This window comes from Fundulus heteroclitus, chromosome 10 (genome assembly GCF_011125445.2).
Source record: "Fundulus heteroclitus isolate FHET01 chromosome 10, MU-UCD_Fhet_4.1, whole genome shotgun sequence".
Taxonomy (NCBI): Eukaryota; Metazoa; Chordata; class Actinopteri; order Cyprinodontiformes; family Fundulidae; genus Fundulus; species Fundulus heteroclitus.
In genome coordinates, this window is record NC_046370.1 from 27,282,011 (window position 1) to 27,423,186 (window position 141,176).

Sequence of the window (141,176 nt, forward strand, 5' to 3'; positions counted from 1 at the left end):
TCTGTTACCTTCAATGAAGCCAAACCTTTTGCTGTTTCTTTTTCAGGATTAAGCACTCTACGCTGCTGAGACTCCAACTCCTGGCCCGATCAGACTTCAGGCTAAGCGACGTGATGAGAGAGTCCCTCGAGAAGGACCCTTTAAGGCCGGTCCTGACAGAGCCCCATCTCTTAGCGCTGGACCGGAGGTTACAAAAGATCCTAAGAGTTGTTCAGCGCTGCGTCAGGAGGCTCGGCAAAGATGAGGTGGTCACTAGAGACTTTATTAAACCCACAGCGACTCCTCAGACGGCCACAGCGACGAAAAGGAGCAGGTAGCTGAGGACTAAGCTCTTTTTGTTAAACACAAGCTGCTTTGGAGACTTTCTGATGACATGCAGTCACCTTGTGCATCGAGAAGAATCAGGTTGAAGCAAAAATGACCACCATGTAAGGAGATCTTCATTGAAAACATCTTAAGAACATGTTGGAGAAAGAAGGAACCACTACAGGAAGTACAATAACTTCATACCAAAGTCTTCACTTTATTATGATTTAAATCAAGCTCTACAAAACAACAAACTAAAACCACTGTCATACAAACCATCAGAAGCTATAGAGGTACATCAGCTCCACATGTATTGGCACCTCTGGTAAAGATGAAAAAAACCCATAAAATAAATCTGTTTTTGTTCTCGCTGTAACCTAGTTAACATTGACGATCTCTACAAATCCAGAACTTAATGTGACTCCATTTAATCTTTAAGTGTAAAAAAACATCCTATGTTGACAAATTGTTGCTTTTGTATTTCTCTTCCAACCGTCCTGGGAAGTTTGTTACAATGTGTGGCATCAAATACTAGGTCATTTTTAAGAAAAAAAATGGAAAGCCTTTGTCAGAAAAATAGAATACTGACAACATGAGGCCAAATCCACACAGAAAACCAACCTTCTTCCATGACCATCTCAAAAAAACATAGGAGACAACCCAGGACTCTGGATGAACTAGAGACGCTGTAAAATAGAAGCGTGCGAAGAATCCCCGCTCTCTGTATACCTTAAACTTGTAAAATGTCACAGCTGCCCCACTGACAAAGGACGGTTGTAGAAACTTTACCTTTTTCTCTCCATATAATAAATGTGCTGAAATAATATGTTGGATTTTTCAAAAACAACAAAAACTCAGTGTGAGGTTATGCAACTGGAATAAAACGTTAATCTATTTTATGGTTTTTCACCCAACTTTGCCAGAGGTCCTAATTCTTATGGAGCATATGTGAGAGAGACAAGTCTTGCACTGGATACACTGTTTGTCAACTTTTGTATGACGTGCATGGGTACTGTGGAAACATACATTTTTAAATGCTTGAAATAAAGTTATTTTAAAATTTCATGTTTTGGAGACTCTTTCTCACCCTGAAATAACAGAAGTGCGATTAAGGGAGGGGAACTATGAGTGGGCAAAAAGGAAATTTAGCAGACATTTAATTCCCTCCACCCTGTTTTCCAGACTTGTAATCCTGTTTCATCAGCGGCTAAATGCCTTTACGACATCTAGGCAGGCTGAGACACAGAAATAACAACTAGATCTGCAGCAATTACAAGCACGCCTTTTATAGAACCAATGAAAATGGGGAAAACTAATTTTACTGGGTTTCTTGTAAACTTTCAAAGCTTTGATCCTCATTTATTTTCCTTTCTAACCCTGGAAGAGCTGCATTTCATCTCTTAATATCTGCAGCAAGGTATGGTTGAACCATGGCAAACAATGTAGAATGAAAAGCTGTAAACTCTCTTAAACACACGTTTCCTTTTTAACAATTAGTATTCTGGCCTGTCTGAAGTAAAACATTACCAATTATCACATGGAAAAAAGTACAACGGTGGCCTGTAAAAGTCAACTCAAAGCTTTGCTCATCTGGTTTAGTTCTCTTTGCTGTTTAGAAAGATGTTTACGACTTTTAACAGCTACCTCATAAATCACTGGCCTTCTCTTTTTGGGTATGTAGAATTGCTTGATGTAGAAGACATGGGTTGAACAACTGGACTCGCACTTTTCAGGAGAAACACAAGAGAAATGTCTCCCTCGACTGTTCAGATGAGGCGTAGCAACCTTTCCGACTCTGAATTGCAAGCAGAGTCTGCAGAGGTAGAGATCAGTTAGTATATCTTTTAAATATGTATTTAAAAACGGCTGTTTTTTTTTTAAAAAAAATAGAAGTCAGCGGTGAATCAATTTATAGTTGCAAATATTCATTATAATCTAATTCACATGCAAATGTTTCATGTAAAAACGTGTCTTAATAAATTACATAAAAAATGGATTTCAATAATTCAACTCAAAAAGTGAAAAGGTGTTTTTTTTAATTTGATGATCATGGTTGACAGCCAATGAAAATCCAGTTTCTCATAAAATTGCAAAATTACATAGAACCAATAAAAAATATTTATTTATTTATTTTAATGTCATGAACTACATCATCATGGGTAGGATTGCTGAGCAAACATAGCAGGTTTTTTAGCCTTCTTCCTGTTGTCAGACAGGTTCTATTTAACAATTTATTGGTTGTAGGGGTCACACAATAATCATGTCTGGGTGCGGTGAGCGAAATTAAACTCAGCTTTACAAACATGCGGTTAAGGGAGAGGGCAATAACCTCTTTCCGTAGGGCCAGGTTGGTTGATCTTTTCTGCAATAAACAAAATCCTTTGATTTTTTTTTTCTTTATTCAGTTTATCTTTGATACTGAATTTAGAGCTAAAACATTTGAGGGACTAAATAAAACAGCAGGGACATTTTTCACAGTTCTTTACATGCAGATTGTTGCAAACATTAGTGACTGTCAGGCTGCTTTGTCTCCATGCAGCTCCTGGTTTCAGAAAGCTCCACGGACTGGAGGGACCTGATAAGACGGCTGTGACAGCGACCCGTAAAATTCTGAGTGAAAAACAGCACTAGATGCCCTGTCTGACTTCTAGAAACTAGTTTGTTTAAACCAATAACACCAAAAGTCCAAGTATGAAGAATAAACTGCAAAACACGAGATCACTCCAAGTAAAAATAAATAAATAAATTAGAATAATGAGGCCAGAGACAAAGGTGAATTACTTTTTCCTTTTTTATTGCTTAAACTGCCATCTGGAACAATCTATACCAAAAGGATAAACATCTTTGCACATACAGGAGGTCAAACTAAATACAGGTTAGAATAGAAAAAGAATGGTCCTCTGATGGCCAGCAGCTCCTCGTGCTGCACACCGATCAAGCTCTCTGAAGGTCGGGCTAGCAGGAGTGACGGACGACTACTGTAAGCCCAGGTTAGGTAAGCTAAGGCAAACCGGGACGATTGCAGTGTGGCTAAAAACCTTTCCAACTAAAACCTTCGATGCAGCTATTTACATGAAAACGATGTTCTGACAAAAGGTGAGTCGCTCGACCCTGACGGAGGATAAACAGGATGTGTTATCAGTGGACACACACCCGGGAATAACCACATCCGAGGAGAACGGCCGGGGCGAACAGATGATCGGTTTAAGTCCAAAAGTTCCTGTCGCCGAGCTGAGCGCCCGGCAGTCAGTACCAAAAAGCAAACATACGTCTCAAACTGAAGCGCATACGGCTGCTCTAAATGAAGCGTAAAACAGAGAGGCGGCGGCGGATTCGGGGGGGAAGCAGGAATGAGGAGTTGGGGGTCAACCTCATCTCATTTGATAGAGATTTTACAAAAACATTGTATGCCATCTAAATAGTGGTGAAGCAGTTAAGCGAGGGGAATAACGAAACAAAATATCTGACAAAGTTCCTGCTTCTGCATCAAGCTTTTTTTTTTTTTTTCTTTTCTTTAAATACATCCTTCGGTTGAGACCGGATCACCGGATGCCTTAAAACATCATGCCAGGTAAGCGAAGAGAACAGGTCGCCAGTCGCTCTGGTGAAAAGGACCTTTTTTTTCCAAACAGGCAATAAGAAGCAATGACACTAGGTTTGAGTCGACGCCTGCTCCCTCTGCCCTTCAGCTATCGTCGCTAAATACAAGCCCGCGACTCGTCTTTCCATTTATGTTTAAAAAGTATTCCCATGACGTTTTACACGATACGAGTACATACTGTTGATGTCAGTCGACAAGAAGAATCATTTATTTATGTATTACTTTGTGGCACCAAACACCTAAAATAGAATTTATGGAAAAATAAGTGTTTACAAAAGACAGTTAAACATATTTCACTCCAAACCATAAGATTTATCATTTTTTGTCAATGATAATAATAGAACTATTTTAACTCTACTATAATAACATTTTGATTATAAACAATAGCAGAAGAGTGACCAAGTTATTTGGTATTTTCTAAAACTGAATACTGAAACTCACGTAATACTCCTTTACTTCACTTTCTATTCTTGGATTTTGTGTCTCCTTCGAGTATTAAAGGCAGTTCTCGTGTGGTTGTTCAGTCAATAAGGACGACTCTAAGGGTAGTAGCCATTTCCTGTCGGAGCTCCAGGGAACATTTCCACCGCTATGCATCTCTGCGCTGTGACAATAATCAACATTTGGCACTAGCCTGGTAGCTGCACAATAAAAACCTTTAAGTTGTACAAACTCTTCCAAACTAAGCAAAACAGACACGTCACTGTCTACATTATCCCCATCAAAAGGTAACAAAAAAAAAAAAAAACAATAAAACAAAATGGAGCCTCAGATTACAGCTGACTCCAAAAAGAAAGGTTTTAAACGCTGAAAGACAGTTGGATGCGGTCATATTTCTGCCTTGCTGCTGTGTACCTTAAACTGACATGACCTAAAGAGGGAAGAATCAGCCTTCACCTCATCTGAGAAGAAAAACAACCAAACGTTAAAAGCGCCGTGTAAGGTCTGATTGTCTCATCAGTCTGAGACCCTAAAGTCTTCCAGATCTCCTGCTTTAAATTGAAATCAAAAAAGAAAAGTGTAACCAGCAAATATATATGTATATATATATATATTTATATGTATATATATGAAAGATAAGTAACATGGTGTGTAACTGTGTCTACAAGGTAGCGTACAGCCGCTGGTACAAGCGCTGGTGAATGGCTGAAAGTCACCACAGCGTGACGCGTGGTAACAGCTAAACGATTCGTTTGAGTCAAACTAAAGAGAGAAATCAAAAGCCAAAAAAAGAAATGAGAGCAAAGTGACAACAAAAAGCAAATTGCATTTGTGGACCCTGGGTCTGAAAGAAGAGAAGGAGGTGAGGAAGTGGAGGCTTGGGCAGAGAAGAAGATCTGGAGGGACGCTCCTCCCTCAGACGGACAGCGACACGAAGCTGTTGTACTGCTGGATGTTGCGTTTGAGAATGTCCGAGCAGGGGCCCAGGACGCGCTCAAAACGGGGCCGGTCCAGCTTGACGCACTTCAGGGGGCCGCGGGCGACCACCGTGGCGGCACGGGGGCGGTTCATCAGCAGGGCGATCTCACCTGCAAGGCAAAAGGAGACAATTAGAAAAATAATATTTGTTTTATATCACTGTTTTGCCTCTCATATTATTCTATCAGTCTGAAAAAATCTGCTCCTGTTGTTCCGTCTAAGTTACATCCCCCCCCCAGACAGTGGGCGAAGGACAGCTGTACAGAGAGCAGCTGGACCCCATTCATTAAACGTGACATTCAAAACAAAGCGCCAACTGAACGCAGGGAACAGGCTAGCATTAGCCTAGCGCTCCACATTAAAACATCAGCAGCTGGAACTGCTGCTTTCTACAAACTCTTCTAGAGAGCATTAAAGAAAATAGCCTGTAGCTTCCAAAACGTCATTGTTGAACTTCCAGAAGCAAATGGCAGACAATGACAATACTAGTGTACACCATGTAGTGTACTACTCTATAGTTTATAGAAGGCATTGATTTTAATCAAGTACTAGACTAGGGCTGTATCAGCAAACATCTCAGGATTTGCTAATGGCTCTTCCTGAAAGCAGACCAGGTAATGCTTGCTCTCTCTAAAAGGGATACACTGAGGTAATGTTCCTTTGATTCTTACCAAAGTAGTCAGATGGTCCTAATCTTCCCACTTCAACAAATTCCTCGTTCTCGGAGCGACGCTGCAAAACAGCAGCTGAACCCTGGAAAGGACACACGCAGAGGTCAAACTCCAGCTTTCAGTCCTAACACACGTACCAGTAAACATCGTCATCAGGAAGCACTGAAACAGGAGCCAATAATCATTTAATGGGCTAAAATATGTGTTTAAATCATTAGTAATTTAATTAAAATCTTTGCACTGATTGCCATCTCATTAGATACTGTATTGTAAATTCTTTACAGATAAGAATTCCCAAGACTGTGAGACTGTAATTGTTAACGCTTCCTTGCAGTAATGGCATAATGCACAAACGGCTCTAAATTCAGTTTATCTACAGGTAAAAATATCTCAGCTGAAAGGGAACCGTGGTCAAAATGGACTGAATGTTCACACACCAGCAGCTGCACAGTGAAAATATGTTGGTTTTGCACACAGCTCACTGTTTGGGGAAACGTGACTTATTGTGTCACTAGATAAACGATCCAGAACGCTCAAAGCTTTGCTGCCTGATCCAGGTCACAGCTCCTGTTAATATATAAAGTCATTTTAAAAAGGTTAACTTGGTCATTATTTTTTACTCTATTTAAGTTAATAATAAAGTCTGCTCAACTGCAGAGCTGTGTAATGCAGACTGTTCCACCCACTCCACACACAGTGTGACGCTGCCTTTCATCTGATAACAGAAAACCCAAAACAGCAAATCTAAAAATGTCCTCTCAAATATTCTGTTGGACACGTCAACTTAGTGCGGGGTTACGTAGAGCGGAGCGTTGCGTGCCGTGGTGAATCGCTGTGCAGCTAATGCTAGTTTAGCATGTAGCTCCGTTCAGCATTTCATTTTTCTTGTCCGTCAGCGAGGGAAAGTTTCTCTGAACAACGCTTTTGAGTTTATCTCGTCTATGAAGAGAGTTGCATGTTTTCTTCTGGCTGTTCTCCACATGTTGGCAGACTTTAAAACATCCAGCAACAAACAGCTCATTATTAGGGTAAGGTGTGCGGACGCAGAGGGGAGATGGGAGCGTCTCTGTGCGCTGCTGTCGGAAGAAGCTCAACAGTTTGGGCTGATGTCAACGGGTCGGTTTATATGGATTATTCAAGTGTGTATTTTTTAATCATTCATTTTTATTATTGATTATATCGAGACATTGATTATTTTGATAATGCTACAGTATACCATTAGCTCTAAATCTTAATAATTGGGTTTTATTTATATAAACTGGTCCCTAAACCTGGAGGATTTTATGGCATTTTGTTTATTTTCAGTGATGCAGAGAAACATCCCTGAAACTTTGACTACTTTCTTCACTATAAAAAGAATTGTTAAAGAGGGGTTCAATGAAAAAAGCTTATTTTGTACCAGGCTAAAAACAGATTTGGCTGATTTTGGTTTGTTCAAAGTCGCAACAAAAACAAAAACCCCAAAAGGTTTGTTTAAAGTTTAACAATACAGAGAACTACAGAACAAATTAACCAGCACATCTAACCCAACAACAATGAAAACGTACAACTGTGGTGTCCTCCTGTGTAGAGAAAGAAATGTGCCTGTGTGCTGCGGTCTGAAAAGCCTACCTCTAAAATGATGAAGAACTCATCTCCAGGCTCGCCCTGCACAACGATCTTCTGTCCATCCTCAAACTGAACGGGCTCCAAGGCGTCGGCCACCGTCAAACGCTCCCATTTGTCAAGAGACTCTGAGGATTACAGGAAAGATCCGAGCTAAACTGACTGACAAGGATATTTTTAGACACTTCGTGTTATTTGGATCTTCACACGGTCAACATGACGCTCCGTTTCTATTTTTAAACAGTCGCAAGAGAAGACGCTCACCTAGAATGGACACTTTCCTGAGGAACTCCTCGTACATTTTCCTCTTTCTCAAAGTGCTTCCCTATAGAGGAAGGCATATGGGGTTAGCGCAGCTCCAAAGCAACGAACTGACAGAGCGGGGTTATCATTATTGAGCTTAGTACCATGAGTATTCTCCTGTAGCTGTCTCTGTCAATGCCCCACAGCTTCACGTTGGTCTTGGCTCTGACCGTAGCCGCTCTCGGGGTGCCGTAGATCAGGGCCAGTTCTCCGAAGCTGCCTCCCTCTCCGATGCTCGTCACCCACTCATTGTTCACGTACACCTGAACCATCGGTCGCATAAACACCCATTTATACTCTTTATTTAGGCCTTTGTGCAGCCAATAAAAGGTGCTGTTTTTTTTTAATATAATCCAAAGAGCCAAAATGTTTGTGTGACATAACAAGATCAGCACTCACATCCATCTCTCCCTGGTCGATGACGTAGAAGTTGTCCCCTTCATCACCTGAAGGAGCAAAACTAACATTTTTAGTCTCGTGGTTATTAATTGATGCTTTAAACTATTTCTCTTGTATTCGTACCTTGCTGAATAACTGTTTCCCCAGCAATGTAGGTGACTGGAAACATTGCATCAAATATGTCACTGAGAAAGAACAGATTTATGAGATGGTGAGCTGGAGGTGTATATAGAAAGCTTTAAACATTATTAAGAGAAGCTTTAATTAATAGATTAAGGCAGCTACCTCCTTTCGTTGTCATCGAGGTGCGAGAAGAGCACGTTCTTTTCAATGGCTTTAGCCAAAGCGGCCATTGTTTTGTAGTCCTTTGGAATGACCTTTAATATCAGCAAGAAAACAGATATTTGAAGCAAATCCACGGCAGCGTTGCTTGCATCGTATTCCTGATTGCTGAGGTCAGCGCGTGAATACCTTTCTGACGTATGAGGCTGCGTCCTCCTCCGTGTAAACCTCTGCGCTGAAGGCGCCTCTCCGCCGGCGACCCTTCACCACAGGGTTCATGGGTGGAGACACTTCCTCGTCACGCGAGTCTGAACGGGAGCTGCTGGCCTTCTGCTGATTCTGAATCTGCTTGGCCTCCTCCTACAGGACGAAGTGAAAGAGGAAGCTTACGGGGGTCAATAAATCTAGCGTACGCTGGCCTTGTGATGGAGCCTGATGGGGTTTAGCTAACAGAGATTGGATTTGTAGATAGTTTCAGCGTCTCTGCCTTTCGTCAGGGTTTTAGCAAACGGGGTGCCTCATGCAGGACAGAGATCAGGTCGTGGAATTATTTCATGGCTTTTAATCCATTTAGCTGAATTTAAGTCATATGACTCTAGAATAACTGCTTTTCCATGCTTTATTCAGTAGGAGCATTATCAGTAACGCCCACTGTTTTAGCGACTGGCCATAAAGTCTTCTTTGCGTCTGTGGCAACAATCAGGAAGAAACGCGGACTTGTCTTGCAGTAAGATTTTTCCCCCCAAATGTGTAACTGCAGCTTTCATCTTTTGTCTGTACCTTTTGAAGCAGATCCACACTATTTTAATACTATTTTTTTTTTTAAACTTCTTACATCTTTGTGTTTTCCCCATGACTTTATTCTTAAGCACTCAGTAATACTGAAAATATATATCTAATATCTAGTCTTCTTCAGTTAGTTACACCTCCTACAACCAAGAGATTCATTCTCATACTGGATGTCTAACTATTCTGTTATTGCAGAAATACTCAGAGAAACACTTATTTTGTGTTTGTATTTAACAACTAAGAAAAGGCACTTCTTTAGGTTAAAAGCTTCACTGTGTACAACAGGAGATCAAGTAAAAAGCAGAATTTATTTAAAAAATAAAAAAATGTCAGAGGACCCCCCAAGATTAGACAGATAAATAAAGAAAGAGGATATTTTTACCCTGAGTTTGTCGCATATCCAGAAAACGGTCTCTGGGTGTCTGCAAGTGCTATCTCAATCATAAGTTACATCATCTGGTTGGACTTGGGAGTTTATTTAGTTAATTTTGTTATTTGGTCAAAGAAAGGCAATTTAATTGTTGAGGTCAATGATCAATGTTTTTAAATTCCTCTAAAACAGTTTCTCCTTAAGTTACAGTGAACATTATGCTTCACTGTAGGCCTGGGCGATAAATCAAATTTAATTGATTAACTTAGATTTACTATTTAAGATTTAATTTTTGGAAAATCTGGATTTTATTTTGCAAATGCACTCAGTGGGGTTCCATGAAGAGAATAGCATACAATGTTTAGTAAAATATATTGTCAAAATATTGTAAAAAGGAAACTTTTTACCATAAGACGAGGCACTTTAATTTACTTACTTTTTTAAGTTAGTTTGAAGTCTGAGAACAAGTGAAGCCTGCTCTCAGCTCATTGTGTAATATCACTGCCAGCAAACATTTATTTATATTTTCATTGTTTACAATAGCAGCGTCGCCATCTTGTTTTCCAAGCATATTTCACAGCTTGTATTTAGTTGTACTATGAATTCAAGTCAACTGCCAGATGAAATGCTTGACATAAAAGCAAGTTTTTAAAATTATTTCTTTAATTTATTTTTGTGAAACGATAAGGGGAAGAAAAAAAACACTGGAAACAACTGGATTTGGAATAATAAGAGCTGAGATTATATTTTTAAACCAAAAATAAACCATTTTTGGCATAATGCCATCTTCTGCCATGTGATTTGTAGAAAAAAAAAAAAAAAAAAAAAAAAAACAGAAGAATCCTTTCTTCCATTAGAGTAAAACATATAAATCTGAAGTTGTAGAACGGCTTACCTAGAGGATCAAAATACAATAAATCATCAAACTGAACTGAATCTAGAATGAACTCCATAGGGGCGAAGAGGTTTTTACCTTTCTGGTTCTAAACAGCACTTAAAAACCGGTTTATTTCTAAAGAAAAAAAATTTCTACGTATTTGAAAGACTTGAATACGTTCAGAGAGGTGTGCGCACTAATTGATGTTTCGGCTCGCTGTTACCGGCAGTACGGCTGTGCCATTTTCACAAAAATCAAACTTGCGCTATATTCCAACCATAATTGTGATTTAACTTTGACTTTTCTCTGCATTAACCACAAGTAACAAAAATGGCCTGAAGATAAAGATATTTGTAAACAAGGACTATTTAAAACAAGAAATATAACTGTTTTTATTAATCAGAATATTATTATTCAAGAGAATAGCTTGATGATTTGGACATCAATCCTTGTTGATCATAAGGTTCAAAGTGAAACCAACAAACAATTCCATGTATTAAACAGGTACTTAATGCTATGGTGAGATTCCTGAAAGGTTCTGGTTAAAAACTATAATTATATAAACTCTAAAACAAATAATAAAATTAGATCATCTCACTGCTGCAACTCTCTTCCCTTCCATGTGGAGGCAAACTTTCTTTAAACTTATTATTACCGACACCTAAAGGACGCTTCTTATCCATTAATTGTTACATGGCCAAAAATTGCAGACCTCTCTCATTTGGAAATTGCGTCTTTTAAAAATTGTGATTATATTGCAAATTGATCAATTGTGCAGCCCTAATCGGAAGCAAACTGAAACAAAGAAACCAGTGAACAGAACAGGGAACACTGCTGTGCAGAAATATTCCCTGCTGCACCACAACAATGACTGCCATGTAAATGACTTCACATCACTGATCTGACTCCTAGCTGCTTTGCTTGCAATGTTAGAAAGTTTTACTCTAATGGATCTTTCTGAGATATATCTGCGTAAAAAAAAAAAAAAAAAAAAAACACAACAAAGAAGTAGATACCAAAACCTTAATAACAGTGTTGTAGAAATGTGAAAAGACAGTGAACGTGTTTAATTGACTATATGATCTGAACAGCTGTTTTCTACATATATTTAAAGAATATATGTAGAGCCTAAGTGTGAAAACCCATCTTGTTTTTTCTGGTAAGTTATGGCTGTGTAATGCTCTGCTTTTCATTATACAAGGATTTGTTTACTACCCAACGGCCAACATTGCAAACTCCATTGAACACCAACCTTTTCCAGCCTCTCAAAGTACTCCCTGAGGAAGGCCATGGGTCTGTCCGGCCTTGAGGTGCACAGCTGGACAATGCAGTCCTTCAGCAGCTGCTGGATGTTGTGTTTCTGCACGTACTGCTCACACTCCCTGAGGCTCCGCTCCTCCTCGCTGCTCGTGCTTCCAGATGCCATGGCGACAGCCGCAACCCTGCTCTATGACCCCTGACCTTAGAGCTGGAGAGGACACAAAAGAGCTTGATGTCAGATTTAAAACTGCACAATGTTAAGGGGATAACTCGGCATGGGCAAAAGCTTCTAAATAAAGTGCTCCAGGGTGCACCTCTGTGAGGCCGGGCCGTGGACCGGCAGAGCTGATGAGAATGTGAGAAAAATAGAACCAGAGTGAGAGGAAGCAGGAAGATGAGGATTTGTTTTGTTTGCCATGGAGCCTGGTCATATGATGGGATCACACTTATGTGAATGGGGAGGGGGGGGGGGACATTTTCTAACACAGATGTTTTTTCAGACTTAACCGTTTCACTTTTTTCTATCAGTCTCAACAAAACCTATCTTCATTTTTTTTTTTTTTTATTCAACCGCCTTACCCCACAAAGGGCCTAAAGTTAGGCGGTGAAATTAGTCAGCTGACAAGCCAAACCATAACAGCATTTTTACCCAGAACAGAGTTTATATAAAAAAAAAAACAGACTGACCTCAGGTGATCTGAAGGCTCTGAACTTAGCTTTGAGCTTCAGCTATGTGAGCTGGCTGCAGCAACTCTTGCCACCGATCAATGTGTGCATTTTACAGGAATAAATGGCACTGGCAGAACAATCCAATCCGTGCCTGCCAGCGGACTGTGCACACGCAGAGAGCATGAAAGGAACCAATTCTAATCTGACAAGAGAACGAGGGGAAACTACTGACCAGCTATCCAAGATGATCCTGGCACAAAACTAGTAAGAAAAAAAATCTACGTTTGCGCTGGAGACGTGGCTGGCTTGTTTTAAAGCAACCCAACGCCGAATCGGTGACCTGGTGTATCCGGTTTTGGACCCGGGGAGCCACATTTAACAGCTATTAGTAGCGAATTTACGCCTTATGTAATGCACTAATCTAAATACCCATTATGGCTGCCTGGGTCTACCACAACAAAATAAAATAAAAACCTTTGGTTCAGATGCAGAATTTCACCTGCTGTCTATCAAATAATCAACGTCATTTAAAGTGAAAGCACAGCAGATGCACAAAAACGTGGCTTATCAGAAAAGCTGGAAATGTGTTAAATGAAGGAAGGAAGTGTAGCTAACATGAGCGCTTTTAGGAATATAAACCAAAATGTTCTGTCTGTAGTGGTATCGCCGTGTAGGTCAAGAAGGCCGACGGCTGAACTTAAACTACTCACTGCAAAAAAAAATTCACTATGAGCAGGTTGAAATTTGTCCCCTAAAACGCACCCATAAAATGCAGGATATTAGGTTGGTTACAACTGGCTAACTATATCTGGTATGCGCTGTGCGTCAACGACTGGCTTGCTGGCTCTGTGCAAAGGCAAAGCTCTCCTCCAATGACGCCATCTTGAGTTCTATCATAAACAAACGGGAAACGCAGGAAACCAATTTCACCTAAACAGACAGCGGAGAAACGACACGAATACTCACAAAAACTGTAAAATCCCACCGAGCCTTTCGATAAAGACTCGGGATGTACGATATATTTCAGAGAGCACACCGTTAACAGATCTTCCAGCTCGCTTCGATTTTTTTTTCCCTGAGCCTTGGACCGCTGCCCCACCGGATATGGCTGAGAACCAATCGGCAGCCGTCACTGACGTCAATTCTCCCCGTTCTGACATGTGAGCCCGTAACCCGTAGCAACCTTAAAGGAGACGGCGCGGAAACGGTGACGTCAAGGAAACGGTTCAAATAAATGAAAAAAAAAAAAAGTTATCTGATCAAAAAATTAGATCAACAATCTAAGTGTTCTGTTACTGAAACCCGAAAAGTCTAAGATGAAAGCAATATAAGAACATTTCCTCTGTTCAGTTGATTTACAGAAATTTAAGATGGTAGATCATAAACACAGCAAAGGCCAAATGGAACAATAAAAAAGCCCTATGAGAACATTTAAAAGTGCTAAATATTCACTTCCTGAGTTACAGTTACAATCAATAGGCTGTCTAATTGGCCTATTGATTGTCAGAATAAGGGTGTTTCAAGATGCACTATAGGCCAACATCACACTGCAATGTCCACTTCAAACTAAAAAGTATGTATTACAATGAAGTAATTGTTTAAAATTACCAATAACAACTGAAAATTGTCCTTTTTCTGCCATCAAATTTTTGCAAAACATGTATTGTGCATCAGACATTTACAACATTTTACACGTATCGTATGCCAGCCGACATCGGGGGCAGTTCCCCTGGATTGGCAGACTGGGGTGGTGGTCCCCCTATTTAAAAAGGGGGACCGGAGGGTGTGTTCCAACTACAGAGGAATCACACTCTTAAGCCTCCCTGGTAAGGTCTATTCAGGGGTTCTGGAAAGGAGGGTCCGTCGGATAGTCGAATCTCGGATTCAGGAAGAGCAGTGTGGTTTTCGTCCTGGCCGTGGAACACTGGATCAGCTCTACACCCTCAGCAGGATTCTTGAGGGGGCATGGGAGTTTGCCCAACCAGTCTACATGTGCTTTGTGGATCTGGAGAAGGCATTCGACCGTGTCCCCCGGGGGATCCTGTGGGGGGTACTCCGGGAGTATGGAGTACCGGACCCTTTAATAAGGGCTGTCAGGTCTCTGTACGACCGGTGTCAGAGTCTGGTCCGCATTGCCGGCAGTAAGTCGGACTCGTTTCCGGTGAGAGTTGGACTCCGCCAAGGCTGCCCTTTGTCACCGATTCTGTTCATAACTTTTATGGACAGAATTTCTAGGCGCAGCCAAGGTGTTGAGGGGATCCGCTTTGGTGGCCTTAGGATTGCGTCTCTGCTATTCGCGGATGACGTGGTCCTATTGGCTTCATCAGGGCGTGATCTACAGCTCTCACTGGAGCGGTTCGCAGCCGAGTGCGAAGCGGCCGGGATGAAAATCAGTGCCTCCAAATCCGAGACCATGGTCTTGAACTGGAAAAGGGTAGAGTGCCTTCGCCGGGTTGGGGAGGATGTGCTGCCCCTAGTGGAGGAGTTCAAGTATCTTGGGGTCTTGTTCACGAATGAGGGGAAGATGGAGCAGGAAATCGACAGGCGGATTGGTGCGGCGTCTGCTGTGAAGCGGGCGCTGTACCGACCCGTTGTGGTGAAGAGAGAGCTGAGCCAAAAGGCGAAGCTCTCGATTTACCGGTCGATCTACGTTCCTACCCTCATCTATGGTCACGAGCTTTGGGTCGTGACCGAAAGAACGAGATCCCGGATACAAGCGGCTGAAATGAGTTTTCTCCGTAGTGTGTCTGGGCTCTCGCTTAGAGATAGGGTGAGGAGCTCAGTCATCCGGGGAGGACTCAGAGTAGAGCCGCTGCTCCTCAACGTCGAGAGGAGCCAGTTGAGGTGGCTCGGGCATCTGGTCAGGATGCCTCCTGGATGCCTCCCTGGTGAGGTGTTCCGGGCACGTCCCACCGGGAGGAGGCCCAGGGGAAGACCCAGGACACGCTGGAGGGACTATGTCTCCCGGCTGGCCTGGGAACGCCTTGGGATTCCTCCTGAGGAGCTGGCCCAAGTGGCTGGGGAGAGGGACGTCTGGGCCTCCCTACTGAAGCTGCTACCCCCGCGACCCGACCCCGGATAAGCGGAAGACAACGGACGGACGTATGCCAGCTATTTTGAATTGTGCAGACCAGTTAACTTTCCATTCAAATCGGCAATCCATTTTCAGAGGGAATTTTACATTAATTAACCCAAACTTGAACACAAAAAATGAATGACAACTTTCCATGTTGCAATTTTTTATCTAAGAGGAGTTCCAGTGTCAGCAAATTGCCTCCAGTTGGTCATCTCAATGGTCCTGAGCAGGATCGGCCATATTGCATCTACTCTGTATGTTACTGGGTGCAAAATAATTAAAACTTGATGAGAGAAGTAATACACCTTTTATTTTCTCAGCGCTGCATTTGATACAGTTGATCACAATATTTTCCTGGAAAGACTTGTAAGTGCTGTTGGGATGAAGTGAAAAATGTTAGGCTAGTTTAACAGTTTGTTCATGTCAATAATAAATTTCTCAAGGGTCACTTGTGGAGTACCACAGGGTTCAGTCCTTGGGCCAATTTTCTTTACTATATTCCTAATTATGAGAAGGCATGGAATTCATTTCCACTGTTATGCTCATCTGTCCTTAAATCCTGATGAATCCATTATTGTTATTATGTAGTACATGTCAGAGGTGGAAGAGATGTGCAGGTGCACATACTGCACACATACACACATACATGTCCACAGTGTGATGAGTGCAGAGGATGCTGAAATAAATGAGTAGGCTATTATATGTTGTGTTATGTATGGGAGGTAGGTGGATTTAGTATATAGTGCTCTCAGTTGCAATAAGGTTTCTGTTTAGAAATGTAGTCTCCACAAAAAAAGTGTGCCCTTGTTTTTGATGTTTTACTTCTATTAATTTGAACAGTGATACGATTAAATCTGCACACAGGTCATCTGCCGTGGTAAAATTTAATGTTTGCTTCCTTAAGGGGGAAAAAACAAAAAAAAACATGACCAAATATAACTTGGACCTCCTATCGGTTGTTTTTGTCTCTGAGTTTTATCCAATTAAATAGCCAACATAATTCCTCGTGTTAAGACGGAAAGGTTAGCCGACCAATCACACGTTGTATTTCTTTTCAATAGGCAGCTCCTGGTTGATGTTTAGACGTTCCACCAAATCATACGTCGGCGCAAAAAAAGGTTGGCCAATGGGAATGTGAGGAGGCGGAGTTAAACTGTCACAGCGAGCCAATCGTTATTCAGCTGAGAGTGACGCATCCTCCCATCAGCTGTTTTTGTTTTTCTTGGAGAACGCTGGAAGTTAATAACACCATAATAACAGGATCCCTCACCGGTTACGGTGATCCAGCGGATCCAGGGGGTGTTAAGGTTGAAATGTGATCTTGTTTAGATCCGGCATACCTCATCCGTCGGCCAGTGAACGCTCCCCGAGCCGCTATCTGAACCTGAACATTCCTTCCCCTGAAGAGTGTGAGCGTGGCGCTTGGAATCTGGACGCCGAGGAGGAGCAGCGGGCTCGGGCAGGGATCGGCCCGAGCCAAAGGCCTACAACCTCGGACAGCGAGAAGACGGAGGACCAGGCGGCCCGGATGGAGACCCAGGACACGTTTTCGGAGGGCCCCGGAGCGCACCGACTCTTCATCTGTGCCTCGTTCAACCAGGACACCACGTAAGCGACCTGCGGGCCGGTCCGGGCCCTGTGGGTGAACTCGAAGCTCCTTCATGCAAACACCGGGCTGTTGCATAAACCGACTTCCAGGCATATTTCCAGATCATGGTCAGATTTTTTTGTGGCATGTACCCAAACAGTGAAGCAGAAAGCAAATAACAACAAATGTGAAGGGTTTTTAATCGGAACATTGAAACTTGGAGATAAACTGGAGGTGAAGATGGCCACTGTGTTAATCTTCAGGGCCTGTTTCACATCAAAGTGGTCAGATTGTGATCTTACCCCACTGACCGCTATAACATAAATAAGTAACCAACAATACATGAATAAACTTACTCCAAGGAAAACATGCTTCGTTTTGTTTTGCTAAACGATTGTTTTGAACGGTAATAATGAATTCAGAGGCAGCCCAAGGTTGTTTGAGGCCCACAACAACTTCAGCACCACTGACTTCTGTTTGACACAGTACAACTTCTGTTTTGATCATTGTTTTGGAATCCTGCAAACAAGAACTTCCTTTATAATTTAAAGTTATATATATATATAAAACCACAATGTTAACAACCCCTGAACTTCTTTACATTTAGCCACATCGCAAACAAAAACCCACAATGTATCTAACACAAAAGCATATAATTATAGCGTGGAAGAACAAGAGTTATTGGTTTTCAACAAATACAAAGGCAGATCTGAAAGGTGTTAAGTGTATTTGTTACGTGTAGAGGAATCTTTCTCTACAGTTACAGACATGTGAGGTATGTCTGCACTAGCTTTGGACATCCTGAGTTTTAAATTTCCATATGACTTTGTAAATGAGTTAAAAGATGGGAAAGCATTTTTAATAAGTGTTTTTCCACGTTTTCCCACAGGTTCTCAATTTGATTTAGGTCTGAACTTTGACTGGACCATACTAACATATGAACATGCTTTGACGTAAAACTCCAGCAGCCTCCAGCAAACCTAAACCTACAGCTCTGGCTGTAGGTTTAGGTTTGTTCTCCTGCTGAAAGCTGTACCTCAGCAAGAGAAAAAGATCAATCTAGTGTGTATGTTTGGAACATAGTTCTCATAATGTGTATGTTTTGATCATAGTTCTCTGTCTGTGGGCACAAAAACGGGGTACCGGCTCTTCTCTGTCACAGCTGTGGACAAACTGGACTGCATCCATGAGGGAGGTAGGAAGGGGCTATTTTTCATGTTCACCTACTGTACAATAATGCAGGAAATGATCATTTGTGTACAACATGCATGTCTGTATGTATGTATATATATATATATATATATATATATATATATATATATATACATACATGTATATATATATATACATGTATATATATATATATATATATATATATATATATATATATATATATATATGTGTGTGTGTGTGTGTGTGTGTGTGTGTGTGTGTGTGTGTGATCAATCCAGTCAACTACTGTGTTATTCTGCTAATCAAAAGAATGCTGACTAAGCAGCTATTTGAGCTGATATCAGATTCGTAATAGTCATACAGCGAGCCAGATTGGCTGCAACATGACTGCTCAACAATGTGCAACAAACACAAAACAATGTTTTTTGCTGTGTTAGCATTATAAAAAAGCAACTATGATGGTGAAAATGATAATCTAATTAATACTTTTATTTATATACCATCAATTTACACTTTAAAGGACTGTGACATTTATTAATATCTGATTATGTAAAATTATTTTTAAAGCAAATCATTACAATTCATTTTAATACTAAAAAGCCAAGTTATGATACAATATAATCAAATTCAGTTGATAATTTCATGCTAATTGGCCGAAAGTTGCAGCAATAGCTCCATCCAGGACAACACCCCTTCTAGGAAAGTGACACAGCCAAACACGGAAGTACTGGGTCTTCTGTAGAGAGATAACATAAAGAAAACAATAAGTTCATGGCAGCAATTATCGCAAATAATCCTTAAATAAAGCACAAGCACAAGGAAATTGCTGACAGAAGAAAAGCAGTCAGTATGTGCTCCCACAGCAATAGCATCTAAAAGGGCGATTTAAAGCCAAGTCTTAAAAGTTGAACATCTGCTTCACAGACAAATCTGTGCAGTTAATATTCAATGTTGTTTGTTTGTTTGTCTGTTTCACTCAGTGGAGTGCCCAGATGTCTATATAGTGGAGCGACTGTTCTCCAGCAGTCTAGTCGTGGTGGTCAGTCTTTCCATGCCCCGTCGAATGAACGTCTACCACTTCAAGAAGGGTACAGAGATTTGTAACTACAGCTACTCCAACAACATCCTCTCGGTCAAGCTGAACAGACAGGTGAGAACAGGAAACTGATCTTTCCATTTCTGTCTCGCTGCGTGGTTGTGCTGATCTGTGGCTGTCACTTCATATGTGGACATCAGCGACTGGTGGTGTGCCTGGAGGAGTCGATCTACATCCACAATATCAGAGACATGAAACTACTCAAGACCCTGCTCAACACACCGGTCAACCCAACAGGTACACTCCTTCTGTTGGGAAACGGGAGCATTTTTAGCTGGAGCTTTTCAAAGCTATTAATCAAAAATATTTTATTCCAAAGAGGGACGAGTTCACAGAGGTCTGTTAGCTGAATGATGACCTAGGAAATGGAATCTTTTCAGAAGCCCCTGTTGAAAGTTCAAATTCGTTCTCTGCAAAAGCAACACATTTGATTTAGAAGAACACTGCAGAAGCCAAAACATTTGCAAATGGATTAAAGGGTCATAAAGTTTCAAACCTAACCCAGTAATGTACTATAAAGCCAAACATTAGTTATCAGCCAGCGCAAAATTATAACCTCAAAGTTTTATTTTTCTGTGCTGACCAACTGCTGTTGGATGAGTCAAGACCAAACGTGTTCTTTCAGAAGCTACATTATATAAAAAAAATTACACATAATTATGTATAATTAAGAGTTTGCAGCATTTATTTAGCTGGTAAAGTATTCATCTAAGACAGATGTTTAGTGGGTAATGTCAAATGTTGATAATTACACAGATGTGTAAAATGTCCCTTTGAGGACAAGTAACTGAAATATAAAGGTGGGAGTGCTTTTTATTATTTTTTTGTAATTGAAGATATTTATTTCTGTCTCTGTTATTTCTATTTAAAACTGAGCACACAACTTTCGCTTACAAGTTGGATTCTTCAGTTTCTTTAGTGAATTTCCTTTATATATATATATATATATATATATATATATATATATATATATATATATATATATATATATGTGAAATTCTGCGGAGTGAAATTGTTTTGTTGCATCACTGTAAGAGTATTTCTGTGTAAATCAGTGTGTAAAACGCTCTGTGTGCTACCCTGTAGGCCTGTGTGCGCTGTGTGTCAACCACGGTAACTCCTACCTTGCATACCCAGGCAGTGCCACCATTGGAGAGATCACAGTCTATGACGCCAACAACCTGGTGAGAACTGGGACTGTAAACCCCGAGTAAAAAAAATTAATGTTATTAGAAAGAATTTGATTTCCACTTTTAGAGCACCGTTACCCTGATCCAAGCCCACGACAGTCCGCTAGCGGCCCTGACGTTCAACGCCTCGGGCACAAAACTGGCCAGTGCATCCGAAAAGGTGAGGGTGTGATTTCTTTTCTGCCAACCTTTTATAGGTTTTAATAACGGTAGGTGTGAACTATTTCTTCTTTTTTTAGGGTACTGTTATCAGAGTTTTTAGTGTTCCAGAGGGTCAGAAGTTGTTTGAATTTCGGCGAGGGATGAAAAGGTCTGTGCTTACACGTGTTTTTAATCTTTCCTGTTATTGTGCCTGCAGACTGGGATAATGAGAATTGTCTTAGTAGTGAAAAACATCAACAAAATATTGTTTTTAAAAAAGGACGAGGGTATAGTACCATACCACATGCATGATGATTTTCAAACTTCCAAATTGGCAAGTATTTGATTCTTTTACTCTAACTCCATTTAGAATTTTGAGGACAGTGTTGGTTATGCATATAAACAAATAGATTTTCTACTTCTTTTCATAGCATAATTTCCTATAAAAAGAATAAGTAATTTTACACTACTTTGTCTTTTGAAAAAATTACAACTTATTTTTTTTTGTTTTTTTCAGATATGTTAGCATCAGCTCTTTGTCATTCAGTGCTGACGCTCAGTTCCTGTGTGCCTCCAGCAACACTGAGACTGTTCATATCTTTAAACTGGAACAACACAGCCCCAGGTAAACAACATTATCACAGATTATCACAGATTAGACCATGAAAGTAACACATCCAGTCAGTCCGGTGTAAGTCTCTTCTGTAAAACAGTCATATTCATTTCAATTCAATTCAATTCAATTTTATTTATATAGCGCCAAATCATGAAACATGTCATCTCGAGGCACTTTAAAATGTCAAGTTCAATCATATTATACAGATTGGGTCAGATTATACAGATTGGTTAAAAATGTCCTATATAAGGAAACCAGTTGATTGCTTCAAAGTCCCGACAAGCAGCATTCACTCCTGAAGAATCGTAGAGCCACAGGGAGAGTCATCTGCATTGTCCATGGCTTTGCTGCAATCCCTCATACTGAGCAAGCATGAAGCGACAGTGGGAAGAAAAACTCCCCATTAATGGGAAGGAAAACCTCAGGCAGAACCGGGCTCAGTATGAACGGTCATCTGCCTCGACCGACTGGGGTTACAGAAGACAGAGCAGAGACACAACAAGAGAAACAAAAAAGCACAGAAGCACACATTGATCTAGTAATCTGTTCTACATTAGATGGTAGTAGCGGGTGAGCCGTCTTCTCTGGATGATGTCACAGTTAACAGAACGCCAGACCAGGTGTTCCTACTATGAAGAAAAAGAGAGAGAGAGCTAAAAGTTAAAAGCTGAAATGATGACAGTCATTTTAATGTAATGCAATGCAAAACTAGAGAACAGTAGACTGGATAACAGTAGAACTCTATAGAGTGAGAAAATTAGACCCTGATGTCCTCCAGCAGCCTAGGCCTATCACAGCACAACTATAGAGATAGCTCAGGGTAACATGAGCCACTCTAACTATAAGCTTTGTCAAAAAGGAAAGTTTTAACATTAGTCTTAAAAATAGACAGGGTGTCTGCCTCACGGACCAAAACTGGGAGTTGGTTCCACAGGAGAGGAGCCTGATGGCTAAAGGATCTGCCTCCCATTCTACTTTTAGAGACTCTAGGAACCACCAGCAGACCTGCAGTCTGAGAGCGAAGTGCTCTGTTAGGAACATACAGGGTAATCAGAGCTCTGATATATGATGGAGCTTGATTATTAAGGGCTTTATACGTTAGAAGAAGAATTTTAAATTCTATTCTTGATTTAACAGGAAGCCAATGAAGGGAAGCTAAAATTGGAGAAATATGATCCCTCTTGTTGATTTTCATCAGAACTCTTGCTGCAGCATTTTGGATCAGCTGAAGACTTTGCACTGCATTTTGTGGACTTCCTGATAGTAAAGAATTACAATAGTCCAGCATTGAAGTAACAAATGCATGGACTAGTTTTTCAGCATCACTCCTGGACAGAATGTTTTTAATTTTGGCGATATTCCTCAGGTGAAAAAAGGAAACTCTGGAAACCTGTTTAATATGGGATTTAAATTACATGGTATGGTCAAAAATAACACCAAGATTCTTTACTTTATTGCCAGAGGCCAAGTTAATGCCATCCAGATTAAGTGATTAAGAAGTTTATGTTTTGAGGACTCTGGTCCAAAGATTACAACTTCTGTCTTGTCAGAATTTAATTGCAGGAAATTTAATGTCATCCAGCTTTTGATGTCATCTTAGATCTTATCTAGACATATAGAATTGAATATATTTTGTGCTGCAGTTCCACAGCTATTTTGTGAAATTAGAATGTGTTTTGCTCCGACACAATCACCTACTGCTGTCTTAAGTGCTTGACATCCAGGCCTTTGCTCCTTTATCTTACAGCTTCCTCATGTGAGTTATTTAGCACAGCTGAAACACAAAATGAACGGATATCTGTTCTTTTATCATCTGGATAATCAGCCCAGACAAGGCTTTTTTTAGTGTAGTGGCCTCAAGTTTTTGCATCACATTCTAACTTTCACATTCTAGAAAGTCACTGAGCAATGTGCAGTTTAGAGACAGAGGAGAGCGTTTGCGATCCAATGCAATGCAAACTTCTTCATTCTTTTAGCATGGAATATCTGCTTTATGAGATTCAGGACAAGGGTTGTACTGAATACACACCTATCAAGTCCAGCGGATGCAAGCTGTTAGTACCCCTTTTTGGATCAGGCTGCAGCTGTAATGCAGAGAAACAAATCAGAGTAGACTTTTTAAATAAAATAAATATTTCCCTTTATAGTCCCAGAGAGGGGGATTTTGTCTCTGTGTTTAACCCAACCCTTAGTAAGCAGTGGCACACAGGGAGCAATCTGTGGTCAAGTGTCTTGCTCAGGGACCCAGAGTGAAAGACTACCCTCAATAATAGTTTCTAGCTAATCTTTAACTCCGACGTCATTACGTGACAGAAACGCACATGGATGATGCGTGTCAAATCTAGGCCTACAGCCTTCCGAAAAGTAACTACAAAGTGCGAGATCGCTTTTCTTCGGACATTTTCGTTGATTTCCGTGAGGGGGCTGTGGTGATACGTCATGCCACACAAAGAATTGTGGGATACCTAAAGGCTTCTTAGCAGCGGTAAGGGATGTCGCAGGGTTCCTAGGCAAAACTAGCCGCCGTAGGGAGCACACAGGCTACTTTCCTACCTCCTTCCTTACTGACTGCACTATTGGGACAGCACTTATCATGGCGACCGCTGACGCACTTCTGCTTTGGCTGAAGAGTCCTTGCTCTATAAGGGTATTCGGATTGAGCTTCTCTTTGTCCCATATTTTGACTGCAGCCTCCATTTTCTGTATACAAACACTAGTCCACTTTCCCAGACTTATATGAGGAAGTCACATCGATGCAGAAGTCATGGACTGGTGCAGCTTTGTCTCTGACAAATTAAGTTCAGTCATTACCCCCCAGAAATTCTCCCATATTCTATAGGTGCCAATTTGGCAACCCTAGTGGTAAAGGTCCATGGGTCAGTGTCGAACCCATTTCTAGTCAGTTGAGAAGAGTTATAACAGGATAGTTTAACGCTGCAGAAATAGGGCTTTTAACGTGGCTCTGGAACTCTTTCTATGGCGGCTGTGTCTAGTTAAGAATGTGCGGGAATATATGAGTGGATAATTGGAGGTTATTAGAAACTACGATGTATAAAGGCCTGTTATTGTTTTCAGTGCAACAACAGCGTCGTGTTTTGCAGCATTAATATCTTCAACTTTCTTGAGTGTTGATGTCATTGCTGATGTAGCTGCTGATGTAGTTGCCACCTACTCACGCTGAACTGGTATTATAGCAGGTTGGACTGGCTAACTTTTTAACAATAATCATTCTTTTTTTCTTGCAGTCAAGACGAGGACTCTCCAACTTGGTCAGCATATGTGGGGAAAATGTTCACGGCAGCCAGTACCTACTTGCCCACCCATGTTTCTGACATGATGCACCAGGACCGAGCCTTCGCCACTGTACGACTCAACATGTTTGGCTTGAAGAACATCTGTGCCCTGGCCACGTAAGAAATCAGCAGGATTTTTTTTAATTCCTAAGGGAAAGGGTCGTATCTGAGTAGATTTGTTTATATCTTGTCTGTTTTTCAGGATTCAGAAGCTTCCACGTCTGCTAGTTGCATCCTCGGAGGGGTACCTCTATATCTACAATGTAGATCCGCAGGACGGAGGCGAGTGCACCCTTGTTCAAAAACACAGGTGTGTTCATGATAATAGAAATATTTGCACTATAAAAATAACATTTATTTTATAAATATGCAAATAAGCTACCTTTTACAAATATTAAATGTTGAGGGACGCTAATCTTATATCAACAGTAATCTGTAAAAAGCAGCACTTTCTTTCATTACTAGCAAAATGGCACTTATAGAAAGAGCACATGATATAAAGTGCCATATTAGTGACTTGGATAAAATGCTGATTTTCATGTGTTTGTGTTGTCCTTTCTGCTCTGCTCCTCCAGACTCTTTGAATCAAGTGAGGAGCAAGAGGAAGAGAAGGAAGAGGAGAACCAAGAGGACGGCCTCCAGCAACCAGCTGGCCAATCATACGCTGCCACTGTGGCTTTACCTTCAACACCGCCCTCCTCTACCACACTCATGGGTAACATGGGTAACATCTATTATTTGTTACACATGTCAAAGAAAGCCTGTGATATCAAAATGCCTCCTTGTACTAAATATGTGTAATTATTGTTTTACTGCTATGTTACCATTTTTACATTTTTGCTCAAGTGTGTTATGGCAGACATATAAGTTAAAAAGTCAAAATGAGTTTTGAAGTATTTATACAGATTAACCTTTTTATTTTCTGTCATCTTACAACCCCAGTGTCCAATGTATTTTATTGGGATTTCATCTGGCAGACCACATATAAACGTGTAGAAGAAAAACGATACATGGTTTTCAGTTTGTTTTTGTTTTTTTTATTAGAACAATCTAGAAAGTGTGATGTACATGTTCAAGTGTTTTTAGGTTTTGCCACAGATTCTCACCTGTAGCCTTTCAGAGTTATTCTAGCACATTAATATGCTTTGACCGCAACCATTCCATTGTAGCTCTGGTTGTCTTTTTTGGTTCTATTTTTCTGTTAGTATCTCAAGTCTTTTGTGGTCTCTAAGACATTTTCTTTATTATTGCCCCGTACCTAGCCCATTTAAACTTCCCATCAACTGTGTCTCCAAGGCCCCTCTAAAAACACAGCATGCTGCTGCAACCACTGTGTTGTATTGTGGGAGTGGTGTGTTAATTTTGATATGTAGCTCATGTAAACCAAAGTGTTAAATTTTGGTCTCGTCTGACCAGATCAGCTTCTTCCACATATTTGCTGTATGTTCCCTATGCTTTTTGGAAGACCTTCTTATTGGCGTTCTTTCAACAATGGCCTTCTTCTTGCCACTCTTCCTTAAACTCCAGATTTGGGATGTGCACAATTAATAGTTGTCTCACAGATTCTCATGTCTGAGTTGTAAATTTCTGGAGCTCCAGCAGTGTTACGATGGGCTTCTTGCATGCTTCTCTGATTAGACCTCTCCTTGCCAGGCCTTGATATTTCAATGCAGAATTGCACAGAGCTCTGTGGGACGATCACAGGTTTGGATATTGACGTATTATAGCCTTCTCCACAACTTAGTTTGTGACTTGTCTGCTGTGCCTTGGTCCTTACGATGGTGTTTGTTCTCTAATGTTTTATAACAAACCTCTAAGACTAGAAACAGAACGGCTGCTTTTGTACAGAGATTAAATTAAACAGGTTGAATCAGTTTACTGAACAGGGAGACTTGTGAAGGCAGTTGTTCCTGCGTGTTTTTCAGGGCAATCTGATTAAAACAGACAGACTACACATTCAAGACACACTTTTCAGATTTTTTAAATTAGATTTAACCATGTATCATTTTACTTTCTCTTCTGAATTATGTGATACTTTGTGTGGGTTTATCAAACAAGAATGAAGGTTATGGTTGTGATGTGACAAAATGTGAAAAAGATCAGGAAATACTTTGCAAGCCAATGATAATTTTCTAATGTAAAACAGTTCTATGCAGCCATTAGGGAAGAATTCTTTTTAATGGTAGTATATGTAAAACTATATATCAGCATGAGATAGCTACATGGGATATGTGTGAAAATAAAATGTTTGCAATGATTACATTATTATGGTCATGGATAAAATATGGATAATGGTCTTCCATTAAGAAATGGAATTACAATTGTTATAAAATTTTTCACTGTTTTTCCACCAAACTATTTTGTAACACTTTAAGAACAGAAGCATATCCCCCAAACAAAAGAGCTAAATTCAGGAGTGTTTTTCAGTGGGATAGTTGATCCTAGCTGCTATTTGTCGGCATAAGAAAACATCTCCATCTGAATCTGTTTCCCTTCTTTTCCTCCCAGGCTACTCAGAAGATGGTGGAACGCAGAGGGGGGAAGTTTTCCCTGAGCATGAATTTGCAGAGGGCCCGGTTTGTCTGGATGACGAGAACGAGTTTCCTCCATTCAGCAACCAGAGTAATTAATCATCTGTTCCCCAAGATACCCCACTTACTCCTGCACAGAAATCTGATTAACAGAACTTATTTCAAACAGAAAGGATGATCAAAACTAACACAGACGACTAGAGATGTTGGCTTCCCTGACCTTCCACCTAGCTCATCGTTTACCTTGGATACGATGTCAAAGAATATTACTTGCTGGTCGTTCCCGTGTTCTGTGTTTCTTTTATTCTGTAAGACATCTGAGAAAAGGAGAACTAGGACATCCCTCATTAGGGAAACACCTCCAGATTCTTCTTTGTTTTATCAAGAGTACCCAATATAATGCCATAGTCAATAGAATTAGATATTTGTAGTAACATGTACACAGAATGCAGACAGTGTTTCATGAAGATTTATGAACCCTTTTGATTTTTTTTCCTTATTAATTTTAATGTTTTCTACATGAATATTGCACTTTTTTCTTTACCCAAGTGTTATACTTTTAGAAAATGGTCCGATATTTCCTGTGTTTGGCTGGACACATGCTGGCAGTTTACATTTGGCAATACGTGTGACCCTTACATGCAGCCCCAACAATAAGAAAAAACGATCTTGTAACTTCTAATTTCTAAGTGCTGTATATGAGTTTAGAACAACTGAAGGCATAAAAATAAATTTTAGTATAAATTTAAATGTTCTGGGTTGTTTTCTCATAGTATTGGCCTGGATAATCAAACCCAACTGGCACCATTTACGCTCCCTCTGCAATGTTTCTTTTTCTTTTAACTTAATTCTGAAGTTTCATTTAAAACAAAAGCTCCATTGTGGCTCTTATCTGTGAACTAAACTGTTTCACAACAGTGCGCATGGTCTTGAGAAATCTGAAAAGGTAACACCATGAAAAGTGATCTTCATGTGAATATAGATCTAAAAAATACAGGCTGGTAACATGTTTGCTGTAGAGCTTCAAAAATGATATTGCCCTTAGAAATCTTCACCCTTTTCACTACTGTACCTTAAGTGGTAAGACAATTCTTGTTTTTCAAATAACGTGATGGAATCACATGAGATAGTAATTCATTTATTACCAAAAAGACCTAAATCTAGTTTCACCTTCCACTGATTTGCTAAGTCTGTACCTTTTTGTTCTCTTTGTCTCGTGTAGGACAAAAAAAGCATTATTCTATTTTTGCAAAATGGAAAGGAAACTTCCAAAAAAGTTCATGAACTTTCCGACATTACTATTGGTCCAAGAACTACTATTACCGTAGCGACCAAAAACACCCATCCAGCTACTGACTATTCCCGCTTATGCATTTGGGGTGGGGGGAGTCTCTTACTCCAGTGGTCATCGGGGTAAAAACTGTTATTCAAAATTATTTACACCCCTTGAACTTTGTCACATTTTATCACGTTACAACTTGACTTTTACTGGCTACTTCTAATACATGAGTACGCTTCGATATAAAGCTGGGTTGCCCAAGTCAGCAGGTTTCCTGTAAGAATTGGGATACATGAACTCTGACCAATGTTTCTATCCCTTCTGAGGAAAAGCATCCCCACAGCATCATGCTGTCACCACCATGTTTCACAGTGTGCATGGTATATTTAGGGTGTTGAGCTGTGTTGGTTGCCGCCACACATCACTCCTGCATGTAGGCCAATAACTTCAGCTTGACCAGAGATCTTTGTACCACGTGTTCACTGTGTGCCCTACTTGGCTTACGGTAAAGCAAATGGGACTATTTACAGCTCTAGGTGTTTGTTTCAGCTATTTGTTTTTTTATTTTCAGTTATGGGGTTTTATATATGTTTTAATATGATACTGTTGACCCTTCTTAGCTTATGTTAGCTTTTAACCTTGTTTTCAGATTTAATTTCCAGAAAAAATGCGCTATTTTCCCTTCTCCACCAATTATGTTCAAATCGCAGCAGCTCTAGTTCATTAAACTATTGGAGCTACAAGCTCCAGTAAAAGTCATTTGAGCATGTAGTGTGACAAAACGTTCAAGGGGTATGAATACTTTTGCGAGGCACTGTAAATGTGTTGTATTCCAGCAGTAGCAACGAATCAACAACTGGGCTGAACATGCAGCTTTCGTTAAAGAGTCGTTAAAGCTCATCTGAGATGAGCTTGGCTGGGTTCTTTTAAAGCCCAGAACTTTGTGAATATCTCCCCAAATGAATCACCTGAAGTCTGCCGACCAGTTTGTCCTTCCTGCTACCTGGAAGCATTTTCAAGTCGGAGACCCTTTAAATGTTTACTACATTTATTGAAGGTTATTAATGGCCATTGCCTCAAAACAGAGAAGATTGGTGCTCTATAGAAGGAAAGGATAGTGTATGATACACTATTTAAATCATTACACATGTCATACATATTAGATTACTTGCAGATGCTGCTAAGATGCTAATCATGCTGGCAACAGAAGAGACCATTGGGAGTCACAAATGTAACCTGATAATATATTTAGAGTTGTTGACTCTTAGAGGGGGTTGTTGGCACAAATGTTAGAGAGTTGGTGACGAGCTGCACGTGGTAAAGCGACAGCTCCTTGACTTTCAGTTCACGATTAAGAGCTTTTTAATAACATGAGATGTTAAGATGTACCTCATAGTTATTTTTACTTTGATGTTTAAAATATTCTTTTACCTTATTACACATCAACAGACTTACCATACCTAATGTATGTTAAGACTTTTTAATGTATGTATAATGTGTATATATTAAATTTCTATTTAGTACAAGTGTACTAGGTGACCAGGTAATAACCCGTAACTTGCCAAAAGATGGCGCTGTTGTTAAACTCTGAGCTGTTCAGTTCTGGATATTTTACCCAGCGACCCATTAAAGCTGAAAGTGACTCAACCTGTCAACGTGGCTGCTTCTGTTTATGTTGTAAATATTTGACCCCTGAACTGTACCTCATTTAGTCTAGACGACAGCAACGAATCTCTTTCTTTAAATTTGTTTTTAGGACTTATTTTTTCTGTTAATGGCATAGTGGCATTGGTGTCCTTCATTGATAGCATCGAGACAGGAGGCCTTATTCAGCAAATGTCTCAAGGCTGGGAATCAAACCCTGGCTTAAAGGGTTATTAGTCACATACTATGACTTTACAAATTTCTACCGCAGTCGCTAGGGTGGGGCGATAAATCAATTTAATCGATTAATTCGAATTTACAATTTTTTTAAGATTAACTTTTTGGAAAATCTGAATTTTATTTTGTCCATGCAAAGGAATAAAATAAACGGTAAATGGGCTGAACCTATATAGCACTTTTCCAGTCATAGTGATCACTCAAAGCGCTGTACACCAGAGTCACATTCACCCAAACGCTCTCACTAACATGCACACATTTGTACACTGATACACAGATCTTGTTTTACAAGCATGTTTCAGCTTGTATTTAGTTGCACTTTGAATTCAGGTCAACTCCCAAACATAATACTTGACATAAAAGCAAGTTTTTAAAATTATTTCTTTAATTTCTTTTTGTGAAACAAAAGGGAGAAAAAAAAATTTATTAATCGGATTTGGTATAATAAAATATGAGGTTTAATTTTTAAGCTATAACTTTCAGCCCTACCAGTAGCTAACTATGGTTGTATACAAAGGTTTTCTGATTATTATATTTTATTTCTCTGTTTTACACTTTGGTTTTGCTCAATTTGTTCGAAAACAAAGTACTTTTAACTACCATAAGAAGACCATGTGCCCAGAGGTACAGTATGAGGTAACAACAAGAAGTAATGGAGCCGAGCAAGTCAGGAACGCCCAACAGAGGTGCAAAAAGAAATTGGAAAAGTTCAAGATCAAGTGTGGAAAAGGCCAAAAAAAATGTATCAGGTTGGTCTTCAACCGCGCTAAGCTGACACTTTATGGCAGAGCATTGCAGGATGGCACCATCTTGCTTTCTAAAAGTTCATTGGTACATACTATCTGCCGGTGCTGGCAGATGGTATGTAACAATGTTTATGTCTGCTCATTGCACCCAGTGCAAAAATTATTTTCAGGCTCAAAAAGTATTAAGTCAACAATATCAGGACGAAAACTTGGTGTATATTGTTTTATTTGAAGATGAATGTATGTTTTTTGTGTGTTTTTTTCTAGTTATGGTGCGTGACTATGCCCCTTTAAAATGTACGCTGTCTCTCAACTCCAGATGCATTGTTTATTTTTCCAAATATCGATCTAAAAGACAACAGGACCAGCGACGCTGTGGATTAAAGACCAAAGCTCAGCTGCAGGGCTTTCTTGTTTGCACATCTGCTGCATCTGGACATTGAACCTTTTAATCAACACTTTCTGCACACCAACTGCTGCATACATGCAAATGAGATAGCGGTGTCCACTTTTGTTTGCCTACCTCATTTTGTTTTTAACAGGTTTTTGTGTTCTCTTCTAGCCTCAGAACACAGTGTGGCATCGGCAGACAGCCTGCCTTCGGTCACAGCATGGTGCTGCTAATTCATCTTGGCTGTAGTCTGCTGTGGACACTGATGTGTCCGTGGCAATGTCCCATAGGAGTTCCTCTCTCTTGCGGGCAACCTTTTGTGCAACCGCCCTGTAGTCAGGTGTGTCAAACTGCAGGGGTGTTTCTTCGGCCTCTTCATGCTCCAAGTCAAATATCAGAGGCGGGTCGTGGAGCTGCTCCTCTCCGGTTCCACCACTGCAAGCTTCTGCTCCACCTGTCAAAATAAAATCCTTTTAATTATAAAATCTAATTAATTATTTAATTAATTAATCAATTATATTTTATTTTAAAGCCCTTGGCTATGTACAGCACCAGTGAAAAGTTTAAATACATTGATCACCACCATGAATGTCATATTATTTTGAGCTGTCCTTTGTAGAAAAATCTTTCTGAAACAAACAACTTCATTGAGTGTCAAAAACAAAAGTTGGGTGCCCATGTTTGGAGATTATCTCTAATTCACACATGATAAAAATTCTACATAGTGGATCCAATATATGCAATACATCCCCGCAGAGGATATTTGGTCAAAAGTTCCTTAGTAAGAGGCACAGTGGCACAGCTGCTAGCACTGTTGCCTCAGCAAGAAGAACATGAACAGGCAAACTCCGTTCATGTCTTGGCGTGAAGTGTGTGTGCTTGTGTGTGTACTTGCAGCTGAGCGGCACTTTTCTTTTCTTCTAATTTGATACCAATGTAAGGAAATTGATGTAAAGTGAGTTAAACTTTTGTTCTCACTTTCTTTAGGGTTAGGGGTTAGATTTAGGACTAAGGTGTCAATTAGGTATAGATTAGGGTTATGGTGAGAAATGCACTGGTAATGGTTAGCAGTAAGTTCATGAGTTAATCGGAACAAGTGTTTAGATGGATGCTGATCGGATTATAGATCATAAACCAGCCCTCTCAGTCGGAATACAATTTCATTCAGGTGGTAATAATTTGTTGATTAAGCTTTAAGTTTTTATTTGCTGACAAAGTCTGAGTGGTACTGTAAGGGGAGAGAGGAGCAGGGTTCTAAACTAACTTTTCAAGAATCAAGACTTTATTGTTGTTATGTAACCATAATGAAATGTTGGTGAGACACTCAGAATGATAAGAGGCAGACCCAAATTAAAAACACTTACAGAAGAACAAGACATAAGCTTCCCTAAAGGACACCCTCAAAAATGTAAAATAAAATAAAAAGTATTAAATATCTAACAGCCTTTTTCGCTCTTCAAAGAAAAACTTGAAAAATTTAAGAGAATAGAAATTCTTGGAAGTAAAATATGTAGTATTTACATAAAATGGAGGTTTATTTGATTGTCAGAAGTGGCGTTTTTGCACTAGTTGCATTGTTAGGCCCAATTTTTCCCCTAGATGCATGAGTCCAAGCATTGACACCCCAGTTTTACAGCTTCACTTCTGTTGTGTTAAAGCTCTGTTCATATAGACGACATTGACTATTAAATGATTGACTAACAAGCTAGTCAACATAAATTCTTTATTTGAAGCAAAAATGATTTATTACCGAATATTATTGTAACAGAACACCAAAGTAGCAACTTGTGTTTTGTGCGCTTATAAGTTCGTTCATTCCAAATGTTAAAATTTGGAAAAAAGAAATGGAAATAAAACTTTTTTTTCCCGTCCGATTCATCGATTAATCATAAAAATAATCAACCGATTAATCGATTATTAAAATAATAGTTAGTTGCAGCCCTAGTTGGTTCGGCTGTGGGCTCGGTAGCTCTTGCTTTCGTCGCACCAGTATGCGTCGTCTTAAACATCAATACTGCAATGTGATTGTCCCGAACCGTTTTTGATTTCGCACACAAACGGTTGAAGGGGGAGCAGTACAAGATGGATTTCACGTGTGTACGAATACCAGGCTTTGCTAGAAATATAGGCATGTTTTGTTATATTTGTATATGTTATCATTTTTGTGTATCTAGGGTCTTTATCTGAAAGTAGGCTGACAGGAAATGGGACTGAGAGAGAGGAGGAAGACATGTGGCAAAGGTCCTCAGTACCAGGACTCACACCTGGTACTGAGGCCTCTGTACATGGGTCGTGTGCACTACCCCTGGGCCACCACCGCAACCCATGTTATTCTAACTCCCCATTGAGTTACACAGAGCAGAACCAGATTAATGTCACTGTGAAGACATTACCTATACACTTCACCATAGAGGCATAACAAGCTGCAATCTAAGCTTGGCTTAACCTGAATTTGAACATCACCTGTGATGTAGAAAGCTTTATGTTTTCCTGCTCGAACTGTTTGCAAGTCCCCAAACTTTCCTGCAGCACCACTGTTAGGGTGGAAGAGAAACTACAACACAAGAACACAGGACAATCCTGTTTCACAACACAATAAAATGTAGAGCTTAAAGTTGTTGAGGTAGAGTTGTTTTTACCTCATGACCAGAGTGATCACCGTGCAGGAGAACATTTGTGGCATCAGTAGCATCATAACGCCTGTCTGAGGGGGGCGCTACCCCTGCCAAGGACAGAACGGTTGGAAAGATGTCCATACCACTACATAATAAGGAAAGGTACACGAAGTTGGGGTTATAGAATCATAATTCAGTACAGTTATAACACCAATAAATGTCACTCCCTTCAACATTAGAGCCTTTTAGAAATTAGACCATCTTCATCTCTTTAACATTTTAGACTGGGGGGTGCCCAGACTAGGCATGCCTTTGTACGTTTGTACTCAAGGTGTAAAAGTAATTGTGTTTGAAATGGTTGATGTATCTTGTGAACGTGTGCTTGCCTGAGCAGGGCTGAGCTGGTGGTGTTTGCTGGGATCTTGCCTGGCCAATATACCACAGTGGGCACCCTGTGGCCTCCTTCCCAGGTGGTTTGCTTAGCTGAACCCCCACCTAGCATGCACATAGAAGATCACCTTATAAGGAGAAAAGCAAAAAAAAAAAAAAAAAAGAAACATAACAAACTCGAGCTAATTGGATACAGCTGACTGTAGAGCCTTCTAGGGCTTTTCAGCTGAACCTATTTTTTTTTTTTTACACCTTTTTTGATCTGCCATGTTCCAGTGAAAGGTCCAACACTTCCTGCAAACTGGCACTTTTGTTCCCAAGGGCCATTGTCACCTAAAGCATAAAGACACAGGACTGTATCTATTGTATGATTTTCAAATGTATCAGATGAGGACAGATATGAATCCTCCAATTGTCTTACCAGTGAACCAGATTAGAGTATTTCCTTTATCTGCTTCATCAGCAGCGACCTTTAATGCCCCCACCAGACTGTCGAGTTCTTGCAGGCTCGCAGCGTACACTCTGTCAGCTGAAGAGTTAGCCACAGAGGGTGCGAGTGGGACGTGCATGTGAGCTGATGCGACAAAAAGAAGATACGGCTGTGCTCGGGCCCTGGAACGAAACGGCAGTTATGTTTCAGAAAATGTATGCCGGGTGAAGGTGCTGGGTGAAAACATGAGGAAGATTCATGATAAAGAGACATGACCTAACAAGCTGCTAATTGACTTACTTCAAACTATGTTGCGTAACTGTCTTCAGTGTTAGCTTGTCGATGTCTCGACTTGTAACAGCAGCAATGCTTGCTTTTATTAGCTATAACTATGATATTGTTCGTGGAAAACAGAAACCCTGCTGCTCTTTATTTTTACTCATTATTATAACATAGTTTTTTCTGCCAATAATTATTCTTTTGAAGGTTAATTGGCCACTCTAAATTACCCTAAGGTCATAGTGTGTCTTAAAAGGTCAACTAGTTAAGAAACGGATCCCATCTGTGTGTAAATAACATTTTTGTATGAATTCAGCTGTTCTGTGAAGCCCTATGCTCAGGTGGGAAAATATCTCTATTAACTGTGCACTCCAAAAATGTGTCCCTTTGCAGTATCCCACAAGTCATCTAGAGGACACGGCAAACTTATAGAGATCAAATTTGGACCATTTTGACCTAAATGCAATAAATTAAATAAATAAAAACTTGGTGGTGGCAGTATCATGCTGTGGGGATATGCTTTTCTTCAACATGAACAGGGAAGCTGGTCACTGATGGGAAGATGGGTGGAACTAAACACAGGGCAATGTTGCAGGAAAAAGAATGGGGCTGGCGTCCCCCTTTCAGCAGGACATTGACCGTAGTATAAAGCCAAAACTACAATGTGATGGTCTTGGTCCAGGTAGTATGAAAGTGTTAGAATGACTCAGTCAAAGTCCAGATTTAAATCCAATTGAGAGTCTATCATGAGTCTTAAACATCGATGTTTACATATGCACTCCATCCAGTCAGACTACTATTTTCCAAAGAATAGAAACATATGGAACGAAAAAAAAATTGTTACCAAATGTGCAAAGCTGGGGATGACAGACCCCCAAATCTCGAAGCTGACACTGCAGGGACAGGTGCTTCTACAAAGTATTGACCCACAACCCTGAAACAGTTCAAGTACTTTTTGCAAGACACTGTGTATGCATCAATGATGGAAGCAAATATGGTCATAATTAGAAAGAATAAGTGTCCTGTGTGGCAGTCTTTTTTCCTTCTTGCAGCTCGGTACAGCTTTTTCCTATTTTTAAAGAAGGAAAAAGGCCTTTCCAGCCACCTCGACCTACATCACTGAATAAAAACTTAATCAGAATCCACTTTATTTTTGGCAGGTTTGAGGGTACAAACAAGGACTCCAGATTCCAACGGTCGCATTGTGTTAAGATACAGGCAGACAAGTAACAGCAAATGTTAAGTGCTAAAAAGCACAAGACCGAACACTGCAGTGCTCGCTCACTTGACCTCCTGGTATAACATGGAGGCATGTTGCCTTTTAACCAACAGCTGTAAGCAGCAGGGTTCACAGCCCTCCTCCTCCTAGACTTCAAACATGCACATATACAAGAGTGTGTTCTCTGTACTACTACTGGGCAAACATGCTCATACTAAACATCCTTTTTTCACTGGAGACAACAATGAATGTAGCTGTTTGATTATTAGATCTAAGAAAATAACAGTCAATCATTTAAAAAAGACAGTACAATGACAAATTCTGCTAGACAGGTCTCTGATTATAGTACAGTCCTGCTACTACAGGCTACTACTACTATCATAGCACCAGAAACATAAAGTTAAATTAGTTCATTAACTGGTTCGGTTTGGTTTGTAGTATGCTGATTTAAAAAAAATTAGGACAAAAACTGATAACAAACATTAGTATTCCTTGTTCAAGCACTTGATATTATCTCTCGTTTCTTTAAATACTCCCTGGCACAACTGCTAATTATCTCCATTATTTACATTGCACATAGCTGTCTAATTATACCAGCTGTCAAGTGAAAATTCTAGTTTCAAAGACTACTCTTGAAATAGAAATGAGGATGTATGTATCTCACTTTTCCATAATTTCTTAGTCCTAATATTTCACCCTAATTGCACCACTTGGACACAGTAAATGCACTGCATTCCATACGCTGCTATATCAGCAGGTGAAGTACCGGATCAGTGAGGTTTCTTCTTTCAAACACTTGATGCAAACAGGGATCAAGCTCTTTTAACAAAGTAAAATGCCAAATTCTAATTTCTTAACAAGCCATAATGAAGTCTTCATTTTTTCTTGTGATAGTCATGGACCAGTTTCAAGAATTACATTTACGGTTTCAAAACTACAAAAAAAAAGAAAGAAAAAAAAAACTGTTATACTGTTGTAACGAGTTTTAAAGAAACGGCAGAAAAAAGTGCTGGAGTTACAGAGGTTTTCCTTGATTGTTAAATACAGCACTGCCCCTCCCCAACATGTTGCTGTATGTGGCTGGTTAGCTGGCTAGTAGACCGCAAAAAATTCCATCATACCTTAAATGTTATAATAAGATGACACAGAAAAGTGCTTTAGAGACTTAAGTTTTCTCAAACTAGACAGAACATAGAGTAACAGTGTAGTGCCCCTCTCTGCCTGTTGCTGCAAAATGTGATTCAGATGACTAAAAGAAGGCTGCTTACACAGGAAAGGAGTGCCACCCATTACTCTTTTAAGTCACAGATTATCAAGGTTGGTTGGTCAAACATATTCTATTGTGTATTAATTTACTCTCCTCCTGGTCCTGCTGCTTTTCTCTCTGATTTTGACTTTTTATCTTCTATTATTAGATTTTGATTGCAAATTTTACCATACACGTGAATGACACTACCTGTAACAGATTCTTTTCATGCGTCACAGACTCTTGATTTCATTCAGCATGCATCCTGTCCCACATACACAAAAGGCCACACCTTGGGTCTTGTTTTCTGACTAATTTGTGTTATTGATGTTCAAGTCAGTGATTATTGATGCTTATTTTTAACTTTAAATGTCCTTTGGATCCATCAACCATTAAACGTAGAGTCCTAAAGCAAGATATATCTCACAATGTTGCTAAATAATTCTGTGATGTAATTTTGTTGAGGGAGACCCCTGATGCTGATGTTGCTACATGCTGTTTTCATAATCATTGTTCATACATTCTTAACTTAGTGATACCAATGAAATCTGCCCCAGTACCACTTTTTGAAAAAAGCTTTGCAGTGGATTAAATTAAATTAATCAATTTGAAAATCTAAAGAGACCATCGTAAGGTGGAACGTCTGTGTAAATCCACTAAAGTCAATGTTTACAGGCTCCGCCTCAGGGAGTTTTGTTGCTCTTTGAATTAACTTTCAAAAACTACTAGAATGGAATATTTTTCTGATCTTATTCCTTTAAGTAAATTCAATTAAATTCAATTCAAAAATACTTTATTTATCCCAGAGGAAATTCAAATACTTGAGAATAATCTTCTAACTTATTATAACTGAAACTATGACCTTGTGACACCTGTGATCCCTACAGTACCTGTGTCCTCTAAACCCGACAATAAAGATTTGTTAGTTTTCTTGTGATGGGAGTCAACGCAGAGTCAGAGGAAGCATTTGTCCATCAGTGGGTCATAACTTGGTTTCATGCTCTCTACTTTCTCAGTCACTGAATGCGCTTAATCAAGTGGCCCTACATGTCATTTCATCTTGATAAAAGGAAAATATCTGTACATGTCCAAAAGACAACCTCCTTGCAGTGTTTAAAAATTGGTTTTCCTGCTATTGGTCCTTGTAGTGTACAAACCTGCAACACTTCACTTCTAACAGGTGTGGTTATAAGTTCTTTCATACATGCTGTTGTTGAGCCACTATTTAAAAACAGGGCAATTTGGATCCTATAAAGCTCAAAAAAATCTACAGGCCTCTCTCCAAAATTAATGTTAGAAATACTTGAAAAAGTAGTGGCAGAACTGCTAATTTCAAGTTTAGTTGAACTGCTTTACTCAAGTTTTCTAGTGATATTTCTAGTGATATTTTATTGTCAGCTGGCCCTGCGGCATCCACTGTTTGGCTCTGCTATTACATCTGTCTTGATTAACAGGCTCCGAGATGTAATCAGTCTATGAAGTGTGGCTCTCAAGTGATTTAATTCCTATTGTTCTGGCAAATAAAAATCAGGGTTTTTCCAAACCAGATCATATCAGCCTTTAGAAATCTACCACATGGAGTACCACAAGGCTCAGTCTTAGGACCAATTCTCTTTCTTTTGTATAGTTTCCCCTTAGGCCGAAAAAGTGATGTTGAGCAATGATATTCAGCTCTACTGTTCTTTTCTAGGCCAAATGAATGTTTCTGGTTCCTGGTTGGCCTGTGAAAACTGCTATATATATGTGAAAGGTGCTATAGAAATAGAGTTTACTTATTTACTTCCTCTCCCTGGGCTGCCACCTTACCGTGGTGGAGGGGTTTGAGTGTCCCAATGATCCTAGGAGCTATGCTGTCAGGGGCTTTAAGCCCCTAGTAGGGTCACCCAAGGCAGACAGGTCCTAGGTGAGGGACCAGACAAAGCGCAGCCCAAAAAGCCCCTTATGATGTGTACAATTATTGGACGTCGTGTTCCCTCGCCCGGACGCGGGTCACCGGGGCCCCACTCTGGAGCCAGGCCTGGAGGTGGGGCACGTTGGCGAGCGTCTGGTGGCTGGGCTTTTGCCCATGGAGCCCGGCCGGGCTCAGCCCGAAGAGGCGACATGGGTCCGCCTTCCGATGTGCTCACGACCTGTTGGAGGGGCCAAAGGGGTCGGGTGCATTGTGCAACGGGTAGCAGTAGAGGGCGGGGACCTTGGCGTTCCGATCCTCGGCTGCAGAAGCTGGCTCTTGGGGCATGGAATGTCACCTCTCTGGTGGGGAAGGAGCCTGAGCTCGTGCGCGAGGTTGAGAGGTTCCGACTAGAGATAGTCGAACTCACCTCGACGCACCGCTCTGGCTCTGGAACCAGTCTCCTTGAGAGGGGCTGGACATTCTTCCACTCTGGAGTTGCCCCTGGTGAGAGGCGCCGAGCTGGGGTGGGCATACTTGTTGCCCCTCATCTCGGTGCCTGCACATTGGGGTTTTCCCCGGTGAACAAGAGGGTGGCCTCCCTCCGCATTCGTGTGTGTGTGTGTGTGTGGGGGGGGGGCGGGGGGGGGTTCTGACTGTTGTTTGCGCTTATGCGCCAAACAGCAGTTCAGATTACCCACCCTTTTTGGAGTCCTTGGAAGGGGTGCTGGAGAGTGCCCCTCCTGGGGACTCCCTCGTTTTGCTGGGGGACTTCAACGCTCACGTGGGCAATGACAGTGGGACCTGGAGGGGCGTGGTTGAGAGGAATGACCCACCTGATCTGAACTCCAGTGGTGTTTTGTTGTTGGACTTCTGTGCTCATCATGGATTGTCCATCACAAATACCATGTTCAAGCATAAGGGTGTCCATATGTGCTCTTGGCACCAGGACACCCTAGGTCGCAGTTCAATGATCGACTTTGTTGTCGTTTCATCTGATCTGCGGCCGCATGTCTTGGACACTCAGGTGAAGAGAGGGGCGGAGCTCTCCACCAACCACTACCTGGTGGTAAGTTAGCTCCGATGGCGGGGGAGGAAGCCGGTCCGAACGGGCAGGCCCAAACGTATTGTAAGGGTTTCCTGGGAACGTCTGGCAGAGTCCCCCACTAGACTGAGCTTTAACTCCCACCTTCGGAAGAACTTTAAACACGTCCCGAGGGAGGAGGGGGACATTGAGTCTGAATGGACCATGTTCCGCACCTCTATTGTTGAGGTGGCTCGTCGGAGCTGTGGCCGCAAGGTTGTCGGTGCATGTCGCGCCGGCAACCCTCAAACCCGCTGGTGGACACCAGCGGTGAGGGAAGCCGTCAAGCTGAAGAAGGAGTCCTACCAGGCTTTTTTGGCCTGTGGGACTCCGGAAGCAGCTGATGTGTACCGGCAGTCGAAGCGGCAGGCGGCTCGGCTGGTTGCCGAGGCAAAAATTCGGGCGTGGGAAGAGTTCGGAGAGGCCATGATGAAAGACTTCCGTACGGCTTCGAAGCGATTGTGGTCCACTATCCGGCGTCTCAGGAGGGGGAAGCAGTGCAGTACCAACACTGTTTACAGTGGGGGTGGTGTGCTGCTGACCTCGACTCGGGACGTCGTGTTTCGGTGGGCAGAATACTTCGAAGACCTCCTTAATCCCACCAATACGTCTTCCATTGCGGAAGCAGAGCCTGAGGACTCTGGGTCGGGTTCTCCCATCTCTGGTGCTGAGGTTGCCGAGGTTGTTAAAAAGCTCCTCGGTGGCAAGGCCCCAGGGGTGGATGAGATTCGCCCTGAGTACCTTAGGGCTCTGGATGCTGTGGGGCTGTGTTGGTTAACGCGGCTCTGCAGCATTGCGTGGACATCGGGGGCAGTTCCCCTGGATTGTCAGACTGGGGTGGTGGTCACCCTATTTAAAAAGGGGGACCGGAGGGTGTGTTCCAACTACAGAGGAATCACACTCTTAAGCCTCCCTGGTAAGGTCTATTCAGGGGTTCTGGAAAGGAGGGTCCGTCGGATAGTTGAATCTCGGATTCAGGAAGAGCAGTGTGGTTTTCGTCCTGGCCGTGGAACACTGGACCAGCTATATACCCTCAGCAGGATTCTGGAAGGGGCATGGGAGTTTGCCCAACCAGTTTTCATGTGCTTTGTAGATCTGGAGAAGGCATTCGACAGTGTCCCCCGAGGGATCCTGTGGGGGGTACTCCGGGAGTATGGAGTACCGGACCCTTTAATAAGGGCTGTCAGGTCTCTGTACGACCGGTGTCAGAGTCTGGCCCGCATTGCCGGCAGTAAGTCAGACTCGTTTCCAGTGAGAGTTGGACTCCGCCAAGGTTGCCCTTTGTTACCGATTCTGTTCATAACCTTTATGGACAGAATTTCTAGGCGCAGCCAAGGTGTTGAGGGGAGCCGTTTTGGTGGCCTTAGGATTGCGTCTCTGCTATTCGTGGATGACGTGGTCCTATTGGCTTCATCAGGGCGTGATCTACAGCTCTCGCTGGAGCGGTTCGCAGCCGAGTGTGAAGCAGCCAGGATGAAAATCAGTGCCTCCAAATCCGAGACCATGGTCTTGAATCGGAAAAGGGTAGAGTGCCTTCTCCGGGTTGGGGAGGATGTGCTGCCCCTAGTGGAGGAGTTCAAGTATCTTGGGGTCTTGTTCACGTATGAGGGAAAGATGGAGCGGGAGATCGACAGGCGGATTGGTGCAGCGTCTGCTGTGAAGCGGGCGCTGTACCAATCCGTTGTGGAGAAGAGAGAGCTGAGCCAAAAGGCGAAGCTCTCGATTTACCGGTTGATCCACGTTCCTACCCTCATCTATGGTCATGAGCCTTGGGTCGTGACCGAAAGAACGAGATCCCGGATACAAGCGGCTAAAATGAGTTTTCTCAATAGTGTGTCTGGACTCTCCACTAGAGATAGGGTGAGGAGCTCAGTCATCACTCAGAGGACTACACGTCGAGAGGAGCCAGTTGAGGTGGCTCGGGCATCTGGTCAGGATGCCTCCTGGACGCCTCCCTGGTGAGGTTTTCTGGGCACGTCCCACCGGGAGGAGGCCCAGGGGAAGACCCAGGACACGCTGGAGGGACTATGTCTCCTGGCTGGCCTGGGAACGCCTTGGGATTCCTCCGGAGGAGCTGGCCCAAGTGGCCGGGGAGAGGGACGTCTGGGCCTCCCTACTGAAGCTGCTACCCCCGCGACCAGACCCCGGATAAGCGGAAGAAGACGGACGGACGGACGGACTTATTTACTTACTTATTAAGTGCAGGCTTGCAACCCAAGCTAACAGCCCAACCAATTAACTCCTTAATATGAACTTTTCATGCGTGTTTCTCTCTGTAAAGAACAAAGTTGTAATGTTCTCCGCAACTAGCACTTAAACGGGTATATATAGTATATTTCTGTTGAAGTCTATGAATCCAAACTAAAATAATCTAGACATTTCCTTGATACCATAGTTATTGTTTACAATGCAATTAATTGGATCATGTTATTTGTTTTGAACTTGTAAATTCAGTGAAGCCATGTTATTTTTACTCACGGTTGTCCAACACTTTGGAATTGTATATGGTCCATGTCTTGTTTGTAGCATTTTATATTTAAACTAATTATGAATTATTTTAGATGATGTCCAGCTGTTAATTTGTTGGAACATGAAGTTGTCTTTATTTTTTTTAGATTCTGTCTAAAACGTTCCAAGACGTTTTTCAACTCTCACTTAAATCTAATTTTCAGACTGAGTTGAGGCTAAACATCTGGCCTCTGCAATGAAGCTCAAAAAACGTTGTCCTGTTGTCCTGTCATCCTGAAGTCAAATGTTCTGTAATCTGATCTCATTCAGAAACTTATCAGACAAAAGTTCTAGGTTGAACTTCCTCTACTCAAAGCATATTCTTAGCTAAACTATTCATAAAAATACTACTGGCCACAGCACATGCAGGATTTTTGAATTGAAATGAACCAAAGGTTTCTATTGAGGTCAGAGAATCTAAACAAGATCCATGCTGCTGCTCCAGATATGTGCTTAAGAGATGGAAAAAGGAATGTAACATGTTTCTGTTATCCATGTGAATGTAACAAATTTAATGAGGTTTGGGTAGGATTAAACTAGTTTAGTTTTATAAATTTCATCAGGTATACAGTTAGTACACAGTTAGTGCCAAAGTTTTAAATGATGGCTCATAATCTGATGAGTGAAATAAATATGGGGAAAATACAGCTACTTATTTACAATTTGCAAACAAACAATTATTTTATTGAAATTCTTGTCTGACAGAGATCAACAGCTTGATCTATTTTTGTATTTACTGTTCACAGCTGTGTTGTACCTTGCACTGCGTATAATCCTGAGTGCAGCGGATTTGTACTTCTCTGTTAGCGCCCAAAGGTCAAGCGGCTGCTCCACAATAGAGCCGTTTTCAACCAGAGGAAGGCCCACCTTTGAATAGCAGCCACCATGCACGCTCCTTCTCTGTCTAGAACATGACAACACAACAAAGTATGAGGGTTTGAAAATATACAGCTGTGACACAATAAGAAACTTGTTTGAAAGAAAGACGTAAACAGACTGAGAGTTTAAAGATAAAATTGTTATACAAACTTTTACAGTAGTTTCATCTTTAGCTTAGTATAGTGTAGTGGGAAGCTTAAATTATTATTACATACAACATCCAATACTTACACTACATGAAAAGGAAAGACACACTGACACAAAATGGAATAAAAGCCATGCCTGATCACTTGAGGTTCTGATGAGACACAAGGGAAACACGGGGGTAGATCGTATCCTGGTGTGTCAGTACAGCCCATGTCATTACTGTAAGGAATACCTAAGTAGTAATCGAACCCTGTACACAAAACAAAGAACATGTGGCTATCATTAAACACTTGAACCCCCATCCATGCATTTACTTTAACTGCTTAAGCCTGGTGAGACTCATGGGTTATTTCACATAGAAATCATGAGATGATTCGTAACAGAGGAAAGCCTGAAGGTCGAGTAATAGAAAACAGCCCTAGGACATGATGGAGAGTATCTTCAGGCAGGTCTCAGAACCAGGTCTGGCTTCTGCTCCAGATCCTATCAGGTTTTGTCTATCCAGACGGGAAAATATAGCTCAGGGAGTTTATTCTGGGACTGGAAGAATGCTGGATGTTCAGTTGTTTCTCCTTTGAAATTTAGGAGGTAAAATAAGTAACCATTCCAAAAATGATCTTGTTGAAATATTAAAGATTACAGTGAATAAAACAATGCCACCGTACCTTAACAAGTGGAACAAACTTGCTTGTTGACTCCATTGATCATGTGTTTCTCTATTGGTATGTAGGTCTGGGCTGGTTTTGGTGAGGTCTACATTAGACAACCATCAGAAAAAACATATTCTATTTTTTTACAACCACATCTTTAGTTTTCCAGAGGACAGATAATTGCTAAAACACCAGAATAAGAATATCATCTGGAACACACCTTAAGGATCTACTGCAGGCACTTGGAAGAAACAAGGATAAGAAGCTTGACCATTAAAACATCATAACTTTGTTACATTTTGGACAACCTAAAAGGTACAGTCTGTTTAATAAAAACACTATTAATTCAATATAATGTCCCCCAAAGACTTTAACCATTGTGTTTTTTGTTTTGAAATAAATATATTCAAGGTCAGTTTTTGTGTGTTGCTTCATGCAACATCGATCTGTGCAGGCCATGCCTGGACAGGCCAGCAGTCCAGGGGCGGACAGCTTGTCAGCTTGCCAGAACCGTGTAATAACAGTCTGTTGAAGTAAGTGTGGTTAAGTTCTGTAATGTGGCTGCAATTCTCAGTGCATCCATCCCCAGGTGCTCCAGAGAGAGCTTTCTAAAAAAAATATACTGAATGGGACAAACAAAGTTGCCAAACATAATATGGAGTCCTGTCTGTGATTATTTTGAATCAGCAATCAAAAGGTCTCTAGGAGTTATCGAATTATCTCCTTTTGAGTCAACAACTGAATATACTTAGACATTTTCATTTGCTTGTGGTTAATAACTAATGATTAAAACTCCAATTGTAATTGTAATTAAGGTTCTTAAGATTTACTGGACAAGCCTAACAACTGCTTAGATACCCCTCTTCCAGGTTAAATAAGGTTAATAACCGTTGATTAATAAGCCAGTTGTTAGTGCTAATCATTAAAGGCTGTTAATGTTGTGCAATCAAGCCATGTGGGATAAATCAGACTGAGTTGAAAGCCACATGCCTATCACAGCAGGGAGCGGAGGATCCGACTGGAGTTCGGAGAACCACAGGCTGGATCGAAGCTAAGTCTGCAGCCTATCTCCTGCGTAACCAGATGGCAGAGTAAAGAATCCGTCTAGACCGAAACCAGCCTTTTTCTCAGCTGTTGCTGGACACCTGAGTAAGCCGCAGCCTCCAGAGAACAAACACAGCCATGTCAGGAAAGGCTGCGCAGAGCTCCCCAATGCTGGAAAGGTTGTGCAGAGAGTCCATGCTACAACCCCCTCCCCAGAGCCGTGTACAGCTCACCCAGCCAGTGCCTGCCTTCCCAACAGATGGCTGTTTTCCCCTTTGGAGCTAGCTGCCTGCTCGCTGCTCAGATAACCAGCTTTATCCTGGAGTAATTCACTGCAACCGGATGCCCCGTCGCCACAACTAGAGAACAGGAGAGGTTTGGCAGAGAAATAAACAGGGAATGTTTAGAATGGTTTACTTAATGTGTTTTCACTGTGTTTTTAAAAACACCTAGAGCTAACAGGTATAAATAAATCCTGCTAGCTTCTTTGAAACTAAGCTTTGCTAATGTGGTTCGCGTGTGTTTTTACGGTTATAACAAACTTTATTTCCATAAAGGTTTTATACATTGATGGGATATTAATGCTTGTGTTTACCAGTCCACTCATTAGAACTGAATAGAACTTAAAGTATTTTTAAATCAGCACCAAATGTACGCTAGCATAGTGCTATTAACTTCGCGGATAACAGTGTTACCATCAAGTCAACGCAACCATGGTTCGTTTAACCATAATTGGTAGGGATGTTCATTTATTTCTGTTCATAAATTCTTGAACTTGAAGAAAAGTTGTCACTCCTTTATTCTAGATGTGTGCAGATTTGCTGTTAAAAGAAAACCAGTGCTCAAATCATTATGTTCGACTATTGTCCTAACATCAGCTGTTTGGGCTGATATTCATCGGAAAATACCTGACAGTTAGTTAGTTGTTAAACATTGAATAACTTCAAACAGTGTGTAAAGGCACAACAATAGTCATTGTGGCTATCCTTTGATTTTGAATGACATATTACAAATTAAAATGATCAATTCTAATTATTAATAACATTTATGATGAAACAGGTAAACTTGCACAACAGGACTATACTTTAGTGGTAATGGAAGGTAGATATTTCTGTATGACAGACATGAGATGGTCTTATACTGGAAGAAAAGAGCAAGATGACAGTGGTTAATGAAGATGATGCAAACCAACTCTGTAATATTGTGGTATTTGTTAAAATACTTGTCTGCTGATGCTCTGTGTTCTTGTGGATATACTTGTTCTGTATTACAAAAAGAAAATGTTGTTAGGCGACATTTTCTTTTACGGGAGAGGTTGTTGCACCATGGAAATATTTTAGTTAGACTATTTTCTTAAGTGATGGATAAAACACTTTTACATAACATTATTTCATCAATTTTATTGAGCGTTATTTGTTTGCCTACACAATTTAATTGATTGAAATATTCTGTATTTTTGTTCAGGCACGGAAGTATTACAAGATCAGAGTTACGCATTATGTCATCTTTAGAAAAAAAAGTGTGGTGAACTTCTGTAACGAGGCTGGAATTGCCGGTGCATCCACCACAGTGGTGGGGGGGACATTAAAGAAATAGGAGACAGAGTCTTGTCTGTTTCATAAGTGCAACATGAACAGCAATGCAATCACAAAGCCCCTCAGCTATTTGTCAAGGTACATAATAGACTTTTTCCTTGGCCTGTTAGATCTCAGTGCTGTGTTGGACCCAATATTTTCTCGGAAAGGCTTGAATATGCTGTTGGAATTAGGGGAATGGCTCTAGGCTAAACAGATTCCAGTCTGTTTAATGCCCTCTACAATATTTGTACTTCTAGTTCGCAAATTTATCAGACAGCATGAGATAAATTTAGGCTGTTATCAAGATGTTACTCAGCTATATTTATCAATAAGTCCTGATAAATCCAATCAGTTAGGCACACACACATCTTAAAGAGAAAAACCTGCATAATTTTTAATTGTCTGCTTTTAAATTCAGACACGACAAAAGTTGTTCACTTTGGACCAGAGCCTCTGCAAAAAAATAAAAATAAAAATAAGTCACGTGCTCTGGATGAAGTTGGGCTGCGGGAATAAATGAAAGAACCTTGTAAACCTGTTTAATCCCATATTAAACAGGTTTTCAGGAGTTATTTTATTCACCACCAAAACATTGCCAAAATTAGAAATATAAATAAAATAAATATTTCCCTTATAGTACCAAAGAAGGGAAATTAATCTCTGCATTTAACCCATCCCTTAGGGAGTAGTGTGCTGCCGAAAATGAGTGCTGCATGGGGACAAATCAGTGCTAAAGGGTCTTGCTCAGGGAACCAGGGTGAAAAACCCAGTATTGAACCACCAACATCTGGGGCCTCTCAACACACAAACGCCCAGCTCTCTAACCACTAGGTCACCAGTCCCATATACCGCCTGCAAATTATATTTAACAACTAGTCCATGCAACTGTTACTTCAAGCTTGGATCAATATAACTCCATAAAACCTTAAAGTCCTTTAAAAAAACTGCTTATCCAAAATGCTGCAGTAACTTCTGATGAAAATGAAAGATTATATTTTTCCGATTTTAGCTCTTTTTTTGACTCCTTGGTATATTTAAACCGAATTAAAAAATCTCCTTCTCACACATAAAGCCCTTATGATCAAACTCCATAATAAAAGTGCAATCTCCTAGGTATCCTTAGATAGAAAACCTTTTAACCATAACCGGAATAAAAACGGATAAGGATGTAACTTGAATACATTGTTTCATTACTAGGATCAAATTTGAATGCGTAAGTAACTGACTTTGAATATGCTTGTATAATTGGATTGGAATTGACTATTTCTGTATTCAATTTGGATTTTGTTTTGTTTTTGTCAGTAAAGTGCCTGGGGACGAAACTTGTTGTGAGTTGGTGTTACACAAATAAACTGAAATGAATAGAGCTCCTTGGTTAGAACCAATGCTAGTGGGGGGCGATGATCAGCTGAAGAACAAGAATCAGCAATAAATGTGCTGTCCCAAAAGACACAGCTGGAAGGTGTTTTTAGTTAGTGATCTTGTTTTGTACGATCCCTGCAGTGAAGATGTAGGACTGCAATGCTGGAGGTGCCTAGAAAGCCAGAGTCACTTGTTATGGCACTGAAATGGAAAGATACAGCATTACACAATAGGAGCAACCATATTCGCGTGACCCAGAAAGGATAAGCCGGTATGGACAGCAGACGAACAGATATACTTCGTCAGCATTAATGTCTAGGGGGTATACACTAGTCATGTTTAAATCAAATCAATTGGTTGTAAATTTTAGTAGTAGTAACTTTGTTTCACACTGGATGTTGTGGTACCGTTTGCCTGATGGCAACAGTTCAGACTGTTCATAAAGCAAGTATGAGGAGTCTTGCAGTCACTCAAAAACTTTTAATGACCCTCTGGTCATTATCCTCTGCGGGGTTGTCTTACCTGCCATAATGCCGCTGGAGTACCACACTGAGAATTAGCGCATCAGCACAATCTCAAGCGCTGCTCTGAATGCCTCGATCAAAAGTTGGCTTTTGCTAAATCATTAAACTGCCCCAGGAAGTTTCCTTTCCATTGTGCTACGTCTTAATGTAATGTCATGATTCACTGAGCAAAGAGGAAACAGGATTCATCACTAAGAAATATAATAAATTGTTTTTATGTTCAAGTTCTCATGTTTAGAAAACCAAATAATTTGCCAGAAAGAGACAGGTTTCACGTAAAATGTGTAACACTGAACCCCAGCAACCCCATAACCCTATTTTAGTAGCAAAGGTTATTTTCGTGTTGTGGCACCTACCAATTTGAGTAAATGCTAAAACACAAACACAAAGCAATTACAGTTCAAAACCCATGTTTGCCATCTTTGACTTCTAACATATGATGTTTAGCTATTCTCTGATATAGCTAACACAATGCGAGTAGTGCTGATAAGCAAGCACAGATGACCTACTTTAGGTAATAATGCTGCAAGCAGCAAAAAAAAAAAAAAAAAGACAAACCTGAGAACATGAGATGAGCTACTCACACGAAACAGTCCAGAGTGACAGATTTATGGAGGAGGATTTAAAAACCTTTAGAGATGGGCCAGGTGAACAGAGACAATACTAAGAACAGGTGATACTCCAGTTATCAATAAGGAGTAGACCAATAACTGCAGAGTTAGTCAGGCAGGGGAAAGAGTGAACACAGCATCAGCCAACAGCCTAGACTTACCTCTGTTGTTTGGACGGTAAGGTCCGTTGTGTCCAAGGTGCCATTTGCCAATAATGGCAGTGTAATAACCAGCCTGCTGCAGGAGCTGGGGCAAAGTGACTTCAGAAAGAGGCAGGCCGGCCACAGAATTCACACCAAAGTTATGAGTCACTCCATTTCTGAGGCCATAACGGCCTGTGAGGATAGCAGCCCGCGATGGAGAGCAGGTAGAGGCAGGGGAGTGGAAGTCTGTTAATCTGGAACAAGAAGGTTACTTCTAAACATGTAGTTTACACCATCTGAGATGCAGGATTTCACTTTCATTACTTTGATAACTTGTTATGCAAGTCAAAGGCTCACATCCAATATATTATTAATAACATTTTTACCTGAGCCCTTGCTGGGCCATCTGGTTAAGGTTTGGGGTATTGTTTGTCTGTTTCTCTGGTTGGTTAGCATCCAGGTCTCCCCAGCCTATATCGTCTGCCAGTACGATGATGAAGTTGGGCATCGTTTTGAACCTTTCTCCGGCTCCTCTTTGTGACGCTGTGTAGATTACCAGCCCAAACAGCAAAGTCCCAGACAGAAGCAGCTGAGATACATGCTTGGCCATCTTGAGTTGAAAACTGCGAAAGGTGACACACGTTAGATTCAGAGCTTGGCTAATACACAGTAAAATTTAGACAATACAAGGATGCTGTGGCAGTTTGCTACAAACACAGGACGTTGTCTTTATACATACTTTTCCATGCTGTGACACTAAACAGCTACATCAGTAGGTTGTAAGCGGTCCAGGCTGCGTGCTTTGCTGTTGTTGGAACTTTATTTACTATTAAGCCCAAAACTATTTATACCCCTGGCCTGGATGATTAAAATTTAATATTATTTTCATTCAACCAAAAGCTTTGTTTCTCATATGGAACCAAACACAAATCTCTGAAAAGATGTTAAGTATGAGGAGTCTTGCAGTCCTCTGTGGGGTTGTCTTTCCTTAATGATAATTTCTTATCATTTAATAAGAAATTCAATGTTTAAATGTATTTATACAATTTTCAGTGGAACAGCGATTAAACCCCTCTTAACATTGTTGAGTACCTTTTTGTATGTGTCCACTGAGTATTGAAAATGTGTCTTCTGCGATTCTCAACCAGATTGACGTCGGGACTCTGGCTGGGCTACTCTCAAAGGTTAATATTATTTCCAGTCAGAGGAAATATTTTGGCAGAAATTCAAAATTATTTTAAATCTAAATCTGTCAGGGTTTTAAATAACTTGGTGTTTAGCTGATTGACTTCCAATGTAGTGATCTGAAAACGGAGGACCCAGAAGACAGCCGAAACAATGTTAGTGGCGTTCGAACATGGATTTTTATTCACACAAGGACTCGGACGCTCAACAGAGCAGCCGTCAGTGACTGGAACCGGAACTCCTTAAAGGTGTCCTGGTCCGCACTGCCGGCGTAAAGGCTTGAAGAGGCTTTCCTAATTCGTCTTTCCAAAGGGAGTCCAGGTCAAAACCGAGGGGTCAGAGGTCTGATGAATATTCAAAGGCAATCCAAGGCGTGGTCAGGGCACTTTCCAGGTTCGTAGATCAGAGACAGGCAGTCCAATTTCCGGCAGGGGTCAGGCTGGTTCGGAGGTCCTAAGGCAAAAACAGGTCGATAAACAGGCAGGCACACAAGAATAATTGCTGGATTAGTCAAACGAAGTAGGCACGAGACAATCTGCCAATCTCCTCAAACCTGAAAGTTATATAGTGGTGGAAGCAGGTGGGTCAGATGAGTGGTAATGAGACTAGGGCGGAGCTGTGAAGTGTGTGAGATGACGACTAAGTGTCTGTGCCAAGACTATGACATCCAAGGCTGGTAGCTGGGGTTGACGAAGTCAAGCACGATCAGTAAGTGTTGCACTGCAGTGCCTTTACTAAGGTTACGTGCAGAAATCATATCTCTTAAACAATTTAATATTTTGTGAAACACAAGCAAACACCATTAGAGTGAGGACAGGCCTCAGGGGCCATGGAGAGGTCATTTATCTCCAGCCCTGCCAACTGTATTGGTTCAGTAGGGAGTGGAGTGTGAGAATGGCATGAGGGTCTCTGAAGGCTTCATTGGGGCTTATGGGAGGTCTACTCCCTTGCTGGGGTGTTGTTCATATGGGTGCTCGGGTCATGTCTCAGAGTGTTGGGCTTTGTCTACCAGATAAGCGCCTATGGCACCTATGGATGTGTCGTGGGCTACAGGGGATGAGCTGGGCTCTGGTGGTCATCCTTCCCTCTTCACCTTCCTGGGGCTAGCTTACCAGTTGAGATGGTAATGTGCCCTCTCTACCAAGGTCCTCTCAAGTTCCAGTTTCCACGGTGGGTTGGTGCCTGCCCACTGTGTTCGGGGCTCTGAGTGGATATTAGCTGTATGTGCAATAAAAAGGTGGCTCTAAAATGTCTTCGCTTAGGAGGGCTGACTACAAATGCAACACACACAACACAGATTTCTATTTGGAAACCGCATATAATTTTATTTCAGTTTCACACGTATGCACTACTTTGTGTTGGTTTGCCGTATAATATCACCATCATCTAGCTCTGTAGGCTACACAATCATGGAGAAGACTGCTATCTTGACAGTTGTCCAAAACACGACCATTGACGCCTTGCACAAGAAGACAGAAAAGCTCATTGCTAAAGAGGCAGGCTGCTCACAGAGCTCTGTGTCCAAGCACATTAATGGGGGTGAAGGGAAGGAAGAGATGTGGTAGAAGTTTAGAAGTAACAGGGAGGATTGCACCCTGGAGAGGATTGTGAAACAAAACCCATTCAGAAATGTGGGGGAGATCCACAGAGTGGACTGCAGCTGGAGTCAGAGCTTCCAGAACCACCACCCAGAATTATGCAGGACATGGTTTCAGCTGTCGCTTTGCTTGTTTCAAGCCACTCTGGAACAAGAGACGGCATCAGAAGCGTCTGGCCTGGGCTGAAGACAAAAAGGACTGGACTGCTGCTGAGGGCTCCAGAGTTATGTTCTCTGATGAAAGTTAATGTTGCATTTCTTTGGAAATCAAGGTCCCAGAGTCTGGAGGAAGAGAGGAGAGGCACAGAATCCACGTTGCTTGAGGTCCAGTGGAACGTCTCCACAGTCAGTGATGGTTTGGGCTGCCATGTTATCTGCTGCTGTTGCTCCACTGTGTTTTCTGAGGTCCAAGGTCAAAGCAGCTATCAGGAGGTTTCAGAGCCCTTCATGCTCCCTGCTGCTGACCAGCTTTATGGAGATGCAGATTTCATTTTCCAGCAGGACTTGGCACCTGCACACATGCCAGAGCTACCAGTACCTGCTTTAAGGACCATGGTGTCCCTGTTCTTAGTTGGCCAGCAAAATGTAGACCTTAACCCCACAGAAAATCTATGTGGTATTGTGAAGGCATCAGTTGTCAGTTATAATCATCAAAATTAAAATAAATAAACACTTGTAATACATCAATCTGTGTGTTTTAAATAAATATAATATACTAGTTTCACTTTTTGAATGGAATTACTGAAAAAAAAAAACTTTTTGTAATTACATGCCAGCACCTGTAACGTGTGAGAGGATCAAAGAGACATCTTGTGAGAGACATTCTCGAGAAACACCTCTTAGCTGTCTTTCTTTCCCATCATACCAGTATTTCCTGATAAACTCGATTACACAAGGACACATGTTTCCTTGCTCTAAGAGCACATTCTCAGTGCAGCCAAAAAGGACCATCACGTCTAAGACTGGAGGTAATGTCGCCATTTAAAATACCATTAAGAAAATTTCATGATTTATGGTTAGTTATTAAATATAGTGTCAGAACAAGGTGACATATTACTGTCAAAATATGTGATACATCAGGTGGCAGGTTGCATCAAAGAAAAATATTCTTTAATGCTACAACAACATACAGTACTGTGGAAAAACATTTACAAACTTGCAGATTTTTGTTATTTTTGCATTTCTGTCACAGCTAAATGTTTCAGATCATCAAACAAATTCTAATAAAATGAAAACAAAAAACTGATTAGAACAAAGTCACCAAGTTCACTTACACCGAAAAAAGTTCCAAAACCATTTCATAGTGCAGACCTCAGTTGTCTTGGTTAGGATCAGTGTTCAGTATCCAGCGATAAGAAAGAGACTTGGCAAGAAATCATCCACCGGATAGCTCAAAGGCCAAGATAACTGCTGACCACTGTCATTCGCTAAAAAACATCTTGATGATTCTTAAGATCTGTGGGAACATATTCCATGTGCGATGACCTGAAATCGGGAACTGTGTTGTTGCTTCAGGAACCATGAATCCTGCTTTCTACCAGAAACACTGTCTTTGCACAGTTTTTATAACGTTCTGTAATCAACTGCTGCTCTTCTTCTCTTTTTTTTACTTGAACATTTCACAGTTATCTGAATATGCCCTATAATCTATTAATAATTACACAGTAATTATTTTACTCTTGATAACTCTTTCTCTTGTACTGTACAGCTTAACTTTAAATTTAGCTTTTTTTTCATATTAATTAATCTCAAGTATAAAGTTTGTTGTCTTCTGTGTACTTGTTTTTCGCATTATATTTATATATTTTTTTATATTTATAAAGTTAAATTACTTTTCCACATAGGCCCCAGGCTGATTTGGATAAGTTATTTCTCCTAGTAAATTAAATAATTGGAAAACTGCATTTTCCATTACTCAGCTTGTGTTAGGATAAGTTGTTAACCTAAAACAACATGTTGTGCAAATGGTGGATATTCCAACTGTTCCAAAATGTGGAACAAACCTGGAAAAGATGTGACTTTAAAACACGTCTTTCTCTGTTTTTAAACCCAACAAGCTGTAAGGACCAGTCAGAGCAGTCCAAGGTTAAAAGGGCCTCCGTGCATCTGTGGACGGTTGCTAACAGACTTCAAAACTGGCTGCAACCAGATCTCTTCAAAGCTCCCTCCTCTCTATGAATGTGAGCCTGTAACACACACAGCACGCCTGTACTCGGGGTTCACGCGTGTCTGTGGACAGATGCAGGGTGAATGTGTGGCTCCTAAAGGGCGCAGGGCTCGCTCGCTGAGGAGGAAGAGGGTGGAAACAGGGGCAGCCGCCCCGACGCAGAAGAGACTCAGACCGGCTGGAATTAGCGACTGACAGGTCAGAAAAGAACGTTTCAAAACGAAACTTTCCACAAACTGGCATGTCGGTCACGGTGGTTTTAATTTATTGTTGCTGCATGAGCGGACGGAGAAAACGCTACCTCAGCTAAAGGAGTGTTATAAAGGCGACGCACAGATACTTACAGTAAGCGAAAAGCCAGTAAACAAGAACCACGCGACAACAAACCGCCGCTGGAACGAGGACGTTGCGTCACCCGCACGAGGACCTCAGCACCGAGCCTGAGTGTACGCCTCCTCCTCCTCCTCTTCCTCCTAGGTCCACCACACCGATGACCAAGCGTCTGGCTGAAAGCACACTGATTTTAAAGTGTGGGCGACTATAGAAAGGGTTAATAATAAGAAAAAAAAGAAAAAAAGCTAGTTTATTATTATTATTATTATTATTATTATTATTATTATTATTATTATTATTATTATTATTATTATTATTATTATTATTATTATTATTATTATTATTAAGTGAAGAAAAGCAAGTTAATACAGACTACCCGGTTGGGTCGGTGAGGGGGTGGGGGTGGTGGGTGGGGGGCTGATACAAACGTTGGAGGTTAAAACAAGGAGTAGAAGAAATGTACTGGAAAAAATAGTGTCGGAAAAAAAGTTCAAAACATCTCCAACTCCTGTATTTTTTTTTCCTTTCTTTAGACTTTTTCAGTCTATTAATATGTCTGAGTTTTATTTATTTTTTTATTTCATAAATGGTTATTGTGTTGACAGTGTATGCATGCCTCTTGAACCTCTCACGTTTTTCTTTTATTGTACGACAGACCAACACAAAGTAGAGTGGGAGGGAAATGAACCACTTACCCTTACCTAATTGTCTAATTTTATGTTTGAAAAAAAAAAAAGCTGAAAATGTGTGAATTTGTGTTTAGTTGCCCCAAATCAAACTTTGAAGAGCCACCTGTTGCTGCAATAAGGCGCTGGGTTTTTGCAGGAAGCTATGATTTGAACATAGACTTTTATTTTTTGCTTGCTCTTATCATTATTATTTTAAAATAGCTCAAGCTCCAAATGGATGGAGAGCTTTTGTGAGCAACAGTTTTCAGGTCTGGATGATCAAGATAGTTCTGGTTGTGTGTTTTGGGTTGTTGTCATGGTGGAAGGTGAAACTCCACCTATAGACTCAACTAGTTACATACAAATTGACACCACGCTTTTTCTGATTTCTTTTCCTCCAAAAAATTACAATACATTTCCTTCCACTTTACAAATATGTCCTACTTTGTGTTAATATATAAAATGAAATCCCAATAACATGCCTTTGAGTTTGTAAAGTACTATGATCAAATATGGAAAGCTTCAAAGCATATACCTTTGAGATCAGCTCGTTTGGTTTTTAATGTTAGAATTTCCAAATAAATTGATATTGATATATAAAATGCATGTTTAAGCAACTATCAAGGTCACATGTGAAACTTGTACATGTACTGGCCAGCCTGAAGATGTATTCACATGTTTGAATTTGGTTTTGCAGTGTTTGATCTTGGTCTATTACAACAGGATTTCTTCTTCAACATCCCTAACTGCATTCTGGCTCTGTCTACACACCTTCTCTGTATGTGCATGTAATAACAGCATGGAACATGTTGACTCAAATTTCATGTTTGTTTTTGTGGTTTTGTAAATAAAGTTTTGCACAGCTGCTGGATACCGAGCGAGTTCTATTAAAGCTTTCCATCAGATGTAATTCAACGTGTAAGACTGAATGTTAAATTGATGGATTTACCCCACTGCACTACATACCAGGAGTGGTTATGAAAGCTGTGTTGCGAAACTGAACAAAACCTGTGGGGTGGGGGGTTAGAACTATATTAGTTAGTCCTATTTAAGAGTAAAAGCTAAATAATACTGGAAACTACTCAAAATTTGAAATAAAGACCGTTATGTGTTAATACATGTTTGCGTTGCGATTCAGTTTTGAACTTCATAGGACGCTTATTCAAGTAAAAAAAAAGCAAAGGAAATTCATGAAGTGATCTATAAATTCATGAGAGCGTAGCAGTTTGATCTTTGTGCCAAGTTAACCGGTATAGTAATTTAAGTTATTTTTCTCTAAAGCATTAGAAATCAAAGCGTCAGTTAAAGTTATAAGTGCACCACTTTAGCCAGTAAGGCGCAATGTGCTGTTAACATCTGGATTTCACCCAGTCCCCCTCCCCTCTGTGCATTAATAATTAATTGGTCCCCAGCCATGCAAAAAGAGGCTGAACTTCAGCTACTGTTGTTTTCTCCTTTTTTTTCTTGATCTTTATCGGCTCCGCTCTGACAGTGTTTGTACATGAAACATAGGCCGTAAGGATGCGCAGCTCAAACACGGAGAGACATCCGCAGCGCTAAAACTGCACCGGTTCTGTAATAGGAGGTAGACCCTCTGGTCCAATCTAACCTGTTAGTGAAGAGAAGAGGAGGCTTTGGTCGTCCTTTGACTCTTCTTCGCAGCTGATATTCAACCACTGAGGCTGACTCCACTTGTCAGATTTTTACCCCTCTGCAGAATCCCTCCGTTTCCCATACGAGCGCCAGCTGGAAGTTGGACTCTATCCTCTCCAGGGCGCACTCAGCGCGGGTTCATCGGACCCGGCACCTGGCCGAGGTTCGACTCCACGCCGAGAACGGAGTGCGGTTAAAAGTACCGTGCGCGTTTAGGTAATTTTTCTCATTCTCTCTAATGCTGAAAGACAAAAGACAAATGTTTCATGCTGTGTTATGTATTCATTTTTTTTTTTTCGGTCAGATCAAGAATTAAGAATCTTTATTGTTGCCATGTTACCATGGTGAAATTGTTTTTGAGACAAGAGTTTAACTATGGTTTATTTAAAGAAGTAATATTTGTTTGAAAATATTTGGCTCTATAATGTGACTGTAGAGGGCGCTGTTTTCCCTTATACACCTCAACGTATTTCAACGGATTTTAATTTTTGTATTTACCATAAAACAAAAAGGCTACAGATGCACACCCATATATTAAAGAAAAAAAAACACAACTCTAATATTTTATAATCTTGGGAAGAATAAAGAACATCTCATTGTTTTATCTTGTGTGAGTCTGATAACAACTTGATTTTTGTTTTTCTCTGCTGGTTTCTGGTGAAAAAGTCCTAATGTGAAAACATGTTTACTCACTGTTGCATAGCGATTGTTGTTTGTCTGAAGCTGACCATTTTTTTTAAACCGTTCTGCTTGTTAAGATGCTAGATTCTGTAAGTAGATTATCACAGTAGTGGTACCGAAAAAGAGAATCTCATATGGTCATTGACAGTAGTGTACTACTGGCATTTATTTCTGTGCATTCTTATGGTAACATTTATGGCTCGCAGGTAATTAAAGCTCAAAATTCAGTTTCTTACAAAGTTAGAATACATCAGTATAACCAGCATATATTTGTATTAGTTTCAAATTTTGAATTAGATTTTCAAATGAAATTAAAATTTTAATTAACCCATTTTAATGAACCCATTTAATGAACTTCTATTTTGTTGAGACATACCTGTATCCACAGAGCATCTCTTGGGAAATCTCATTTTTGTAATCTTCTCAGATAGTGCCCATTTTTAGGTCTATTATGCTGAATTCAAAACACTGAATATTCTAAAACTTTCACCTGTTCCACAGAGTATGGCCCTGTGCGGAGCAAAGGTGACCTGGTTCTTGGGGCCCAAACTGTACTCGGAGGCCCCTGACGGAGGATGGGGATGGGTGATCTCTGTGGTATTTTTTGTGGTGGAGACTTTCACATATGGTGTCATCAAGACCTTTGGGATCTTCCTCCAGAGTATGAAGGACGAGTTTGGCGAGTCCAACAGTCGGGTCTCGTGGGTCATTTCCATCTGTGTGTTTATCATGGCCTTCAATGGTAGGTAGCCGGTTATTCAATCTGCTGTAGCCCTGGGAGAAAAAAAAAACAATCTCAACTTTTTTTGCAATCTAATTTAATCCCAATGAACAATGATTTGTTCTATGCAATTTGCAGGTCCTCTTTCTTCAGTGATGACTAACCGTTTTGGCTTCCAGTTTGTGGTTATGATTGGAGGATTGCTTATATCCACGGGCACCATTGCAACCAGCTTTACTAGTTCACTCAATCAGATATACATTACCTATGGATTGGTTACAGGTATTGATTCTACTTCTTTTACACATAAACAATGATATATTTCTAAGCAATAATAATTTGAGGTTGTTCTGCAGCAGTGTCTCTGAGTTAATAAAATAAAATATGTTTTAACTGTGCAGGTCTAGGCTACTGTCTGACATTCCTGCCCACTGTAACCATACTTTCCAAGTACTTCAGTCGGCGGCGCCCTCTGGTCATCGCTCTGGCTTCTACTGGGGAGTCCTTCGCAATGTTTGCCCTAGCACCAGGTAAGAAGTTCCTGTTCATGTGTTTTATACATAAATACATAGGGTGCCCTGCTAAAGTATTCATAATCTTTGAACCTTTTACACACATTATCAAGTCATTGATAAACTCTTCCTTGGATTTTGGTGAGACCTGTTCTATATAAAGAAACCCGGGAATGATTGATAATTGGTCAGAAAATGAGGCATGGTTTTTATTTTTAATAAAAAAAAAAACAGATCTCGGTTCCCCCTTTGAGGTCAATATTGTTTAGAGCTATACCCTTTGCTGCAGCAAGGTTTCGGGGATGTGTCTATACCAGCTTTGTCCATCTTGGAGTCAGCCTTTTCCCTGGCTCAATCAGATTAGATGGAGACTGCCGGATTCAGAATATCAGTTTCATTTAGGTCTTAACTTCAACTGAGCCACTTTAATACACCAATAAGCTCTGATCTAAATCATTTCCATTGTAACACTGATGTGTTCAGGATGATGTTCAGTGTTGGTTTTACACTACAAACAATATCTCGCATGTAGACCAAAAAGTTTAGTTTTGGTCTGCAAGCTGGACTTCTTTTAGTTTTCTTTCAGTGACTGCTTTCTTCTTGCCACTTTTATCTGTGAAGGAAAGATTTGTGGAGCTCCACCAGAGTAACCATTGGGCTTTTGGCTGCTTCTCTGATTAATTTTCCCCTTGCCTGAACCATCAGTTTGGCCATGAATTGGTATCTTTGTGGTTTTAATTGATAATTGAACTTTATTGATCTCACAATGGAGAAATTCACTTCTGCATCTTAACCTATCCCCTTGGGGAGCAGTGGGCTGCCACTGTGCGGCGCCTGGGGAGCAATTGAGGGTTAAGGGTCTTGCTCAGGGACCCAGAATGTTAGCTTGTGGGAGTTGAACTCAGAACCTCTGGGACCGATCTCTGTGCTCTAACCACTAGGCCACCACTCCCCACTGATTTTTGTGTGTTTGCCATATTCTTTCCATTTTCAAGTGATGGATTGGACAGTATTCCAATTAATCAGATGTTAAAGCTGAGGGTATTGTTTTATAAGCTAACCCTGCTTTAAATTTAATCTTTTCCCCAACTTTATCTCCTACCTGTCAGCTGTTTTCCTTGGTCTTTATGAGGCTTTTTGTGCAATAATGTTCTCTAGCAAACCAATAAGGCCACTTAACAGCTGCATTTCTACTGAGATTAAATTATACACCAGTAGACTTTGAACTAAGCAGGAGACATCCGGGGGCAGTTGGTTGCCCTTGATTTTATTGATAAGTATCAGAGTAAAGGAACTGAATACAAACACATCAGTTAAAAAGGTCTGAAAACCATGTGTCCTTCCACTTCATAATTATGGGCCACATTGTGTTGGTCCATCACGGAGCATTCCATTGAAATACACTGAAGTTTATGGTTTTATTGCCCCAAAACGTGGAAACACAAGTCACTATAGCAATTTTAAAATAAGCTGACCAATTGCACTCACTGTAGTTTTTTTTCTCTCTTTTAGCCTTTTCTGTTTTAAGAGACAAAATTGGCTGGCGACACACCATGGTAGTGATCGGAGCGCTGCAAAGCATCATCGTCGTCTGTGGCGCACTGCTTCGTCCAATCATTATTCAACCTGGATCAATCCAAAGCACAGAGACAGGCACGTTTTCCCCAAAAGAGCTGGAAGCACTCAAGTCACAAGAGAATGGTGGCAGTTTGGTTCTCGAGAACTTTAAGACAAAGAATAATGGGCTAAATGGCGAATCTGTGAGCACTAGCAACTCAGGCGTCCGGTCATTCAAAGACAGCAGAACAAACGAGGAGAACACTTTACTGGACAAAGACGCAAAGTTAGAGAGAGGTCCAAGCACTTTGGGAAAAATTAAAGAATCAGAAACAGAAGAACACGCAAAGGATGGTGGAAAGTCAGTGGATATCGAAGAAGGTGCAACACCAGGCAATATGAAGCTATCTGCAGCAAATTCTAAACTCCTGGACTTCTCCATCCTCAAAGAGTGCAGCTTCATCCTCTACTCTCTGTTTGGACTGTTTGCCACTCTGGGCTTCTTCGCCCCTCCGCTCTACATCATCGAGCTGAGCGTGAGCCGCGGCATGGAGCGAGAGCAAGCCACCTACATGCTGTCCATCATGGCTGTGGCTGAAATCTTGGGCCGATTCTCCATCGGGTGGGTCCTTTCCCGGGCCGTGTTCAGGAAGAGGAAGCTTCTGGTGCTCCTGGTGTGCGTGATCATGATGACTGTGGACTTGGTGGGATTTACTTTGGTAACAGAGTTTTACGGCCTGGCTGTGTGTTGTGGACTGTACGGCTTCTTCATGGGAACCCTGGCGTGCACCCACATCCCCATGCTGGCCGAAGATGAGGTGGTTGGTGTGGAAAGGATGTCTTCAGCAGCTGGTGTCTATGTTTTCATCCAGAGCTTTGCTGGACTGGGTGGACCACCACTTGGAGGTAGGAAAGATCTTTAGAGTTAAACATTTCTGGAAGAATGTTCTGATCCCCTAGTGATGCTTTGTTGTAGTGTTGGTTTTCATAAAAACGGTTTAAAGTTCTTTTCTTTCCTTGATACTTAATGCATTTCCATGCTAGGAAGACCAAGTCAATCATTTATAGAAATCTACTAATTAACCATTTATTATTAATCTCTTAAATCTGCTTTTGTGATGGCTGCCACATTTCATCTCCTATGACCATAACAATATTATAAGGAAAAAAATTACAATGCATCCGTGCATCTCTGAAGGTTTTCCTCTGTCTTCCCACAAAATCCCAAAATGCATCAGGGGTGCACAGTTGTAAACACGATAACTCATCATTAAAGAGCTTTAACATATTGTAAAATTAGGTGAATGAATCAGCTCAAATTAATGTTTATTTCTAAAGCCCTTTTAAACCAACAGAAGTTGACCAAAATGCTAAACAAGCTATTGGCTGATTGTAATAAACAAGGCAACGATGACAGTGTGCAAGATGGCAAATCGTGTGATAAGAATGTGATACAAATTTGAACCAACGTTCATGTTGGTAACAAATGACTTCTAAACATACACGAATCAATGAATAATATACAGAACAATAAAATGACATAGGTGAAATTTCAGTGGGCTGGCCTTTTAAGGAGGCACTGAAGTACCAGATCATTAAGAACTTAAAACCAAGCAACGCAATTGTAAAACAAATCCTCTCTTCCACCAGTGAAGAGTGCTTGGATGGTCAAGGCCTATGCTTTCTCGTGAAAACACACATCACTGCATTCTGAGCTAGTTGCAGACAACGTCTCAGCTTCTGATCAATACCACAATATAATGAATTACAGTAATCCAGCCATGATGATAAAGGCATGGATCCCTTTCTCCTAATGCTTGAGAGGAATAGAGCCTCTGACCTTGGCTAAGAGCCTGCGTTGGCTAAAGCTGGACTAATGACTGAGCAAGTTTAAAATCCGGCGCCACCGTAGCGCCCTAGTTTTTGTTTTTGTAAGCAACTCCATGGTGGCAATAAATATAATAAAACAGAGCTGCACCTAAGGTGGAACCTTGTGGGACACCACAAGAAGGGGAGCATCTTGCAATCTAAAAGTTGTGGGTTGATTCTACTTTCTTCATGTCACATGTTGCTGGGCCCCTGGGCAAGCACCTAATTCCAAGTTGCTACAGATGTGTGTATACGCGTGTGAATTTACACGTGTTTGTGTGCATGAAAGGTTGAATGTGGCTCTGGTGCAAAGCGCTTTGAGGGGCCAGTATGATTAGAAAAGCGCTATATAAATTCAGTCTAGTTAACAGTTAAGTAGAACTCAAACCATGAAAGAGATGTACCTACGTTTCTTGCACAGTGCTGTAAACCAGAGAGCAGGACCCTATGATCCACAGCATTAAAAATAGAGATCAGTACATGGAGGACCAGGAAAGCAGCATTACCAGGGTCAACTGTCTGCAAGAGGTCATTGGAAAACTACAGCAGTGCAATTTAAGCAGCGCGGTGTGCTCAAACCTGGACTGAAATGTCTCTTGAATATCATGAGTTGCCAGGTGGAATTGTAACTAATTCAAAACAACCTTTATTGAAATTACTAGTGCTGTTCTGCTCATACTGACCAGTCAAAGCTCTTTATACTTGAGACACTCAAGCACCATTTTACAGATCGGTTGTCAACTTGGGATTAAGTGCCTTACCCAGGGTAAAAGCAACATGTGACAGGATGAAGGTGGAATGAATCCAACAACTTTCAGATTGCGAGACAACTACTCTTCCGCAGTCATGCTGTATGAGAAGATAGGGATACTGGCTCAAACTGATCAAAGACATCAGAGTTTAGAGAAAGAGCAAGAAAGCCAGACTCAATGCTACCAGGGAGGGAGGAATTCGACTGGAGAGTAGTTGTCTCATCATGACAACAAGCATGTCGTAGATCTCGGAGCAATATTTCAGCCCCAGCCAATCTGCAGAGGACCAAATTATGTGAGGCTGTCACATCCTAGATTTATAGCTTGCTGAACTTTTTTCATGGTGCCTATCTCTGTTTGCCCACAGGTGTGCTGGTGGATTTAACTCAGAACTATGGAGCGGCGTTCTATTCCTGCGCAGTGGGCATGGGACTGGGCGCTGTGTTCCTGGGTTTGGTTAGACCTGCTAAAAAAGGATTCACCTGCAGGAGGAGAAACTTAGAACACTCTGCAGTCGAACATGAAAGGAACCCTGGCTACAAAGAAGTCAGTGGAGAGAAGCAACTGGACAAGAGAACTGAGTCTGCACAAGACAGCTCTGAGACAGACGGCAAACAAGACATCGGTCAGGGAGGAGCCACAAGAGATGTCCAGGAGGTTACAGCTCATCACTGAGCTAAAAACGCACAAGGGAAAGAACAAATCAATGAATGTAAAAGAATAAGGGGAAAAATTCTGGATGCAGTAAAGAGAAGGACCAACACTTGAATGAGGGGAGCCTCCCTAAAGTGTTAGATCAAAATATGGAGTTGTGCCTCAAGTATGATGTACCAACCAGTATTTTTTACAAGTTCCTAGGCCAAACCTGAAAATGAATGTTTTTTTAACCTATTATCTAGACAAGCTTTTTTCAACAGTGCCAGGAGATGTCACACAATGGCATGTCCTCACAATCCATGAGTTTTTGGTGTAAAGTTAGTTACTGTAGTTTCTTTTATCAATAAGAGGCCTAACGCTGAAGCAGTTTACACCACCTGTTAATCAGTATAACCACCGATGGAAACTGCAAACAAAATATGCTGCACACATTCTATTGCACTTAATTGAGAGGGGGAAAATAAAACTCAGGACAATGTAACCAAAAGTAATTGTTTTTTAATCAAACCTTTGTCAAACTGATTTAATCTGTGTCAAATGTTATTTTTTTTTTAGCTAAAATGTGTTCCACTACAATAAAGCAATGGCATCACATGAACTTTTTAATTATGTTTCAATTTTATTTTTGTGTCAGGAAGCAATGGCTCACACATTTATCACATCATTACTTGAGGAGTCTGCGTACTCATGTAAACCCTTCCATCCATGCCAAATAGCTGTTAATGTTAAACTGAGAAGCATGTGAAATGTTATTAATAGGAAATTGGTGTATCATATATGCCATTAAAAAAAACTTTCATGGAATGGAGGAAAAAATAACTGGACCAATAATGCAAATGATTACAGCAGACAAAGCACCATGCTCTGAATGAAAATGGGCTGTTCAAGTTGAGTCCATCATTCAAGCCTTTGTTATTCATCCTTAAATAGCAAGTCAAAAATGTTTGAGTGAGGAATTATTAAGCAGTTTTCTCTTAATCATTTATTTTCAGGAATATGGCTCAATTCTCCTATTTTTAATCCTTGAGGGACATTTACACACAGAATGTGATAACCTTAGTGTAGCCTTTAAATTCAATTGGTTTTGCTCAAAATGTGCATAAACCGACGCACTCTTGGCTCCATACTTTAGACCTTGTGCTGACATCTGGCATTGATTGTGAAGAATTAACAGTATTTCCTCACAACCCTGTCCTATCTGATCATCTTTTAATAACATGTGAGTTTAATCTAACTGAGTTCTCCACCCCCAAAAGAGGGTTCCATTATGGTAGATCTTTATCGGATAATGCTGTATCAAAACTTAAAGAGTCTGTCCCCTTTTTAATATCCTCAGTATTGCAGAAATGCCCTGTAGATGGCAGCAATGCTGTTTCTTCCCATTCACAAACAAATGTCTTTGTTAACGGTGTGAATTCCTCATTGCGTTCTGCATTAGACAATGTAGCTCCCTTGAAAAAGAAGGTGATTATTCAAAGGAAGCTTGCTCCCTGGTTTAATTCAGAGCTGCGTTCCTTGAAGCACAATGTTAGGAAATTGGAGAGAAAATGGCGCTCTACACACCAAGAGGAATCCTACTTAATCTGGAGGGACAGTCTATTGTTGTATAAAAAGACCCTTCGCAGAGTTAGAGCAGCATATTTGTCCTCATTAATTGAGGAGAATAAAAATAATCCTAGATTTCTCTTCAGTACAGTTGCCAAACTTACTCAGAGTCACAATTCCGTTGATCCATCCATTCCCTTAGCTCTTAGTAGTAACGATTTTATGGGATTCTTCATAAATAAAATTGATTCCATTAAAAATAAAATAATTGGTATCCTCCCAAACATGATTACCTTGTCCTCAGTAAGTGAGGCAGCGTTGGAGGAATCTTTAGAATCTGCGCAGTGTTTGAACTGTTTAGAAGCAGTAGAGCTTTCTGAGCTATCTAAAATATTAGCTTCATCTAAACCTTCTACCTGTATGTTAGACCCAATCCCAACCAAGTTGTTTAAAGAGATATTCCCTCTGATCAGTGACACTATTTTAGACATGAATATTCTATCCTTAATAAATTAATATGTACCCCAGGCTTTTAAAGTAGCTGTTATTAAACCTTTACTTAAGAAACCATCTCTTGATCAAGATGAGTTAGTAAATTACAGACCTATATCTAATCTTCTTTTCTTATCTAAAATTCTTGAGAAAGTAGTTGCTAATTAACTTTGTGAACATTTACTAAGTAATGACCTACTTGAGGAGTTTCAGTCAGGCTTCAGAGCTTATCATAGCACTGAAACGGCTCTGGTGAAGGTCATTAGTGATATTCTCATGGCCTCAGATAATGGACTTGTGTCTGTACTTGTCCTGTTAGATCTCAGTGCTGCATTTGATACAGTTGATCACAATATTCTCCTAGAAAGACTTGAGCATACTGTAGGGATTAAGGTTCTTGGGGCCCAAACTATACTCGGAGGCCCCTGACGGAGGATGGGAATGGGTGATCTCTGTGGCATTTTTTGTGGTGGAGACTTTCACATATGGTGTCATCAAGTCCTTTGGGATCTTCCTCCAGAGTATGAAGGAGAAGTTTGCCGAGTCCAACAGTCGGGTCTCGTGGGTCATTTCCATCTGTCTGTTTATCATGACCTTCAATGGTAGGTAGCCAGTTATTCAATCTGTTGCAGCCCTGCAATCTAATTTTATTCCAATGAACAATGATTTGTTCTATGCAAATTGCAGGTCCTCTTTCTTCAGTGATGACTAACCGTTTTGGCTTCCAGTTTGTGGTTATGATTGGAGGATTGCTTATATCCACGGGCACCATTGCAACCAGCTTTACTAGTTCACTCAATCAGATATACATTACCTATGGATTGGTTACAGGTATTCATTCTACTTCTTTTACACATAAACAATGATATATTTCTAAGCAACAATAATTTGAGGTTGTTCTGCAGCAGTGTCTCTGGGTTAATGAAATAAAATATGTTTTAACTGTGCAGGTCTGGGCTACCTGACGTCATTTAAATTCCATATTAAACAGGTTTCCAGAGTTTCCTTTTTTTCACCTCCAAAATATCGCCAAAATTAGAAACATTCTGTCCAGGAGTGATGCTGAAAAACTAGTCCATGCATTTGTTACTTCAAGGCTGGACTATTGTAATTCTTTACTATCAGGAAGTCCACAAAATGCAGTTCAAAGTCTTCCGCTGATCCAAAATGCTGCAGCAAGAGTTCTGATTAAAATCAGAAGGGATCATATTTCTCCAATTTTAGCTTCCCTTCATTGGCTTCCTGTTAAATCAAGAATAGAATTTAAAATTCTCCTTCTAACGTATAATGCCCTTAATAATCAAGCTCCATCATATATCAGAGCTCTGACTACCCCGTATGTTCCTAACAGAGCACTTCGCTCTCAGACTGCAGGTCTGCTGGTGGTTCCTAGAGTCTCTAAAAGTAGAATGGGAGGCAGATCCTTTAGTTATCAGGTTCCTCTCCTGTGGAACCAACTCCCAGTTTTGGTCCGTGAGGCAGACACCCTGTCTACTTTTAAGACTAATCTTAAAACTTTCCTTTTTGACAAAGCTTATAGTTAGAGTGGCTTATGTTACCCTGAGCTACCTCTATAGTTATGCTATAGGCTTAGGCTACTGGAGGACATCAGGGCCTATTTTTCTCATTCTACTAAGTTCTACTGTTCTCCAGTTTTGCATTGCTTCTCGTCTTTTCAGCTTTTAACTTTTTGTTCTCTCTTTTTTTCTTCATAGTAGGTACACCTGGTCTGGCGTTCTGTTAACTGTGACATCATCCAGAGTAGACGGATCACCCGCTACTACTATCTAATGTAGAACAGATTACTGGATCAACGTGTGCTTCTGTACTTTTTTGTTTCTCTTGTTGTGTCTCTGCTCTGTCTTCTGTAACCCCCAGTCGGTCGAGGCAGATTACCATTCACACGGAAACTGGTTCTGCTGGAGGTTTTCCTTCCCGTTAATGGGGAGTTTTTCTTTCCGCTGTCGCTCCATGCTTGCTCAGTATGAGGGATTGCTGCAAAGCCATGGACAATGTAAGACGACTCTCCCTGTGGCTCTACGCTTATCCAGGAGTGAATGGTGCTTGTCGGGACTTTGATGTAATCAACTGGGTTCCCTTATGTAGGAAATTTTTGACCAATCTGTATAATCTGACCCAATCTGTATAATATGATTGAACTTCACTTTGTAAAGTGCCTTGAGATGACATATTTCCTGAATTGGCACTATGTAAATAAAACTGAATTGAATTGAACTGAATTTATGTTTTTGTCTCTGGAGGCAGAACGTCATTAAGGTTTTTTAGGGACCAAAACTATTCTTAAGTGTAGCTTTTCTGTTGATTCCCTAGCATCCCATTTTAAGTTTTTTTTTCCCCGCTTAAAGATTTTTTTTTTTTAAATACAGTATGACCGCTTACCCCATTATCTTCTTTTTTTTAGATGTGTCCTCTGTTAGTACAACATATCAACTGATGTTCTGCCAAATGATCCACCTGCATGTTTAATGATAATTAGCGGCAACTGGTACTTTTTTAGTGTCTGAGCCAAATGAAGGACAAAATAAATAATTTCTGTAATTTTAACTTCCTACTAACGGGTTCAGGTTTTGAGTAGCAACTAGAATTGCAGCTATTTTAATGTCTTGTTACTAAAAAGTGCTATATAAATAAACTTACCTTACCTTACCTCCATTTTTGTTGTTCAGTTACAAGCTCACAACCAAAATGTGGAATTTAAATAAGGAGAAAAGACTCAGTGATTGCATGGCTCACTAATGTATTCTAGGCTTTACTTGATGCACAAGTAAAGCTTATTATTGAGAAATTGGATTGCTGGCAAAACAGAACAATAATGCTGGTCAGAATTGGAGCAGAAATTATGTCAATTTGAATGCAGCCAGAATTTGAGTTTGGGAAATAATTTTTTTGGTACAGGTGGTTTTGCAAAACTTTTGTGATTTCAAGGCAAACGGGGCTAACAACAGAGTGCTTGTAAAAGATCCATCAGGTGCAGATTTAGAACGTCTCCAAGCTAATGTTCTCAGAAAAATAATCATATTAATCTTTGCTTTATGAACCAAATCAAGACTTTGTTATTATTGCTTTCCATTTAATCTATGATTGACAGCTGAGATCATCCTTCCAAACTGGATGGCAATGATCATACTGGATGCCTTGTCCTTTTTTACCTTCATGGTTCTTTATTATATTTCACGATTTGGACATGAAAATAAAGATAACTATCGTGAGCTGTGAAACTGACCATAGTAGAAAAGGACAAAAGGTAAATATGAAGGTACAATTTCAAGAGGTTAAAGAAAAGAGTCGGCAAAACTCTTTTCATCAGTTGAATTTATATCACTTATAGTAACATTTTTCCAGTGCGTCCAAACACCTACACAGGCACGGATTCATAAAAGGCTTTAGTGGGTCTGTGTAAACGGATAGCAGTGTGATGACCGGTTTCCCACCCTGGTTTTCACAGCTGACTCTCATTGTCTTCCACCCAGCGCAGTAAAGCCCATTAAACACAAAGAAAAATGCAACTTACAGAAAGAAGCAAAATAAAATAGTGTGATGAGGAATAATTTTCTTGAAACGTGAAAATCCAGTTGTGACAAATTTCCTTGATCCATCCATACTTTTATCAATGACTAAATAAATCTTTTCTTGTATCTTGTCGGTCACTCTTGTGCAATTATTTTGTAAGTTAAAAACCTCATGATCAACAATCTTGGCAAAGATGCTTTCAGTTGTAGTTGCATGTTTTTGCGGTTCATATGAGTATCAGACATAGACTTACAGAGTAAATGGTTTTCAGTGTTGTTAATTAAACTACAATTAACAACATAACTAAAGAAAAACATAACCCAATGTAGAGCTTAACAACAGCAAAGAATATTAAAAAAGGCTTCAAAAACAGAGGAGAAAGGTTCCTGAAAGTGAGCTGGGAGCATCCGTAATCAGCAGATTAATTGTTGACAGATGAGGTTGTCAGAACTAGAAACAAAAGTGTCAATCACCAAAGGGTCGGGACAGAGAGAGGAAAAGAGCTGTAGGTATTCAGTCTGCGCAGCCCAAAAAATTCTTCTCATAAGGCACACGGCCTTGTGAGAAGAGGAAATTAACCAGTTGCTGTTTAGTTAGAATTTTACAGAAGCTAGGAAGGCTTGACAATAATGTATCTTTATCCCAAAAATGACAAGGCATAAAAAATGCAGTTTCAATTGTAAAAAGCCAATTTTGCAGTTAACCAAAAGCTGCGGAGAAGACAGCCAGCATGTGGAAGACGATACGTATCACCCTGAGCATTTCCATGGTGAAACGTGGTGGTGGCAACATCACACTGTGGCCAGGGATGCCTAAATTAAGCCACTCAGGGAGGCTGGTCAGCGGTGATGGCAAAATAAACAGGGCTAAACACAGGCCTTTGCCAATTTTAAATAAAGGTTCAAATCAAACAGGTTCAAATCTCTCAAAATAGTTTTATTTTTGATCCCTGTTTCTGACCATGGGGTTAATGGTTCAAGCCTTTTTGGATGACGAGAACAATTTAACATGCTATTTCAAATGTTTTTACATCAAGAAAGAGTCCAAACATGAACTATTCTCACTAAACAGAAACACACAGTGTTCAGTTAGGTTAAAATTCAAGCAGATGTTGAGAAAGATGTTTTCAGTATGTACCAGCTCAGCACAGTGAGGTTAAAATTCAGTCTGCAATGTGAACTCAGGCATGTCAGGGAGCAGAAAACCGACACAGTCCAGTATGGAGGTGGGTCTAGAAATTGGGCTGAAGGTATTAAAGCTACTTTGACCTGTGACATGTAAAATGCCAAGTCACATTGCACTTATCATCATTCCAGCATGAACATATCTCCTATGCAGGGAAGGCTTTATGATACAGTTGAGTGTACTGAGCAGAGTCACAGCATGATGAAGTAAAAATAACTATACTTTTAAATGTAGAAGATGATTTTTTGCCTTGTTTCTGTCAGCAATTTTTAAATCCAAGTGGAACAAGTAGTTTGTAAAGGCAATTAGACAGAGGTCCAAGGGTCTACCATCGTACTCCTTCAAATAGATGGATCCCTGCATGACAAAGGTTATGACACTGGCAATTTATTCCAAACATACGGCCACTCACATAGCTCATATATGTAACAGGATATTACATATACATATCATAGCAAATGTATAAACAGCGATGGTGAGATACAAAACAAGCTGCACTTGAAGCATTGGTACCCAAAGATGTAACGCATAAGAAACTAGGAGGGTTTTCTGAAATATCACCAAATATCATCATATGGAGGCGAAACACCTGACTCTGACACATTGGTCTTTGGCTTGTTTTTCAAAGTAGAGGTAGTTTCAAACTACGTTTCATCAGAAATGAACAGAGATTTTTTGAGTCTTCTCTATTAAAACAGGAAGGTGCCACCAAGTATGGAAGATGAAATAGCTTCTGTAACATAAATGTTACAGAAACTCACTGTTTTATCGACAAGAGGAAAACAAAGGCATGAGAAAATGCCAAACAGGTGGACAGCCACTTTTAGCTACACAAATTAGATATTTTTTTGCACTTTTGCAACAAAGGTGATGAATGCTGGAAACATGGATGAGCTCAGTGGAAGAAAAATGGCAAAGAGAGAGGACAGCAACAGCTGGAATCTTGGATTCTAGTTGGAAAGGTTGTTGGGTCTCTGCTCACCCAGACATTTCTCCTGGCCTCCTCCACCTCATTGGATTATCTACCGTTTAAATGTTCACTTTAAGACTTAAATTCAAGCTAAAGAGGCTTGAATTTGAGTGCAAAAGATCTATTGCGCTATGCATTAATGCCCGAGTTCAGTTTTCATAAGAAAAAAAAAAGTTACACAACACAATAGAGTCCAGACTCGTTCAAACAGACGGTGATTAGCACTCCAGTGTATTATATAGCTCAGTGGACACAACAGAGTCCTGCTCCATCTCTTTTAGCACCATCTAGTGGTTGAGGTGCATGAATGGCTTAAGAAAAGCTCACTCATACAGAGAAGCCTTTCCAAAGACAAAGTACCGGCAGTCCTTCATGTAGAGGTCAGCCATCGTGATTCCAACACTGCAGCAAGTATCTTTTCATTATTTGTTCCCCAAAAACCAAAACAATAACCATTTCAAAAGGAAACAAGAAACATAACTTTTCCTTATTGTTCTGTCGTGTTTGAAGGGAAAGTATCTGGAACCGGTATCACAAAATTGTGACAAAACTTTGATAAACACATAAGCCTGAGTGGCCTGTAAGAATCTGGAGGTTGTGTGAGAACTGTTCATCCTAAACGAGCTTCCTGTTTCAGACACAGTGACTGCTGGCAGCAATTTAACAGAAAGCCTATCAAAAAGGCCTGGTAGTGATCTCTGAACTGTTCGACCTACTGCTCTGTCTGGGCTCCCACATGTCTAAAGGAACCTGCAAACAAACTGGTATGGGTTACTGTTACAGTGCCCTCTAAACATATTAAAAATACAGTATAGAGCCTTATGCAGTAGTGGTGACATTATTAATAAATATTCAGTTGACAATATCAGTAGCCATAAACCCATAGTTCCTCTCTGTCAAATGACCAACTCTGTCCAAGCTAGCCACACGAGAAGTAATATTATCTTGGTCTTGGTTATCTTTTGCTGCCAAAATAGTCCTGATCCACCGAGACTCTAGTGCAGTGGTCCTCAATTCCGGTCCTCGAGGTCCGTTGTCTTGGAATCTTTAGACGCGTCCCTGGTCCAAGACAGCTGACTAAAATGGCTAAATTACCTTCTGCCTCTGCAGTCAAATTCTCCACATCACAGCTACCTGATTATTTACCTCAGGTGTGTTGAAGCAAAGACACATATAAACATTGCAGGCCATCAGACTGCAATTGAGGATCCCTGGTCTAGTGCATAATGGATTATTAATGCCAAATCTGGTTAGGGGTATATGCGAGCGTAAATTACATCAGCACAAGCGACATCCACACGAGAGCATATCACTTCTGCGCACAGAATTTCTCTGCTCGTGCAGATCTCAATTACACTTAGACAGCTTTCAGTTGTCCTGCTGGAAGATACCTCAGTTATCAGTAACAATTGTTTCTACGAAATGTTTTCTAAGATATTTGACAATGGGTGTCACCACCACATCCACATTGACCAAGGTTTCCAAAGCACCACACTGTCTTCTTCTTTGTAGGATTTTCTGGTTCCATGTGTTCCACAGGTAAGTGAAGCACATGCACCACTTCACCTTCTTCCATTGCACCATAGTCCAGTTCAAAGGATCACATGTAGGAACTTTACACCAGTCAAGTGTTGCTTTAGCAGTATGCCTTGGGTCATTGTCTTGCTTGAAGCTGCACCTCCCTCCCAGCCCCACTTCACAGGCAGACTAACACCATTTTGGTTCCAGAATACCCCTGTACTTCGCACCATCCGTCTTTCCCTTGACTCGGACCAGTTTTCCAGTCCTTGCAGCAGAAAAACATCCCCACGATGCCGCCACTGCCATGATTCACTTGCGGATGGTGTTCTTGAGATGATGGGATGTGTTGGGTTTGCACCAGACATAGAGATTTCCTTGGTTGGCCCGAATGTTCAGTTTTAGGCCCCGTCCACACAAAGAGAGGTTTGACTGTATCCGACCAACTTGGTGGGATGAGGGCTCCCGTCCAGACAAAGCGGCCCTGAAACCGAAAGCATTTGAAACCTGTTCCATAACTGCCTATTTCTTCAGTACATCAGCGGCAGCATTACCACGCCACTCGCTGGCATGGCGTAGGTATTACAATGCCTTCTCCAGCTTTGTGCACTTACATCTTTACGCTCAAACTTTTCTGTTTGGATACGTTATTCGGCTCTGTGTGGAATGTAGCATTAGTCTCATCTAACCAGAACACCTTCCTCGGTACATTTGGGGAGTCACCCAAATGTATTGAACCTCGAAATGTGCCATCTTGTTTTTAACACTCAATAATGCCTTTTTCCCCCCTAGCTACTCTTCCATAAAACCCAGCTCTATGGATTGTACGGCTTATTGTGGTCCTATGGACAGATCCTCCGGACTCTGCTGTGGAGCTCTGCAGCTCCATCGGGTAACCTTTGGTCTCTCTGATGCCTCTCTGATTAATGTCTGGCCCAGTGTGTGATTCTGGTGGTCATCCAGAAATTTAGAAATTTTTAATAACCCCACCCTGACTTGTACCTTTCAAAAATTGAGTCCCTGACTTGTTTGGAGAGCTCCTTGATCTTAATGGTGTGATGCCTCTTGCTTAGTGCTGCTGCAGCCTCTAAGGACCTATGAGGAAAGGTGTGCTTATATTAACGGATGATGTGACTCTTAGATTGCACAAAGGTAGACTTTGTGCAATCATCATTTCAGTAATCATTTCAGTAATAGTGGGATTTTTGAAGGTAACCAGTTGTAACAGAATTTAAGAGGCTTTATAGCAAAGGGGATGGCAACATGCCAATTTTAATTCTTGTATTTTTTTTATATGTTTGATCTTTTCACTTCACCAACTTTTAGCTAATTTTATGCAGATCCATTACATAAAATAAGATTTAGAGAAACATTTAAATTAACAGTTGGAATGTAACGAAGGTAAATATATAAATAAATAGGCGTGAATACTTTAGCAAGGCTCTGTCTTCAGGGAGTTCTGCCAAGAAGTGAAACTCACCCACCACCCTTTTTTTAACCCTAACATAAACTATCAAATATATAAGACCAATAAATATATTTTAATTCAGGCCATTATAAAGTAGTTTGGACCAGCGCGGAACAGTCTGCGTAGGATACGAAAGCGGAAGAGCTCAGAGCTGAAGTGTCGGCCGTCGGTGGGTCGGTGGGTTCGCTTGGCTCCGTTCTCGCCGTCATGCCGTGACTTCCTGGAGATCACGCTGCCTTAACGGGAACACGCAGCAGGCAGCAGCAGGTTCCGTCGGTTCTCCCGTCATTCAGACAGGAAGACCGGACTGACCACAGCGAGGGCTGCTGTGGGCGCTGCGCCGAACCGCTCCCTGAGGCTGGGTGTGTGTGTATGTGTGTGTGTGTGTGTGTGTGTGTGTGTGCGCGCGCCATACTGAGTTCCTGTGAGGGAAATGCTCGGAGAGCTGAGCTGCTGTGAAAGCCTCTGAGGGAGACTTCTCAACCCGGCTTGTTAGGAGGCTTTAGCAAAGCTCGTCAGGCTGCAGAAATGCTGCCTGGTAACAGGTAATGGGATGAATGCCATCACTCTGCCATCATTTAGCGCATCTTACCGAGCCGCTGCACGACTGCCTTCAATAAGCTCTTATTGCTCCAGCGTTCCGGACCTTATTACAGGCGTTGCATGTGGAACGTGTGTGTTTCTATTTTTGCTTCATCTTCCTGCCTCCCCCCCCCTCTCTGCAGTAGCGACTCCTGTCACACAGTCTCCCTTCCCCGTCTCCACACAGGAAGCGACACGGCAGCTGTGACAGCCTGGAAGACCAGCAGCTGATCCCCCAGGCCAAGAGGTCAGCAGCAGCCCCCTGTCTGCTGGTGTCAGACCTGGACTCTGAGGTCAGCGCTAACATTTCACACTCAGGCAACAGTGCCTTGCACAGGGCTTTATACTCCAGGGACACATGATTTTCCCAAATAGGTTTTATAATAATTATTCTACTGTGTTATATAAGTTGCGTAACCCTGGTCCCTGAGGACAGGAGCTGGGCTGCACAATATATCACAATTATACATTTCGTCACAGGATCGGCGTGTGCAACATCCGTATCGTTGATTATTGTATTCCAAGTGTCACAAATGCACATTTTGCACACCAATAATATCCTCCATCCATGCCTGCTGGGTGGAGGCTCACTGCAGTGGATACCCACTACCCTGATATCCTAATAGACTACAGCACCCAACATGCTGACGTTCACATGGAATACTGGAGAAACACATGAAAAAAAAATAAATAATTAGGCAAAATGTGTGTGCAACTGATCCATTTATTCCAATATTTACTCTTAATGTGACTTTCAAATGATTTTTTCATATGTGCAACACTGGTGTTCAAGGTTGTTGTCGTGCTGGAAGATAGAGCTTCATCCTAGAATGGCGTTTTTTTGCCCTTCTTACTGGTTTGTCTTCCTGCATTGCCCTGTGTTTAACGCCATCCACCCTAAACAGCTGTGTTGTCCCTGCTGAAGCAAAGCCTCCCCATGGGATGACGCTGCCACCGCCGTGTTACACAATGGAGGTGGTGTGTTCCCAGGGATGTGCGGCGTTAGATTCCCTCTGCAAACGGCATTTTGCACCTGGGTCAGAAAGTTAAATGCATGCCACACTGTCGGAAAATGTTGAAATGCAGTGCATGCTTTTGGCAGACACTATTTTGTGTTGGTAACATAAAATCCCTATAAAATACACAGAAGTTTATGGTTTAAAGACGGTGTGTGAAACGGTGTGCATGGCGCTGCAAATGCACTCCTTTCCCTGATGCTGAGTGTACACTGTTGAAAGCCTGACATTTATAGTATGTAGCACAGGTGGTTGTGCCTTTCCCAGGAAATGCACCACTCTCAGAGAAAGCTCAGCCTGTTTTATTCAAAGCCCACGCGTTTACTCCCGCATTCCTCTCTCTTCATGCATCTGCAGTCCTGCAGCAGCGACAGCAGCAATGGAATCAGCAGTCCGGAAAGGGCAGCGGAGGCCAGCACCAGGCCGAGCCCACACCACCAGAAATACTGCACAAGCCCGGAGCGCCAAGACTCTGCCAGCTCCTCGCAGCACCGTCTCCATGGCACCGGGCAAAGCGCCTCCTACGACTACATCAACAGGGTTCTGCGGGAGGCGCACTTTAGCAGCCTCCAGACGAAGGGGTGCCCAGGCTCCACGTGACCCTGACCTCTTCTGTCGTCTTTTAGTGCCGAAGCCTTTGACACGATCGCCGCATCCTGAAAGGCCTTGAGAGGGGCAGTGGCGGGGCCCGGTGTGTGTGTGTGTGTGTGTGTGTGTGTGTGTGTGTGTGTGTGTGTGTGGTTGAGGGTGACAAGCGCCTCGGCTCATCCTCACCTCCCCGTGTCATCGTTTGTTGAGACCATAAGCACATCCGCCTTTCCATGGCCTGGCCACTGTGGGCTTTTCCCTGTGCCGTGTTGACGTGTAAATGTGCGCGCGCGAGTGTGTGTGTGTGTGTGTGTGTACACACCCCTGTGCACTTTATCGAGGAGTGTCATTCTTTCTACACGCGCGTGTTGGTGCATGGACATTTTCATTGGTGCTAATGACAACAAAAGTGGGATGGTGATCCAAAGTGCTTGTGAATTTAAATAAAAAGGTATACACTTTACTCAACCGTTCCGTTGTGATTGGGGGAATGTGTTGCATGTTTCTAAAGAGGAAGCTGTGGGGATCCACTAAAAAAATTTGTGCAAGCCGGCTGGAGTAATTTAACAGCGTGGTATCAGTATTTACGCGAACATTTGAAAGCAAAAAGGGGTAACCTGATGCTCAAAGCTGTCATTTAAAAACAAATATTCATATTAAATAACAGAACATTGAATATTAGTTATAAAGTTGTTGCATGTACTTATTTTGATACAGAGACCCAGGAAAAATAGACAACATATACTTAAAGTATTTCCTTACCCCTGAATTTGTCCCTGTATTAAGGCAATAGTGTGGGTGTTTTTGCAGCCAGCTGACTGGCAGTGGACAGCAGCAGCTATTGGCTTGGGCCGGGGCATTTTTATGTCAGTTTGTGCTCCATAAAGCCAAACTACTGGAGAAGTTTTTACAAGGCATACAGCTTGATTTCATTTACATCACTTTCTCTGGTTTGTGGGTTTGAAACGGCAACGTGCTGGGTGGACCTTGATACCGGTATCTGACCCCAGCATGGTGGAAGGCTAACAGGTTCTGTCTGAGGGAGAACGATTAATCCACTTCCAACAACAAGACACTTCAGCATGTGTTTTTTCTTTAACCAAAGTTTTTCAAACACATTTAAATTGTGTTTAATTAAATCTAAACGGTAAATGGACTGAATTTATATAGCGCTTTTCCAGTCATACTGACCACTCACAGCTGTACACTAGAGCCACATGCACCCAATTGCACTCACTAGCGCGCACACATTCATACAGTATTTAAAGTACAGGTTACCTACAGAAACCCAGAATTTTGTTTTTAACATCTATGCTTGAAGACAACTTCTAAAGTCGTGGGAGAAAAATAATCTGGTCATACTTAGAAAAAGTATATTTCATAATGGTGACCTAAACGGGCCACGCTAACCCAAACCCCGCTTCAAATCTGACAGATCTATTGTAGACAGAAGGAAGGCCAAATAACTATTCAAAGCAATTAATGAAATAAAATAAAAAATCTGTGTTTATATCTTTTACATTTCATGCATCAGAGTACCTGTTAACCATATTTGTTTATGGGCTTTGACTAAAAATACTGCGTGGTTCATTTCTTGTGTTCCTTAGAAACATTTAAGTCAGCAATAAAACATTTATGAAGCAGTTCCGCTGTAACACAACAGCGCGTTTTATTGTTCAGCAGCATGGCTTGAGTTCACTGAAACGCAGCAGTAGCTTTTCAACAGAACGTTGGACTGAACTTTATGGGAGTCATGTTCTGTCACGTGACTTTTAACCAGAAAGCTGCCACAGATGCCCCATCAAAGACTTCCCCCATCACAGATTATACACGGCAAATATCAGAATTATTCTTCCTTTAGAACGCCAGTTTTAGATCAAACACTACGCAGAAAAGACATTTTCTCTATGTAAAATATAATTCACACCCACATAACAGCTTAGTAGCAAGAACTATGGAAGACACATTTCTTTTAGAAGGTTTGAGTTTAAAATAAAAAGCATGTGTAGTGCAAATCACAAACAGGGGTTTACCTCAAAAGGTTGATAACATGCAGCAGAGGTGTAGTTTGTTACTTCAAATTAAAAGAAAGAATCCTGAGACAAAGCAACCATCAGACCTGCACCAAAGCACCAAAACAGTGAGTCATTTCAAGGCAAATTGAACTGATGGTTTCCATTAGTTCAAAGCTGCTTTTAAGCAGAAAGACAAACTATTTGATTCTTTGCTTCTGTGCTCACTGCCCTTCACCGGTGTGATGCAGTTTGATGTCCTGCTTTCCAGCAGACATGTTCTAGTACTTTACGGAAATTAAACCTAAGGCATCAAAGTTTGCAGACCTGGGGGCTTCTCTGTAGTTTCCTTAACACTCAGACTCTTGGCCGAGTTTGTTGTTGAAAGCAGGTTTCAAACAGACCCCCCCCCCACACACACACACACACACACACCCAAAAAACAACAACAATCTGCCATGTACACTGATCAGGCATAACATTATGACCCCACCATGATGTTGGCAGCAGATCCATGAAACCGGGTTTGGTGCAAGAAATTTTTGGAATCTTCAAATTAAAATCAGAATTTCCATTTTTTTTAAAGAACGAAGACATAAAAGGGATCTTCTTGACATAAAATGACAGAGAACAGTTCATGCTCCAGCTAGCGGGGTAAACAGCCAGTTCAATGAGGTGTCAGTGGGTGTTGTTTGTGAGCATAAAGTTTACCAGCTGGAAAAATAAAATACTTTGTTTTGTATACTGTCAGTACAAAACATTTATGAATGCTGCTCTTTTAATGTTTTTCAACAATAACTAGCACCAGCATTGAGTTTTTTTTCCTCTTCCTATTCTCTTTGCCTGACCTAAATGAGGGAGATAACATTTGATTGAAGCAGCCGTTCCGTCTACACGATATGAAATTGATGAGAATTCAGGGCCAACAACATGTTGTGCGGTAGAAAATTGCTGAGGGACTGATAAGAGTTTAAATGGCCTCTATGCATTGCAGCTTTTTCTGCCCAGTACAACCCAGACGCTCAGCTGGATTGAGATCTAGATATTCCTCAGTCTAGATACTGTAGACTGAGGAAACCCCACAAGAACTGCGGTTTCGAAGAAGCTCTGACCCAGTAGTCGGTTTAGCTCCTTGTCGAACGCATGCAAATCCTTAAGCTTGCTCATCTTTCCTGCTTCTAACACATCACCTTTGAAGACTCAAAGTTTGCCTGCTGCCTAATCTAGCCCACCCACTAACAGATGTCATGACGAAGAGACAATCAGTGTCATGGTCATAATGTTATGCCTGACTGGAGTATAACTACAACCTGACAGATGGTTAGTTGAAAGAAAAGCCTTTCTGAAAGTATATTTATTTGACATCATCATACAACAGCTTCAGATCCTCAACATGTAAGTGGTCAGGAGTTGAGAAAGGAGAAAGCTGACACGGGTTTGCTTTCCGCTGATGTGAGCGGACTGCCACCTGACGGAGCGTCCTCTCTGCTTTCACTCCGCACCACAGAGGTCTTCTTCACACATTTAGAGTTACGCGCAGTTTCAGTCACATCTGAGCTCTCGTCCGTTTTGTCCGACTCTGTGTGCAGCGCGCCCCTTTCACACAGCGCCCCCACCTTGGTCACCAGCTCCATCCCGCTGAACAGAGACAGGCTGCTCTGATTGGCCGGCGTGCTCTGTGGTTCGGAGGAAAGACAGGAACCTCCTTCGCTGATGAGCTTTGGATCTCCAGCGGTCCTAACTGACTGGAGCTCATTTTTGCTCAAATCGTCCACCTCCTCTCCAGTCGAGCGTCTCCAGCTCTCATCCAGGCCGGAGGGGGACAAAGGGGCATTTTGCGGCTGGACGATGCCCGAGGACGACGGCTCAGGCCGACGAGGCTCAGAGTTGTGTCTGTCAGCTGAGGCCGTCGCCTGTGAACTCTCCAAGTATGCAGACGGGAGAAAGTGATTAGATGTTGCCTGATGGCTGCTGGGCGCCGCGTCCTGTCTGCCAGCGTGTAGCGGTCCACCCATCAGAGCCTCAAACTGCCGCAGGATCTGGAAAGAGGAGATAAGCAAACGACCTCATTTCGAGCAGGTCTGACCTCTCAGTCCCTCCTTACCACTTCTTCCTCTTGTACCTTGGTGGCTTTGTTCGCCAGAGGTCCTGGAGGGCCCTCGCTGAGCTGGCAAAGTCTGCGCTGAGTGGCTCTGAATGTTTGCTCCAGAGCGAGAAGGTCAGAGGTCATGAGGCAGGCAACAGCACACAGAGCCCGCTGCAGGATTAGACAACCACAGGTTTACAGCAGGAACGATTCATCGCAGCGTACAGAAGGCTTCCCGCCGGGGTGTTGGAATTACCATCTTTACAGGGTAAGACACATCTTGAAGCTTGCTGGAGAGCAGCTCCACCACAACCTCACAATTGAGGGTCGAACACCTGAGAGGTTACGCAAAACAAGAAATCTGTTTACACAGCCCAGCATGTAAAAAGGGAGTGAACAACTTAAAGGGGTAGAGAAGCACAGACTCTTTAAGGAAGTGTTGGCTCTCCTCCCTGGTCAGGAAGACCTTGGATCCTTCGGTCAGTCTGTTGATGAGAGCCATCTCCTGGCCACAGTCCCCCAGCTGCAACGCTTCGGTCCTAGCAGACGTGTGGAGAAGAAGGCTTTAACAGAATGATCTCCCAACAGTCCGCTACAATGCATACTGACATCTTAGCTTTCGGTGTGATGTAGGTGGCTCTATGTGAGCTAGAGATGCACCTATCTGATACCTGGATCAGATTTCGGCTCCCATATTGACTAATTCGTTGGATATCGGATGAATGATGCCGATCCAGCACTCCGATCCAGTCATGTTAATATTATACACAGCAATGCATTTACATGCTGGTGATAAAGTCAGTAAATTCAGCACCACAAACATAGCAAGGTATACGGTTCATTCATTCAACAGTAGTATCGGCTCTGTAGCCCGCTGATACACTCAGCCCAGTTATCGGATTTGATTGGAAAAAACTTGGATCGGTGCTCCTCTAATCTGAGCCAAGTTAGATCACAAGAGCAACGGGCGCGTTAGCCAAATATTGAGCGGCAGTATTTAGCCCCAGTTGGGCAGACCAATTTCAAAAAGAATCGCCCTGTAGTAAGGGACTTCAGCTGTTATAGTCATCTCACTACCTCACTGTTGTTCTTACCTGGTACCACTTTAATGTACAACGTCAAATCCATATGTATACAAGTCACCTTAAATGTACATAAGTCATCTTAAATCTCTGCTTTATTTCTTTTTTTTACTCTCGATCCACTGTATATATGTGGACGCACTGTATAGACCTTATGCACCTTTTCCTCCTTTTGGCACCTTCTTTTGATTATTGAGCCGATGTGACGAGTGAATTTCTCCACTGTGAGATCAATAAAGTCTATCTTATCTTATCTTGTCTTATCAAGACAGGAGGCTGAAAAGGCACGCATTACAGTCAGAAGGGTTTTACACAGAGCAGGCTCCGTCTGGAAAGACTGGATTTTACCACAGGTTTTAGGCTGGGGTTCATTTTTACATCCAATGATCTTTTCAAATGGGTAAAGATCAATAAGGGGTCTATAAAACACGACTCACGTCTTCTTCTTCTTACTATTCTGAATACTAAGCCCTATGTGCCTCCGGATGTCTACAAGCCGATCAAACATAAGCTGTGTGCAGCACACAGTGAGCTTCAGTGAGAAATGAAGCCGACAGCTGTTGGCAGACCAGCTGACAGCCCTGCCTGGGCCAGGGACCAGATCATCTTAGAAGCCCCCGACCCACGGGATTCTATAAGTAGTAGAAAATAAATTCACATTTACCATTTACAGACATGGTTGATACCGCAGTCTTATGATTGATCATTTCAAGAATTTGAAATACATGATTTCCTTTTTAAATATATTTCTAAGTCTCAACTTATTACTTTATGAAGCAACTATATTTAACAATCAAATCATCATTTTAAATTTGATCAAACATTTTAAAATCATGCATAGAAATCTTTACTACTAAAGCAGCCTTTTCTTTCCTTTTCCTTCACTTGCGCCCACCTCCAGCCCAGATCCTGTGTGCAGGAGCACGGTTGAGGAATGGGTACGATTGCCAGCGTAGAGGAAGTTACCGAGCTGTGCAGCCATTAATGTTTTCCAGCCTACAAATGTTCCCCAGCCATCCGACCTGGTCTAATTCTAACTTCTGATTGTAAAAATACAACATACCACGCTGACCGAAGCTGCTACGTCTGTTAGTGCCATTAGAGCAGAGGACAGAGATGACACGTTGCCACACACGCAAGTAATAAAGGCCCTTATGTGTGACGCTTGGTGTAAAGCAGTGGTTCCCAAATGTTTCCTGTTGCGCCCCCCTTTGAAGGAGGAAAACATTTTAGACCCCCCCATCCCGACAAAATGGGTCAATAAGGAAACTTTCATTGTTTTCTATCTTGGTGCATTAAAGCAGTCGCTCTGAAGCTTAAAATCTAACAGTTAAATACATTCTATAACAATGGTTTCTAACAACTAGACGTTTTCAACATTGCCACATTTTACTTGACTATATAATACTAACAACAGTGTAAACTGTTTTTAGCCTGACTCACCCTGCAGTCAAAACAAAAGCTGGAACTAAACACACCCCGCCCTCTCTCTGGAAAGACGGCGCGTTACTTTTAGCTAGCCATGAGGCGCGTCATCTATAAAATACACAGACCTGAAATAGACGAGCTGGAAATATTATCAAGCCAGGCCGCAGAGTGCCACACTTGGTGGCACTGCTGCCTTGCAGCAGGAAGGTTCTAGGTCCAAACCCTGATCTGCTGTCTTTCTGCATGGAGTTTGCATGTTCTCCCTGTGCATGTGTGGGTTCTCTCCGGGTACTCCGGCTTCCTCCCACAGACCAAAAACATGACTGTTAGGTTAATTGGTTACTCTAAATTGTCCCTGGGTGTGAGTGTGTGCCTGCATGTTTGTTTGCCTGTCCTGTGTCCTGTCATTTCATGCATCAGAGTGCCTGTTAGCCACTCTGATGCATGAAAGAGTGGCTAACATGCATCAGAGTGTTAGCCACTACCCTATTCAGTTGATAAGGTGGAGGAGGAGTGGCATTAACTGACTCATGAACTGAGGTTTAATTAGAGATTGGCACATTGCCTCTAGCAGACAGTGGAGGTTTAGTTTTGTGTTGAGCAAATTTACACAAAGAAAGCCCAGTATTTATGCCAGGTACCCTTCCTGATGCAACTGGGATTTGAACCAATAACCACCGTATCAAAGAGGCGGACTTTGCCACCACCAAGGGGACCGAACAGTGACTGAGTGATGGAAAAAAATGTAAGCAATGATCAAATAGAGACAAACATGAAAGTAGATTCTGACCGATCACAGAGGTCCCCGTTACTTTCTCTGCTGCCTCCTGATTGGCTCCTGGTACCAGCTGATTTGCTGCCCGCAGACGCCCTGCTGTTGGTGGCCATGTCCTGAGAAGAGTTGTGAGAGGAGCTGTTGCTGCTGTCCGTCTCTTCCCAACCACCCCCGACCTGGCCTGGGCATCGTAGGGTCGCTGTGAAGGCATATGGAGATTTCATCTTTTACATTTAGCAGCAGGGTTGCATTACCTTCTTTTCATTTAAAAAGAGCAAAACACTAGTTTACTGCCTAAACCACTGCGCTCATCTCCAGCTCTCCACTCTGACCGGGCTGTTCTAGCACATGCACAGGCATTGATCTAAATCACTGCTGTGATTTGTGTATCACACAAAAAGGCGGAAAGGTTGAAAGGGGATGGGTGTTGAATCCAATCTGAACTGAATACTCACAGAACGCACCCTAAGGTGCAGTCCTATGTATGACTCAATTTTTATCTTACAGCACAAATGTCTCACCTTTCGGTCTGCGCGTGGGCAGGTTGTAGGCGCAGGCTGGCACAGCGACCTCTATGGGTGCAGAGGGCGCCACAACAGCTCGGTAATGGTTCTCGTGCAGGCGGATGCCCTGGCTTTCAGTCGGGGGAAGGACGGCGCTGGCAACTACCTCAGCAGCCTTCTGGATTTTATCCAGCAGGGAGTCACTGCCTGCAGACGGACACGGGTCAAAGGTTAAAAGGCATCTGACGGACAGAGAACCAGAGTTAGTGCGTGCAGCGTCACTCACCTGTCGCCTGCTTCCCTGGACTGTACCCAAAGCCCTGCAGCCCCAACCTTTGGGACCCCAATGATCCCATTCCTAACACAGAAACAAACTAATGACTGAATCTGCACCATCATGACTATGCATGGCATGAAACTCTTGAAATATGTAATCATTTAAAAGTAACCCATCAGTTCAGCAAAGTGAGACGGTCTTTTCAAATAATACATACTAACCCATTGTTGCAGGGCCAATGCTGAGCGGAGTGATGCAACCTTTGGTGGAAACTGCATCCGTGAAAAGTAAGCAGGCCACTTCCTTTAAAGTTAATATATATATACACACAATAAAAAACTTGCAGTCACTGGAATGCAACCGAGTTAAAAGTCGGATTCTTCCCTGCGTCTCACCTGTGCCGCACTCCTCACTTTCTGGTATAGGGCTGTGCCGTGGATCGGATCAGGAGCGCCGCTGTAGACTTAAAAGCAAATAGCAGAACATAAGAGACAACCCGTTACCATTCAGCGACAGACCGGCGGGCCCAAAGCATGGGGTCTCACTTGAAGCCTGCTGGATGAAGGTGGAGTTCCTTCTGAGCTCCGTGAGGAAGTGCTTGGAGCCATGTCCGCACAGATGGATAAAGATCTTCAGCACCTGGCAGGGACAGAACGGAACCATGAGTAACTGGCAGGCGGAAAGGCGGCGCTGCACCGGGCCGCTCTCACCTTCAGTTTGACGTGACACGACTCCACCTGTAGCCTCTCTAGGAGATATTCCAGCAAACACTGGCCATAACCCGATGACTCGTGGCAGATTTCTAACAGTGAGGTTAAGGCATTTTGTCTCAATGAAGAACATCCTGCAAAGCACTGCAATAATCTGGAACAACAAAACACGGCTGCAACGTGCGTAGATTCTACAGCAGCGCACATCTAAACTATGAAGACATGTGTATGTACTGTGGGGTGGAAGGGGAAACAATGTATGGTTTTCAACATAAAAAAAATCTCTTAAAAGCGTGACATGCAACTTGGATTCATCTCCCTTTCCTCTGATACCTCTAAATTCATTCAAGTGGAACGATCTGCCTTCATTAGAAGTTACCTAACTGGGAAACAGAGTCCACATCTGTGTAATTTGTTCTCAATTTAAATATGCCTCTTTTTTTTGAAGCCCTCAGAGGTTTATGAAGAGGACATTATGTAGACCAATGGACTCAGCAGATGGGTCAGGTCAGGTTGTGGGGAAGTTTTAAGCAGGATTAGTTTGGTGAGCTCTGTTCAGTTAATTCATCTAAAGTGAAAAGAGCATGCCACCACTGCTAACCTGCTAAGATATGATCATAAATCAACATGAGATTACTGAAACAAAGATGATTGATAAAGATGCAGCAAAAAGATTAACGGATCAGGTGGGAGGATCTGTAAATAGCCAAATAGCATACCACTGTGGACACACTGCCTCACTGTAAAGCATGGTGGTGTCAGCATCATGCTGCGGAGATGCTATTCTTCAGCAGAGACGGAGAAACAATTTTCTCATTTTATTTAGAAAAGAAAAAAAAAAGAAGAAAGAAAATCCTGCATCAGTTTCATTTTATTATTATGTCCTACTTTACGTTGGGCTGTCTTATAAATTCCCAACAAACTCCACTGATGTTTGGGGGTGGTCACCCTGAGTGGAACCATATCGTCTGGTCAGTTGTGGGATGATCGGGAAACCAGCAGGAACGCCGCTGCTAAAACCAAGGATACTTCCAACCTCCTGGAAGAGGTAGCCAGGACAGGGGCTTTCATCATCTGCTGTGGCCTTCATCAGGGTGGGGATCTTAAATTGTTAGCATTAGATTAACATGCAGCATCCAAAACATTCCCTCACAGCAAAGAGACAACAAGGTGAGCTGATATGTTAAGGCAAACTTGTTTATTAGCTTGGAGGCTAGCAGTAACAGGCTAAGACGCTCTGTATCAACCATTAAACGAGAGACGTTAGCTTAGCTCCTCCTTGTCAAGTTGCTCTGAACTGGCGGTTGTTGTTTCGTGACCCAACAGAAGCACAATTCACTTACTTTCTGCAGAAAAGACAACCGTTCCATAAATGTTGCCATGATTTAGCAGTCCTGGCTGCGCGTCACCCATCTTCCGGCTGATCTGGGAGGGCGGGGTGAACGTTGACAGCTAGCCAATCAGGAGGCGGGAGGTGAAATACTTTACGTCCATTCGCGTTGTCATGGCTTCCAACCGTGAGGACTCCGCCAATCAGGTACAAGGAAAGGCTTCCAGCCCTCAATGATTTCTCTGTGACTGACAGCTGCATGAGCGAATCATATTTACACGTCAGCCGGACGTTTTCCTTTCTAATAACAGAGGTTGCAATATGGCGCCTTCCAGGGTTGGCATGAATGCATTATCTGCTAGATGAGACGTATTTTTGCTTTAGACGGGCTTGGGGTTTTTGTCGGCGCATTTAACAGACCAATAACAGAGCTGCTTTTTGAATGACAGTCAGCTTTTGTAGTCCATGTGAAACCCGGAGGACGAAGCATGTCGGGGTCGAACGTGTGGAGCCGCAGCCGGGAGAGGTTGCGACTTTTCCCCGAGCTTCTGGCTCAGTGCGCAGATGAGGTATGAGCTCCAACAGGAAACGGTGATCTGGCTTGTTGATAACCATTCATGAAAACCTAAACCTGACGAGGAGAGAACAGCTAAAAAAAAAAAAACAAAAAAAACAAAAAACAAAAGCAGGGTTACAATTTTTTTCAGGTATTTCGTTACAATGTTTCCTAAATATCTGTTTTTAACAGAGCCAGGGCTGCAGTGATCAATGGTTTAGATCAAAGCACATTAATGTGCTTTAATAGCTTTGGCCAGTTGTTCCCAAACTTTTCTTGGTGCCCCCCCTCCAACCAATCTTTTTGACAGTTGAACAAAGAAAAACCAACCGCAGTAAAACATATAACAATATAATAACTGCAATCTTCTTTAAATCATAAAACTACCAAGTTTTTGTTCTGTCTGGCAACGTAGCATTTAGCATTGTTGTCAATGCCAAAAAGAGCCCACCAGATTTTATTTTCACAAGTGGAGCCTTACTGCTTTCCCCATAGTGCTCTGCTTGACTTATATATGCAAGAAGCTTTATTAGAATTTTAGTCTGGGACTATTTCATGTTCAATGGACACAAAAACAGGAAGGTAGAAGGGAAAAAAAGAGAAGATGACACAAAATGCTAAAAGGGAGAGAAGAAGGAGCAAAAGGCTCGTCTCCTTGACCGCTGAGACAGACTGCAGGGAAACCAGAACCCCAGATGCCTGATGGAACCCCCAGAGCAAAGGGGCCCAAGAGGGACCAACACAGTAATAGCTGCCCCCCACATCCCAGAGAAGAGCCCCAGGAACCCCCCCCCCCCCCCAACAGCCACAGCGCCAAAGCCCCCGAGAGCTGCGGCGACGAGCCCACAGGCTCCGCCGGCAGCCAGCTATGCCAAAGCGGATCCAGTGATGGACCCAAAGACCCTCAGTGGCACTCCCACCACCCAAACGGGGTCCAGGCCCTGTGAAGCAGCCACCAGGAGTGAGCCAGCATACCCCCGAGCACCCAGCCCCAGACACCGAGGACCACCAGCGGGTCAAGGCGCTGGCCAACGTAGGGGTGCCAGATGGGGGGGATGGGCTCCCCACCTAGTGGAGACCTGAGATGTTCCAGGAGATGGGGCAGTCCAAACCCAACCTGACAAAAAGACATACAGAAAAGCAGGTACACAGTCACATTCACACGTTCCCACCCTGGTGCCCCCACATCCATACACTCTTACCCATAAAAAAAAACAACCAGCACCCCAGAGGGGTACTCAGCCCCCCGAGCCGGGAGTTGAGCTCCATCATCTGGGGGGGGGGGGGGGGGGGGGCACCATTCTAACACAATAGTCCCTAAAATCTGAGCTACCCAGTCCAGACTCTGGCCACAACCCCCCATGAGCCGCCCAGAGTTCGGGCCAACCAGACCTGTCCCCACGAACCCAGAGACGCTCCCTCCCCCACACCCAGCCCTCCATACTGAAGCCCTACTTCAATAATCTGGGAGAAAGCAGTAGTGGCCCACTCCTCAAACTCTGAAAGGTAATCGGAGAAGAGGGGTGTGAGAATAACTTCTCAAAATTGGTCATTTATCTTGACTATTTCTATCATGTCCCCCTGCAATTACACTAACCCCCCCCCCCCCCACACTTTGGAAACCACTGGCCTAGTGATAGTCCAGACTTAAATTTGATTGATAATGAGTGGAAAGACTCTTTGCTCACAGATCCTCTCAATCTAAGATAAGCTTGAATAATTTTGCAAAGAATGGACAAAAGTTTCAGTTTCTACCCCAAAGGACTTTCAGCTGCACGTGGAGTCAAACATTGCTCTACAAAGCATCGACTCTGGGAGCTGAATACAAGTGAACACCCCACTTTTTGTGTGTGTGTGTGTGGGGGGGGGGGGGGGGGTATTTGCTGCAATTAGATGAGATCAAGTATACATGTTTTAGTTTTTTTTGTCTTTGAACTGTTGAATCTGTTTTAGGCAGCTGTTTATGGGAAGTGTGTAGCGGCTACAACAGCAGGCAAACAGGAACTGAGGAAAGACCTGTGCGCTAAAGAGTTTGAAGCACTGAAGACCTGCTTCACAAACGCAGTAAGTCCTAACCCGCAAATATGCACTTGGTTTTAATGAACTTCTGTTAATTTTTCCATCATTTGTTTTCCAGGCCAGGAAGAGACCCAGGTGATTACATTATCAGAGCTGTGCTGATACTGTAATGTGAACTGTGGGAGAAAACCTGATGTCCTAATGATGCTGGAGGCGATTCTGAGCAGAGCTCCAAAGTAATGTTATGATCCTATCTGTAATAAAGACAAGAGAATAAACTATTTCATCACTTTATATTCAAAGAAACCAACAATCAGTGTTGTCAAATGTCGTTTATTGATTTTTATCAGCAAATTGGGCAGGAAAACTGCACATAGAAAAATATGCTTGTAAAAATGTCTAAGAGGTTGAAATGATATGATCCTCACAGGCGAGACCATAAAATGTAAATCTTACCACCCTCTTATTATTGTGTAGAAAAATGAATGTCCAGGGGAAAAAAAGAGAACACAGTGTGGGGAAAAAAAAAAGAAAAATCACACATTTAGTCTGTACTGCAGGCTACAGAAGAAAAGGCACCAATAAATCTGCAAGGATAAGTCTATGAATAATTAGACTGTCCAGATTTGAAAAAAGCCCACCTATAGTCCATTTTATCAGGCTACATTATATATACACGACTCAGGTGAAGGTAAACGTAGCCCCCCACCTAACTGCAGATATAAAACAGGGACTGACAACACAGACTCACTCACTCCTGATTACTGAGGGGTTTACAGCATTTACACATGAGAAACCCACAAAGTGAACAAAAAGACTAAAGCATGAACACATCGGACATTAATATAGGATATTCCTGGTCAGGAATGTCGAATATTGCATAGATATATTTGTATTTACAGTGACCTTTTCAAAATGATGTTCTCAGAGGCAAAAATAAGTTAATATTTACATACTCTAGTGAAGACTTTGGGTCAACTTTAGAATACACGGTATGTTTCTGAAGCAGGAACGGAAGGCAGTGGTGTATTAGGAGGTGCAGGTGTGGGGTCTGTGCTGTACAGCGGGTTATTTTGCTCCATCCTCCTCTGTGGCCTGTTTAATCTGCCTGGAGTGGACCACTGCCGCAGCCAGCAGCTGCTGCTCCAGGGCAGCATGCAGGTCTGAACCCCCCAACTCCAGGAGGGGCTCCAGTCCGGGGACCCCTCTGGCTCCTCTAGAGTCCTCCAAGGGCCCTGCGGCTCCTCCGGCTCCTCCGGGTCCCAGGGCCCTCTTCCTGCGCTTCAGATCCGTCTCTCCCTGCTCCCTTAGCTTCTCGGGGGAGCCCTGGAGGCGTGTCTCGGCTCTGACAGCCTCATCCCCCACGCCTTCTCTGGGGTCCGCCTCAACAGAAGCCTTTTCTTTGAGGTCTCTTCCTCCTTTTTTCAAAGCTTCACCGTCTTCTCCCCCGGCCTCCCGTGCCTTTTTCTCGGCGTTTTTGGCTTCCATGGCGCGCTGCAGCTGGGCCAGCCTCTCCCGGGTCTCCTTCGCCTCCTGCTCTTTCTTTGCCCTCTCGTTTATTTCATCGTCTACCTCCTGACGCTTCTTGCTTAGGCCTGCTCTCTCAAGCTCTTGCTCTCTGAGGAGCTTCTCTTTTCTCTCCCGCTCCAGTCGTTCCTTCTCCACTCGTGCCTGGACTTCTTTTTCTATCCTCTCCTTTTCGGCTCTCTCCTTCTCCAACTGCTGCTGGGCGGCTAGCTTCGCTTGCCTCTCCTTTTCCAGTTCTTTCGCCAGTCGCACATGTACTTCCTTCTCCATCGTCTCTCTCTGAAGTCTTTCCTTCTCCAGCTCATTTTCACTAAGCTTCTTTTGATTTACATCTCTGTCCAGCTTGTCCTTCTCCGGTGCTTCTTTTTTAGGATTCTCCATTGCTTCCTTTTCTTTATCGACGCGTTTTTCTTCATCTCTAACCTGAGAGGCCTGATCATTTTGAGACTCGCCCTTTCCTAGCCAAACTCCCCTGGCTCCCAGCTCCCTCTGCTGCTGAGACTCTCCCCCTGGTGCAACTTTACCATCTTCCTTGTAAGCCGCCACCGCAGCCCTTTTAGCAACCTCCACCTCAGCTCCTGCATCCCCAGCAGGATCAGGCTTCCGGTCCCCCCTGGCAGCCTCCTCTCCATCTCCCGCTGCCTTCAGGTCTGACGCCACGCCGGCATCTTTAGCTTTCGCCGCTCCTTCTTCCTGGGTACCTTTCTCTGCCTCAACATCTGGAGCTCCTTCACATAAAGAAATGAACATCAAATTAATGGCAGTGGTGCATCCATTATCAAGCATGTAAGGAAACAAACACTCCATCCTTTGCAGTAATGTAGTCAGAAGGAAGCTTGCACACAGATCAACAATATGTGTTGGGACTTTGAGGCTTTATTATTATTATTATTAGGCCTTTGATCTGCTGTTCGCTCTTTTACCTCCTCTTCACGGCCAAATATGATGTCAGGGTTTTCTTTGGGGGGGTGTTGTAGAAAACTGCAGCCTGAACAAGCTACGTTAATATTGACTCAATCAGCCTATGTGTAATTTGGAGGTGCATGCTCTTCTCCACAGTTGGGGGCTTTATTCAGTGGGGAGTGTGCCAAAGCACAAATATTTATTCCCTCCTTTGGAGAACATGGATCATTAGTTTGAGCTGTTGGTGAGATCCTAGAAGCTCCAACCAGGACACCGTGCACATAGCAGCTGCAGTCCTAAAAGCCTTGCAATAAATTAGGCGGCTTGGAGCGCTGCCTGCAGGTCGCTGTTCTTTTAAAACCTCTGCAAAGCAATCAACGCCTTGGATAAGTTACCACTACCGGGCTCGGCTACGCAGGACAGCATGATTTCACCGCAGCTTTTGTGATTGTGGGGAACTCTGGTGCTCCAGATGAGCCGGGGGAACGCGTCAAGAGCTCAGCTCAATGGGGAGTGTTCTGGATGTACAGAACAAAGACCATCAGGGTCCTGGTGCATTTTTTATGTAGTGATGCAGACAGAGTCTGGTGTGAAAAAGGATTCTGAAAAGTTAAGATGCAAGGACTTCATTTCAATAAACCTAAACTAGAATGAGTGAAAGATATGACGTGATCAGAGATCTATCAACAATAGTCAAGTTTCTATATTTTTCTGAGGTACTAATCTAAAGATTTTGTGGAACAATGGAAGGCTCTGTTTAATGAAGCAGATTGTTTTGTGGCGGCACTGTGGAGAGTTGTTATCCTGGGCTGCTAAGCAGTCTATCGACCCTGAGCTTGAGTAACACATTGCACATGTGGCGTGGCTACACACCGCCGGGCTGTTTCTGGTGGATTTCCTTGTGCTGCTCCTCTATGACAGCCAGTAGTTTCTCCTGCTGGTCAAGAAGTCTCTTTTGTTGCTCCTGCTGCTCCTTGATCACCTGCAGCAGCACCGCGTGGTCCAGCTGGCCCTCTGCACCGAGACAAAAACATCCGGTTTAAAGGAGGAAAGCAGCAGCAGAGAGAAGGTTCTGTGTAAGACTCAGAACAGGGAAGCTAATATGAATCTACTGAACACACATCTCTAGACCACAGCCTTAAGAATGAGAAGACGCAGACAACTGTGAGCACACACTATGTTAGAGGAGACAGGGTAGACGTGTCTTCAGGGTTTGAGATGCACCAGTCAGAAGATTCTGACTAAATCCTGATCTCCAGTTTTTGAAAAACTTTGACCTGCAGAGAAAGTTTTTTTTTTTAAACAGAATTTAATTTGTCTTTAAGATCAAAAGTATATCTATTAAATAAATAAATAAATATATCTATAAAAAAAAAAAAACAAGAGGACAAATATTTTCCTCTAGGCTTCTGGCTGTAAGTGCTCATTAAATATTTATATTCAGAGGCAACGTCACACTGTGTGTGAGAGCAAGAGCTGTAAGAAAAGGATTTACAACAGTAGAATAAAGACAAAATGATCAGCGAGTAGCATCTAGTATCAAGGATTAGTGTGGTTAGCATTAATAATAGAGCGGTTATCTGTGTATTCCATGGAAAATGTAGATCTTGACTTGAACTGTAAGACTTCAGAAAGGCCGGAAAGATTTCCTGATCCATCATGATCCGTATTGGAGGTGGAAAAACAGAGCAAATACGCCGTAACGCTCAGACTATTCAGACTGTTATCTGCTTTAAGTCCAGCTCTTTCTTGCAGCCTGCAGAGCCGCAGACATGTCTGAACATGTCCCTAAAAATGGGACTTCAGAGTTTCCTGTGACTGACCAGTCGCAGGTCAGGGTCAGTGAAGTGGAAAATTGGTTAATTCTAGTAAACAGTGGATTTGTTGGTGCATCTCTTTTCACTACTACTGCAGTATTTAGTAATACGGGCTGTGTTAAAGTAATGATTACTGATCGGCTGCTGAATGAATGTGGAAAACAGATCACATGACAGAGAATAGAAGGAATCCATACCTGCAACCAGCTTTTTTATCACTGCGATTTGAATCCGGAAGAGAGAAGGAGAAAAGGAAAGCGATTAGGAAGAGGAGAAAAAGAGGCCAAAAGGAAACAACAGCATCTCAGAGTGAACAAGCCAAATCAAACTGCTGCGTGCATGAAGGGTCAGGAAATAAAACATGATTCCCATGCGTTTACCGCCTCTAATAATTAGGAATGGATCCCAGAGATCACATCAGATGCAACAAGCAAGGAAAGAAAAGAAAAAGCAGCAGCAAAAGGTGTTCTTCAACTCCAGCAACCTCTTCAGGAATCAGGGCAGCTCTCTGAGGTAGATCTACATAAACGGTATGTGGTGGTTGCAGCCTCCTGCTGTGGGGGACGCTATAAATGAGTTGTTCACCGAGGTCCTTCAAGTGGACTCACATTAAACCCTTTTGCAAAGAATGGGAACATTTTCTAGTTTATCACATAAAATCCCAATAAAAATGTGACAAAGTTACTTAAATCTTTAACTCCTGTTATCAAAATAGTTTCAGAAACCTTCCTTGTGTTTTTAAAGGAACACCGCTGCATCATAAAAGCATACTTACTGTTGGACTGTCCTGGTGTGGTCACTCAGCCTAACCCTTGGTTGTGTGACCATAGCAACCTAGGGTTAGGCCGAGTACCCCGACCCTAAAATGTGAAAATGTTCTCCGCATCTTATGTAAACATTAGTGATTGAAGACCATTAATGAGTTAAAGTAAAGGTGCCGGCTTAACCTACCCTCCATCTTCTCGTCTGCTGTATTTTTGCTGTCTGCAGCCGCGAGGCTGTCTGCAGCTGCAGCTCCGTCTGCGGCAGCATGGCCGTCTGCGGCACCGTCTGCAGGAGGATGGTGCTTTTCTTCAGGAACTGCAGCTAGAAAGAAATGAAATGAAAGCTGAAAAACACACCGAGGACGATGCTCCATTTTTTCCCTATTAATTTAAAGCATGGCTTGAAATGTGTACCCTTTTCTGCTGCATTTGCTTGGTTGGCAGCTCCTTTATCTTGTGCTGCTGCTGCCTGATTGGCTGCCATAGCTGCATTTCCATTCAGAGCATCTTTGACAGGTTTTTCCACCTCCTTCAGAGGAGCTGAGTCCCGTTTTTCTAGCTGTCCAGCAGGCTTCTCCAGCACCTCATTGGACACAACGTGGCCTCCCACTTTTCCGTCCTTGCCCCCAGCAGCATCTGCATGTTTCTCTTCAGCGTTTTCGTCTTTCCCGTCATCTGCCTTCAGAGCGGGCCCCAACTCGTCCTTTTGTGGTTTCTCTTTGACGCCTTCTTCGGGGGGGTCAGCTTGCTTCTTTTCCTCTTCCGGTTTTACGTCGTTCTTCCTCAAGTCTACCCTCACTTCGTCTTCAGGGATGGGCGGCTCGTGACGATGGGCTTCCCCCTCTGGCGCGGCTACAGCAGAGTGAACAGACGACAGTGATTCTACACGGCTGGAGATCCGGTCTACTGGACAGTTTTCTTGGGCTTTCTTACCGGCGTCAGGGCGGTCCAGCTGCACCTCTTCCACCTCCTTCCTCTCAGCTGGTCCTTTGATCTGGGGGGGCTCAGCATCTCTCTCTCCAGGTTGCTCCACATTTCCGTCTGGAGGATCTGGCTTCTCCATTTCCACCGGTTTCTTGACCGCAGAGTCATCTGTGAAGAAATAGCAGCTTTGTCAAGGTGACTATTCCTGCAAACATCTTTCCATGAGGGCTCTTTGAAAAGCCTTGGGGAGTTTGAGTAACACCAACGTTTCACTTTCCCCTTGCGATTAAAAGTATTGTTGATTTGAATTGGTTGTGCGAGAAAAATGGAATTACACTAAAACGTTGCATACTGTGCATCACTAGCTAAACATTACGGACCAGGAGCTGCCTATGGGTGTCTCAATGAACTATAGCATCATCAAAAAGTACATTTATTTTCATTTTGATGATTGGTTCAGCTATGTAGAAAATTAGAATGTTAAATAAGACCAATTGCTGTCTTTGGTCCAGGCGTGGAATAACACAAGGAAAACACGACCCTGACTCCAGCAACAGCCCATCAAGGCTGGCTACGTTCACACTGCAGCCTGAAGTGACCCAATTCCGATTTTTTTGCCCATATGCGACCTGTATCTGATCTTTTTATGACAGTCTGAACAACACAGATCGGATTTTTTCAAATGCGACCCAGGCCACTTGGGTATGTGGTCCTGAATCCGATACGCATCTGATCTTTTCAAATGTGACCTGTGTCTGTACGGCCAGGTCGAATTTATCCGACCTGTACGTCACGATACTTGACAAACGTCACTATTCTGCGTCCCGCTATGCAGAAGCGGGAAGAAAGACGACATCCACAACGGACTACAACGAGGAGAGCAGTCAATGGGGAGAAAGCTCCGGTTAGAAAATAAATTAATGACCGCAAAATGCGCGACAGCATTATAATCCATGTTTACTTCCGCAAACACTGAGGACGCCTGCTACGTGTGACGTCATCGCGTCCTCGAGTGCGCATGCGGGACACTTAGGATGAACGCATTCAGTTCACACAGGAGATCACATACAAGTCGCATATATTTGGAAATGTGAACGACCACGCAAAAAAATCAGATTTCACAAAAAAAAAAAATCGGAATTGAGCATAAAGACCTGCAGTGTGAACGTAGCCTCTGTTGCTTGTGCACCTTGTTCTGTCGCTCTTTTTCCTTCCACTCAACTTTCCATTGATATGCTTGCACGCAGAACACCGTTTGTGACTTGTAAACTCATTGACTGCTGAACAACTGCCTAGTCAGCAGTCTTCCCCGTGCTTGTGTAAACTATAAAAATTTAGTTTTAATAATAATCGTTTTTATTATTCTTGTGTGATGTTTTAAATTTGGGGTTTTATTAGCTGTAAGCCATGAGAATCAAAAGCAACTGAAATAATCGTCCAGAACGTGTAATTAATCTATGTAATAGGTGGACTCCTCTTTCTTCATTCAAATTGCTAAGATGGATGATATTTTTGATGATATTTGGATTTACAAAGATGCACCTGTGTCAACAGTTTTCAAGCGGTTGACTTCAAAGATCCCCTAGGTGGCAGCAAATACAAAAACAAAAGAAGCGACAACAGCTGCGGAGTGCATAAAAAACGGGAAGAAGGTGAAAGATGATTTCAAATAATAGGAAGCAGGTGGATAGTTTGCTCCATGTGGGCTAATATCAGTAAGATGATAAACTGAAAAAAAACAAAGATGGCGTCTCATGTCAGTGAACAGTTTAGAGGAAATAAATGTGGAAGAGATTTTTTAATAATGAGAGACTATGAGGTGTCCCACTATTCTTACTGCAGTGTTGCCCCTGACAAAAACAACGTTCTCAGGGTCTCGTATTCATTCGCTTCATCTCCCTAGAAACCCACGCTGTCCATCTGCTTCATGCAGCCTGAGCCTGCAGACGTTTTATAGCTGCCACAGGAGGGTTGGGGGGGGTGGAGGAGGCTGAAGACGGGGTGTTTTAACGGGCTGGGGGCTGGTAGGAGAAATGAACAGAGGCAGAGGAGCTGAGAGAAATTGCTGGAGTTTGAAGGGCATCAATCCCGCTTCATCAATGTCACGCACTGAGCGCAGATATTATCAGGAGGTTATCTCCCCTCCCTGCCTGCCTGCCTGTCTGTCTACCAGTCACCCTGTCTGGCTCTTTTCTTGTCAGGGAGATTAAAAAAAAAAAAAAAATAACATCGTTCAGCTGCGACTCTGCGCTTGTGTTTTAATCTCAATGACACTTTGCCTCTGGTTCAGTTTGTCTTCACAAAGCTGGGCAATTGAAAAGCAAAACAAGAAATAAGCATCATCCTCCTGCTGCTGCTGCATTTCACGTTAAATAATGACATTCGGTAGAGCTGGCCAATCTTACACTTAGACGGCCCGGCTCCGACCCGCTGAGGCAAATGTTTCCACGGCTCATTAGTAAACCACTTTCATTTACAGTCCATCAAGTGGCTAAGTGTCTGCCAGCCATTAGAGGATGTGGTGATCTTTACCGTGCGGGTCAGGGAGGTTTGGCAGAGGCTGGATATTCTTGTTGGGTGCCGGGGGAGGAGGAGCTGGGACTTTGTAGCCGGGGCTGCTGCTCGTCACCGACAGCGTGGTGATGGTGCTGACCAGGAGGATTCCCAGTCCGACACACAGAACCAGCTACAGGGTGGGCAGAAGAGACAGAAAACAGCAAAAAGTCACAAACCTCATTTACACACATGTTGATTTGCAAACATACACACGCCTCTTTAAAAGGGTTTCACATTCTGTCACGTGATGGAGCAAAGCCAATCTGCTAAACATAAAGCCACAATAACTGAGGTTTGTGGTCGTGATGTGACAAAATATGAAACGGTTCAACAGGATAAACATGTGTTTTCTCCAAACACATCATCTATTAAGCGCAAGGGAGACTAAAACCTGAGAAATGAAGCCATTCTTCTGAATCTTTCTGTAGATGAGAGCAGGACAGATGAAGCATATGAGGCTCCCCATGGTGGCGCCCGTCAGACCCAGGATGGTTTCCACTGATGAGAGAAATATATAACGATAAGGCCGAGTTCCCAGTAGATGTAACAGGGGAGACAATTTGCAACTGTAGCTTAAATTACACAAAAATCTTCAAAATGATGTGAGCTTTCTGAGCATTAGGCTTAAAGTCAGGTAAAAATACACAAAAACAACCAAGTCAATGTTTCTATAAAAAGGAAGCCTCTGTCTATTTAAACTGAGTGAGTTTGAATCCGTGTCTACCACCTATAGGCAGTACCGACCAAGCTGCTCCTGGCAGGGAACAGCCAGCCTGGGTCCAGGTTCTGCCTGTGAGGATCACCGTGCCGGGCATCAGGCCCAGAAAGCTGTCGTTCATCCAGAGGACGGACACCATATTGTTCTGCTTAGATTTAGTGTCCATTCCCCCCGGGGTCCTCGCTTCCCTTCTCCCCAGTCTATTAGTCTGATTACATACACAAAGAAGCCCCCCCCCACCCCGTGTTTATGTCTGCCTGTGCGGTCAACCAATCAAAGTTTTAACCAACAGCAACAACATAAAAAAGATGAGTAAAGTATAAAGTAACGCTAACCTTTGCATCTCCACCCTTTTGGAGGAGTTTGTGAGAGGTAAACCAGCCTGAGGAAGCTCAGACAGAGACTGTACTGGGGTGTGTGTGTTCATGGACTCGTCTTTGTGTGATTTTATATACGTGTGTGTGTGTGTGTGTGTGTGTGTGTGTGTGTTTGTGAGAGTGAACTGAGGAGAATAACAGCCCTATCTACCCGTCAGCCCATCTAAAAGGAGATAAAAGTTGGGGCCCTGATTTAAAGACTGTGTTAGAGTGTGACAGTCACTGACTCGTAAAGTCACATTCACACACATCGTAAAGCTCCCCAGCTACCCCGCCCACATAAAGGAACACATGCACCTTAAAGACCTCCACAAAGTGGCGCACACACCTGCAATTTTATTCTCCTTCAGTCCCTGCCACACACACACACACACACACACACACACACACACACACACACACACACACACACACACACACACACACAGGACGTACCATTAGGGATGAGAATGCCTCCCAGCATGGTGCCAAAAACAATGCAGAGGGTGATAATCTTGAAGCGCAGAGGGGGCATGTAACCTCCGGCAGCAAACGTCCCATCTTTCTGCTGTTAGATGAAAGCAGAAATCAGATTTGAAGAAAGAACAAAAGCAAAAAAACAAACAAACAAAACAAAAACAAAAAAAACTACCACTGAGGGCAACTAAACTAAAATCTAAAAAAAGTAAAAAGTTGATTTTTGGGGTCTTGAGGATAAGTGAAAGAAGTCCATCATTAGCGTTCTATTAGTGATTAAGTTACACTGCCTCGCAAAAGTATTCATATTCACTTTTTTCACACTTTTTCACATTATAGCCACAAGCTGTAAAGATCAAACTCCAGTCCTCGAGGGCTGATGCCCTGCAAACTTTTAGCTGTGTCTCTGTTAAGCCTAGACAATATAGGAAAAAAACATGTCAATAAAATAGAAATCATTGATCGATATCAATAACTGTCAAAAAACTCAAAACAGACAATGCAGCCCTGGCCATTTCATGCTGTTGCTTAATGACCTATTTTTAGATACAGAACACACAAACGCAGAATTCCAACTCAGCCCTTAATTCAACCAACTTTTTACCAAAACTGCAAGTTTTAAAAAAAAGAACATATTTCTCTGAACTCTTTGAAGGAGGCGGAGCTTGGTGATAGAGCGTTCCTGGGTCTGCATTTGTGATTGGCTGGGAGGATGTAATGATTGCAATATTAACCTACATGTTAGGCTAGAATGCAAAAGGAAGGAAAAATGTTCTATAGAACTTTATCTTGACCCTTTTTTTCTGTTGCATCACACATTGATTGATATATATTATCAAATTTTTTTTATTTTTTTTTTAAACATATGCACGGATCGATGGCCCTTTTTAAATTTCGTTGTTCTTGTGACAATGACAATAAAGTTTTCATTCATTTATTCATTTTCATTCATTCAAATTATCGTCCAGCCCTAGTCTCTGCTTCAACACACCTCACAATGTATCCAAGGCTACGTTCACAATGCAGGGAAATGCGACCCATATCTGTCTTTGTCACGGCAGTGTGAACAGCCCAATTCCGATCTTTTCACACACGCAAGCCCCCCACCCCAAATAAATCTGATTTGTGCCGCTTCCATATGCGGTTCTAATTCGGATAGGAATCGGCTATTTTTCAAAGCATCTTCAGTCTAAATGGTCATATTGCATTTCATCCGTCTTCCACGTCACTCTCCTGTCTCTCACTACACATCCACACACAACAGTTAACGCTCCATAGTAGGCCATTAATAGCTGTGCTGCTTTCTTCTTACATTATTTCGTCTTGCTATGATGTGGTCTTAATAACGTCGGCCCCCATCGCTCAACAGCTTTCTAATAATAACAACAAGGAGCAATACCGGCCAGTATCCAGGTTTAAAAAAAACTTTATCGAACACTTCCAGAAACAATTACCTTCCCCATTACTTCTGTAAACAGTGCGCTGCTGTGTGTTCTGTTAGCTGCGCATACGGGTTGCTTTGCGGTCTTGAACGTCAGACAGAGGTCTGATGACGGCAGCGTTCAATAGTACCGCATTTTTCAGACGATAAGGCACACTGTGAATTAACGTGTCTATGTGTGTCTATGTCCACACATAAGCTGCACCAAATATTCTTCCCAAGTGTGTAATATCACTCCACCCCTTCACCTTCACAGCTCGCTCTCCGTCAGAGTAGTTGGACTACACTGCCCTGTTTCTAGCATTTAGACATTACAGTCAGGCAGTCTTTTAGACCTTTAGACATCAAGAAACTAAAACTTCTGAGCAAAATTGCTTGAGTTCAGTCAGATTGGATCGATAGCATCTTAACAGTAATGAAACCTACTTTTTGTACTTTGATTGGGCCATTCTAACACAGTTTCCTGGTGGGCTTACTGTTGTGCCATACTGTTTTTAGATGATGGATTTCTCAGAGCTCGGTCAGATGATCAAAGCATGGGACATTGTTTAAGAACTAACTCAGCGCCTGCCTGATCTGCCGTTTGCCCTCCAACAAACCTCTGAGACCTTCACAGACAAGCTGTATGGCTACTGAGATTAAATTACACCCAAGTGGGGTCTATTAGCTAAATAGATTAAAGCAACTGCTAGCACAATGCGTCAGAGTATAGAGGGCTGAATCAAGTTCATGTTTCCTGTTTGGATTTTGATTTTTTTTAAAAGCAGCTATTAAATGTATAAAAAGAAAGGAACCACAGGGGTGTGAATACTTCCTCAAGGCACCATAAATGATTGGCAACGAATGACGCATGCTAACAGCCTTCCGACAGTCGGGTGGATAAATTATATCTGACCCTACCTGCTGCTCAAAAAGCATGGTGTTGATGGCCTGGCGGCAGGGCAGGATCATCATGGGAAACCCCACGGCCACAGACATCATGAAGCCCACACGGATCATCTCTGTCACCAGGTTGGACGGAAAGTTCATCAGCACATTGCCAGCGATGTTCTCCGTGAAGCTGACGTAACCGAAGAAGCCCACCTGGCGAAGAGTGAAATGGAGAGCGTATTGTTGATTTGGGGGGGGGGGGGAAGCAGCACGTTTTTTTATTTATTTTAAAAAGCAAACGGTCCGATAGCAAAGCCAGAGCTAAACGGGACAGTGGCAGGTGTGGTGAAGAGTACGGGCTCTACTCACAGTGATGTAGAAGACGGTGACCACGTTGAGGGCGGAGGTGAAGATGGTGCTCATGCGTTTGACGGACGGCTCGTCCAGGCTATCGTACGTTGGCAGCACCTGCCTGTGAGGGACAAGCAGGCCAAAACAACAAGCTGGGCATGCCGCTCCACACTGCACCATGCTGGAGCTGCTGCTACATGCTGCCTGCCTGCCTGCCTGCCTGCCTGCCTGCTGCCTGCTGCCTGCGTGCGTCATCACACACCTAAATCCTCCCCTGGCAGGAGGAACCCCAGCGTCCTGTTTCTACTTAGGTCAGGGAGTGTAGACCCACAGATGTTCAGTAAATTGTCTTTGTTTATTTTCCTGCCCTGACAGCTGACAACCTGACAATCTTCACAGCCACTTATACCGGATTTAATACTGGGATCGGCCCTGTAAACTTTTTTAATGAGCAGCCATATAAGGGCCCATTAGGGCTTCTCAGTAATCAAAGGATGCATCTCTTTTCTCCTCTCCTTGTCAGAAGTGGACTCATCTGATCTTGTTCCTTTTGTTTATCCCACTAAAACGTGACTAATGCAGATACAACATAAACATGTTTGAAATTAAGCTTTCGCCAGCTGCTACGCTGAGGTGCTTGTAGTTACATGTGGTTTACCTGATTTTGCACACTTTTTTTCCTTTTCCTCTTAATGTCATGGGGGATAATAACTTTGCAGTTATGTCTAATGTTTCTACAGAACGTTTCACAAAATGTATGAAACCCAGCGAGTGCCAGCTGTAGAAAAAAAGCTGATAAAAATCTTAAACATTTAATGTGCATCTAAATGACCAAACAAGATGTTTTCCCCTTCAAAATCTCTAAAATAATGTGTTTTTTATTAGAAAGTTGTTGCATGATTTACAAGTACACATGGACAAGGAACCATATAGGGCAACTTCCCTTGCTACGATTTTAAGCTAAAAAAGATTTGTCAGAAAAGCAGGAAAGGCCCTGAAATCCTCTCCATTGAGACTATGGTATTAACATTTGTCATCCACTAAATGTCCTAAATAAGGGGGTAATAAACCATTATTTGGGAGGTGTAGCTTTTTTTTCCCTCCATCTGCTATTTTTGTAAAGCTCAGGCCCGTTAATACTGATTTTAGCCAATTCGGATTTCTTTACTGTATAAACAGCAGTAAAAACGTCTTCCTTTGTCTGCAGACGTGTCTCAACATGTCACAGTGACTAGCCTACAACTCTTGATTAAATCTCTCTGTGTTTCCTCTGACTTTACTTTTATGATTACAGTACTATTGCTCCATACTGCAATGACAATATCAGTTATGATTAACCATTTTTTCCTCATTTCTTTTCCTTCATTTCAGCGTCTTGGTCGTGCCTATGTACAGTGTGTTTGGTGATCAGGAAACTCCAACCAACAAGTGAAGCTTGAAACCATCCAATTCCTGGCACCAGCTGATTTATCAGTTCTATTTGACAGCAAATACTTAAAAAAATCTATTGGTAAGGTCACCAAAATGTTAATACTACTACATTAAATTAAAAACATGCTCTTATATAATTTCAAGGGATTTTCCCCATCAGTTTCACTACCATGTGCTTTACTGGCGGTAATTTATACCATAAATCTCTTTTTTGCTAGCTGGCACTTTTAGGGCTCCGTATCGGTGTACGGTAGCATTAGAAAATCTGACATTTCTATAAGTAGTATCTCGCACTAAAACGTTAATGTCTCAGATTGGGATTAGATTACAAGAGCCTTGACTATAGAATCGCACAAGTATGCTCTCATAGACGGATAAGTTAGATCTTAAGGGAGGCTCCCCGTGTAGATTACAGAGATCTAAAATAGCACCTCAAAGCTCATGCACCTGTGGATTACCAAGTCAAGATCTAAAGAGCAATTACAACAGGAGTGTGTCAGTTCATGCAAAATGTGAGTAAATGACAGACACAGGATTGAAGTGTGACGCAATGTGTGTGTGTGAGACAGAGTAGGTGACAGTAGTCAAGGCTGGTTGAGGTACAATCTTAAACTGACCCTCTCTCTCTCCATAATTTCCTGCTCTGTGCTATAAGAGGGGGCGGGTGTGTGGAAAGGACCATTGACACATTAACCAGTAAATTTACAGGCTTTATAAATAACAGCCAGTGCCTGACAGGTTTTAGAGCATTATAAACTTTCCTGGCAGACTCCTTTTTTTCTCTCTCTCTCCCCTCACCTTCTTTCTCCAGCACAAAAGAAGAGCCACGGAGCAGAAATAAGAGAGGGAGCGAGAAGTCATAACTTTCTCCCACTCTTGTTCTTTCTTAGCTCGTCTCACTTTCACACACTCTGATTTTTATTAGCTCGAGCCTTACCAGGATGCCATTTCTTGACACTTTTGTAATGTGCAAAGCCAATAAATCTTTCAGCCAACATTAAATAAAACAGTAAGCATCTACTGGTCACTCAACCGTCCTCACTCGAACCCTGATGTCCTCTGTGATGAAACTGAGGAGATACGCTGGAGACATTCCTCAATGTTAAAGGAATGGCATTTTTTACTGTGCAGCAGGTTATTCAACCACCTTTGCCCTGGCACAAGTGTAGCCACTTCAAAAATACTGGCTTCTAACAGTGGGAGTAATAGATGAAGAGACAAATCAAACATTTGAGAAGTACTGGACCTAAAGAGTCGACAAACACCAGCTTATTTTAGATTTTTAGAAACTTTATGGCTATCCGGACTTTTGTTTTTCGGGATTGATGTGGATGTAGCTACTGTTAGCAATAAAAGACAATAGCAATATTTTAGCTCTATCCTACGGTTGTTCCTAAAAGCCAACATACACCTGAGGTTACCAGGATAAATGATTTAAAACACATACTGTGGCATAACTCTGTACACCATTAGACTAGTACTTTATTAATGCACCTCTTGATTCAATTTTAACATTCAGCCTTCTTTGGCAGGAATCGATCAGCATGTCGACTCTTTCCTGCTAATATTTGCTCACTCTGCCTTGCAAAACTTCTGCAGGATCTATTAGATGTGAGGACATCTCTTGTCCACATCTGTTCAGCTGAACTGTAGAAGTCAGTTCCAGACTCTGGATAGGCCATTCCAGCACTTTACATGTTCTGTCTACACGTCATTGGCTTGTTGATTAGGATTTGTGTTTGGACTCACTGTAATGTAAAAAAACATAAACCCCTCCTTAACTTTAACTTTCTGGCAGACTGCTAAAGGTTTTGGATCTAAACCTTTTGGTATTTAGAGCCATTTATCATTCCCTCCACCTTGACAAAAAATCCCTGAATAGAACAGGAATAGAAACATGTTTTACTGTTGGTATGATATTATTTTAGTGATGCTCCGTATTGTTTTACACCTTTTGGAGCAGTGGCCCAGAACTTCAAGTTTGGTTCCCTGAGACCATAACTCATTAACAGACAAGGTTTCTTAAGGATTTTTGCGGACCTGGATTTTTGTTTGGAAGTAAAGGCTTCTGTCAGTGTGACCCTAATGCTTAGCCTTGACACATTGGGAATGTAGCAGGTTGTGTCCACATGAACAGGGTCCTCACCAGGATTTTTTTTCTCCAGTGTAATGGTGGACGGCTGGCGGTGCTAGTGTGTCGTTCCGCTGCTTCTCTGGATGCATTCCCCCAGCGGAGCGTTGTGTAGTGGAGCTCAAAGGGGACTGTTCGTCAAGCTAATAACAGCTAGCGTCAGCTTATGTTGTTCGCGGGGTTTATAGCTGCGTTGATGCACGTCCAACAGCTTTACTGACTTATGGCGTTACGCCCTAATTTCAGCATAACTGACAACTTTCAGCGTAACGGTCCATTACGCTGAAATGCGCTGGCGAGAACCCTGATCTATAGCACAGCTAGTCCTTGCAGTAAATTCCTGCAGCACCTTGAGCTTTGTTGTTGGGTTTGTTGCAGACTCCCCGACCAGTTTCTGCCTCCTCGTTTCATTATCTATAGAGATCTGGACAGTTCTTGTATTGTTCATGTTGTCCTGAATACTTCAGTATTAGTAATGCACCATAAGTTGATCCTATTGATTAATTAATTGCACAGCGGTATATAAATAGGGCAGTGGAGCTTTTTGTTCCGTTTTCCAGGCTGGTAGCTATGTACAATGAGATCCTGGCGATCCTTTCTAACCTCAATCAAAACTACGGCTTTAGTTAAAGAATACGAATGTTTCCCACATTTTAAGACAATGGAAAATCCAACAAAGATGGCTGAACAGGTGTGATACAAGAAGGCTCAATGTTGAAACTGAATTAGGAGATGCTTCCCCAAGGTATTTGCTTGAGGGTGTACACACTTATGCAACCAGTCTCCTCCAGACCCCCCAGAATTGGTTGGTTAATCACAGCAGCTGGCACCTAAAAGGGGTTTGTAGGATTTTAAAGAGCAAATGTATATGTATCTAAATAATGAAGGAATATGTTCACAACGTAATGCGTAATGTGTGTGCTTAGTTTAAGTGATCCGAACCATCAGAAGTGGAAATAAACATTTTATTCCTGTAACTTAGACTAGTTTATGAACATAACTGCTATACTGAATGTGGAGCTCAGGTCGGGACCGCCAACTATCCAAGTCACATTTCAACCAATCATTGGATTTGATTTTCCAACTTGGAGCTGCTGACTTCTGACATCCAAGTGCAAACTAAATCTCATTTCATTCTTTTCTAGTTCTCTTACAGTTTTCTTTACCAAGTTTTCTGCTCCGCGGACCTTTAAGATGCAACTTTTGGAAATTTAAAAAAGGTCAAAATAAATAGTTTCCTTGACTTTGGTCAAAATGTCTTGGTAGGAATGGTTTGTCCATAAACATACACACATTTTCAAAGATTTGCTATCAACTCCTAGCAGAGGGACATTTTTACTGCACACTTTCCATGTCCCTAAGAGGAGCCAAATGTTACTCATTTTACTTCCAAAAAAACAAAAAAACAAAACAAAAAGAAAACAGGGCCAGCTCCCACCACGTCATAATGGTGATGTAAAATAATGTTCTAGCTGAAAATAAACACATTTCATGGGCGTAATAAAAATCCAATGTGCTAAGAGCTGTTTAATCAGCCTGTGAATACATCAGTGTGTCTGTAGGATGGCGGCAGTCCAATGCGTTGATTAGTGGTTTGGCTGAAGCTAAGTGAGTGCTTGCCTTGCTCAGTATGACCACAGGCCAAGAAATCCCCCCTTGCCAGATATCACTTAGCACAACGAGTGCAAAACAACCCTCACACAGACACACTAGTGCACGTTTTCTTCGTGTTGACTGACATGCACATGCCCATCACACCATGTTTAGTTAGCTCTGTGTCATTACAATAATTAAAGTCTGTTTTAGGTCTCCAGGCTTATAGCCAGCCACTCCCATCGCTTTAGTTAACTTACTCAACACCCTACCACCACCCAAACATTTGCACCTTCATGATCTCACCATAGAACACCTTAAATCCTTCCCCAACACCGCATTCAAAGCTTGCACAAACTCCATCCATTAGGTCAGTTCAGGCAGCCCCCAACCCGCTCAAGCCAGTGCAAACCCAGAACAAGCAATGACGGTGGCGCACAGCACAAAGCAGGGACTGACTGAGCACACAGACGGGTGAAAGAGAAGAAATGCAGAGGCCCAGAGAAGCTCCTACTCTAGTGTGATCGCTACACTCACTGTGGGGAACGTCAGTGGAATGCAAAGACAGTATTTGATCACTGGGTTTCCATTTAACAGCAGAGAAGACATAAAATGAAGTTTTAGATTACATTTGGAGAAGGCAGACGTTACTGTAGAGCAGGCGTCGACAAGTCAACCACATGAAACTGTTTTACAACATAACCTTGCCTTAAGACTTAGCGTAAATCCTTACATCCTTAAATTTCACGAGTATACAAATAGATGTCTTAAATTACGTAAGACCATCCTTAAAGGACAAAACATGGACTAGCAAGGTTTTGAAAGGTTTCAAAACCTCTAAAACTTCTTTGGTTCTTCATTTGATGTGATATGATCTGCCCATCTAACACTGTTATTTACATGATCAACTCACAGAAAATCCAAATATCGTTTGGCCATTTTATTTCTAAGCTCTTACAGGTGCCAGGCATTTAAATCAAAAACAGCTTTCTTCTAATTTTAAAAGAACCATAATAGAATAATAGATCAACTGTTCACTATAGTCTCATGTCTTAGGAATTAAAAAATAAAGGTGTATCTTAAAAAAAAATGACATGATATTTTCATTTTGCATCGATGTAATTGAATCGTTCCAAATTTAAATCGATGTGCCGATGTGAATCAATGTATTGTTGTACCCCTAATAATAACCCAGGCCATTTTTTAAAAGAAATCTCATTAAATATAAATTATGTTTACTTTAATGTATTCTCTCAGTTTTTAGTTTCTGGCAACAGATGCCATCTTAGAAACTGGACTGTTAATTTGAAACTTTATTGTAATAACTATGGAAATTGTTCAACACAGGGAAAAGAACATTTCAATTAGTTTTTTGTTCATATTGCCCAGCTCTAATTAGCAGCAGCATCAACTATTGTTGCTTTTTGGTTTTAAACCAAAGTGATTAATGTAGATCATGTTCTACAGTTCAGGTTAATGTTTTGTAAACCAAGGTTGTTGTTTTTTTACTTAAGGGAATCAAACTATTCGAATCTTATGCCAGCCCGGGCCTATTTAAGATGTAATAGCAAATAAATTGCCAAATCTGCAAAGCTATAGCTGGACAAAACGTTTTCATTTAAACTCCACTGTTATCCTTAATGGTGGATGGCGTGAGGAGTACTTACGACTGGCAGGCGAAGGCCATCCCACAGATAGGGATACAGCGAAAAAAACCCTCCCAGCGCACCATATAGACCTGCCCTAGCCACCAGCCGCTGAGCAGCCCATGTTTGAACGAGGACAGCACCATCTGAGGGGAAGGAGGTGGGGGGGAGGAGGAGGAGCGGGGGTTACAGCCCAGACCAAATGAGCACAAATGGACGGAGGACATGAAGAGCACAAAGGAAAGTTGGATGATATCCATGTTGACAGCTCGCAGATTTTTGAGACTTAAGTGGGTGAAAGGAGTCAGAGAACATGAGAGAGAAATGAAAGGAAACCACATTCTGTATGAAAAACCCGTCTGTCTGAGCAAAACCCACAGAATCAACAGACATTCAACAGACTGACTAAAATAACAATGATAAAACCTGAAGGTGTTTGAAAGAGTTAGATCAACAATCTCACAGGTTTTCCACCAGCATGTGCTTCCTATGTCTTGCTCCTTTAAGCGGCTGAAAAACAACAAAACCCAACCCTGTATAACCCATAATCCATCACTTCCATTAGACGGCTGCTCGTTCTGGGTGTGTGTCCCTGGACGGAGGGCAGCAAACCAAACTTTTTGTTAAAGCCCTCTGCCTTATTCCTACTGCCACCAAAGACGCACACACACACACACTGAGCTCAAACAGCTCAAACCAGAAAGGATGAATGATGGGGATGAAGGAGAGGAGCGGGCAGAAGGTTCAGGTGGGATCATAAAGAAGCATTCAAGGGAGAGCAAAGCTTCCCTGCCCTTACCGTGGTGTTATTTTCTATTTATTTTTTTGCTGGGGGGGGGGGGGGGTTACTTACGGGTGACAGCAGAAGGTTGTGGCGATAATGGGCAGGCACTGAATGACGCCCCTGAAGCGCCACAGGTGAACCTGCTCCACCCAGGAGCCCGAGATTATGCCGTAGCGCAGAGACGACAACACTATCTACATCACGAGAAGCAGAGACAGCGGTGGGAGGGAGGGAGGGATGGAGGGAGGAATGGAGGGAGGGAGGTGTGTTAGGTAAAGGAGAGGAAAGGCAGGGAGGCAGGACAAGAGAGGGGGAAAAAAATGAAGGGAAAGTTATAAGATGACGGGTGAGAGAGGAGATCAATTAAGGGTAGGATGGAAAGAAGGAGGGAAGGAGATACATCTTTTAGAGGGTCAGAGGTCAGAGCCTGCTCTAAAGTCAGACTCACCACACCACTGTTCTACGTTACAGGCATGCTCCACAACTCACACAACACACAGAGAGCACGCATGGGAGTTTGAAGGCTCCAGTGAAGCTGAGCTGTACACAAACACGGTGCGTGTTCTCTTAAAGAGGAAATAAACTAATTCACACGAGGCAGAAAACTGCTGCTGGGCCTCCTTAGAGGCCTGAGCTGCAACGCTGCGTTAAGGAGACTCCGCCATCAGGGCCTGCGTACAGGAAGAGGAGGCAAACATGGCTGGCCTCCTGGAGTCAGCCTGGAGGTAGGAAACTCCTCAGGCTCTGGAGACGGAGCAGCAAACGTCATCGGTAAGATCAGCCGCCACTTTTACCTCTGGTTCTTGTTTGTCTAAAGTTACTTTATCCAGACAGTGGCTGTCTGCTTATTCTTTACACTTTGCTAACGGGCACAAATTACTTAGTATTCCCTCAAACAATTCAAATTCTGCAACATCTCTACACATCTCTCCCTAAAGGATGCAGCACACAGTGCCTTGTAAAGTTTTCATACCTCTTGTTTACATTTTGTCACTTTTCAAATGCAAACTTATTTTACTGAGATTTTTTTGGTGATGGAGAAGCACGGAGTAGCACGAAACTGTCTAGCAGAAGGTAAACGCTGTGTTGTTTTTCATTTTTAATTAGAGAAGTGTGGCATGGGTTTGCATAGAACCACTTTTTGCTCCAATTCCAGCTGCAAGTTTTTAAATTCACATCCCTACTGTGTCATTTAGGTCCTTTTCACACCTGACAGTCCGGTAGGCTCGGTTCGATTGGGGACCAAATTGCACATTTTTTAGCTGGTGCGGTTTGCTTTCACGCTGCACTTTGTCAAACGAACCAAACCTTATGACCAACATGTTCCACTCCTCGCCTGTGGTGGCGCTGCACCAAGACGCACAGCAGTAAGGTGGTTGGGTCAGCAACACAGCACAACTTCCTTTTATGCAAAAATGTTCACAAAATGAACTGGCTACAGATTTTAGCCGCATTTGAACTATTCAGCAGTGGAGGACGAGGCGGAGGACCACAGAGATTGTTATATTTAACACAAGGCGGGTAAGAAGGCTCTGTATGAGGCGGCGGCGCCCAAGCAGGGACGCATCCTGCTTCACTGATCTAATGTCACGCTTACACAGACGTCGAGAAAGGTTATTCACAATATATGGGTTACTTCATTAGTAATATTGCTTAATTACAATTTTATTTACAAGCAATGCCCTGCGCTGTAGTCCAGTTCCTGCTTCTGGAGCGCCCTCCAGTCCACTTGGCTTTCTCAGTTCAACTGAGCCGAGACCTAGGCATTAAGGCGGACCCGAGTTTGCGCCGCCACACCTCCCCAAACGAACCGGACGTCCTGAGCGAATGAACCAGGGTTCAAACAGGGCTGTTTAGTCCGCTCTAACCGATGTGTTAGACAGATTAGATGTGGGATTTAATACAAAGGGCAGCGCAGCAACTGTTTTCTGCCTGAATGATTTAGTGTGAATTTGCTCATCAGAAACAGGAGCAAGACAGTATCTTTTTGGTAAGCAAAGGCATCAGTACAACGGAGCAAATAACAATTAACACAGAATAACATTTGTCCAAAGAGAAACAGAAGCGACGACTGAAAAGCATAATGGCAAGATAGATTCATCTGTTTTGTTTACACAAATTACTGAAAAAGATCAGTCAAATACATCGCACAAACATTTAATACACAATGAACTTAAAAAAAAACATGTGTAATAATAAAACAGCTGTTAGTTCCTATCAAATTAGAAAGGGAAACAAGGAATTCTGAATGGTTTGCACTAGCAAAAATTTGCAATAAATGTTTCAAGGATGAGTTTAAAGATGCCAGGCACTGAAGCGCTACCTTCCCCCTAGCAACTGTGCAATAATAATAAATCAAAATGATATAGTGCTTTTTAAGACACGCTTAACAAAGAAAGAGAGCCCCAGACAATATAAACAAATGTCTGCAAGTTGAGAAGGGGATTATGGTTGATAGGCCAGGTAGTAGAGTTGACTTTAAGCAGGGTTTCCCCCACCGGGCTGCCATGCTTTTTTTTCTTTGGAGCTTCTTAGAGAATATAATATAATGACTTGGTTCATAAAGATTCCTATAAATCTTTGTTGATGAACCATGTGCTTACTCATTTCTATACATAGGACACAGCAGACATTTTGCTGCCGCCGTACAGGAATCAAAACCCAGAGAAGGACAAATTGGAATCAAAACCCTCCAAATATGGATGGATGGAAGGAGCTTTAAATGAAAACACATCTTTACTACTTTAATAGTTGAGTTTGCACTACAAATTAAAAATAAGGCAATGAAAGCTATTCAGTTTTTTTCATCAACTTTGAACATTATTAACTCAGTAACAGCTTCCAACCCCATGATTGTTAATATTGCGACTTGGGAAGATTTCTGAGTGGAAACAGCTTTCTTGGTGCATCTCTAATTCTAAGATCTAGATGAACGCGTTCGGACATTTGGCATCTCTGTTAATTATCCTTGACAATCAGAAAAATAACGGCAAACATCCGAGTTGTGTTTCTCAGTTCTGCTAAGAAAAAGCATCTGACCCCAATCTAAACATAAATTCTGACCTGTCTTTAAGAAGGCTTAGATAATTCATTGTTTTGCTAGTGCAAACCATAATCTTACTGAGCTTACTGATACTGCTCACGTGTACGGAACAGAGGGAGTGGCTGTGTGGTCTCGGGCTCACCGTGAACATGAACAGGGTGTAGAACATGAGCGCCATGGCTGAAAAGGACTGGATGGAGGACATCATGTTCCTCTGCAGGCTCAGTGGGAGGACGACTAACAGCGAGACGGCAATCAGCAGAAGGATCCGGAAACTGCCCGTCACCTTGGCACAGCAGAGCAACGTGGTGAGACCGGGAATTTTAAACCACTTGTTTGTTTGTGGTGTAACAGTTCATTCAGGATAGGGTAACAGCGTAAATATGAACCTTGATAACAACGTTGCTATTAATTGTGCAACTTCACAAAATAACTCTCAAACCTGTAAACCCAACAGCTGAGCAAAGAAATTGGAGCCCAAGTCAGCGATGACGACATAGAAGGCGATGCAGGTCCCAAGCATCAACCCGATCATACTGCAGAGACAAAAAGCGCTTAAATTCAGTCAAAACTTTAACGTTTACGTTACATCTAAAGCAAAGCTCTAAAACAATAAAAAAGCATTTAAAGATCTAAACCATTTAGAGACAACACATGAAGTGCAAACTTGCCTCGTCTCTACAAGCGTTTTCCCAGGTTTCCCGTAGGCATGGTAGGCTGCAGACAGAAAAGCATCAACGTGAACAACACCGAGAAACCTGGATGAGAAGAATCTAACAGCAGCTCATTTCAACATCAGCTAACATCCTTTAATGCGCATCCTGCTCAGTATGAGTGCAGGCCAAAGTATTGCTCGCTGTCTTGCTTCAGCATTGCTACCAAAACAAGGATTTCAGACTGTTTACCCACCCAGTCCAGCATAGGTCCTTCGCTTGGTGTTGCTGGCGGTGTGGACCAGGAACATGCAGGACTTGTGGGTCATCCATGAACAGAAGAACAGGAGGAGGGTACCCAGCACGATCCCACACTGAGAAAGAACAGAGGGCGAGGTTACCATTGATCACAGTGCAACACATCCACCTCCAGCATGTGACACGGGAACTCAACACAAGACGTAGAAAACCTACTTTTGGTCTTTCATAATTCTCAGAATAAAGAAGTTCCAAGGTTTAAGGAGACCGTTTACATTATTTATGGGTTTCTATAAAGTAGTTATGAGTAATCAATATCTTACCTGCCAAAATTCACTATTAGCATATTCCAAGAAAAGTGCAGTTCTGTCACGTTAAAACATTAAACCGTCCAGCACCTCATGCCAACTGTGTTCTATCAGCCTTTAAACTGCCTATAGCTGCATGGGAGTGGTGGCCTAGTGGATAGGGAGGCGGGCTGTTGCGTCTTGGAGAGGCCACTATGATCGCCGGTTCAAAAACCTGTCACCCTGCAGTCCATGACAACAACAACAGCAACAACTTCTCCATGTGCAGGAGACTGCAGAAACAAAACATGTCAACCATATCCTGACAGATGAGCACTAAACTAACTATCTGCAGTTCTGAAAACGCTAAACTCTGGTGCCTTGCAGAGGTATTCACACACCTTGAATTGTTTTACATTGCATCAGATTACAATCTCAAGCTTCAATGGCTTTTGTTGGGAATTTTACGTAAAGGACAAACCAAAGGTAGCACATAATGGTGGAAAATGATGACTGGTCCTCAACAGCTTTGGCAGATGCATTTATATTTAGTTTACTTCAATCTGAAGATGATCTGAAGGCTTTGTCTAAATCCTGCACTGAAAAATGTAAATAAAGTACTGACCAGACCGGAATATGACGTGTAACATGACAACGCCCCAAAAAGGCTTCAGATTAGATTTCAGATTATTTACTGTAACACATAATCCCTGTGACATTACAGAGCAAAGGTTGTGCTGTGGGTCGAATTCTAGAGCAGAAATTAATGAAGATAATCCCAAATATTCATTCAAAGGTGACTATTGTTAACCCAGGAAGGAACAAGACTCATGATGTAAACATGATTCATCCTACTTTTTTATCCAAGTACACGAAGCATGCTGAAAACAAGAAAGCAATGAGTCTAAAAGCAAAATAAACGTATAAAATCCTAAAAGAATCCATGTAAATAATTCCTATCCGGCTTCCTGCCTTGCTTTATCCAGCGCTCTGGTTGTATTTTCTCACAGGAGATGTCAAACGTTCTTTAAAATGTTCCAACGTTCTGAAGGAGGCTGCTGATAAACCCTGTGATATTTTACACCCTCTTAACCCTGTTCAGAACCAGCTCCCACCGGTGGGAGCAGTGATAGCTGGTGCTGGTCAAAAGACGACAAGCAGGGCACCCCCAGGACATTTTAACAGTCCATCGCTGAACCAGAACCCATGAACGAACATCCAGTCCCAGATGAGGGTGCGTTAGAACCGCTGGTTTGCCTAAAATGGATGTTTTTGAATGGTAGGAGGAAGCTGAAACCCGGTGAAAGCCTATCATGCACAGGAAGAACGAGCAGTTTCTCTTAGGATCATAACTATAGGTGGTGCTTATCATTAAAAAAAAACAAATAAAGCCAATGTATAATCACAGGATGACAGCATAAGGCATAGATTCAGAAATAAATCAATCTTGCCCAGGTGAAATCCGCCATCATCAATAACAAGCTTCAAAGATGCAGAGTATGAAATGCATTTATAAATGTATGATGTAAAGTTTGTGTTTCATAATAATGATATGATAGTTTTCCAGATTTCCTTCCCCCAACTAGATTACTTCAGTTAGTAAGGTTACACCTTATGAAACATTTATGCTAGTCACCATGAGGTTGAATACAATATGACTGGGTTATTAAAGGATGCGACAGTTAGACGGCACAAAAAGCACAAAGTTTTAACACTCTGGTCCAACTTTAGCCCGATACAAATAACGCAGTGTAACAAGCTAACGACGTCCAAAGACATACATCATCACAGGAAACCATGTCCATCCATTGTCATTACCCTGCTGGTGGAAGATTGCACCAAAAAGTGCTGTTTTAACCGGGAATGAGTAGAATTTTATTTTTAAAAGAGACCTAATCTCCTGTGGGTTGTTGTTTTTAATGCATAAATTAATCCCAAAATTAGTTCTACCTCGTGCAGATTCAGGTTTCGAGTAATAACACATATTTCGCTGACTAGAATAATGTTAACATTTTGGTTAGAACACTGACTCGAACCTGATAGAGAATCTGTGGAGGGAGGTAAAGAGTAAGGCATGGACGACTTCCAACCCCAGAGACTTGGGGTTCAACACCAAAGATAAATAGTCAGAAATACCAGTGGAAAAATAAAAAAGCAATCATAAAAAGAGTTTGATTCCTGCACATCAATAAAGAATTTCTTCAGAAATTATTGATTGACTCATTGACATGCTTTTTTTAATTAAAATGTAACTAAAATGCTCTATGTTGATGTTGAGGTAGTGAACATTTATTCTAAAGTACCCAGTGTGACATATTGGTTGCATTAGAGAGTGGTTACGAGTTTATTAACTGGCATTTATTCTAACCAGTATAAATGCAGAACATTAATCTGAGTTCAATGGTGGAACTAGTCAAGTCAAAATATAACAACCATTTTGAAGTTAAGCCTTTTTGTGATTTAGACTTACCACTTTTCACAGATTTCCCTGTAAATTGAGGGAAACAAATCACCTAATTATAAAGCTCCGCACATGGCCGATGGATCGTGCCAAATTACCTTTCATTGCCCTTTCAGCTGAAATCGATTTTAACATACAACTTTTCCAAAACACATATTTCTTTATTATCTTGTGGTAAGTGGCTCAGGGAGCAAATGTCATTTTGAATGTCCACATACATTGATCTCTTTGAGAATTGCAACTTGGAATAAACGTCATGCATTCCTCCATAACAACTTTTAAAGCTTATGAAACGTTCATTACCGTGATTCTATATACCACATAAGAAGATGACAAAAAGATCAAACACTTGATGAGCAAAGTATGAGCCAAACCAAATGTGTTTATAGTGCAGCTCAGCCCGTCTGTGCAGAATAAAGGGCCCGGCTTGGGATGAACGGGCCAGCAGCTGTGAGTTGACCCACCTGTTTGAAGCAGAAGGGCATGGTGAGCACACTGACTCCCACGATGCTGTTCACCACGTTCATGATCAGGCCCGAGTTTGACGCCGTCATCTTCCCTTGCTAGAGGTGCGGCAGCCTCCTCGTCGTATGAAGCAAATAAAGCCAAGCAGGGCAGGGACGGGACCCCGGTGAGGACTACCGGCGGTGCGGTGGGTCGGTCTAATCTCCGTTAGAAGCTGCGTGTTTACTCCGCGGATCAGTGACGTGGCGCTTCTGGGAGGAAACACATCGGACAGCTAGGTGGAACGCGCACTTCTCTTTATTTCCTGTCTAAAACACTCACCGATAAACAACGTAGAATGCGTCTGAGCAAGGTTAAACAAGTGCATATAGACAGTTTATAAAGTTTAGAGTCATTAGCCACAAAGCTAACTCTCAAAGCCGATGATAACCTCCTAGTTACCCACCTTCGTCTCCGCCCTCCCGCCCGACGTCCTGCTACGTTATCATCATGATTCCGCCACATTCATCCTTTTATTTGGTGACCACAGGCGTGTTGGTTGGAGCACCGAGAGGAAAACTTTGGTGTGTGACAGTTCAACAACAAATACAAGAGGACCGTTTCCCCCAACGCGTATCCAGGAAGTAGTGTCGAGGAGCTGAGTGGCGCATGCGCAATCCCCAACTTTCAGGACTGCTGAAATGCTCTGGCGCCCACTAGTGGTTGATACTTTAACGCCACTGGTGACACTTCCCCGCTTCCTTTTTTCTGCGTCGTTGTTTAAAATGATAAATATATTTATTAATATTAACTTTGAAGAAAGTTTCTTTCACGTCAAAAAAACAAAACAAAACATGAATTATACTTGTCAGTGGATCTGGAGACCCAACAAGGTGCATTTTTTTTTATCTATCTAGCTGAAAGTAGTTTCTTACTTTCCATTTAGTCTTTTATAATGATCTTATAATGACGATTATTTCCCACCTAATCTTCTCACACGGTTTCAGACCACTTTTTAAAAATGAATTAATTAACATACAGGTCAACGTTCATGATAGAAAAATAATAGAAACTAACCAGTATTTATGTTAGAAGCGTTTCCATCTCCCCTCAAACCTATTCCCAGAGCTAACCCAAAGATGTTTAGGCCCATCAGCAGAATTCCATTTGGACCCACCTCCAGCTAAGGCTACTAACCACCACGCATTACTGATCTCTCTTCTACATTCTTCACGCTTCGTTGTTTGTACAATCTGCACTGCTTGTTTTAATTAATTTACCATTTATGAATTTGCCTAAATTGACTACATGACAGGGTGTGTTTTTTTCACAACCACATGTGGTAATTTAAATTATATATGTGGTATGTAGCACTTTCAAAACTTGCTTTAGGCATTTTATCTGTATTTTTTTATGTCACTTTCATAATAACTCTATTCATAAACGAATCCAGTAAAAACAAAAAAACAGTTTTTTTTTGTTGTTTTTTTTACTTTTGTACAAAGTACATTAGCATCAAATTGACAGCCAGACATGCCAGTTCATCAAATCAAAAATTATTTATTTATTTCACCAGTTTCCTACTCTGGCTGTATGGAGTAAAGTAAATGCAGCACTGCCCCTCCCCTACATGTTGCTACCTGATGGTAGTCACCTTGGTGAAAGATGGCATCTCAACACCAACACAAAACAGCGATGGTGTGGGCACTAGAAAGGAGCCACCATCACTCTGATAAAAGGGATTTTGTTTTAAAACCATAGCTGGAAAGCTTCTAGCAGCCGGCTGCATGACAGCTACACAGGAAAGCCCAGCTGTACAACCGTTTCTAAATGCAACTCTACAGCAAAGACAACAGCTAAAAGGTTTAATATTCTGCACATGTTAAATAAGCATTTGAAATCCGAAACCAAATTCAGTGGGTTTTTACATTTAGCCTTGTAATATTACAATCTTCTTGTTACAGATAACATCATAACAGTGATGATCAGTGTGTTATATCATTTTAGCAGCAGTCAGAGTAACCTTCATCTGTAACATAGTAAAGATGCACGGCACCGGGTTCCAGCTTCTTAGCTTATTTCCATCTGCAGTTCTTGTGACAGGTCAGAAGGAAAAGAAAAATCGAGATAAATAAGATGTTAGTACAGAAACAATGGTTAAAAAGTGAATTTAAGATTATGTAGATAAATTACTATCCAAAATATTGTGTTTTACAAAGAACATAAACACAGTGTTAATCACAAAATACATAAACTTTCATACAGATACGTTAAGAAGAATTGATGATCACGTAATTGGTTTCTTTTGTTTGTTTCCATGAGAACGGTTGTGTAGTCTGTACTAATTAGTGAACAGGGACTCCAGTCTTTTATGGACTTGTAAGAAAAAGCAAATTGTCCAAAGGCATTTTTCCTTTTAGAGACGCTACTTTCCTGTGTGGCGGTCGATCTCGTTCCTCTGCTCTGTTCAGATGTCCCAATAACCTGAGAGGTGGAGCTGACACATCATGGAGGAGTTTAAAAATGAAACACTCATCAGCCAACGTGATCATGTTTTCAAAACTTCACATGTTTTGTTTGTCTGGGTTGTGCCTGTGCATCTGGATGAGAGACCCTCTAATTATGAATATTTTATGTAATTTATACACAGTATAAAATTTTATTTGTGCATGTCACATGCAATTACATTTGTCCTGTGACCTACTGGAGATTGTGATATGTGTTTATATTTGAATATATTTCTGGTGCAGCTAAGCACTACTGGCACATTAATGCTCTGTGCAATTCTAATATGACACAAGTCATATTGAATTTTTTTTGTCCTGCATAATAGATTGTTCTTTTGAGAACATTTTGTCAACATTGCTTTTTGTTCCCCATTCCCCCTGAGGGTCATGTGCCCGTAACAGAATTATTTTACATTGTTATATTTACTTTACAAAAGCACCAACTGACAGGCTGGAATCCTGTTTTTCCAGGGGCCTCGCATATTCCTTTCAGGAAAAGGAAACAAGCAACAAAAGACTGAAACAGAAAAGAGCAAATGCGGTCGATGACGTCGGAAAAGGGTTTTTGATTTTTTTTTTAAATTTGTTTTTTAGTCTCTGCACCTGAGATGAGCCTGGCAGCGGCCCCGGTGTGTTTCCGTTTGTCAAAGCGCCTGCCTGGTGCCCTCTCTGACACAACTATTGTGTCATTTGACCAGGAAGGAGAAGAAGGAGGTGGGGGCTGGAAGGGGTGAGCTGTGGAGGGCGAAGAGGGGCTCAACCTTAGCCTCCCCCAAGCCGGTTGGGTTTTCCCCCCAGGGATGAAGGATTTTCAAACGCAGGCCTGTGATGAAGCTTTGATGGGCAGAGAAGGGGGAATTTTGACTTGCAGAGAGGGGATGTGATATACACGTGGGCATGTGAGATATTATAGGTTGTTACACAAGCGACTTCAATAGCCAGTGAAAACAGTGTTGTACCTCTGAGGGTGTTGCCTGTTCACTTTTCCACTTTAAGAACAGCTTGTTTTTTTTCTTTAACCCAAACGCTGGGGGTTTTCTGCTGGGTCAAATGTTGGGTATAGCTTTAATCAAACATAGGGTGGGTGGGTCCCTCTGTCCATCCGTTCCTCCATCCATTCATCCATCCATCCATCCATCCATCCATCCATCCATCCATCCATCCATCCATCCATCCATCCATCTATTGTCTACATTTATTCTAGATCAGGCTTCTGGGCATCCCAACATTCAGTCTGATTGTATGTATGGATAAATATGGAAAGTATGGCTCATCATCCTGGGGTCCCTACTACCAGAGGGCAGTAAAAAAAAAAGAAAAACTTAGACCAGTTTCACCCCCAAAACAAATTTACATTTTGCTTATTCACATGTCCAGTCAGTGAGAAGTGGCTCCCCCTCATTGTGTTCAGCGTAGTCACTGCACGAAAATATATCCACACACGGCTGCTGCTTAATGAAGCTGCAGTTGGTGTATTCCGCAGTCAATTAAAAGTCTAGTTTAACTTTATTTCACCATTTTTGTGACAGAGTAATTTCACCGACCCTGCCTGCCCCATCAGGTCCTTTGGGGATTCTGCGCAGACGTCTACGTGCAGCCCCGATTTCTGTGACCAATGCCGGCTGTGTGTGCTGACAGTAGAACAATAGTATGGAGAACAATAGTCCCATACGATCGGTGGCGCCAAACACAGTAAAAATGGAAAGAAAATGGAGGATCAGCTCTCAAGCAACCCAGAAAACACAACAATGGGGCTTTTTTTTTTTAAAGAAAAAGCAGTAAGGAGAGATTTGCTGCTTTCACCGTTTGTATAACTGATGTCAGGAACAACAAGGATTCAACTACTGCGTTGATTTGCGGGTGAAAATCGGTTCCTTTATATTTGTTCTCCTTCTCCTCCCAGACAGTTAACAGATCAGCTGCAGGCTATAATGAAAACTACATTTCTGTAAATAAAGCTCGGAGCTAAGGTGGGAATACGAGTGCATGCTTGTCTGAAAGAGGTGCTGCTGAGTGACACATCAGGGAATCTAAACTGTGATTGGCCATGTCCAGCACAACGTCTTAAGTACATCGAGTGATAAAACCTGAACTGAGTGATTCACACAGAAAAACACATTCTTTGGATTAAAGTTTAAAATGTATACAATCTTTATTCCAACTGAAAACACAAAAATCCCAATTTTTTGTTTTTTGTTTGGCAGTAGGTATAACTCACACTGAGACAAAAAAAAAGGAAATTCCACACTAATTCTGAATAAATATGGTACCACTTATTAGGTTAAAATCTGCGACCTGGTATGTTGGGCTATGAAAGAAACTAAGGAGCTTCATGATTCTTCACAGCCAATTAGATCTTTAAAAGGACCTAAATAGACATAATTGAACATGTTCTACAGGCTGAAATGAAAAATGGAAACATTATGCTGTATAATGTCAGTGGGTTGTGTTAATCACTTAAATTCACACAATCTGGTGCTAACTCTGTTCAGCATTCAGACTTTGACCAAAGAATTGGTCATAAAGTCGAAATAAATGATATTTAATAAGTATTAGTTATGCCATTCAGATTCAGCTGTTTGCTAATAAAAAGTCATTGTGTTTTTAACCTTGTGCTTTTACAAGTGGAATTGAACAAAACATGAAAATAAAACATTCTAAGACCAATATTACACGTTTATTAATTCAGGTAATTACTCATGCTTCACAACCCACTCTTCTCACCTTACATTAGACAATAGCCCCTTGAACACGATTTTGGGGTTTTGACCCAGTATTCTGGGTCAAACTCAAACACAACCCAGTTGTGTTTGAGGACAGTAGACCTGTCCTAAGCCAGTTCATACAGTAAATAATCCAATCTGGTTGTTTTTGACCAAACAGTTTTCAGAGTATAACCTTACATGGTTTCCTCTTTCAACACATTGCTGGTTTTTATACAAATAAAGTTTCATTTAAGCCCTCAGTGTTTAATTTAAGCTTGTATACCAATGAAAAGCATTTATGGTTGTTTGTTTCTGCCAATTAAAAATCTACTTAATGCTATAGTTGTGTGTGTGTGTGTGTGTGTGTGTGTGTGTGTGTGTGTGTGTGTGTGTGTGTGTGCATATGTGTATGATCAGAAAGGTTAAGACAGGAAAAACCCTGGCCATTGTGCACCAGTGACCCCTCAAAATCAATGTGACAGACTGGCTGATTGGCTGGAGGGTCCTGTCTCTCTGCACATAATCCCTCAAGGTAGACCCTCAGCCAGTCCTAGAGCTCTCGTATGTGTGCGTGTGTGTGTGTGTGTGTGTGTGTGTGTGTGTGTGTGGGTGGGGAGGGGGGGTATTTGTATGTATATGTATGTATTTGGGCTTGTCCATGTGTCTCTCTTCACCTAATCCCTCAGGACTGACCAACAGCGATGGGATGGGGTATTAGTGCAGTTACAGGGGGTCAAGCCTGCTTGTGTGCATGCCTGACTGAGAGAGCCTGAGTGTGAGAGATACTACATGGTAGCCCAATTAGAGAGCAGAGGGCCCATGTGTTTCTCTGAGGCTCAGTAACGTGTAGAGGTACTGGGAGGTTTCAGGAGCCGGGGAAGAGCTGGAGTCAGTGGGGTGGGGAGGCAGATTTGAACCGATAACCCGGTTGGGGCGAAATTGGACGCAGGCATCTGGATTTGACCTCCAGCCCTCAGCGTGACCCCCGGGTCGCTACGGGGTCGCGGGGCACAAAGCGCGGCGCTGACCCCGCGCAGGTCAAGCATGCGGGCGGCTGAAAGAACGCCTTTGTGGGGACCTGGCATGCTCACTATTTCCCATGAGCACCAGGGGACCGTGTCTGCCCAGGAAACTGAAGCGGAGAGTCAGAAGAAGTGTGTGCATGTGAGTGAGGGTGGAAACCGTAACTGATTTTGTTTATACTCCGGCCTGTTTGCCTCCTGATTATCACTGACTGAAACCTTCTCCTGATTCTGATTTACCGCTAAATGCCTTGTTGTTTGCTGGATTTTCTTTTCTTTTTCTTTTTTTTTTCCCTTTATTTTTTTCCCGCATTTTGGGAACCTTTGAAAGACCTTGAAACATCAGGATAGAAATAACAACTCAAATTTGACCTTTCGAGCCCCAGCTGAGGGATCATGTTTGTAAAAAAAAAAAAAAAAAAAAAAAAAAAAATGAAAACACATTCCACTTTATTTTATGATCCAATCCAGTTTCTGTTTGAGCCTGAGAAGTTTAATAAGAAATTCTTCACTCGTCTTTTGGAACTCCTCTTTGTGTGCGGGGAAAAAGGTACTGCTCTGATTTTTAGGTGTGCCTACGGTTGTTGCTATTGTACATCTGTTAGCGCCTCCTTAATGAGCCCATGCACATTCCCTCCAGTCCTGTGTGTGGCCCTTGGAGAGGCAGGGCGAAGCCACCCCCTGCTCCAGTAATCACATTTAATTACGCAGCAGCATTAGACGGCCTATGAATAGGGTTTTTAGGCAGGCCTCTCACTCAGAAATTGGCTGCATCCAGCTGAACATTGCCCACCTTTGTCCTGCCTATCCCGTTATACTCTATTAAGACTTTGTCATTTGACCATCATCAAAGCGCCACGGTGCAGCACTCACAAACCGCGGCGGACTAATGCTGCGCGTTAAAAAACGAGGGACAACGGCTATTGTCTTGGCTGAACGGCTAGCGTCTGCCCCCTTAATGAAGCAAATGGGACCACACATCACACTCCGTCCACGATTACCTCGCGCCCTAGCATCGCTGACGGAGGATGTTTAGTCTCGAGAATTTCCTCCACGTAAGCCACTCTGGGGCTGAAGCGAAAATCTGGGGCAGCTTCCCCTTGCAGAGTTTTCCCTTTTTAATCTCTCGGGAGATTCTCACACTTTTAAGATTAGAAGGGATTTTTTTTGCTTCACAGTGAGGAAGGTGGCAAAACACCACAGGCGTTGTTTGGATCTGCGGGATGCATGACCAGTACATGATTTCTACAGCGCCTTGCCAAAGAAGTATTCATACCCTTTGAACCCTTCCATATTTTGCCCATAAAGAATCACAAAGTTGAATGTGTGCTATTGGGCTTTTCTGCTGATAGATGAACACAAAGTAATGCATTATTGTGAAGTGGAAGGTAAATAACTCATGTTTTTTTAAAGTTGAACTGAACACGGAAGGAGCTAAATACAGGACAGATAGCTGTTATTTGAGACTAGGATGGAGGTTCAGCTTCCAGGAGGACAACGATCCTGAAGAACCACGATGGATGGGTTTAGATCATGTGTCAGAAAGGTCCAGTCAAAGCTCAGGCCTAGATCTAACCAAAACTCTATGATTGTGCTTGAAAATACATGTTCATGTGTTTCTTAAAACTGAGATAGAGCTATTGGGCAAAGACGAAGGGAAATAGATCAGGCTCTAGATGTGCAAAGCTAGCAGAGACATGCTAAAAGACTCTTTGAAATTAAGGGTGGTTCCACAAAATATTTTAGAGTCAGGTGGGGTTGATTTCAAATCTATGCCACACTTTTCAGATTTGAATTTGTAACAATGAAAATAAAGATACAACTCCTGATAAATTATACAAAAACAGAGGTTTGCAGTACAGGTTTGACTGAGGTGGTGTTGTACGTAGGAAAGAGATATCAATATTTTTGCAAGGCACCGTATGGACACAAATTCTTGTGTTAGCATGTACCAAATACAGTTAGAGAGGGGTGAAATGGGTGAATGCATGCAAGTATCAGGATGAGCATAATCAGTAACCCAAGCCTGTCACTGTGGCACAAAAAGATGCAGTGACCTGTACTCCCACGGGTACCATTGCATTATCTTCAAACTCCTGCAAAGTTCCCAACATATTGCAGTTTGGAAATATTGCACCGGACTTGTTACCATCTTGTCACTTTCAATGTGCGCTTTTAAGCCTCTTCTGTTGACAGCAAAGAGGACCAATTTTCTACTTTAGAGAGAGACTCGCACATGCTGAGACAGTGCCCAAACTGACCATAAATCCAGGGTGTTTTTAAAAGGCCAGACTCATAAAGTGAAGAGGTGACAGAGCAGCGTTTGATGGCTCAACACGGTTCTCCATCTCAACACAAAGTCTTGAATGTCAGCGGTCCCGCGGAAAGCCTGCGTGCAACCCATCGGCTGTTTCTCACACTGTGATAACTGCGGCACAACACTCCGGGTGGACTCTATACATATCTAACACATTCGTTGCATACTGAAGGTCCTAATGTGTTGTATATAAGCCGGGCCATCTGTGTGTATTAACGCACGCGGAGTCTGAGCGCTGTGAATAGTGTGTTTGACATGAACAGAATGACTGCGGGGATTCATGCTGGGTTTCCTCTATTAAACTGTGCAATAAGGCTCGCTGTGTGCGAGAGTGCTGACGTTCCTGCCCACCCCGGTGATCTACGGCCTGCGCGTTCACACTAAATTCCCTACCTGTTCCCGCTGATCTACAGCTCTGGGGGACGCTTCGTATGCCTCATACGGACATTTGTGTGCATTTGAGTGTGCTTAAATCAATGTTTGCGATTGAGCGTGTCCACGTGGGCGTGCAGCTGGATGCTTCGCAGGCCTCAGATCGCGGAAGGTTTGGGGGTTTGGCACACAGAGGGGGGATTCGAATGAATACAGAGGTGGCTCTGACCAATGACTCCAAACTGATGCAGGCCTTGGATCTGGGTGGTGATAATTTACGGTCCGCGCGGGCTGCGACTGAAGGGGGGCTCAGTGAAGTGGTGGAAAAGGCTCGGCCCATATATCTCTTATTAATTGACAGCATTCGAGGCCGCAGCTGAGTTCAGAGCCAGGAGGGATGCTGTTATCCCGGGTCCTCCTCAGATTTCCTTCACTGCTCCTTTCCTCCGCTGCAGTTTGCGGCTGCTCGGCTAGAGACAGGCGCTGCCTTTGAAATGCTGCTTTATGTGGCTCTCTGGTGCCAGCGGCATCATTAGGATTTTAGGAGAGGCACTTAGCACATGAACAGCCAGGTCCTTACTCAGAGAGTATTAGGATTCTGCCCTTTTTTTTATTGCTTTGTTGATTTATAACCGAAACAGTATAGACAAGAAACAGAACACCCTAATCAAATCCAGAAAAAAAAAGACAGAAATCTGGATTCGCTGAAATAAAAGTATAGAGCTGTTAGAAGGATCGGGGATATCCTACCAATTACATTCAAATGCTGTAGCCATTTCGCAAGCATGCAAAAAAGGAGCAGATTGATGCAGGTGTCTATAATCTTTTTAGATTTTGGAACTTTATTCCTTTTTCCGTTAAAATAAAAAATAACGCAAGTTGAAAGGTTGATAGAAAAACAATGATCTCCATTACCTTTCACTTCTATTAGCATAAATTAATTTAAAAGAATATTTTATATTAATATAGTCATTTTTTAATATTCAAAACAATTTAAATTACTTGCGCATAAATTAAACAAAGGTTGCTTGTTTATCTGAATAAATGCTTGTTTTTGCACTTTGTAAAACAATCCATCCATCAATCCATCCTTCCTTTAATAAAGCCCACTCTGGTTCAAAAAAACTGAATTACTTCTTACTCAGTCCTGATAGAGAACCACCATTTGATTATGATATGTTGTACTACAGAAACATATCAGCCCTTAAAGACTGACTTTAAACAACAACACCTTAAAGGGACCCGGGGTGGGGGATGGGTGTCCATGATTCAGAAAGGAAGTGGTGGAGTCTACCCTGGACAGGTCCCCAGTCTATCACAGGGCAACCCCGAGACCCACAGGACAACCAATTATGCACACCCCTGCTCACTCCTAGGAGCCATCTAGAGAGAACAATTAACCAAAGATGCATGCTGATGGGAAGAAGCCAGAGTGGAACAGAACCCACACATACATGGGGAGAACATGCAAACTCCATTCCCTGACCAGAATTTTAATCCAGGACAATTTTTTTGCTGCAAGGCAACAATGCAAAAAATAAATAAGTAAATAAAAATAATAAATAAATAGAATTTTTCAATTCAATTCAATTCAATTTTATTTATATAGCGCCAAATCATGAAACATGTCATCTCAAGGCACTTTACAAAGTCAAGTTCAATCATATTATACAGATTGGGTCAGATTATACAGATTGGTCAATCTGACAGGAAGAGTCATCTGCATTGTACATGGCTTTGCTGCAATCCCTCATACTGAGCAAGCATGAAGCGACAGTGGGAAGAAAAACCACCCATTAACGGGAAGGAAAAACCTCCAGCAGAACCGGGCTCAGTATGAACGGTCATCTGCCTCGACCGACTGGCGTTACAGAAGACAGAACAGAGACACAACAAGAGAAACAAAAAAGCACAGAAGCACACATTGATCTAGTAATCTGTTCTACATTAGATGGTAGTATCGGGTGAGCCGTCTTCTCTGGATGATGTCACAGTTAACAGAACGCCAGACCAGGTGTACCTACTATGAAGAGAAAAGAGAGAGAACAGAAAGTTAAAGCAGAAATGACAACACATAATGCATAATTGAAGAACAGTAGAACTCAATATAGTGAGAAAATTAGATCCTGATATACTCCAGTAACCTAAGCCTATAGCAGTAAAACTATAAAGGTAGTTGAGAGTAACATGAGTCACTAGTTATAATTTTTGTCAAAAAGAAAAGTTTTAAGCCTAGTCTTAAAAGTAGACAGGGTGTCTGCCTCACGGACCAAAACTGGGAGTTGGTTCCACAGGAGAGGAGCCTGATAGCTAAAGGATCTGCCTCCCATTCTACTTTTAGAGACTCTAGGAACCACCAGCAGACCTGCGGTCTGAGAGCGAAGTGCTCTGTTAGGAACATACGGGGTAATCAGAGCTCTGATATATGATGGAGTTTGATTATTAAGGGCTTTATACGTTAGAAGAAGAATTTTAAATTCTATTCTTGATTTAACAGGAAGCCAATGAAGGGAAGCTAAAATTGGAGAAATATGATCCCTCTTGTTGATTTTCATCAGAACTCTTGCTGCAGCATTTTGGATCAGCTGAAGGCTTTGAACTGCATTTTGTGGAATTCCTGATAGTAAAGAATTACAATAGTCCAGCCTTGAAGTAACAAATGCATGGACCAGTTTTTCAGCATCACTCCTGGACAGAATGTTTCTAATTTTGGCGATATTCCGGAGGTGAAAAAAGGAAACTCTGGAAACCTGTTTAATATGGGATTTAAATGACATGTCTTGGTCAAAAATAACACCAAGATTTTTTACTTTATTACCAGAGGCCAGGTTAATGCCACCCAGATTAAGTGATTGGTTAAGAAGTTTATTTTTTGAGGACTCTGGCCCAAAGATTAAAACTTCGGTCTTGTCAGAATTTAGATGCAGGAAATTTAAAGTCATCCAGCTTTTGATGTCATCAAGACATGACTGCAGTCGAAGTAACTGATTGGATTCATCAGGATTTATGGATAAATATAGCTGAGTGTCATCAGCATAACAGTGGAAATTAATCCCATGCTGTCTGATAATTTTGCCTATCGGAAGCATATATATAGTAAAGAGAATTGGTCCAAGGACTGAACCCTGTGGTACTCCACAGGTGACCCTAGAGTTTGAGGAAGATTTATTATTAACATGAACAAATTGGAATCTGTCTGACAGATAAGATTTAAACCAGCCTAATGCTTTCCCCTTAATCCCTACAGTATGTTCAAGTCTTTGTAGGAGAATATTGTGATCAACTGTATCAAACGCAGCACTGAGATCTAACAGGACAAGTATAGACACAAGTCCATTATCTGAGGCCATGAGAATATCATTAGTGACCTTCACCAGAGCTGTTTCAGTGCTATGATGAGCTCTGAAGCCTGACTGAAACTCCTCAAGTAGGTCATTACTTTGTAAATGTTCACATAGTTGATTAGCAACTACTTTCTCAAGAATTTTAGATAAGAAAAGAAGATTAGATATAGGTCTGTAATTTATTAACTCATCTTGATCAAGAGAAGGTTTCTTAAGTAAAGGTTTAATAACAGCTACTTTCAAAACCTGTGGTACATATCCATTTACTAAGGATAGATTAATCATGTCTTAGTAAATGGATATGAAATCATCATTATGAAGCCCACATCTCAGCTAACATTATTTGCCACATGTTTACCTTTCCTCCCTCAATTTTGATCTCTTTGTGTGCCAGCTCAGCTCTCCTATGTGAATATGATTATCTCCATTAACTGCCCTGCCTCCTCAGCTGATCCATATTGCCTCTGATTAGCTCTTCTGATTTGTCTGTCAAGTCTTTACATGTAAATATGCCTCAGCATATTTACTGTTTGACTGTCTTTATTTCTTTGCTGGAATCTCCTGTCTCTCTGCCTTATGGTCCCAGATTATTGCTTGTTACTGTCCCTGTTTCAGCCCTGTTCCAGTTCATCAGTTCTTGTAATTTTTTTTTCTCTTTTTTCTTTATTAAAGAACTTTATTTGTTTCTACCACATTCTGCATGTGGGTCCTCCTTTTACCACACTGTGACACCCTGACCTCTGACAGATCAACCAGAACTTGAGATGAAAACAATAACCCGCCCCACCCTGGTAAAACAACAACATTTAACAAACACAGTAAAAATACATATAATTAAAACATTCGACTCAATTAAATAAGCTAATAAAATATGATTTGAAAACAAGATAAGTTATATAAGAAGAATTCTGCTTTCGTCTTAAGACATTCTAATTGTTAAGTTATGCTGATAATACTCAGCTAGGTTTATTGATAAATCCTGATTAATCCAAACTGTTAGGGAGACCATAGGCCTGTGTTGAAGAGATAAAAACATGAATGCCTTAAAATTGTGTACTTTTCAATATAGACTTGACAGAAGTCAAGAGATAGGCACCAGCACCCTTCACAACCCCACAAAGGATAAGTGTGTTGGAAAATGGATGGATGGATAGACAGAAGTCATGTTTGCAGCAGAGCCTCTGAAAAACAAACTCAGTTGGCATTATCTTGGACAAGGACATGTCATTGAAATTCCACACTAAACAGGTTTATATGACCTTCTTCTTTCACCCGAGTAATATTGATATAATTAGAAACATTCTGTCACAGAATGATGTTGAAAAACTAGTCTGTGCATTTGTTCCTTTAAAACTGGATTATTGTCTTTCTTTACCACCAGAAAGTCCAATCTGATTAAATCAAAATTCAAGAAATAGCCCTTCAGCTGATCAAAAAAACAAAACAAAGCAAAGGTTCAGAGAAAATTTTGAAAAGAAGAGCTTATTCCTCCAAATTTAGCTTTTCCTCACAGACCTCCAATACTTAGAAAAACTCTAAATTTATAAAGCTCTTAATAATCAAGTCTGCGGTCCCAACTGAACATTACGCTCTCAGACTGCAGTGGTCGTATTTACAAACAATCCTAGGACTAAAAGCAGCTCTAAGTGGTGTCATTTTAGGAAAAATCTTGGAATTTCCCAAAATCTAAGATTTTTCTTAGAATTTTACCTCAGTACGAAAAGTTATTCACAAAGCCCCCAGGCCTTAAAAGAGCTGTAAAGTGACAAAATGTTATGAGTAGTGAGGAGGACTTTTAGCAAGCCTAAGAGTGTCTGAAGCAAAGAAGATGGCGGAAACAGAGAGAGCTGATTGGGTGATCCACCACCTAAACAGTGGAGGAAATAAGCACACACACTTCTTTAGCAATCAGGCAATTAATAATATGTAGATAAGATCAATTATCATCCCCATAGAGAGAAATTAATTAGTTTCAGCATCCAGATGGGTAAAAAGCACAGCTCTAGTAATGTCATATCACTGAGGATAAATAGGAAAAATATTGAACAATCATGAATAACAAGTACAGAAATATATAAAAAACATACATAAACAAGGAGAGAAAGTATTTTCTGTATTGCTTGATAATGTCACTAGCCTAAATGGTAATCTAGAAGTTTGTTTTTGTGCTGGCTTCTCCTCGCTTTTGATTGCTGCATGCAGCGTTTCTCACCAGCCTGGTGCATAAAAGCACCAAGATGCACAGAAAAACAGATCATTGATCGGCGGCAATACGCTTCATAGTCCGTGTATTTGTGCCATGATCCAGGGACCAATTTACCTTTCAACACTCCTCTATTCTCTTCTGACAGCTGAGAGCTGTGAGCTGGGCAGGGTTGCTGTCCATTTGAGTTTTTTCCACCTTTTTTTGTTCAATTTTATGTTGGTCACTTTGCAAAATACAATCACTTTATATAAGCAGCCAATCCCAGTGAAAATGCTGACAGGTGAGTGCACATTCATATCAAATAGATAAAGTAGTAAAATGACTGCCGACTAAAAATAAATAAGCAACTAAAAATAATGACGGGGATATAAATAAAGTGCGTTCAAACATTTTGATGCTGTGTAAAATTGTATTTCCTTACTCACAGTTCCTCTCAGCCACTATCTGAATTGCTCTTAAGCTAAGGCTATGTTCACACTGCAGGGCTTGTTACAAAATTCAAATTTTTTTCTGAAATTGGATCTGTGAACATTTACAAGTAATCACACATTTGAAGAGTTTCAGTCAAGCTTCAGAGCTCATCATTGCACTGAAACAGCTCTGGTGAAGGTCACTAATGATATTCTCATGGCCTCAGATAATGGACTTGTGTCTGTACTTGTCCTGTTAGATCTCAGCGCTGCATTTGATACAGTTGATCACAATATTCTCCTACAAAGACTTGAGCATACTGTAGGGATTAAGGGAAAAGCATTAGGCTGGTTTAAATCTTATCTGTCTGACAGATTCCAGTTTTGTCCTGTTAATGATAAATCTTCTTTAAACTCAAGGGTCACTTGTGGAGTACCACAGGGTTCAGTTCTTGGACCAATTCTCTTTACTATGTATATTCCTCCGATTGGTGAAATTATCAGACAGCATGGGATTAATTTCCACTGTTATGCTGATGACACTCAGATATATTTATCCATAAATCCTGATGAATCCAATCAATTACTTTGACTACAGGCATGTCTTGATGACATCAAAACATGGAGGACTTTAAATTTAATGCTTTTAAATTCTGACAAGAATAATGTCTTTGGGCCAGAGTCCTCAAACAATAAACTTCTTAATCAGTGAGGGATCATATTTCTCATATCTGGCTTCCCTTCATTGGATTCCTGTTAAATCAATAACAGAATGCGTATATACTGTAGCTCTGTATATATATATATTTTGTCTGTACCATCAACACCAAGTCAAATTCCTTGTAAGTGCAAACCTACTTGGCAATAAACTTGATTCTGATTCTGAATTTAAAATTATACTTCTCATGTATAAAGCCCTTAATAATCAAGCTCCATCATATATCATAGCTCTGATTACCCCGTATGTTCCTAACAGAGCACTTCGCTCTCAGACTGCAGGTCTGCTGGTGGTTCCTAGAGTCTCTAAAAGTAGAATGGGAGGCAGATCCTTTAGCTATCAGGCTCCTCTCCTGTGGAACCAACTCCCAGTTTTGGTCCATGAGGCAGACACCCTGTCTACTTTTAAGTCTAGGCTTAAAACTTTCCTTTTTGACAAAGCTTATAGTTAGAGTGGCTCATGTTACCCTGAGCTATCTCTGTACTTATGCTGCTATAGGCTTAGGCTACTGGAGGACTTCAGGGTTTATTTTTCTCACTGCTGAGTTCTCCTACTGTTCTCCAACATGTATTGTTTGTTGTTATTTCAACTTTTAACTTTTTGTTGTCTCTGTCATTTTTTGCTTGTAGGTACACCTGATCTGGCGTTCTGTTAGCTGTGGCATCATCCAGGGGAGTCAGATCATCCGCTATTACCATATAACATAGAAAGGATTCCTGGATCAATGTGTGCTTCTGTGCTTTTGTGTCTCTGCTCTGTCTTCTCTAACCCCCGGTCAGTCGAGGCAGATGACCGTTCACACTGGGCCTGGTTCTGATGGAGGATTTTGCTTCCTGTTAAAGGGGAGTTTTCCTCTCCACCGTCGCTTCATGCATGCTCTTTATGAGGGATTGCTGCAAAGCCATGGACAATGAAGATGATCCCCTGTGGCTCTACAATCTTTCATGAGGAGTGAATGCTGCTTGTCAAGACTTGATGCAACCTGCTGGGTTTCCTTAGATAGGAAACTTTTTGACCAATCTGTATGATTTGATTGAACTTGACTTTGTAAAGTACCTTGAGATGACGTGTTGTGAATTTGCACTATATAGATAAAATTGAATTGAATTGAAAATAAGTAGACTTTTTGTACCTCAAGTTGACATCTTCTATGAAGTGTCACTATATAAATAAATGAATTGAATTGCATTAAAGTCCACAACCAATACTTATCCTGTCAACATTATTTTCCCTACTGAGGTTTAGCTTTGCAGTGCCGCCAGAGCTACCCTGGGCCTCTTGGCTGCTTGCCTGAATAATGCTCTTCTAGCCTAGCTAGTCAATTCAGGTCGATGGGTGCATCTTGTTAGTTTTGCTGCTATTCCATACTCCTTAAATGTTTAGTGAGGGATTGAAAAGTGCCCTGAGAGATCTTCATACCATGATATATAGTTTGATAACCTAATTCCACTTTAAGCTTCTCCCCAATGTTCTCCCTGACCTGTCTGCTGTGCTCCTTGGTCTTCATGATGCAGTTTGTTCAATAATGTTCTCTAAAGGGAATTTGTTGCATTTTTATTTTGGAGTTTTAAGAGTAGAGGGGGTGAATATAACTTACATTTAAAAAATGTAAACCATTGATAAATTCCTTTCATATTTATGCACTACTTGGTTTCAATGTGTCACATAAAGTTCTGTGTCTCCTCCCAGTTTGTTAACAATCAATAATACATGAATGGGACATAAAAGTATAAACTTCAGAAATAAAGACACACATCTCATTCCAATGGTAAAATAGAACCAAAAATAACACTTATTCCCCTTTCTCGTTACTTCTTTACTTTTTTCATGACTTTTATGCATGTGTCGTTTAATTGCCCTTTTGACCAAACTAAAAGCCATTAAAATAATTAGAAGACCAGACCCAAGACCTCAATGAATACATAGTTGTATATATTATTTCACCAAGAAATGTACACTGGAAATAAACTATTTGGGTTTCTAATGCAAGATTTCACAAAATACAAAGTTTAAAAAAATAATTCTGCTCACCAGTTTTCATATGATGATTTCAAAAAGCTGACTAAGCCAACCTTGCCCTGTATGAGAAAGTAATTGCTCCCCACCCCTTGTTTTAACCACATCATTTTTAGTTCAATTTCCCTCCAGCACAATAAATGATAGAATCAAGACATCGGTTAAATAGAAATTGTCTGAGAATATGAAACAGGCAAAAAGATCTCAATTTATACCCCGATCAACAGAGATTAGAACAGACAAGAAACAAAGTCAGTGACATGTATTAGTCTGGAAGAGGTTATAAAGATGGAGATGGAAAAATAGTTAAACAGTGGAAAAGCTTTCCAGGACAGGTCTGGCCAATCAAAATGACACCAAAGGTGAATCTATGGCTCATCCAGGATCGTTCAGAAGAACCAAGAACAATATCTAAAGCTCTGCAGATCTCCCTAGCCTCAGTTAAGGACAGTGTTTCTGACTCACCAATAAGGAAAGAGAGGGCAAAAAAACAACATCATTGGAAGACTTCCACTGTGAAAAGCTCTGTTGGACAAAAGGAACACAAATAGTTAATCATATAAATAATGATCCGCAAGACAGTCAAACCTGGTGGTGGCAGCAAGATGGTCTAGGTCTGCTATGTTTCTATGGGATCTAAATAAATCACAGTAATTGATGAAATCATGTTCTCTACCAGAAAATCAGCAAGTTTGGGACAGTTCCTGAAGCTTAATAGGAGTTTACAACATACAAAATGATCCAAATGATCGAAAGCACATGAAGTCCACATCTGAATGGCCAAAAAACAAACAAAAAAAAACACAAAATACAAAATGAAGGTTTTGGAGTGGCCTAGTTAAAGTTTGTCTACGTTAGCCATAAAAGTATATCATGATTTCTCTTCCTTGCAATTCCAAAGCACTGACTGTCAAAACAACACACTCATGAACCTGTTGATTAAACACACACATCAGGTGTGTAAACACATGATCGCTTTAGTTCAGACACACCAATCAGGTTTGAGCACTACAAAAAGGCAGCAGGTGAGTTCATCTGCTTTCAATCTAAATGGAAGAAGTCAAAGGAAGAAGACTGAGGGTGAATCTGTGGAGGACCAGCAGCAGGTAGAGGTTGAGGAAGAGGACGACCTGAAACAGGAGGACAATGTCCCCAAAGACGAGGAGGACCAAATTTGTCAAATGTCAGCTGTGCAAGGATGGATCCATCATTCAAGATGCTTCTTCCCATGTTGTCTGGCCAATGAGGGTATGTCCTGCGACGTTGATGAAATTCTCTGGCCAGATCCAGCTAATCGAAGAGCTGTGTAGTATTTACTCTCATTTATGTTCAGATTTTGTTTTGTTTTCTTCTTTTACTTTGCAGTACATTTAACCTCTACTGGTAGCACAGTATTTCTATTTGACTATTTTCTGGGCTTACACTGTTTGGACATGTTTTGCTGCGATTGTTTATGTTGACTGATTTTGGTTATAAATCACATTTTGCAATTGTCTGCAGCATTGTTCTTGTGTTGTGTTTGGTGAATGTACCGTATGAAGGTTACCTTCATAGTACCATGTTGTATATTTTCACTTTCTCTGTGTACTTCGCTTACAGTAATCTAATCACTGAGAGGTAGAATTGGTTAAAGTGTTTTAAGTTAAACACAGCATTGTGTAACTGGTTCAAACAGAATTAAGTCTAATGAAACATGTGTGTTTCACATAACATATATGGTTATTACAAATGTGTGTGTGTGTGTATATTTTTTTTGCACAGGATCTGAGGTGTTCTGCATATTGTGTGTGTGGTTGTGCAATTTGTGTTTTAGTGTTTTGAAATTTGGAGCCCTGTTTTCAAAATTGTGCTTAATTGTAAAAAAAACTGTAAACATGACTGAAATGCTCATGCATGCATTAAATATGCTGTCAATTAAAACAATTCTGCAAAATGAAAAGAGAAAAAAAAAGTATATTGCAAAAGGAAGGTATCAGCTGTGACACAACCAGGTTTCAGCTTAAGAGGGCATTTATTTTTTCACATGGGCAGATTCTTTTGAGTAACTTTTTTTTTCTTCTCTCAATAAGGTAAATCATCTAAAAACAGCTAATCGTGTGTGTGTGTGTGTGTTTTTTTTTTCTTTTTTTCTTTGTCTGATGTTAAAATCTCTTTGATCTGAGATGTACAAGTTTGACAAAAACCAAACAGATAAAATCTGTTAGGGGCACATACTTTTTCACAGTCTGTATGTCTAAAGTTCCTTTGATTTTAGGGGAAAATGGCTGAGGAGCTTTAACATAATGTCCCAATAACTGCAGGAAAAGTTGATGAAAGCTTTAGCTTCCTCTATTTGTCCTGTTTGTGTCTTGTAATTTCCTCATCATTCGTGTGTGTGTGTGTGTGTGTGTGTGTGTGTGTGTGTGTGTGTGTGTGTGTGTGTGTGTGTGTGTGTGTGTGTGTGTGTGTGTGTGTGTGTAAACAGGCAATGTGCTTTAATCCTAACAAATATGCTTTATGGGGTCAATGTTTACTCTCTTTGACAGTCAAACCCCTCAGATTTCCTTACTTTGCAGACATGTTTCTATTTTTTTTTTACTTTTCTTTTTATTAAGGCCAGCAAAGTCTGGTCTAACCGTTTTTTCCACATATTTTTCCACATTCCTCCCATTTCTGTTTTCCTTTTCCCTGAAAGATATGCTTCCCTCCTTCCCTTCTCTCCCTTTTCACATGCCTTCCCCGCCTCTGCTTGTTCTCCCTTCCTCTTCTTTTCTTCTGCTCTCATCGAAATTCAGCTGTGTAATTCCCTCTCCGAGGACACCCATTGATCTCTCCCCCTTCTCCACAGTTGGAGAAAGCGCTGGGCGGGCGAAGCTTGGATTCAGAAACGTCAGAGAGGAGAGCAGCAGAGGAGGACGGAGAAGAAGAGGGACGACGCAGGCGAACCGGAGGGCAAGGGCAGGAGAAAAGAAAAAATATGGGGGGGTTAAAGAAGTAGAGGAAGGGGAGGCACACACAAACACACACAAACACACACAAAAACACGCACACACTCCTCCCCTGTCTGTAAACGCTGGAGAGGGAAAGACACGGGCTTTCCTCGTGATTGCATCTTCCGCCCCTTTTTTTGAAGCCCAGAAAGACAAGAGAGCAGCTATTTACTGGAGCCCACACATAATGGCCACTTTTATTTACTTTCATCCATTTAGCCTCTGCCAAGGACTCTCCAGCATGGGGGGCCAAAACAGAAGCCCTAGGTGTTTTTACAAACTAGCAAAGACCCCCCCCCCCCTCCTCCTGCTCCTCGTGCGTGCAAATCACATCTCTTTATTTGCAGAAATGGCACTACCAACCCTCCAGAAAGCAAAAAACTAAAGCTGAGTTTATCTATATACCCCACCCACCACCTCCTCAATCAACATGTGGGCATATATATATATATATATATATATATATATATATATATATATATATATATATATATATATATACACCAGCTTTAAAATCTCCTTCAGGCCAGACCCCACCAACACACACTCACACGGAGCCCTGGACTGACATCAGAAAGGTCAGCGGTGCCATTCAGCCGGTGACGGAGCTGACCCTGTGTCCCGAGGCGGGACTGCGACCAACCGGTCCTCTCAGTTCCCTGCTGACCTTTAAGGGAGTCTCATTGCTACCAGACCTCAGGAAAATTAGGTTGCCGCTACAGGATTTCCTTCCTGTTATCTGCAAATCACATTTTATTCTTATGGAATTAGCAAAAGACGTCCCTCCAGTTTCCTTTGGTCAAACTAAAAGGTTTAAGAAATCTATCTATCTATCTATCTATCTATCTATCTATCTATCTATCTATCTATCTATCTATCTATCTATCTATCTATCTATCTATCTATCTATCTATCTATCTATCTATCTATCTATCTATCTATCTATCTATCTATCTATCTATCTATCATAGTTTAAGAAATAAAAATGAAAAAATTAATTAATACTAAAAATAAAATCATAAAAAATAAATAAAGACATTTTGCCCAAGGTTTGACATCCTGGAAATCATGTGCTGCATAGATTTAGGACATTACAAGAAAATCTCCATGAAGGGGGTTGTAATTGAAAAATATATACCTGTAACCACCCCCTCCCCCCTTTCTTTCTTTTTTTGGACAAGAAACCTGAATGTTTGCATTTGCTTATGGCTTATGGGAAGAATTGTCCTTACCACTGCTACTGATACTGCCTTTATTGTACTGTTAGAAACCACAAACATGAAACCGCTCTGTGGGTTTTAAATGTTTCTTATTCTACTTTATTTAACAGCCACTCCTACAAAATTAAAAAATAAATTACTGAAAGTCTTTGATCTTTTTTTTTTTACTGCCGCTGCCTTTTGTACTGTGAAAACGCCCAACCTGTAGAAGTTAACAAATTAAGTTTAAATATATTGCATTTTATTATAGTAACTATCGTGATATTGTGCTGAAAATACTGCTAGTTCAAAAACCCTGGTATTTCTCTCTTTCTTATCTTTATCTTTTTGCTGACACCGCAGTTCAAAAGCGACAGTAGATCAGTGCCTAACATCTGGGAGATTTAACAATGTCATTTTAAATATATGTTATTTATTAACTATCCTCACGAATGAATCCTATAAATATTGTAAGAATGAAAGTCCCTGACACGTTTCTTTTTATTCTGTTTTTTTTTTTTTCTGATGCTGCCTTTGTTATCCAGTCAGGAGTGTAGCCGTGGATAACACTCTCTCTGGTTTTCTGATGTAACGTAAGACTCCTTTCTGATTTTGAGGTTCCAACATTTGCTCCCTGGATCTCGCCGCTCCCGGACTCATCAGAGGCCTCACCTTGTGAAACCGGCTCTTGTGACACACTTTTTCTTTTTTGTTGTTGCTTTGCAAAAAGAGAAGCCATTTTCTCTCAAATGAGGCTCACAAGGGCCTGATCACAAGACAGAGCAGCTCGTGTGTGTGTGTGTGTGTGTGTGTGTGTGTGAGGCTGTCTTCCCTTTCCTGTCTCGTTGTTCAGTGTGTGTGTGTGTGTGTGTGTGTGTGTGTGTGTGTGTGTGTGTGTGTCAGCTGACACCACGGTGACGGATGCCCCTCTTGGCTCATACTTGATGCCTTTAGTAAATGGGGCCTCCTGCATTAAAAAACAAATAAGCTGCCACATAAAGATCATTGCTCGTTTCTTCTCATGTCACTAAGTGACACACGCACACACAACACGGACGCGTTTTAAAAGAATCCCGTGTTTTCTATATTACACTTGCAAAACGCACACATGCAAGTGTGCACCAGAGGCCAACATCTGCAAGGGATTTGTACAGTGAGATGATAGCCAATAATAAATAATGTGAACATTTGAAACTCATTTTAGTCCCCCCCCCCCCCCCCCCCCCTCTGGGTGACCCTAAACCAGGTCAGAGGAGCATGTGTGTGTGTGTGTGTGTGTGTGTGTGTGTGTGTTTTGTAAGAGAAAGGAAGAGGCTGAACGCACGTTGCCTCGATCCATGATTCATTTCTGGTTGCAATCAGATGAATCCCAGAATCCCACAGGTGTTCCCAATTCCCGTTTTACTGCAAGTGTCCCCGCTCTCACCCTTCACCGTTTCCCCTCACAGGATAAAAACACACATTCGATCAAATCTCACCTGCTCATATGGAGCCTTTGATAGTTGCAGTTTAGAGACTCGGCCCGAACAGCCTCGCTGCCGTTTGACGCGCGACCAGCAGGGGGCGCCGTGGCACATCCTTTTAAAGCTCGCTTCCAGAACACAAAACCAGCTGATGCTGCTGGTCAGAGGTCAGCAGACAGACTCGGAGAAGCAGCAGGCATCCCAGCTGAGCTGATTTGGAATTTAACGTAGGAGAAACAAAAACCTGAGGATGGCGGGGGGGTTGAAGTCAGTGCTGGTGGTTGGAGTTTACACTGACGGAGGATATGACTCCTCATCTG

General features: G+C 41.8%; 9 protein-coding genes and 1 long non-coding RNA gene across 20 annotated transcripts in view; 6 read left to right on the forward strand and 4 right to left on the reverse strand.

Annotated features, from left to right (window-relative positions):
* Positions 1-892, forward strand: part of fam20a (FAM20A golgi associated secretory pathway pseudokinase) — a 23,177-nt gene extending 22,285 nt beyond the window's left edge. Inside the window, exon 11 of the mRNA XM_012876148.3 lies at positions 47-892. Within this exon, the coding sequence (XP_012731602.2) occupies positions 47-317 (271 nt within the window). The 3' untranslated portion in view covers positions 318-892. The remainder of the gene's footprint in view (positions 1-46) is intronic.
* Positions 893-3,083: 2,191 nt separating this feature from the next.
* Positions 3,084-13,671, reverse strand: prkar1ab (protein kinase, cAMP-dependent, regulatory, type I, alpha (tissue specific extinguisher 1) b). The gene is made up of 11 exons (XM_012876137.3): positions 13,518-13,671; positions 11,875-12,090; positions 8,776-8,946; positions 8,590-8,681; positions 8,428-8,489; positions 8,305-8,351; positions 8,010-8,168; positions 7,867-7,927; positions 7,609-7,730; positions 5,998-6,079; positions 3,084-5,436 (listed from the first exon to the last, which is right to left on the reverse strand). Exons 2-11 carry the CDS (start codon positions 12,046-12,048, stop codon positions 5,264-5,266), a joined length of 1,143 nt encoding a protein of 380 aa, XP_012731591.1. The 5' UTR covers positions 12,049-12,090; positions 13,518-13,671; the 3' UTR covers positions 3,084-5,263.
* A 3,131-nt stretch (positions 13,672-16,802) lies between these two features.
* LOC105935625 (WD repeat domain phosphoinositide-interacting protein 1) lies at positions 16,803-30,189 on the forward strand. Of its 2 annotated transcripts, none has more exons than XM_021323382.2 (13): positions 16,803-17,235; positions 18,328-18,410; positions 19,369-19,538; positions 19,625-19,721; positions 20,571-20,668; positions 20,742-20,834; positions 20,914-20,984; positions 21,333-21,440; positions 24,677-24,841; positions 24,927-25,034; positions 25,300-25,448; positions 27,233-27,346; positions 27,425-30,189. In XM_021323382.2, the coding sequence occupies exons 1-13, from the start codon at positions 17,156-17,158 to the stop codon at positions 27,454-27,456; spliced, it is 1,368 nt and encodes a 455-aa protein (XP_021179057.2). In that variant the 5' UTR covers positions 16,803-17,155; the 3' UTR covers positions 27,457-30,189. The 2 variants fall into 2 exon arrangements, with proteins under 2 accessions (XP_021179057.2, XP_021179059.2); XM_021323384.2 differs by having other exon boundaries at positions 16,804-17,235; positions 25,300-25,439.
* Positions 20,609-55,640, reverse strand: LOC105935620 (arylsulfatase G). Of its 4 annotated transcripts, XM_036142421.1 has the most exons (13): positions 54,934-55,640; positions 50,888-51,006; positions 50,535-50,771; positions 50,167-50,402; positions 44,373-44,487; positions 43,969-44,115; positions 34,979-35,169; positions 34,810-34,890; positions 34,554-34,662; positions 34,192-34,312; positions 34,016-34,106; positions 31,685-32,006; positions 20,609-20,681 (listed from the first exon to the last, which is right to left on the reverse strand). In XM_036142421.1, the coding sequence occupies exons 2-12, from the start codon at positions 50,893-50,895 to the stop codon at positions 31,726-31,728; spliced, it is 1,617 nt and encodes a 538-aa protein (XP_035998314.1). In that variant the 5' UTR covers positions 50,896-51,006; positions 54,934-55,640; the 3' UTR covers positions 20,609-20,681; positions 31,685-31,725. The 4 variants fall into 4 exon arrangements, with proteins under 4 accessions (XP_035998314.1, XP_021179050.2, XP_021179049.2 ...); XM_021323375.2 differs by lacking the exon at positions 20,609-20,681 and having other exon boundaries at positions 31,371-32,006; positions 54,934-55,639; XM_021323374.2 differs by lacking the exons at positions 20,609-20,681; positions 50,888-51,006 and having other exon boundaries at positions 31,371-32,006; positions 55,442-55,638.
* A 2,085-nt stretch (positions 55,641-57,725) lies between these two features.
* On the forward strand, positions 57,726-65,074 carry LOC105935619 (monocarboxylate transporter 7). Its single transcript, XM_012876133.3, has 6 exons — positions 57,726-57,967; positions 58,934-59,174; positions 59,292-59,435; positions 59,555-59,683; positions 61,178-62,128; positions 64,211-65,074. The coding sequence occupies exons 2-6, from the start codon at positions 58,937-58,939 to the stop codon at positions 64,516-64,518; spliced, it is 1,770 nt and encodes a 589-aa protein (XP_012731587.2). The 5' UTR covers positions 57,726-57,967; positions 58,934-58,936; the 3' UTR covers positions 64,519-65,074.
* A 1,867-nt stretch (positions 65,075-66,941) lies between these two features.
* LOC118564311 lies at positions 66,942-67,498 on the forward strand. The gene is made up of 3 exons (XR_004931754.1): positions 66,942-67,139; positions 67,225-67,368; positions 67,488-67,498. It is a non-coding gene; the product is annotated as an uncharacterized LOC118564311 (long non-coding RNA).
* A 7,863-nt stretch (positions 67,499-75,361) lies between these two features.
* On the forward strand, positions 75,362-77,864 carry si:dkey-21c1.1 (protein FAM104A-like). The gene is made up of 3 exons (XM_036142423.1): positions 75,362-75,754; positions 75,979-76,084; positions 77,165-77,864. Exons 1-3 carry the CDS (start codon positions 75,738-75,740, stop codon positions 77,405-77,407), a joined length of 366 nt encoding a protein of 121 aa, XP_035998316.1. The 5' UTR covers positions 75,362-75,737; the 3' UTR covers positions 77,408-77,864.
* Positions 77,865-80,743: 2,879 nt separating this feature from the next.
* On the reverse strand, positions 80,744-87,863 carry tepsin (TEPSIN adaptor related protein complex 4 accessory protein). Its single transcript, XM_012876120.3, has 13 exons — positions 87,612-87,863; positions 87,298-87,370; positions 86,269-86,360; positions 86,104-86,197; positions 85,954-86,021; positions 85,780-85,861; positions 85,568-85,639; positions 85,300-85,488; positions 84,794-84,977; positions 81,919-82,032; positions 81,750-81,828; positions 81,530-81,664; positions 80,744-81,446 (listed from the first exon to the last, which is right to left on the reverse strand). Exons 1-13 carry the CDS (start codon positions 87,648-87,650, stop codon positions 80,811-80,813), a joined length of 1,857 nt encoding a protein of 618 aa, XP_012731574.2. The 5' UTR covers positions 87,651-87,863; the 3' UTR covers positions 80,744-80,810.
* An 18-nt stretch (positions 87,864-87,881) lies between these two features.
* ndufaf8 (NADH:ubiquinone oxidoreductase complex assembly factor 8) lies at positions 87,882-90,489 on the forward strand. Its single transcript, XM_012876121.3, has 3 exons — positions 87,882-88,167; positions 90,108-90,218; positions 90,292-90,489. Exons 1-3 carry the CDS (start codon positions 88,087-88,089, stop codon positions 90,310-90,312), a joined length of 213 nt encoding a protein of 70 aa, XP_012731575.1. The 5' UTR covers positions 87,882-88,086; the 3' UTR covers positions 90,313-90,489.
* A 1-nt stretch (position 90,490) lies between these two features.
* slc38a10 (solute carrier family 38 member 10) lies at positions 90,491-118,263 on the reverse strand. Of its 7 annotated transcripts, none has more exons than XM_021323371.2 (18): positions 118,075-118,263; positions 117,629-117,880; positions 114,415-114,532; positions 114,177-114,222; positions 113,948-114,041; positions 113,648-113,791; positions 109,700-109,824; positions 102,896-102,998; positions 102,557-102,739; positions 100,195-100,306; positions 99,056-99,162; positions 98,641-98,794; positions 96,118-96,276; positions 95,599-96,036; positions 95,372-95,506; positions 94,618-94,638; positions 93,477-93,617; positions 90,491-92,428 (listed from the first exon to the last, which is right to left on the reverse strand). In XM_021323371.2, exons 2-18 carry the CDS (start codon positions 117,716-117,718, stop codon positions 91,242-91,244), a joined length of 3,357 nt encoding a protein of 1,118 aa, XP_021179046.2. In that variant the 5' UTR covers positions 117,719-117,880; positions 118,075-118,263; the 3' UTR covers positions 90,491-91,241. The 7 variants fall into 7 exon arrangements, with proteins under 7 accessions (XP_021179046.2, XP_021179045.2, XP_021179047.2 ...); XM_021323370.2 differs by lacking the exon at positions 109,700-109,824 and adding an exon at positions 110,532-110,656; XM_021323372.2 differs by lacking the exons at positions 94,618-94,638; positions 109,700-109,824 and adding an exon at positions 110,532-110,656.
* Positions 118,264-141,176: the final 22,913 nt, after the last annotated feature.

What these genes read in the sequence shown, in the direction of transcription:
- prkar1ab (XM_012876137.3), bottom strand. Translation starts at nt 12,048, where the DNA reads ATGGCATCTGGAAGCACGAGCAGCGAGGAGGAGCGGAGCCTCAGGGAG. An exon ending in ACTTTGAGAGGCTGGAAAAG is followed by an intron (nt 8,947 to 11,874) that starts GTTGGTGTTCAA and finishes TTCGTCCTGTAG; the next exon opens with GAGGAGGCCAAGCAGATTCA. An exon ending in AGGACCATCTGACTACTTTG is followed by an intron (nt 5,437 to 5,997) that starts GTAAGAATCAAA and finishes TTTGCCTTGCAG; the next exon opens with GTGAGATCGCCCTGCTGATG.
- LOC105935625 (XM_021323382.2), top strand. Translation starts at nt 17,156, where the DNA reads ATGGAGACCCAGGACACGTTTTCGGAGGGCCCCGGAGCGCACCGACTC. An exon ending in GGACTGCATCCATGAGGGAG is followed by an intron (nt 18,411 to 19,368) that starts GTAGGAAGGGGC and finishes TGTTTCACTCAG; the next exon opens with TGGAGTGCCCAGATGTCTAT. An exon ending in AACATCTGTGCCCTGGCCAC is followed by an intron (nt 24,842 to 24,926) that starts GTAAGAAATCAG and finishes TCTGTTTTTCAG; the next exon opens with GATTCAGAAGCTTCCACGTC.
- LOC105935620 (XM_036142421.1), bottom strand. An exon ending in AGGATTATACGCAGTGCAAG is followed by an intron (nt 35,170 to 43,968) that starts GTACAACACAGC and finishes GTTTCGTTCCAG; the next exon opens with GGCCCGAGCACAGCCGTATC. An exon ending in GTGATCACTCTGGTCATGAG is followed by an intron (nt 34,107 to 34,191) that starts GTAAAAACAACT and finishes CTTGTGTTGTAG; the next exon opens with TTTCTCTTCCACCCTAACAG.
- LOC105935619 (XM_012876133.3), top strand. Translation starts at nt 58,937, where the DNA reads ATGGCCCTGTGCGGAGCAAAGGTGACCTGGTTCTTGGGGCCCAAACTG. An exon ending in AATGTTTGCCCTAGCACCAG is followed by an intron (nt 59,684 to 61,177) that starts GTAAGAAGTTCC and finishes TCTCTCTTTTAG; the next exon opens with CCTTTTCTGTTTTAAGAGAC. An exon ending in GGGTGGACCACCACTTGGAG is followed by an intron (nt 62,129 to 64,210) that starts GTAGGAAAGATC and finishes GTTTGCCCACAG; the next exon opens with GTGTGCTGGTGGATTTAACT.
- si:dkey-21c1.1 (XM_036142423.1), top strand. An exon ending in TGTCAGACCTGGACTCTGAG is followed by an intron (nt 76,085 to 77,164) that starts GTCAGCGCTAAC and finishes ATGCATCTGCAG; the next exon opens with TCCTGCAGCAGCGACAGCAG.
- tepsin (XM_012876120.3), bottom strand. Translation starts at nt 87,650, where the DNA reads ATGGCAACATTTATGGAACGGTTGTCTTTTCTGCAGAAA. An exon ending in CGTGTCACGTCAAACTGAAG is followed by an intron (nt 86,198 to 86,268) that starts GTGAGAGCGGCC and finishes TGTCCCTGCCAG; the next exon opens with GTGCTGAAGATCTTTATCCA. An exon ending in AAGTGAGGAGTGCGGCACAG is followed by an intron (nt 85,862 to 85,953) that starts GTGAGACGCAGG and finishes TTAACTTTAAAG; the next exon opens with GAAGTGGCCTGCTTACTTTT.
- ndufaf8 (XM_012876121.3), top strand. Translation starts at nt 88,087, where the DNA reads ATGTCGGGGTCGAACGTGTGGAGCCGCAGCCGGGAGAGGTTGCGACTT. An exon ending in TGGCTCAGTGCGCAGATGAG is followed by an intron (nt 88,168 to 90,107) that starts GTATGAGCTCCA and finishes AATCTGTTTTAG; the next exon opens with GCAGCTGTTTATGGGAAGTG. An exon ending in AGACCTGCTTCACAAACGCA is followed by an intron (nt 90,219 to 90,291) that starts GTAAGTCCTAAC and finishes TTTGTTTTCCAG; the next exon opens with GCCAGGAAGAGACCCAGGTG.
- slc38a10 (XM_021323371.2), bottom strand. Translation starts at nt 117,718, where the DNA reads ATGACGGCGTCAAACTCGGGCCTGATCATGAACGTGGTGAACAGCATC. An exon ending in AAGGACCTATGCTGGACTGG is followed by an intron (nt 114,223 to 114,414) that starts GTGGGTAAACAG and finishes TTCTGTCTGCAG; the next exon opens with CCTACCATGCCTACGGGAAA. An exon ending in AAACCTCCCTGACCCGCACG is followed by an intron (nt 96,277 to 98,640) that starts GTAAAGATCACC and finishes ATTTCTTCACAG; the next exon opens with ATGACTCTGCGGTCAAGAAA.